This window comes from Arachis ipaensis, chromosome B1 (assembly GCF_059453495.1).
Source record: "Arachis ipaensis isolate K30076 ecotype BB chromosome B1, ASM5945349v1, whole genome shotgun sequence".
In the NCBI taxonomy this organism is placed as follows: Eukaryota; Viridiplantae; Streptophyta; class Magnoliopsida; order Fabales; family Fabaceae; genus Arachis; species Arachis ipaensis.
In genome coordinates this window covers 138452207-138593924 of record NC_142436.1, presented here as the reverse complement: position 1 = coordinate 138593924, position 141718 = coordinate 138452207, and the positions used below count along the sequence as shown (strand labels likewise).

The 141718-nt window shown below is 35.7% G+C and overlaps 13 protein-coding genes and 2 long non-coding RNA genes across 52 annotated transcripts; 8 read left to right on the top strand and 7 right to left on the bottom strand.

The window, feature by feature from the left end:
• Nucleotides 1-419: 419 nt before the first annotated feature.
• LOC148578573 (uncharacterized) lies at nucleotides 420-1475 on the bottom strand. Its single transcript, XM_088503103.1, has one exon. It carries the CDS (start codon nucleotides 1473-1475, stop codon nucleotides 420-422), a length of 1056 nt encoding a protein of 351 aa, XP_088359229.1.
• Nucleotides 1476-23953: 22478 nt separating this feature from the next.
• LOC148578572 (protein FAR1-RELATED SEQUENCE 5-like) lies at nucleotides 23954-27676 on the bottom strand. Its single transcript, XM_088503102.1, has 9 exons — nucleotides 27479-27676; nucleotides 27292-27363; nucleotides 26575-26634; nucleotides 26427-26479; nucleotides 25743-26387; nucleotides 25466-25647; nucleotides 24708-25122; nucleotides 24161-24554; nucleotides 23954-24067 (listed from the first exon to the last, which is right to left on the bottom strand). The coding sequence occupies exons 1-9, from the start codon at nucleotides 27674-27676 to the stop codon at nucleotides 23954-23956; spliced, it is 2133 nt and encodes a 710-aa protein (XP_088359228.1).
• A 639-nt stretch (nucleotides 27677-28315) lies between these two features.
• LOC107637029 (C2 and GRAM domain-containing protein At1g03370-like) lies at nucleotides 28316-34769 on the top strand. Of its 4 annotated transcripts, none has more exons than XM_088501906.1 (10): nucleotides 28317-28544; nucleotides 29266-29527; nucleotides 29790-31028; nucleotides 31984-32166; nucleotides 32304-32587; nucleotides 32699-32815; nucleotides 32888-33150; nucleotides 33544-33685; nucleotides 33813-34082; nucleotides 34173-34532. In XM_088501906.1, exons 1-10 carry the CDS (start codon nucleotides 28434-28436, stop codon nucleotides 34377-34379), a joined length of 3078 nt encoding a protein of 1025 aa, XP_088358032.1. In that variant the 5' UTR covers nucleotides 28317-28433; the 3' UTR covers nucleotides 34380-34532. The 4 variants fall into 4 exon arrangements, with proteins under 4 accessions (XP_088358033.1, XP_088358032.1, XP_088358031.1 ...); XM_088501905.1 differs by having other exon boundaries at nucleotides 28318-28532; nucleotides 33544-33712; nucleotides 34173-34769; XM_088501904.1 differs by having other exon boundaries at nucleotides 28318-28544; nucleotides 33544-33712; nucleotides 34173-34769.
• Nucleotides 34770-43420: 8651 nt separating this feature from the next.
• LOC107637039 (BTB/POZ domain-containing protein At5g47800) lies at nucleotides 43421-49708 on the top strand. 5 transcript variants are annotated; one of them, XM_016340506.3, is made up of 7 exons: nucleotides 43421-44312; nucleotides 46191-46406; nucleotides 46908-47015; nucleotides 47094-47163; nucleotides 47266-47664; nucleotides 47741-48481; nucleotides 48907-49708. In XM_016340506.3, the coding sequence occupies exons 3-7, from the start codon at nucleotides 46957-46959 to the stop codon at nucleotides 49471-49473; spliced, it is 1836 nt and encodes a 611-aa protein (XP_016195992.1). In that variant the 5' UTR covers nucleotides 43421-44312; nucleotides 46191-46406; nucleotides 46908-46956; the 3' UTR covers nucleotides 49474-49708. The 5 variants fall into 5 exon arrangements, with proteins under 5 accessions (XP_016195992.1, XP_016195981.1, XP_088358029.1 ...); XM_016340495.3 differs by having other exon boundaries at nucleotides 43724-44312; nucleotides 47260-47664; XM_088501903.1 differs by having other exon boundaries at nucleotides 44120-44312; nucleotides 46099-46406.
• A 6934-nt stretch (nucleotides 49709-56642) lies between these two features.
• Nucleotides 56643-62264, top strand: LOC107637058 (calcineurin B-like protein 3). Of its 4 annotated transcripts, none has more exons than XM_016340511.3 (9): nucleotides 56643-57145; nucleotides 58100-58254; nucleotides 58856-58938; nucleotides 59071-59130; nucleotides 59547-59655; nucleotides 60000-60052; nucleotides 60883-60963; nucleotides 61486-61598; nucleotides 61718-62264. In XM_016340511.3, the coding sequence occupies exons 2-9, from the start codon at nucleotides 58131-58133 to the stop codon at nucleotides 61773-61775; spliced, it is 681 nt and encodes a 226-aa protein (XP_016195997.1). In that variant the 5' UTR covers nucleotides 56643-57145; nucleotides 58100-58130; the 3' UTR covers nucleotides 61776-62264. The 4 variants fall into 4 exon arrangements, with proteins under 4 accessions (XP_016195997.1, XP_016196002.1, XP_016196008.1 ...); XM_016340516.3 differs by lacking the exon at nucleotides 56643-57145 and adding an exon at nucleotides 57169-57330; XM_016340522.3 differs by lacking the exon at nucleotides 56643-57145 and adding an exon at nucleotides 57277-57523.
• Nucleotides 62265-62774: 510 nt separating this feature from the next.
• On the bottom strand, nucleotides 62775-65160 carry LOC107637077 (glucan endo-1,3-beta-glucosidase 5-like). The gene is made up of 2 exons (XM_016340530.3): nucleotides 64525-65160; nucleotides 62775-64132 (listed from the first exon to the last, which is right to left on the bottom strand). The coding sequence occupies exons 1-2, from the start codon at nucleotides 64857-64859 to the stop codon at nucleotides 63034-63036; spliced, it is 1434 nt and encodes a 477-aa protein (XP_016196016.1). The 5' UTR covers nucleotides 64860-65160; the 3' UTR covers nucleotides 62775-63033.
• Nucleotides 65161-67389: 2229 nt separating this feature from the next.
• Nucleotides 67390-69990, bottom strand: PFK2 (phosphofructokinase 2). Its single transcript, XM_016340534.3, has 2 exons — nucleotides 69294-69990; nucleotides 67390-68552 (listed from the first exon to the last, which is right to left on the bottom strand). The coding sequence occupies exons 1-2, from the start codon at nucleotides 69858-69860 to the stop codon at nucleotides 67731-67733; spliced, it is 1389 nt and encodes a 462-aa protein (XP_016196020.1). The 5' UTR covers nucleotides 69861-69990; the 3' UTR covers nucleotides 67390-67730.
• Nucleotides 69991-71262: 1272 nt separating this feature from the next.
• Nucleotides 71263-74777, top strand: LOC107613445 (subtilisin-like protease SBT5.4). The gene is made up of 9 exons (XM_021103521.2): nucleotides 71263-71358; nucleotides 71488-71597; nucleotides 71694-71791; nucleotides 71879-72046; nucleotides 72491-72596; nucleotides 72758-73301; nucleotides 73377-73471; nucleotides 73563-74137; nucleotides 74227-74777. The coding sequence occupies exons 1-9, from the start codon at nucleotides 71263-71265 to the stop codon at nucleotides 74775-74777; spliced, it is 2343 nt and encodes a 780-aa protein (XP_020959180.1).
• Nucleotides 74778-75787: 1010 nt separating this feature from the next.
• Nucleotides 75788-79998, top strand: LOC107637089 (putative galacturonosyltransferase 4). Of its 2 annotated transcripts, XM_016340541.3 has the most exons (10): nucleotides 75933-76241; nucleotides 76335-76495; nucleotides 76581-76615; nucleotides 76709-76753; nucleotides 76844-76922; nucleotides 77019-77233; nucleotides 77667-77935; nucleotides 78115-78472; nucleotides 78707-79282; nucleotides 79511-79998. In XM_016340541.3, the coding sequence occupies exons 2-10, from the start codon at nucleotides 76408-76410 to the stop codon at nucleotides 79784-79786; spliced, it is 1941 nt and encodes a 646-aa protein (XP_016196027.1). In that variant the 5' UTR covers nucleotides 75933-76241; nucleotides 76335-76407; the 3' UTR covers nucleotides 79787-79998. The 2 variants fall into 2 exon arrangements, with proteins under 2 accessions (XP_020959184.1, XP_016196027.1); XM_021103525.2 differs by having other exon boundaries at nucleotides 75788-76495.
• Nucleotides 79999-86364: 6366 nt separating this feature from the next.
• Nucleotides 86365-86847, top strand: LOC148578571 (uncharacterized). The gene has a single exon (XM_088501727.1). The coding sequence runs from the start codon at nucleotides 86368-86370 to the stop codon at nucleotides 86845-86847; it is 480 nt and encodes a 159-aa protein (XP_088357853.1). The 5' UTR covers nucleotides 86365-86367.
• Nucleotides 86848-99100: 12253 nt separating this feature from the next.
• Nucleotides 99101-102255, top strand: LOC107637104 (myb family transcription factor PHL7). 3 transcript variants are annotated; one of them, XM_016340577.3, is made up of 7 exons: nucleotides 99101-99247; nucleotides 100073-100271; nucleotides 100457-100533; nucleotides 100625-100667; nucleotides 100776-100833; nucleotides 100926-100995; nucleotides 101428-102255. In XM_016340577.3, the coding sequence occupies exons 2-7, from the start codon at nucleotides 100139-100141 to the stop codon at nucleotides 101956-101958; spliced, it is 912 nt and encodes a 303-aa protein (XP_016196063.1). In that variant the 5' UTR covers nucleotides 99101-99247; nucleotides 100073-100138; the 3' UTR covers nucleotides 101959-102255. The 3 variants fall into 3 exon arrangements, with proteins under 3 accessions (XP_016196063.1, XP_016196045.1, XP_020959172.1); XM_016340559.3 differs by lacking the exon at nucleotides 99101-99247 and adding an exon at nucleotides 99273-99518; XM_021103513.2 differs by lacking the exon at nucleotides 99101-99247 and having other exon boundaries at nucleotides 99590-100259.
• Nucleotides 102256-102482: 227 nt separating this feature from the next.
• LOC107637095 (alpha/beta-Hydrolases superfamily protein) lies at nucleotides 102483-108052 on the bottom strand. Of its 2 annotated transcripts, XM_088501901.1 has the most exons (14): nucleotides 107780-108052; nucleotides 106955-107177; nucleotides 106406-106487; nucleotides 106169-106272; nucleotides 105903-106029; nucleotides 105641-105735; nucleotides 105057-105180; nucleotides 104518-104598; nucleotides 104219-104317; nucleotides 103939-104118; nucleotides 103687-103824; nucleotides 103546-103605; nucleotides 103204-103338; nucleotides 102483-102957 (listed from the first exon to the last, which is right to left on the bottom strand). In XM_088501901.1, exons 2-14 carry the CDS (start codon nucleotides 106993-106995, stop codon nucleotides 102715-102717), a joined length of 1509 nt encoding a protein of 502 aa, XP_088358027.1. In that variant the 5' UTR covers nucleotides 106996-107177; nucleotides 107780-108052; the 3' UTR covers nucleotides 102483-102714. The 2 variants fall into 2 exon arrangements, with proteins under 2 accessions (XP_088358027.1, XP_016196032.1); XM_016340546.3 differs by lacking the exon at nucleotides 107780-108052 and having other exon boundaries at nucleotides 106955-107710.
• Nucleotides 108053-119083: 11031 nt separating this feature from the next.
• LOC107619831 (uncharacterized) lies at nucleotides 119084-120391 on the top strand. Its single transcript, XR_001615807.3, has 3 exons — nucleotides 119084-119415; nucleotides 119726-119821; nucleotides 120226-120391. It is a non-coding gene; the product is annotated as an uncharacterized LOC107619831 (long non-coding RNA).
• Nucleotides 120392-122407: 2016 nt separating this feature from the next.
• On the bottom strand, nucleotides 122408-125764 carry LOC107613454 (uncharacterized). 10 transcript variants are annotated; one of them, XR_015902501.1, is made up of 6 exons: nucleotides 124375-125764; nucleotides 123732-123861; nucleotides 123502-123618; nucleotides 123277-123335; nucleotides 123173-123209; nucleotides 122408-122989 (listed from the first exon to the last, which is right to left on the bottom strand). XR_015902501.1 is itself a non-coding variant. In XM_088501900.1 (3 exons), the coding sequence occupies exons 1-2, from the start codon at nucleotides 125723-125725 to the stop codon at nucleotides 123767-123769; spliced, it is 1446 nt and encodes a 481-aa protein (XP_088358026.1). In that variant the 5' UTR covers nucleotides 125726-125764; the 3' UTR covers nucleotides 123480-123618; nucleotides 123732-123766. The 10 variants fall into 10 exon arrangements, 1 of the variants encoding a protein (XP_088358026.1); XR_015902505.1 differs by having other exon boundaries at nucleotides 123532-123618; XR_015902500.1 differs by having other exon boundaries at nucleotides 123740-123861.
• Nucleotides 125765-127267: 1503 nt separating this feature from the next.
• LOC107637145 (uncharacterized) lies at nucleotides 127268-139208 on the bottom strand. 15 transcript variants are annotated; one of them, XR_015902497.1, is made up of 14 exons: nucleotides 138721-139208; nucleotides 138402-138455; nucleotides 137883-137980; nucleotides 135556-135940; nucleotides 135348-135445; nucleotides 134544-134646; nucleotides 133301-133537; nucleotides 131920-131999; nucleotides 130564-130784; nucleotides 129482-129711; nucleotides 128893-129035; nucleotides 128643-128772; nucleotides 128329-128515; nucleotides 127268-127704 (listed from the first exon to the last, which is right to left on the bottom strand). It is a non-coding gene; the product is annotated as an uncharacterized LOC107637145 (long non-coding RNA). The 15 variants fall into 15 exon arrangements; XR_015902498.1 differs by having other exon boundaries at nucleotides 137883-137945; nucleotides 138721-139152; XR_015902487.1 differs by lacking the exon at nucleotides 128893-129035 and adding an exon at nucleotides 127827-127873 and having other exon boundaries at nucleotides 133301-133373; nucleotides 137883-137945; nucleotides 138402-139202.
• Between the last annotated feature and the right edge of the window lie 2510 nt (nucleotides 139209-141718).

Sequence of the window (141718 nt, the reverse complement as noted above, 5' to 3'; positions counted from 1 at the left end):
CCTTCTTTTTTTTAATTTCTACATATGCATATAGAATAAGTTTGTCTTTTTACAAGATTTACGTCAAAAATGACAAAACGACAACGAACGGTCGACCTAACGGAAACCCGGGACTGATCACCCCGGAAACCAAAGGGACCCAGAGAAAAAAACAACTCAAAGAGACAAGCAACAAAAACGGTAAATACCATAAAAATGGTAAACCAAAAGGCTGCGACGGCCCGGGTAAGCAAAAACAATAATAATAAAGGCAAAGCCACGATGGCCCGAGCAAGCAAGCAATAACAGAAAACGGCCTAATCAAAATAAAGTGCCAAAGTGTTCATTACAACTAAAAGGCGCCTTAAACAGGCCCAAAGATAAAAACAAATTACAAAAAGTAAGGCAAGGAGTACAAAAAGCTTAAAGAAGTAACCATCTCAAGGCTTGAGGATATCAACAATCTTCCCATTCTCAACTGTCTTGAGAGCTCCAAGCTGAGAAAGTTTGAGATCGGGAGCCAGCATGGCCACCTGAAGCTTAATCCCCTCCTTGGTCAGCTTCACAGCCTCCCGGGTCCCCTTTGCAATCTCCTTATTTTTCTTCTTCAAAGCAGATATCTCCTGACGAGCAGTCTCTGCCGAGCTCTCCGCCAATTTCAGCTTTTCCTCTAATTCCTTAACCTTCTTCTCAGCAGCGGCAGTCTCACCACGAGAAGTATTCAAATCCTTCATCAAGGCAAGGTCCCGATCCACCAGCCTGTTGATCTCTTTGGCATCCTCCTTAGCCTTCTTCTCCTGCTTAGACAACTTTGTCTTCAGAGACTCCTCCCGAGATCTTGAATCTGTCAGGTCTTTCTGGGAGTTCTGAAGTTTCCCTTCCAAAATATGATAATTTCCCAAGACAGGTTCCACCTTCTTGGCAATAGCAGCAGCTCGAAGAAGGCTGCAATAGATCCACCTCGCCTGGCCAGAGAGGTCAGCATCCCGAAAAAACTCTTCAGTACCAGGAAGCAACTGGGACTCGATGAAACCCCCAGTATCGAAGTTCTTTTCCATAACAGAAAGGGCCTTCCCGGAGTCCCGCTTCCTCTTCTTCGGGTTGCCAACGGCCTTTAAGTCGTCATCACCAAACCCCAGATCCTCCTCGTCAAAAGAGACCTCCGCCTCCACACTTGGGTTCCCCAAGGCATTCTCAGGAGGAATCTCCACCTTCTCCAGCTGACCTTGGTCAGCCCCGTCAACCCGACCACTGCCCTCCTCGGCATCCTCCTGGTCCTGACTCACCGAAGGAGTCGCCGAATAATCCTCACCACCACCATCACCCTCTTTGATGAGGTTCATCAAGTCAGCCAGGGTAGTCTTCCCGCCAGCCATGGAAACTGCAAGCAAAAAGCAAATGTGTGAGCAATAGAAGAAGCAAACACTAAAAAGTACAAGAAAAATAAAGAACTCACCAACATACGACCGACCGGTCTCCTGGTCCCCCATAACCATATGAGGGTTAAGGTTTTTCTCACCAAAAATGGCCAACAAGATGTCGGTGATGTTACGCTCTTCCGAGCTCAACCAATCATAAGAAATTTTTATTAAGTAATCAGATCCCGCCCCAAAACTCTAGTAAGTCGGGATCCGCCTTTCCCCTTCGGCAGTAAGCCAGAAGGGCTGATGACCCTCAACCGGTCTGACCTTGAAAATAGTGGACTTGAAACCATGAAAGGAGTCCTCAAAAAGGCCAAAGATCCTGCGACCTTGTTGGGCCCTGAAGGACATATACCCCTTCTTTGTCTTCCCCTGTCGAGAAGGGTTTATAAGAAGGAAAAGGTAGAGAAAAACGTTCACAGAGATCAGAAGCTCCAGATACTCACAAACCATCTCGAAACATCGGATGGCAGCCCAGCTGTTTGGATGCAGTTGCGACGGAGCAACATCACAACGGTTTGGCAAGCCCATGACAAAAGGAGAAAAGGGTAAGCGAACCCCCAAGGTCGTGAACATGGGTTCATAAACCCACAACCAATCAACAACTCGTGGAGCTAACAGGTTCTTTTGGCAAACACGCTCCCGACCAGCAGGAACATAAACTTGGTACAACGCTTCCTCGGGGCCACCTCCACACAAGATCCCAGCCTGACATAGATCCTGGAGGCTCTCCTTCGTGACCTTGGAAGGGGTGTCCCTCACGTCGGAAGTAACCCAGGCATAGTGATCAACGAAATCGGCTAGCGGACGCTGAGCCTGATTGGGAAGTACGAGGCACTCGGCCATACCTACAGTGGGGGCACCACTTAGTCAGAACGGGGGGTCGGAAACCCTTAAAGCAGTAAAACAAGCCGCAACCAAAACCACTCCGTAAGACACCCCTACGCTAACCCAGAAACTTAAACTAAACCCAGAAAAATCCAGTGGCGCCCCCTCTAAAGGAAGAAGCAGCAAAAAGCAAAAGAATCCCAGGCATGCACAAAAAACGCATGAAGGCACCAAGGGAAACTAGAAAAAGAGAAAAAACTGTAACAGCGTACCAGGAAAATGCAGAATCTGGAAAAGTTGAAGGAGAAATCCAAAAGAACCGAAGCAGCAGCAAGAACAGGGAAGAGAACAAAAGCAGCAGTAGCACAAGGAAATAGAAGAAGAAGAAAAGAAGAATAGAATTATGAGGAAGTTGAAAATTAAAAAAGCAAAAAGCGTAACTGCCGAGGAGGAGCGCCAAAAGACAGGGGCACATTCATCATTTTGTGCAAATTTCAAATCATGAAATGATGGGCATTTAATGCCCAGCGCGGAAGCCAAGGAGGCAACACTCAGGGAAAAGCGAGATGACCACGCGTGGGAAACACGAACGGCATCAGCGAGCTTTTGAGAAGAAGGATACATCCCGACTTGGCGAGTAAGTCAAACGCGCCCAGTCACGAGCTTCACACCTCAAGACTGACGCGTTGGGGGCACTGTTACGGACTCACACGGTCTAGCCCAACAACACGGCGGGTCAGGAACACCGCCCCGACCCAAAGGCCGCATCACCCTCCAAACAACGAGGAAACCCGACGGGTCGGTCCCCCGCGCCCGACCCAAAGTGCGTGCGACCAGCCACTACGGCTTATCACCACACTCAGAAAACCGGTCGGGTCGGTATCCTCGGGGCAGCACTCGAAGCCCCGACCCGAAGTCCGGAACGACCTGCTCCATCCACGTGGACAGGGACAGCTCACAAGCGTCCTGACCTGTGGGCTAGGTCATTTATGGGCCCATCCAGCACAGTATATAAGGGGAGAGGTCAGCTCTCCCCCGGAGGTACACATCATCTTACCTAATTTGGCTGTCATCTCGTATGGGCACTGACTTGATCGTCGAAGTGTCCTTGCAGGTGGCCACCCCCTCTCTCATCCGTTCTACCACCGGTTTCGCCAGTCCTCAGCTCGAGCCCGCAAACCCGCTCCAAGTCGCTCCAGGGTCTCGCCCTCTCATCCTTCCACCATCACCCGACCCGTCGAGTACCCGAAATCCTCAGGTAACGAACAAGTAAGAAATTCAAAATGAACAGGATGATTTGGAATGCGTACACAGGTTATTCCGTCGATGTCGACGTTAAAGGGATATAATAATATAGTAAAAAAATTTCCTAATATGACTTGATGAGATATATTTCTTGCTAAAAAGAATGTAATGGCAAAGCATACTCGATTTTTACAAATTTTTGCTTTAGATAATTTATAGTCTATAGTCATTCTATCATTTTCTGCTTTTAGAACTTTTTCTGTAGTTTTTTCATAATATTTTGTAGGTATTAACCCTTCTTGTATACAATTAACATCAGCTCCTGAATCTCATAGCTATGAAATCAAATTTTTCTTCTCCTATAATTAAGGTTATCGTAGTGAACCACTTTTGGCTTACTAATAAAGTTAGTATATTTATGCAATTTTCTGGTCCCATATTAATATAATTCTCTGGAATTATTATGTTACTAGTCTCTTCTGTTTTATTAATACTATGTTGCAAAGTTTGTTCTTGGATTTTTATTATATTTTCTCATTCTATCTTTAATAATCTATAGTCCATATTAATATTTTGTTGTTTTAATTCTGAAACTTCTCTTTTTAACTTTTTTATCTCTTCTTTAAGAGAATTAAGAGAGACTTCTTCTTGTGGGTTTTTAAACCGATTATAAATTTCTTTTATTTCTATTGGTCTTATTTCTTGCTTACTTTCTTCTTTTTAGTGGAGTATTTTCTAATTGGTTTATAAATTCGTCTCTTAGTGAAGCATTTTCTAACTTGTCAATTATTTTTATTAGCGTAGAAGTCTGTTCTCTAGTAAAAATATTTACAGTTTTTTCACAATTTCTACAGTTACATAATTCTATTCCTAAACAATTATTCTGCTCATCTTTTTCATTATTTTCTTCTGAACTTTCTCCTTCTGACATAAAGTCTAATTGTTGTATAAAATAATTTTCAGTCTCAGAAGAGTCTTCATAAATTGATTCTTCTTCTGATTCTGAGTTAATTAATATAGCTGTCAAAGTATGTTTAATTTCTTTATTTTCTATTTTATTTATCTTTTGTTCTGTTGTACACTTGTTAGTATAATGTCTTTGTTTTTTTTACATTTCTAACTTGTTACTTGTTTTTTCTTATTAGAAGGTTTATGTTTTTCTTTAGGAGTTTTATAGAATTTTTTATAATGTTTCTGCTCATAGTAGAGAGGTTTATATATATTATATCTAGATTTTTTATAGAAAGTTTTCTTTTTAATTTTATGTTGACCACTAGGTGCTTTTTATGGAGTTATTCCATATTGATAACAAAATGTTCCAAGTTCTCTTTTCCCTGTAATAGTTTTTTATTTTATTTTTTGTTGTATCTTGGTATCTGTGCATACTTCGATGCCTGTTTGTACTATTATATTATGCAATTGTCCAAAGGTTAATGAATTATAGGGAATCTAGGTTCCAAACTGTGTTTGTAGTTTTTGTAATACTTTTTCAAAAAATAATTTTGGTAAAGCTACTACGAATCTTTCTTTCCAGAAAGGTGCATGTGCGTCATCTCTTATCATAACTTTTGACATAAAAACATCTTTATACCATCTATAATCAGACATGGTTGGACATCTTAAATTCATTAATTGGGTTTCTATCCTATCTTTAAAAGTACTTGGATCTCCTACAAAATTCTTAATAATGGTATATATTAATGTGAATGTAGCATCTGGTGACTGATCTTCTTGTTTAATGCTATTAATAATTAATTTTTTTTCTTGGATGCTGAGAAAATTATCCCACCAACTTTTTAATTGTCTTGTAAATCCTTGGGTTAACATAATTGCTGCTTCTTTATCGGAGGCTTTTCTCATTTTATAAGTCTTTTCAGCCATAGTCATATTACACATTTGATCTAAAATGGCTTGTTCACTTAATCTATCTATATTCCATTATACTAAGTCTGATCCTGTGAAGTTATTTTGTACTAATTGTGTTCTTTCTTCTAAACCTACATCTACTGGTGATGGTCTAGAGTAATAATTTCTTGTTTTAGGATAATCTCTTTTATGGGATATTTTATTTATTTCTAATTCTTCTTCCTTTTTTAGTGTATTAATTGTCATTTTTTTCCAAGGTTGCGAGAACCGGACCGGTCATTGAACCAGTCAGGTGATAAGTTTAATGGTTCAATAGTTTAACCGGGATCCAACCAGGATTGAACCGTTTCATTAAATATATAATATAATTATTAAAAATTCAATATACAATTTTAAATATACAAATTCAATAAAAATTTCAATCCATCATGATCCTGTTTAATTCTAGAAAAATAGAAAACTTAATATTGAATAACACTCTCATAATCCTGTTTAATACAAGGGTATACTTTCATCATAATCCTCTGCAATATTCAATTCACAATCAAAAGAGGAAAGACAAGCAAATGGCTAAAAACAAAAACAATGAAGGAGAATCAAATCCGTAAACCACATTAAAATAAAGGAAATCTGTCATATGACTTGTAAACAATGAAAATCTATCAATAATCAAATACCAAATACTTTATTATATCTTAAATTAACAATCGTGATTCAATTACGATGGCATTATATAAAGGATGTGCAGCACATGAAATAACTCCTCCAGATAAAGGAATAAATTTGTTTTGATGATTTTTACTCCTATTCGTCTTGGAAACATTATCAGTATCTTCTTTGTAATGCATAATATATATATAAAAAGTAACAACTATGCATCATTTACTAGCTTACTTCTTTATGAATGAGAAACTCACTTCTCCTTTCTATTCATTGATCCTATTCAGACCTTCAAAATGTTACTCCTTATTGTCACACCAGCCATTAAATCTATCCGTTACAAACAATGACAATACTACAATAAATTACATAACTTAGTTAAAGAAACGATTTCTTCCCTAACCCAGCCACAACTATTAAAAATTCCAGCCAAAACTTGCCAGCTAGTTACTGAAAACTAACCATAGAAAGATACTGAGCAGGCACAGAGGGCGTGATCGCCTGCAAGAACCGCTCCAGATTGCTCAATCACTTCTCAGCATTATCTTGTGGATGTGGGTTACTTTGTGATTGTTCCATCTGTAACAATCAGAAAATCAAAGGCCAGAAGATAACTTCAGAAAACCATGAACAAATAAATAATTCAGCAAATCAAAAACCAAAACCATGAAGCAGCAAACAAATTCAAATAACCTCAGCAAATCAAAAACCAAAACCATGAAGCAACAAACAAATTCAAATAACCTCAGCAAATCAAAAACCACAAAACCATGAAGCAGCAAACAAATCCAAATAACCTCAGCAAATCAAAAACCACAAATCATGAAGCAGCAAGGAGGAATAATAGAATAAGTGAATAACAGAGTATTACCGGCGGTGAGTAACGGCAACGACGGAAGAGGAGGCGAGCTCGGCGACGACGCAACAGGAGGCGAGCTCGGCGACGACGCAACAGGGGGCGAGTTCGGCGACGAAACAGGACGCGGTGGTGGTTGTCGTGGTCAACGCCGTCGCTGCTGTGGCTGCGGGATGCGGTGGCGATGGCGGTGGGACTGTGGGTGGTGAACTGCTTTTTCAGTGATTCCTCTTCTCTTCTGGCTTCTGGAGTTCTGGGATCTTGGTGATTTCTGTGAACATTAGGGATTTAGGGCTTCTTTTACTTGTTTAGGCGTTTAGCCCTTTTTTTTTCTTTTTTTTAAAAAAAAAAAATCCCAAAACGACGCCGTTTAGCATTTTTATTTTCAAACCAAAAACTGTTAAAAAACCGGATGATTCTTTCGGTTCACCAGTTAACCACCGATTCAACCGATTTTTTGACCGGTTTTTTGCCAGACGATTTCTGACCTTACCCGGACCGGCTAGGTGACCGGTTCCCAGTTAATCCAGTTGAACCGGCCAGTCCGATTCGGTTTTCAGAACCATGTTTTTTTCAGACTACTACTTCTAAGTTTTTTTTTAATTCTTCAACTTTTGTTTCTACTTTAGATTTTAAACTAATATTATCTAAGCTTAGATAAAAGACAAACTTATAAATTACAAAGTTATATTAGCAAGAAATATATCTCATCAAGTCATATTAGGAAATCCTTTTACTATATTACTATATCCCTTTAACGTCGACATCGACGGAATAACCTGTGTACGCATTCCAAATCATCCTTTTAATTTTGAATTTCTTACTAAACCAAAACAACATGAACTCAATATGTTACAACGTCTATCTACACAAGTTAATATTATGGAAAAAGAAACAAGACAAATTAACTGCTTAAACCAAGAGAAAATTTTACAACACCTACCAATTCAAATTAATGTTATAGAAAAAAATAAGACAAATTAACTATTTAAATCAAGAAGTTATATACAAAAGAATAGAAAAACAATTACAAACTCCTGAAATACAAAATAAAATAAAAGGAATTGAAAAAAATTAAAAAAGAACTATGTAGCCTAAACCCCAAAGCTTTTCATCATAGAAAATTACATGAAATATCTTGTTCGAATTATCCATGTAAATGCGAACCAAGTAATTCGAACCACCCTGGTTCGAATTACTCAATATTTGGCTCCAATAGTAATTTGAACCAACCTGGTTCGAATTACTCATTATTTGGCTATATAAGGAGTTCGAATCAGCCTCATTCGAACTATTGTTCCTCTTCCCTACCCCACCAAATCCCAGAGAAAACGACCCAGATTTGATCCGACAAAGACCTGAACGGAATACTCAGCCGATGGGGGACGATCCGGCAAGGTTATATCGGTTGGACGGAGTTGCTCATATAGCCGGGGTCATCAACGACGAGGTTAGTACAATAAAAACTTATTGCTAGTGGTTTATCTGAGTTAGTGGTTTTGCATGCGCTTTTAGTGGCGGTTTATGTTAGCGGTTAATCGTAGTGGTATTGCTAGTGGTTTAGTAGAGAGGTTTTTCATGCAAGTTAGATGGTGTTTTAGTTGGTGGTTTATGTTAGTGGTTTATGTTAGTGGTTTATGTTACCTGTTTTATGTTAGTTGATTATGCTGGTTGTTTTATGTTGGTGGTTTAGTAGGTGGTTTTTGTTAGTTGTTTTTAGTTAGTGGTTTATGTTAGTTGTTTTATGTTAGCTGTTTTATGTTAGTGGTTTACGTTAGTTGTTTTATTTTAGTGGTTTAGGTTGGTTGTTTTATCTTGGTGGTTTATGTTAGTCGTTTTATGTTAGTGGTTTGTGTTAGTTGTTTTATGTTAGCTGTTCTATATTAATGGTTTAAGTTTAACTGTTTCATGTTAGTGGTTTAGTTGTGTGGTTTATGGTAGTTGTTTCGCATGTGGTTCTCGTTAATGGAATTTTATGCGGTTTTATTTTGGTATGATTTTCTGTTGATAATTTATCGTCTGGGGTATTTTTGTCATTGGTTGTGAAGCTGGTTCTAACAATGTGGTGCATGTAATGCGCAGCCACAGCGATGCATCAGGAGCATGAGGCGGCAGCAGGGCATGCGACTCGATGACAGATACGTTCCTTACTTGTAGATGGCCGGATTATACCATCTTACCAGGCTGAACGACAGATGGTTCCGGTTAGATGAGGCCCTTGTCAGTGCCTTTGTCGAGCGATGGCGTCCGGAGACGCACACGTTTCATATGCCGTTCGGAGAGTGCACGATCACACTTCAGGACGTGGCGTACCAGTTGGGTTTGCCAGTGGACGGGCGTTACGTGAGTGGCTGCCTATCAGAATTCCAGATATACATCCAGAGTGGCCGTCCAGCTTGGGTGTCGTTTCAGGAGTTGCTTGGAGTGATTCCTCCTCCTAGCCAAGTTCAGAAGTACGCAGTAAACTGCAGCTGGTTCCAGGAGACTTTTGGAGAGTGCCCCGAGGGAGCCGATGACGAGACTGTGTGGAGATATGCCCGTGCGTACATCATGATGTTGTTGGGTACGCAGCTGTTTGCCGACAAGAGCGGCAACCGCATTCACATCAGATGGATTCCCTACGTAGCCAGGCTTGAGGAGATGGGTACCTACAGCTGGGGGTCTGCAGCACTGGCATGGTTGTACCGGTGCATGTGCCGAGTGGCGAACAGACATGTGGTCAAGTTAGCGGGCTCACTACAGCTACTTCAGTCTTGGATCTTTTGGCGATTTCCTCGGTTTAGGCCTGCAGGGTATGAGACGTTCAGCTGGTCATTGGCCTCGAGGTACTCTACTCAGCCTTCTCTATTTCAATTTAATATGCATAACTCCATGTTCATTAATAATGTATTACAAACCCTAAACCTACATTTAAGTAGCCATAAGACACATGTATGATGCATGTGGTCAGGTTACAACCCTTCCGGTAGCGAGAAGGGTCCTAGAGTGCAGATGTGGAGGCTGAGGATAAACCGGTTACAGGACAAGGAGATGAGTACGCTACTTAATAAGTTTCTTTATTTAATCACACTTTATGAGTTGGGTCCATGATTTGCCCTAACAATGGAGAGTTCTCCGTGCAGTTTATCTGGATGCCGTACGGTAGCCCCGACGTACTTCAGGTTGTACATCCAGAGGCTTTGGAGCCTAGGCATATGGCGTTGTGGCGGTCTGTGATGTCGCTGATCTACTTTGCCGTCATATAGTGGCATCAGATAGATAGGGTGCTTCCGTAGTTCGGAGGGGTGCAGCCCCGTCCGAATCCCGCCCTGAACATCGACTTTCTGATGTCGAAAATACACTTTTCAAAAAAATAGGGTTCATGCATACGCATGCCCATTCTTGCGTACGCATGAGTGATAAAATTGACATATTCGCTTACGCGTCCACCCCATGCGTATGCGAGTGTGTTGAACAGAGAGAATTCTCGCATATGCATGCATGTTTCCTCGTACGCATGCCTTGTATTTTCAAAAAAACTGTTAAGTCAGCAGAAATCAGATTTTTTTACATACCAAACTTCAAAAGCACATAACTTTTTCGTTAGAAAATTGTTTTTAGTCTGTTCTTCGAACGTCATAAACTTCACAAATCCAATTTTTATTCAAAATAAGCTTTACAAAATTTAAGGGTTCGTAAGCCAAGTTATGACCCGCCGAAGTTGGTCAAAAATTAACTTTTTCCAAAGTTTACAAAAACCTCTAGTTTTCCAAATTCTCAATTCTAAACTAACACTTCATAACCAACACAATACCAAATGCTCCTAAACATGTTTATACACTACTCATTCATGCTTCAACATGCTAATTGTCCTACATCATTTTTTCAATTCAATTTTTGCAATCCATCATTCACAAACTTCATCAAACCTCTTCACATCAACAATTACCATCATTTTGAAATCACCAAATCATACTATAACGTATACAACTCACTCAATCTTCATTCACAATTCATATACTGCATACATAATTCAAATCAACAACTCATTCAGTTTATTCCTATCTTAAGGTCTTCTAGCCTAAGTTTTCACGTGACATTAAATATTAACTACGAGAAACCAAAATCATACATTGGCCAATTCCTCCCTAAACTTGGAACACCTCAAAATTCCCTCCTTCTTAAGTTCCAATTCATCAATTACCAACTCCGCAAGTTTAAACACCGAAATCTCGTTCCAATATGCCAAATTGAACTACAAATCAACAAGAAACACAATCTAATTCACACCATACCACTACAATTAATATAGGGTTTACTCATCCAATGATTCACAAGGGTTCAACAGTTTTTTACCTTACCCACAGACCAATTGGTCAAAACTCAGTGATTTTCTACTACTAGAGTTCACCTAAATCATCAAAATCATTTAATTCTTCAATACCCAAAACTCAAGATTTTCGAAATTGGAGAGAGAGAGAGAGAGAGAGAGAGAGAGAGAGAGAGAGAGAGAGAGAGAGAGAGAGAGAGAGACTAAGTCTAAAACTGAAATTTTCTTATCGTAATTCTTGTATGGTTTTGAAGAACTTGTCACATGGCCACAAACAGTGTAAACCCCGTTAAATTAGTAGGTAATTAGTCAATAAATTATTTTTTAATAAGGAAGATTAGAAATTTGAATATTATATCAAATTAGAATAGAGCTCATCGAAACGAGAATTTTGACACCAGTTTCTAAGCAAACGGCCCAAGATTGGACCGAACGGGCCGAACCGGATCCAAACTGGGACCGTGGGCCCAACCGGACCAGCACATTAAATGAGCTTAAAGCTCATTTCTTTCTTTATACGCAGCAGAAGCAGCAACGTAAATGGGGGAAGGAGAGGAGAAGCGTACCAAAACCTTACGATAACTTCAACCCGCCGTAGCTTATCTGTCCGAGCTCCGATCGCTGCACCGTTTGCGGCCATGCGTCCACCGCGTCGAGCTCTACATTTCTACCAGAACAATTTCATAGGTAACTCGTTTTTTTGTTCCCAGCCATTTTTTCCCCCAATTTTGAAAAACTAAGTGGGGATATTAAATTTGTTTGTTCTTTAATGTTTTAGGATCCAATTAGCTTGAGAAAAACATTCACTCTTGCTTATGTGAAGCTTGGGTAAGGTGAGGATACAATAATTTTATTTTAATTTCATTAAATTTGAGCTTTGAGTATTAAATTGGATATATATGTGTTATGAATGTGTATTAGGTTGAAAATAAATAATTGGAGCCCGAAATTGTGAATACTGAAACTTGGAGGAAGCAGATTAGTTGAGGTTTTAAGGGCTGTGTTCTTTTAGAAAATTTATCTTGGAATAATACTTGGGAATCGGCTAAGGTATGGTTTAGGTTTCTTGCATTTAATATATAATATTCTGTGAAAACTTAGACTAGATGACCATAGGATAAGTTGGATTGCATGTGTATATTTAACACTTAGTATCCTGTTGATGAACATGGTTGGTTTGGCGCTTGTTGAGTAACTGATGCTTTGGTGAATTATTGATTTGAGGTATTTTGTGTTAAAAGCCTAGGATTTGTGAACTATGATTCTTAGTTGAATTTTAGTTGTTGGATTTGAATATTGTATGAGTATAATTGTTGATCTAAGGTAGATTTATTGTGGTGATTATTATGATGATGAGGAATGGTATGTTGAATTGAAAAGAATGCAGGTTTGGACCCGAAAAGGGTGGCAAAGTCCGAGTTTTAAAGGAGATGCTGCCGAAATTTTATAAAAATTAGAGATTTTGTTTAGATGATTATTTGAAAAGATTTAGATTCAAAGGTTATAGGGTTTGATTTTGAGTTATTAAGAAAATGAGTATGTTTTAAGTTTGATTTATTTAGAAAAGAATGAATTATGTTTTGAATTGGAACTATTGATGGACGGAATGGGAGGTGTGATAATGAAGGATAAGGATTGAATATGATTGATATATGATGATGAATGAGATACGATTGAGAATGATGTGGATGCTGATGAATTATAATTGAATTATTTATATGGCTTATGAATTTGAATGATCTGAGAGACGAGATTCCCTGGATAAAGTGCCGTGGCTTGCCGCCACGTGTACCAGGTTAAAAACTTGATACTCTGTTGACCCTACGATGTAAGTGTGACCGGACACTATATAAATTCCCGGGAATGTTACCCCCATTGAGCATTATTGATTATTTGAGATAAAGCTATGCATAGACTCTTAGGGATGTACGTCGGGGGACAGTCTAAGTTCAATTTAGACTTGTCGGGTTAGCTGGATAACCGACATATGAGCCTCATTAGCCATAGGACAGGCATGCATTATATGCATATTACTTGAATTACTTGCTTGTGCATTAAATGGGTGTGGCTACATATACTTGCCATATTAAATGTGTATTTGTTACATGCAGTATTTGTAACCTTCTTGTGCTTGTCTTTATCTGTCTATTTGTCTGTAAAAATGCATGATGGAGTTGGAGGTATGGAGGAATGGCAGTATGGGACTTAGATTTAAGGTTACATTAAGTTAGGTTTAGATACTCTTAGAAAACCACCTTTTATGGCTTCTACTTAATACTTTAAGCTCTATAATCTGAGTGTCAACGTTCTAGGATTGCCTCTGGCATTCCCAGTGCCTTATTTATTATGTGTGTGGCACCTTTACCATACTGAGAACCTCCGGTTCTCATTCCATACTATGTTGTTGTTTTTCAGATGCAGGTCGAAAGACATCTCGTTAGGCGTCTGGACTCTTGAAGCGGAGTGGTTACTGGGTTATTTTATTATGCTATGATGTATATATATATATATATATATATGTACTTGGCTTTCTCTCCGCATAACTTGTTTTTTTTATCCTCTTAGAGGTTTATGAAGAGGTAGGGTTTTGCTTATGTACATTTGGGTTTTGGAGATGTATATATATATATATATGTAAATATTCTCCGGCCAGCCTTGACTTCACAAACTGAGTTAGGAGCTTGTTATTTTGTATCTTTGGTACTCTATTCCTACTTCTCTCATCCTATGTTTAGTAGTTATGATTTTCTTAGCACGCAAGTTAACTCGTTCCTTGAGCGTTGCGCTTTTATTTTGCGATTTTTATTTCTTCTATTCTTCAAGGCTCCTAGCATATTATAATTCTTCTGCTATTATATGTACTCATTTTATTTTAGAGGTCGTAATACCACACCACCTCTGTTTTATGACTTAAGCGTAAAGTTTTGTGTGGTAGGGTGTTACAAACAGTGCGGCGATCGGAGCTACAGATTGAGAGATATGGAAGATTGGAGATTGAATTGAAAATGGAGGTTAGCGTTCTTAATAGAAGGCTTCTTCCTTAGTGTCCTTCTTCTAATTTTGGGGGAAGGAAGGCTAAGTTACATGTTATATATGTTGGGTCTTGGGTTCGGTCCCATTGGTTTCGACCAATTGACTCGATTTTGGACTAAATTCTTTAAAATTAGTATCGAAATTCGTATTTTTTTATATTTCTATTTCTCTAGATTATAAAAAGTTAATTTCCTAATTTCTTTGAATAATATTTAATTATTAGTTAATTATTCATCAATTTTGTGGGGTTTATATTCACCTCAACATAAGAATCAAAAACCAGATTATACCTGAAAACAACGACACAGAAACAAAATCATTAATACACCGAAAGAATATCTCTATACACCAAAAATGATATCAAAATACACATAAACCAGAACAACATATTACCTGTTTGTATTGTAAGTAGTATCCAATGAAATAACATCTTCAAAATACTTACAGGCAGCCCTACCTCTTGCGTTGGCCCAAAAAGTAATCTTAATTGACTGATCAACCTCAAGTTAAAACTTGAAAAAGAAATTCTGATTTTTCTCTTTCATTCTTAATAAGTATTTTCCAAATTCTTTTGCATCCTCTAATTCCGAAACATTCTGCACTTCTCTCATTATGTAATTTCTCACATCTTTTTCAATAAAACTTAATTCACAATGATCTCCTGCTGCTACAACAGATGAATGATATGTTTTTCTTGGTCTGATGCCGACTTTCTTGTTATTCTCTATTGTACGTTGTATGGACATGCTTAATTTCTTATGTTGTTCAAGCATCTCTGCTTGAGTTGAACAACAAAGATGTAAATGATACAACACAACTTTCGAAACGATCCAAACACTAGCGTCCTTCAATATATGTATATAAATTCTTGCAGGACAATTTAATCCAACTAACGAATTTGTCTTCTCAATTAGAGATATGTTCGATTTTTATTTCCTCTCTCTGCTACATGTAATCAATTGGTCTTAATTTCATTTTCCTTCTTATTTGTGCTCCGAATTTTTGTAAAAAAACCTGCAACTTTCGAATAATCTTTGTAGAATTTTGCAGCTTCTTTAAGTGTGTTAAAAATAATCCCAATCTTTAGAACAAGCTACTCATCAACATCACACAAAAACTGTAAAATACATTGAAAGTAGTCCACAATGCACCATATTCAAGTATAACATACACCGAAACTCATCATCAAAAATAATAAAATCAGATTCAGAACTCGTACATTACATTCAAATTCAAACCATCAACTATGCATAGTAATTTTCACAAACAAAAACTAAATAATTCAATTACAGAATCATAAACTACTAACAAACTATATTAACTAGATTCAAACTACACCTCACTACTTGATTCGTTTCAAAACAATAATACAATTCACCCTCGTTCAATTGAAAAGTCTGAACCTATAAATATACCGAAAAGTTTTTACAATAAACAAAAAGAGTTCTGATATACACCGAAACGATAATGGAACATATTCATCAAAACTCCTACATTATATTCAATTCAAACCATCAACGATGAACAACAATTTTCATAAACAAAAACAACATTATTCACATACAGAATCATAAACTACTAACGAAAATATTAACTAGAATCGAACCACACCTCAGCCACTTGATTTGATTCAAAACAATAATCAATTTCGTTATGGTTCAATTGACAATATGAATTTGAATCATTCATTATCTTCAACAACGAAATAACTGTTCAAAACTAATTTCAGAGTTTACTTTTAAAAATGTAGAAAACGAAAAAAATTCAAAAACGAAGAAAAAGAATCCAAAAAATGAAAAAAAAAATGCAAAAAACGTAGAGATGAAAGAAAATATAGATTGAAAACGTTAAATAAATTTAAAAGAGTAGTGCTAGGGAGCCAATGGTATATACATACAATCCGTACAATGGGCTAAAATTTTTGGCCCAATATGAATTTTTTAAAAAAAAAACCAGATTTACCCTAGTGGATAGGTGATGTTCAGTTTAGAAATAACCACCCCCACAAAATCAGGAATCCTAATTTTCCCTCTACCCCCTTTTCTTCCGTTACCGTCACGTTAGAAAACAAACCTTTCATATTCTATTTTGAACATCCCACCGTCTCCCCCATTGGAACTCTGATCAGCGCTGACCATCCTTCAACGCGACCATCCGTTGCGTGTCTCTCGCAAAGCATAATCCACCGGCTCTCTCCTCGTCATTGGTGCACAACACGCAGGCGGCTCAGCCCAACCACCGCCGTACCTGACCATCAGTGCAGTACGAAGAACAAACTCCAAGCTTTCCTCAGCGTCATTTCACTGTAGCAACTCCCAACTTTTTTTGCGGCACCACCAACCCCGTCCTTCAACCTGCCATTCCACGCTTAGTTAGGCGCATGCAGTACAAACCGAAGGCTGCGCGCAAGTTTCATGTAGCCGCAGGTTAGTGCGTAGTGTCTTTGTTTTTTTTTTCAGTCATTTGAGTTGCTTTTTGTTGTTCCTGGTATGACATGCATTGACCTGTATGTTGGCGTTTGATTTTAATTAATGATTGACCTGTCTTAGGTAGAGGTTTACTATTTAAAAATTCTTGGCGCGGGAAGGTTTTCAAAATTTTGTCCTGTTCTTGGATGGTGTTGTCCTGTTACTGAAAGTGTATCGATGGTTACCGTAGCAAGCTTTCATATGGTTATTTTGGTATGCATTTAGATGTTGTTCAATTTTTAATAGTTGCTGCGATATTCATTTTTTAATTTTTGCTGGCTAGGTCCGTGCTTTATCCCAGGTGGTTATAATTGTCAATCATTCAGCGTTGTTTAATTCTTCCCGAGCAAAGAGTTTCATGTTGAATTGAATTTTTCCGGATTTCTGTTTGTGCCGTGTCTAGTACTAGATGTTGTTTATCTCGATTTGTTGGCGAATTTCTAAACCTGAAATCTTGACCTTGCTGCTTTTTATTGTGCGGGATCGTGTAGTTTAGATGTCAGCTGGCAGGTTATTTTATACTGTGAATCTATAGTCTTTCCCCACTCTAAATGCTGTAGTTTGTGCAGTAGAAAACTGTTTAAGTATTTTTATTTATGTACTGATTTCTTTTCATTTTTTTAAGTTTAATAGAATATTAATTTTAATAATAATTTAGCAAGCCAGATTGATGTAATATGATATAATAAATTCAATTTTTTGAATCTGTTTATTTCCCCTTAAACAATGAAGTCACCCTAGTTATTCCTACTTAGTTATCTATTGACAAATGGAAAAGGTGTTTATTTCACTGAAGTCAATCTCAGATCTCAGTCGGTCAATCATTTAATAGTTCGAATTCTGCTCCGTTTAATAATGCCACTTCATGTTCAAGTTGCCATCATATTAGTTGTATGGTTGTTTACCTATGAAAGTGGATGATTTGTCGGTTCTTTGTAATGGTCTGCATGAATATTGTGCAAGTGCTTGTTTTTTACAATTTTTCGTTAGTCCTTCGATTTAATGTTCCTCGACAGGTTATTTTAGAATGTGTCTTGACACTACTGTTTCACTTTTGGGGCTGTGATTGCTTTAAATAAATATGGCTTTAATATTTGTAATGGTTTAATTAGTTTTTTCCCTGGTTATTTTTTTCCCTTTACATTTACTTAAAAATAAAAAAAATTTAAACCAGGACAAGTTGTTGTGATCTATTTTAAGATTTTCAATGTTGTTCACCCTTGGTTATTTCATTATTTACCAAGCCAAGCTCTCCAGGTTGCTACTCATTCAGAAACATTTTAGCATTGTAAAGGGTTTATTGTTTTCTGTAAAACTCAAGTTAATGAACTTGCTCAGTCAGTTAGTCACTTAAAAATTGAATTTCCATTGTCTTTTGTGTGACACCAGCATATCAAGGTTCCTTTAAGTTTAGATTTATGGGTGTTTAACTATGAAGGTGATATCTTTGAATATTTTACGTACTTTTATTTTGGTTTGATTCTTTCAATGCAAGTGCTAAATCAATAATTTTATCTCAATGCTTGATTTTAATTTTATAACTAATAAAGGGTTTGTTTTGCATGTCACTTGATTGTTCTCATCCACTTTATTGGTGTTGATTTGGTTGAAACAATTTTGTTGCCATTGTTCCTCTTATTCTATCATTTTTCCATTCCTTTTTTTTTCTCCAAAAATAAATTATTTAAAAAAGTCTACCATGTGACTTGGCTGTATAATGTTTACGTTGCTTGGGTGTTCATTTTGTATAAACTGAGAAGATCACAATGCTGAATGATTATTGTGCCAGAACTTTTTGTTTAAAATAGTATTGTGGAGTTGGTGGCTGTAAATTTTTTTTTCCTGGCGATAGGTATTTAGTTCCTTAGTTTTGAGTATGTAGATCTCTTATGTTGCCTGCATTTGTTCGAAATTAGTATATCGTAAACTCTGCATGCTATTGAAGGGTTGGTTTTGATATGGGATTACCTGTTATTATAACTCTACTTTTACCTTGGGTGCTGTACTTTACCCCTGTTAATTTGACCCATACCCATCCACCCAAAGGCAGGAATGAACATCTAATATCTTATGGAAACAAACATATAAGTTAATTCTGTCGTACATACATGTTAATTGATGTATCCAAGGAGTATCTACATAACAAAGCATCATGTTTCAAGAGAATTTTAGACTTCCAACTCAGACATAATAACTTTGATGTGATTCTCTTTAAGGGGGCATTGCAGATAAATTTATTCCCACACTGCTATCTGCGGGGATTAATCATGTCACTTTATCAGGTAGAAATTTATTTATGATGAATTAATAAAATATACACATTGGTGAGACTAATTACTCATACATTCCTTCCAGGCACGAACTTGTTTGGATTTTGATCTATTGAGGACAAGTTTGATGGGGAAAAAGGTAATCCATGTTGCATCATTCAGCAAACTTCCTTTTCATGGCTTATATCTTGTTTTATTGATGTACACAGAAATTAGTAGAAATGCGCTGTTCACCATCCTATATCAATGGCATGGTTACCCATCTGGAAAGCATTAATGCCGTGGAAAAGCTACTGGAGATCGACACAATTGGTTTTGGTTTTGTGAAGAGGATTCCAAAATGGCCGGTGAAGCAAAGTATAATGAAACAACTTGCGTTTGCATACGATGTGGACACGAATACGCTTATTGTGGATGTTGGAAACATCCGCATCAATTCTGAGTTGATAGCGAAGGCATTAGGCATAAGAGATGGGGGTAAGATACCAATGTTCCATTATTAGTATTTACTTAACATATCCTGGTTTGATACCCTTGTCTTTGCGTAATAGTTGTTGCTCACACTGTTCTACACTTGATAATGTAGGTGATTTCATACCCGAACTTGACAAGAAGAATCCGGACCATCGCGCCATCAAAGCACAGTTTCAAAAAAAGACAACAACCCAGTTGCGCAATTTTGTGTATTCCTGTCCCATGGATACTGAAGCGCAACGGGCAGATTTCAGAAGGCACTTCATCCTTTTGGTGCTAAAAATGTTCTTATGCCCAACGAGTCAGCAAACCATCTCTCCGTGGCACATCCCTCCTATTCTTGATGTGACCAACTCCAACAGATTTAATTGGGCTCATAAAACATTCAAGTGGTTAAGGCTAGCAATTGATAAATTCCAATCTAAGAACCACGAAAGCTGTGGTGGCTGCATGTTCGCCCTTTTGGTATATTGTAATGTTTAATTGATTTTTTTTAATTGATTAGTTCTAGATGGCAGACCATAACATTTCTAAATTGGTTTTCAGCTATTATACTTCCAGCGATTGCAGCATGGCCCACTTGAGCGATGTTGAGAGCAAGAACCATAGGTCATTGCATGGACTGCTGCAGAACTTGAGAAGAAAGCCACCAATGTGCTAGCTGAGGTACTATGCTGGTTAATTAATTCCTTCCAATATGCTAACCCAATACTAGGATTGTACATTATTGATTTCTAAATACCATTGACGTGTCCATACTAGGGTTGCATCGGAGATAGGAAGAGAGGGATCAAGGAATCAACCTCCACTAAACAAAGCCAACGGAGGGCAGCGAAGAAAAGAGAGGCGCACAAGGTAATGTCTTTTGTAGATTTTTAGTTTATTACATTGTGTTTATAATAATGGTAGTTATAAACATGATGATGTAATCTGTCATCTCGAGAGATATGTTACATAAACTTTTGTTTGCATACCATCATGGGGTCTGTATTATGTGTGTCAATTACTTACGTAGCTTGTTCACATAGCAGGAGGCCCGTACAGGCACGCGCAAAAAGTTGCCGATCCTCAGGGGCAGATCCCGCGACAACAGCACAGCAGCTCATGAAGGCCCAAGTTACAACGAGAGACATGTTGAACCTTCAGAATCCGACGAAGACGATGATGTGCCCATTGCTCAACGAAGGCGCCGACCTGTTGTTCCTTCAGACTCCGACGATGACGATAATGTACCTATTGCTCAAAGAAGACGCCGACTCTTCCAGGATGACTTGAACCCAAATGGTGAGAACGTAAATGAGCAAGACAATGTTTTTCCTGCACAAAATCCGGATCCAATTATACCCTCTTCAGCAGTTGTGGAAGTTCTTGATTACGATTTTGACAGGCAAGTTCTATACAGGTCAACTTATTTGGTCCCCTCACTTATCTCTTTCTATTTCAACGTATTAACTAATCGCATTAAACCATAGTAGGTAAAATTATGTAGTTGTAATGAAATTAAACTAGAAACACGTCTTCAATTAGTTGTAACATATTACACATAAATGACATTGATTATTTCCACTGACAACCTGTTGTCTGGATCAAAATTGCATGCCTTAATTTTACTATGATTTCGATGGTTTCTACATGTGTTTTGTAATTATAGTTGGATTCATTGCAGAGAATTCGACGTGAACTTCGTGCAGTGTCAAGAAGTTGAGGAATTATTGGAAAAGTTTGAACAAGGTGGGAACACAAGTCCAATTAACGTGGAACCCCTTCAAGTGGTCGTGGCTAACAAGTCACGCTATCACACTCCGAGTCCCGGAAGGCCTAGCTTTTCCCTTGGCTTGACACAGCTAGAGAATTCACCGGCCACACCCCCCCTCATAACAGTCCATCCGAACCTTAAGGGTGTGAAGTTAGGCGAGAAGAAGGAGGAAATGGTCCGGCGCTGGATTTTGAACTCCCGCCTTGACAAACACACACCATTGGCAACCTATGAAGGTAGGTCGTATCTTAAGCTGTCAAGGTTGGATTTGTGGACTCTGAAAGCACGCGATTAGGTCAGTGGCAATGTAAGTTATTAAAAATCATGCTGTATTTTCAGTTAATTTGTTTCTTGTACGCTGGATTTCATGTGTAATTACCTTTTCTACGCAGATTATTCAATGGATGTGCAACACGTTTAACGATGCACCGGCGGCGCGCTTCAAATGTGATTTCTATTGGGTGTCTCCAGGAATATTGGTATGAAGATTGTAATTTTTACGAATTCTCCTAATAGCTATAGCATCACTTGATACTTCTTTGGCAACAGGAAACGGTGATAACACAGCATAAGTTGGATGCATTCCAGAACGGGCCAGTTCTGGTGTATGATGGATTTGGTCCGAATTTCGGAGACGACAACAGATTTTTTGACAGAGTGGAAGCATCAAAAAGAAATTGGGTTAGACATTATTCTTTTTTTTAACACATGGTTACCCTTTTTAGGATAATAACTTATTTCTCCGGTTCACTTATTCTTCTTAAACTGATGGAAATTAGGAGAATTTTTAAAGGTTCTCTAATTTGTATTCTGCATGCACCTATTCATGCGTACATCCTATATGTGAAAGTTATATTGCTAAGTCATTTAACCAATAATGGTAAAGATTGAACCAACCTATAAAGTTTATGATATGTTTGTCCTGCATCTTACTCCATGGATTAAATATTTGCATGAGTTGTTATTTGTGCTTTCTTCTTGCAGTGGTTTATTCCAATGTGTTGGAAAGGACACTGGTGGCTGTATGCTTTTAATGTGGCGGAAAAACGGGTGTTGGTGCTTGATAGTCTGAAATGTAAGGAACCCACTGATGAAAGGAGGAAACTAGATGCATACGTGGTAAGTTAGGACCCCAAGTATGTGACTTTTTCGAATTCATCGATAAATAACTTCAACAGTTAACACAGTATTGTTGATTTTTTTATAGGGTCGATTACTTGAAGACATGTCCAAGGTGGCTATCCCAACTTACGAGCATACTTTGAATGGCCCAACTATTGCATATGCGTCAGTCCCCGTGCAACCCAATGGGTAAGTATTAGTAATCGCCGCACGTAGCAAGTTCATGCTTTAGCAATTGCTTTGACATTAATATCACACTGATTGTACCCTCGTTATTTACATAGCTGGGATTGTGGCATCTTTGTAATTAAATTCATGGAGTTATGGACTGAAGATTGTAGACTACATGAATATGATGATGTAAGTTATTCTATCTCTCATTTACAGATTTTTAATTCCAGTTAATGTGTCTTGCAAAATTCAATCACTATCCTCATCATGTAAATACCCACAGGATATGCTTCTAGCTTTGAGAGGTCAGTTAATGTTGGACATTGTGATGGGAGCGCACAATGAGAGAATAGGACAGGTGCGAACCTTGTTGGAGGAAAATGAGAAATCTGCTCGCCGGAACCCTGGAAGACACAAGAAAAAGGAGGTCCAATCACCATTCACGGCACCAAGTACAAGGACATTGATGAAATGGGTCGGGGAACAACCTATGAAAAAAAAAACGAAAACGGAGAGCTCAATAGTTGAACATAGTCTTAAGAACATAGAAACCTTTATTAACTTATTTTGATTTTTGGCTTAGGTGTACATTGTCTTTTGCTGTTAGACTCTTGATATAAGATATATGATGTACATGGTTGGTTCTCTAAGTACTCTGAAAATAACCATTCAGTTAACAACAGGGTTGATTATCCACTTTCCTATTTAAATGAACATCCAGGTGAAATTAGCTCGGCAGAGAAATGCTATTCCCCAAAAGTAACTATTCAGTTAAGAGTAGGGTTGAACATCCGCTTTCCTATTGAAATGAACATCCAGGTGAAAAAAGCTCAGCGTAGAAATCCTAGTTCTCAAAATTATCCATTCAGTTAACAGTAAGGTTGAACATCCGCGTTCCTATAAAAATGAACACCCAGGGCAAAATTTTGGCATAACATTACACACAATAAGCCACGCAAATCTTATATTACCATCTGCATATAAGAAGTAACCATCCGCTGTCTTACAGGTTCGAACATCCAGATTATGAATAACACTAAGATAAAAACCAAAATTCACCTAAATAATATAGAATAACCATCCGGTGATACTAAGAATTATAAACATCTGACATCCCATTGAATTGAACATTCAATGGAAAATGCCTGAAACTGATCTCACACATGCACGTTACCTATTCCAAAACAAGTATACACGGAAAGCCTTGAATAAACATGTGATTTCTGTATTGATTCTTAGATCGAAGTTAACACACTAATTAGAAGTCATAAAGAATGCAACATGTTAAATTGGTTTATTTGCAACAAATGTGACTTGTATATTGCAGTAAATCATGAATAGATTCTTGGAACAACTTCATTCAACCCCGTAACATCAATATTCATAACATAATACTACCCACCTCATCTATTACCCATGGTACATGAATGCCATCCGGAATAATATGTACATGAAGATGACAAATAAACACAAGCACACCCATGTCCCCCATATTCTAACTTTTGTCAAACGAGCTTAGCAAAGACATGAAGCTCCCCACTTGTTCGGGCACAGTCCGGGCAATAGGATCACCAGTGTTTGTATCCTGATAAGTATTTGACCGAACCACCTGCTAAACGACCCAAAAATAACAATATTGAACTAATAGCATAGTATAATATCAAAATTAATAGTTCAAGTCATATTGACACAAGGATTGTACCCGGGAAGCATTCTTGTTTTTCCTCTGCCTAGATTTGTTGAAGGACTTCTCAAGGGTTGATCCGAGCCTCTTACTCTTTGGCCGGCCCTTTGTAGTGACCAACGGTGGTGCTTGGATGTCAACAACACCGAGAACATTCGAATGTTGTGAGCCAATGCTGGTGTGGTTCTCCGCCACGCTCGCGGACCTCTTCTTAGCACGGTGTTCGCTCAGCTTGGCCCTTGTTTCTTCTAAAGCAGCATGCAGCAATGCTGTTTCATCGTCATCATTTACGAACTCTTGCGCAATGTTGTAAAAGTGTGCACATAGTCCCTTGAATGCATCATGACTCACATCTGACCGACTGACGTCGTGACTGCTCTTGATATAAGTATGCTTGCGCTTTATATTCTTGCTTCAACGAGGGAGAACATAGCAGCTAGGTACTTTATACACTTTAAACGAGTGAAAAACTTCAAGACAGTGACAGCACAACACACTTGAACTCTCAAAAAGATTGCACTCACAACGAACCTCTTGTGTGGAGCGGTCAAAGTGGACAACATACGAATCACAGATCATAGTATCATGTACTAATTTTTTCTCTTCCACCTTCATGCATACCACTAGCCAGTCTTCAGTAACTACAGATGCTCTACAATCAGCCTTTTTCACAAACTCAACTTGAACATCCCTAAACATGCTAGTAGTGTACTCCTGCTGAAATTGTTTCTCCATAGGCGAGCTCGTTGCACAAGGTATTACCCCCCTGGAGTCTACTGCATCATCTTCCAATTTCCTCTGCTCCTTGGATCCAAGCACATTGTCGTATTCGTGAACAAATTGGACCAAGCTAGTCTTGCTGTGTAAGATTCCACCATAGAATGCGTGCATGCTCTCACTCCTTTGCGTACTCCTCATGGCAGCCCAAAATTCACCCTTGAAGAATATAGGCACCCACATGCGTCGGTCATCATAAAGATCTACAAATAACACACAGTTTCTATATCAAAAACCTTTCACTGAACTGATTGTTACAAAACAAATAAAGCAAGCTACCGTATTATTATGAATTGGAAAGCATAACGTAATTGAAAAACTACAAACCTGACAGCCATGTGTTGTCATGTAAATTGTACTCCTCCATAAATTCAAACCATTTTCTCTCAAATGACTCCTCCGTCCGAGAGTTAAAAACAATGTTCCTGAGGTCGGTATACAACTCTACGTACCGACGATAACCTCCAAGCTTCTAAGGAAACTTCTTCATGATGTGCCATATGCACCAACGGTGACATGTATTGGGTAATGCATTTCTAATCGCACCAAACATGGATCTGCATTGATCAATAATGATGCACTGTGGAGCTGTTCCTATGCACGTCAACCATTGGGTAAAAACCCACTCATAACTCGGAATTTCCTCGTTTCCCAACAGCGCACATCCAAGGAGGGTTGACTTACCATGGTGGTTGACACTGACGAACGACGCAAACGGTAACCCATGCCTACACACATAACCATATGCCATTATGAATTCTCAGGCACAACCACGTGGGAAAAAATTACCAAAACCAATAAAACCAACTACAACACCTGTTACCTGTTTGTACTATAAGTGCTATCAAGTGACACAACGTCTCCGTAGTATTCATAGGAAGCCCTGCACCTTGCATCAACCCAAACTGCACTCCTAAATCTACACTCATCGTCCAATTGCACTGCGTAGAAGAAGTTCGGATTGATGTCTTTCATTCTCATGAAATAGTTCATCATCTCCCTAACATCCGTATTTGCGTTGCTTGTTCGGAGTCTTGCTGTAATATAGTTTCTTAAATCCTTTTCTGAGAATCCCAAATTCGACGGGCCCCCAGCTTCATTGGCCAAAGATAGGAAGGTCTTGTTTGGTCGAATCACAGCCTCATCATTATTCTGAATCACGTACTTCGCATGCATGCTCAGCTGCCTATACTCACGGTAGTGCACTGCCTTCTTCGCCGAACATGGGTGCGTGTGCCTCAACTCAACCTTGAAAAAAATCCACTCTTGCTTCTCCTTATCAAATTTCACATATATTCTTGCCTTGCACCCAGCGGCTGAAATCGGGTTTTTGCGCGTTGGTGCTTTGACACGAGACCCGCGGATGCGATCCCGATTACAGTGGATAGCCTGGTTAACGGGTTCCTTCGTGATCTTGTCAAATGTTGTCGTCCTTATCTTAGTTGCAAATCCAACTTTCTTGGCGTAGCTAACATAAAAATCATGAGCTAGTTACAACTTCGCAAACCGCATCCCGACGCTTGGTATTTCATCTTCCTCCAGGGTACCGTGATCAGGCAACTACGTATCAAATAAAAAATAACAGAAACAAAGCCATTAATTATGACATAAAAAACGCAAATCCTGACTACACAAATTTAAACTAAAATCCAAACCTCGTCCCAAATATCCATTTCATCACTACCAACATCAGTAACATCCAACATTTGCGTGGCCTGCACTTTCAACATAAACACACAAATTACAATAATAAAAAAAAGGAACAATTTTTATTCAACATCATCTACATAAAACCTCACTTACTAGCACAAAAAAATTCAAACTAAATTTATAAATCAATTCATCCACCCAACCAGTAAAGGCTTTACACCAAAGGCATCTAAATGCTACTCATGCTAATTGAATCAATTAATTCATTTGAAATATTATACAATTATTGTGACTACTACCTAGTCTATTTCACGTTAACACTGCATAGCATACAGTTGAACATGCATCAGGTATAAATCCTATACACAGTTCCTTCCTCGGTTTCTCAGCCACTGGTGCATATTTTTACTTTAAAGCGATGATTTCTTTATGCATACATTGAGCATCATGGATAACTATATCTTCTAATACTAACGTGCAGGAAGCAAATACCATAAAAGCATCAATATATTACTCCTGCATTCCTCTTTTTCATTATCAAAATATATTCTCCATATCTATTATACCATTGACTACAACTCTAGTTCAATTAATACCTCTTGCACTAGCATTGCCTACATGCCCCTGTATTTTATTTATGAGAGAGAGTATAGATTATTTTAATGAGTTTTCATATAAGCTTCTTCAACATATAAATATTTTCTTCCAGAACCACATTTCACATACATATAACCATAGAATGATATGTCAAAAACTTCGTAAACTTCGTTGACTAACTCATGTTGTTCATGCATCTGAATACCAATTAACAACATACACTTAAACAAGCCACTTGCATTGATTCTAAACTGCCCAGTCAAATAAAAATGACAATCCATTAAAAAGCGTTTCGTACGTAACGATGCTTACCTTAGTCATTTGCACATGATCGATGACGAGAGGTTCAACTAAATTTTCATTTGAATTGGATGAAATCTCATTTCCGCCGGGAGATGGAACACAATCTACCGGTTCAGCCACAACGCACTCCATTAATGAATTCCGGCGGGGTGACGGGGCTGGAAGAGCAACCACACTTGAAACCCCTTCTATTTGCGACGTCGACATCAAGTACAAGAACCACAAGCTCTCTCTTGCTGTACACGGTGGATGTCCGCGTGGTTATCGTTTCAACACAGATCGAACAACAAGCGTGTTGCTGTTGCTGGAAGAGGGCCTTTGCAGCCTATGACGGTGGTGATAGTCGAATCCGACGGCGGTAAGTGACGGGTGGGAGAGTAGTTTTCGTTGAGACCTGGAGATGACGGAGACGAAACGGTATTGATAAACTGCCGTCTACGTTGTGCTTCTATAACTGCTCCTATTCCTAATTTTTTTTAAAATTTAAATTTGAATTAATTCAAAATTAATTAATTATCCATTATTTTAATTTTAATTCAAAATTAACTCCATTATATGCATTATACATCAAGCACATTGGCTCCCTAGACTTTCTCAATTTAAAAAGGAAACAAAATCTTTCCTATAAAGATATTTATATATTTGCGCGTTGATAAAAAAAAAATTTCGAGGAGTTACACTTATTTAATAGTGATTTACTATGAGTTACTTTGAAATTGAAATTTGAAAGAAAATTTTTTTGAAGGTATAAATCCAGTCCAAAAATGAAAATGTCTCTTTTACACTCGGCATCAATTTCATAACCTTGAGAGTTGAGACCAATCTAATATAAGAATCTTTGGATTATTGTGTAGAGTAGAGGTATCCAGTATCGACCTTTAACTTATGTGGCATAAGATTTCTTAATTAAGTACCTTGCACTGGCTACGTTGGAAAAGTAAATTTTGGAATATGAGCATACCATATGAAATTGATGATTGCAATGTCGATATTCCAACACCATTCGCGCGATGGCCTCCTCCACCACTACAACAAAAAAGAAAAAAAAAAAAACGGAGACAAAGTTAATGCCGAAGTCCGAATCTCCCTCTCTTTCCAATTTCGATATTTAAATTATCCACTAAGTCTTTTTTCTTGTTCTTTTTTTGTTTTTTGGTTCTTCCCAATTCAATTGATTTGGGGCATTTTAGGGTTTGTTTATCGTGTTATCCACTCTTCAATTCTCTTACTTTTTTTCATAATTATCTTTTATTTTGATGCTGATGACCCAATTTTTATGCGGTTTTGTCCAATTCTTATTTCCAACCACCGGTGATCAATTTCTGACAAAAAAGAAACAATTTTTGAATGAACTTTTTCTTAGGCTTTATGACAAAGATTATTTTTTAAACATGCTTCTGTCTGATTTCTGGTTAGATTTTTCTTGTTTTGATCATTTTAAAGCTGCATTGATCAATTTGATTCTGATTTTCTGCTTCCAATTGGTCTTTCCTTTTTTTGCCATCATTTGTTTTCTCTCCTTGTCTAATGATAAATTCCTCATTTCGCATGCATTACATTACCCTTTTGGAAGATCTTTCTGGGGTGCCCTCTGATAATTAAAAAGTTGGCATTTTTGTCCCAGAATTCCGATTTTAATAATAATAACAAATAACTGTAATGTAATATTAATAAGAAGAAGAACTACCTAAAAATATATATATAACATAATGAAGCTTGTGGTTCGGGTAACTGAGGCAAAAAACTTGCAACTTCCGGATCCTAATGGGGCAACTGGTCTTTACGTTCGGTTACAGTTGGGGAAGCAGAAGTTCAAGACGAAGGTGATCAAGAAGTCTTTGGAACCAAGGTGGGATGAAGAGTTCAATTTTTGTGTTGATGACCTTAAAGAGAAGCTGGTCATCTCTGTCATGGATGAAGATAAGTTCTTCAATGATGACGTGGTTGGGAAGATTAAGGTGCCAGTTTCATCTGTTTTTGAAGAACCATCTAAATCTCTTGGCCATGTTTGGCACTCTCTCAAACCCAAAAGCGTGAAATCCAAAAAGAAGGAATGTGGTATGTTGTACTTGCTGTACTAAATGAACTCACCTTATCTAAACTTTTTTTTTTGGTTATATTTCTGTTGTTATCTTGGTTTCATGCCAACCTATGCCACTGATCAAAATAATAGTGTAAATTGCACCCTAGCCAATTTTAGAATTTTGATTTTACATCTCAAAAGGGTCATTTGGCATTCGTATGATCTTGTCCAATTGGAAAATAATGTGCTTACTATGTATGAGTAATGCATTGTTGCTTTTGAACATTTTCCTGACAGGTGACATTCTTGTGAGCATATACTTTTGCCAAAATAATCCATCTGATGGTAACGGCGATCAAATAGCACTACGAAGGAAACTTTCTGATGCAACGACTGAATCGTTTTCATCTTCTTTTCGACGCTCAAACTCATCTTCGCCAGTTAGGGAAGAAACTATAGTGTCTAAGGATGAGAAAATTGCTCCACAAAAAACATTTGCAGGCCGACTTGCCCAAATTTTCAGTAGTAAAGTTTCCGAGCTGCCTGTACAATCTTCTTTGAATAAAAGCATTGACTTGGACCTATCTGAAACTAGCAAAGCTGAAGAAGGTGAAATCAAGACTGAGGATCAGACGACCTCTAATGAAACTTTTGAAGAATGTATGAAGAAAATTCAATCGGCTGATCAAGGAAGTGAAGTTCCTAGCAATTTATCAGGAGGGGTGCTTATAGATCAATTGTATAACATTGCACCAGAAGACTTGAATGCATTACTATTTGCACCCGATTCCAATTTTGCAAAGTCATTTGCAGATTCACAGGGCACTACAGAACTGCAAATAGGACCTTGGAAGTTAGAGGATGATGGGGAGAGATTAAAAAGATCACTTTCTTACCTCAAAGCTGCCACTAAGTTACTTAAGGCTGTCAAAGGCTATGAGGATCAAACATATTTAAAAGCTGATGGGAAGAGGTTTGCTGTTTTCGCCTGTGTCAGCACCCCAGATGTTATGTATGGGAGCACCTTTAAGGTTGAAATACTCTATGTGATCACACCAGGGCCAGAGTTGCAATCAGGAGAACTGTGTTCCCGGTTGGAGATATCATGGCGATTGAATTTTGTACAGAGCACCATGATGAAAGGAATGATAGAAAACGGTGCTCGTCAAGGTATGAAGGAAAGCTTTGGTAATTATGCTGCCATGTTATCTCAGATTGTTAATCCTGTTGATTCAAAGGACCTTGGTTCTGCTAAGGAACAAGATTTGGCATCGATACAGCCGGAGCCGCAGTCAGATTGGAAGCTGGCAGTGCAGTATTTTGCTAACTTCACAGTTGTCTCAACACTCTTAATGGGGTTGTACATCACTGTCCATATAATTCTGGCTGAATCTAGTACAATTCAAGGGCTTGAGTTTTTTGGGCTTGACTTGCCAGATTCAATTGGCGAATTTGTTGTTTCTGCTGCTTTAGCCCTTCAAGCTGAACGAGTGCTGGGTTTGATCTCACGCTTCATGCAGGCCAGAACACAAATGGGTAATCTCATACTTGCATTTGTTTGTTATATGATCTCTAATCTTCTCACTGAGAAAGAGCTACCAAAGTATCTAAACAATTATGCTTGAAAAATAGAAAATTGCTCATTCCAAAACTCCCTGCTTGCCTTGCAAAAAACAACTTGTCTTGAATCCAGAAAAACGTCGCACGACCTTTACAACTAAAGCCTGATCTGGCTTACATGCCCAAATAAATTACTGTGTTAATCCTACCATCTAGAAGGCTGCGTTTCGTTGAGATTCGGACAAGACAAGATATTGAGAACAGGACACAAAGGACAAAGACACAAAAATTAGTGTTTTTGTATTTTATTTGGTAATAAACTGAATATAAAATAGAACAAACAATAAAAAAGTCCGATTTACCTTCATTTTTTCCTTCACACAAAATTTACAATAAAAAATAGAATAATAAAAAATTTGATAGTAATAATAAAAGGAGAAATAAAAAAATAAGTTGTGTCTCTGTCCAGCGTCTCAGGACACAATGTCTCTGTCTATGTCTCACTTGCTAAATACGATTTTGTGTCTTTGTGTTCATGTCTCAGTGTCCTGTCCTTGTCAGCCCAACAGACTAATGAAAGCCTAACTTTTCATGGAATAATTGCCTTCACAAAAGAAATTCTATCATAGGATTTATTTGTATCCATAGGTTTAAGGACCAGGGTGTTGAGTGAATATTTGTGTGGATAAAGTACTATGAGCTTGATGAATGCTATAGTTGTCTAGAACAGAAATTTAATTCAGTTAATACTAGTTTGGAATCATCAATTTCAGCTTTCTGCTATCTCTTGACCTGTTGTTCTTCTCTAATGGGGTGAACATGAGCTCATTTGCCTCTTGTCTTACTTGCTTGGAGCTCATTTTCTGACTTTGGCGTCTATATATCTTTGCTTATATACTTTTTTCTTTTTCCTTAATCCCCAAATATTAAGGTAGTGATCATGGAATTAAAGCATCGGGAGATGGATGGTTGCTAACTGTGGCCTTAATTGAAGGAAGCAATTTAGCTACTGTTAATTCTAGTCGGAAATGTGATCCATATGTGGTGTTTACTTGCAACAACAAAACAAGAACCAGCTCAATCAAGTTCAAGAAATCTGATCCTTTATGGAATGGTGAATATTGTTACTTATCATTTGGCTGTGCTTCTTATAACTGAAATTTGGACCTCCGGTACACGGTCTAGTTTTGCATGTGATCTGAATTGATGCATAATAAAGAATTCTGTCAATAGCATTGTCTATTTATGCAGAAATATTTGAATTCGATGCTATGGATGATCCTCCTTCCGTTTTGGAGGTGGACGTTTATGATTTTGATGGACCATTTGATGAAGCCATATCTCTTGGACATACTGAAATCAATTTCCTGAAAACAAACATCTCAGATCTTGCAGACATATGGGTTCCTCTTGATGGAAAGCTGGCTCTGGCATGCCAATCTAAGCTGCACTTAAGAATTTACTTGGACAACACTAGAGGTGGAAATGTTGTAAAACACTATATAAGTAAAATGGAGAAAGAGGTGGGCAAAAAGGTACACATCTTCCTGTGTTGCTAGGTATCTGATTGCTTTTAGCTTGTGTTGTTCTTATGCTTTGTCTTCCTTTGCTGGCTTATTTTCTTTCCCTATTTGTAAACTTGTTAGATTACTATGCGGTCTCCTCAAACAAATTCAGCATTTCAGAAGCTCTTCAAGCTTCCACCTGAGGAATTTCTTATTAATGACTTCACTTGTCACCTAAAAAGAAAAATGCCCCTTCAGGTATGGTTGGCCTGTCATGTGATACATGCTTCTATTAGTAACATTTAATCAAGGGATGTGGTTTCCCTACAGGGCCGTCTATTCCTTTCGGCAAGAATAATTGGATTTAATGCAAATTTGTTTGGAAACAAGACGAAATTCTTTTTTCTTTGGGAGGACATTGAAGACATCCAGGTCATTCCTCCTACGTTCGCATCGATGGGCAGTCCCTCAATTTCCATAACTCTTCGGCCGGGCAAAGGTTTGGATGCTAGGCATGGTGCAAAAATGCAAGATGAACAAGGCAGACTGAAGTTTCATTTCCAATCCTTTGTGTCTTTCAATGTTGCAAACAGGTAGATGGTAGACATGTTATGTCATTTTACTAACTTTTACCTACATAAAAGCACTGTATACTTTTCTACTATGTCTTCAATATGATCATTGAGGTTGTTTTGAGGGTGTATTATATCTTGGGGGTTTCATTGAAGGCAATTTATGATTGCAACTCCTCTGGATTATGCATATCTAATAATTAGCTTCTATTGTTGACCTTTAGTTAAACAACAACTAAGCCTTGTCTTCCAACCTCTCATTATCAGAAATGGATCCTTTTAGTTTTTTCTCTCAATTAATGTTGTCAAGTGTGATCTCTTACATGTTTTTGCTGTATATAATTCTTTACTAAAATCAAATTGACTAATTACAACATATCATTTTACTGAAACTACTCTGGAGCTGCTATATAGGACTATAATGGCCCTCTGGAAGGCAAGAGCCTTGACTCCTGAACAGAAGGTCCAGTTAGTTGAAGAAGACTCTGAAACAAAAAACTATAATGGTGAAGAGAATGGCTCATACATTGGCCTTGAAGATGTTATCTTGTCTGAGGTTTATACTTGTACCGTCCCTGTTCCTGTAATCTCTCTATATCTTTGTCCCTCTCATTTTGTTGTGCAAATTTTACCAATTTAACGTCTGTGATTTGCTTATAGTTCTTTTTCCATAACTAATGCAGGCCAGTTTCTTTATGGAGCTATTCAAGGGGGGCAAGTTGGATCGCATGTTCATGGAAAAATCTGGTTGTGTTGAATATTCTTATACTCCTTGGGTATCTGAGATAGATAGCATCAGTGAGAGGTCAGTATATTACAAATTCGAGAAGCGAATTTCGAAATATAAAGTTGAAGTGACAAGTACACAGCAAAGATCTCTTCTGAATGGAAATGTTTGGCTATTGGAGGAGGTTATGAACTTCCATGGAGTTCCTCTTGCAGATTATTTCAATGTGAGTATGCCAAATTTAGCTGTTATACTTTTTTTTGTTTCCTTATATTCCTACAGCATTGATTATTGGTGCCTTCTAAATAATCCACAGCTGCACCTTCGCTATCAAATCGATGATTTACCACACAATGCAAAAGCATGTAAAGTGCAGGTAATGTTTGGAATTGAATGGCTGAAAAGTACAAAACATCAGAAAAGGATCTTGAAGAACATCACAAAACATCTACAAGAACGGTTAAAGCTGACCTTCAATCTAGTTGAGAAGGAGTATTTGGTAAAACCGCCAAGCAGTGAATGAATGAGTCTTACTATATCTGACCTTTGAACAAGTAGGGAAGCTAGCTGATATTATTGCAGCATACAAATATGTGATGCATTGGATTAAGATCCATGCTTGGGTGTGATTAGCACACTTCACTAATTTTCTGTGGAATAATCAAACCTGCTAGTGTACATGGTGTAGAAAGCTGGTGAACTTAGATTAGAACTTGGTGCATGGTGCATACATATTACTCTTTTGCTATTAATAGCAGCAATGATGCTGGATTATTCTTTTTGCTGATTAGCTTCCAACATTTACTCTTTCAGACAAATTTGAGGAAGAGGAAAATGCTCTAATTGCTACTTCAAAACTCCAAATGTATATGTTGTTATGTGTTGTAACTGTTAATTGTAGACATGTTATTTACAAGGGTCTTAGCGTGTATATATGTATGTATGTATCTCTAGTATCATACTGTATGTATGTTGTCTTTGATTCCGAAATGTTTACTCAGTAATTATTAATGATAAAAGTATCTGATAGGAATGATTCATGATTGTTGTAAAGTAATTTTGTTCATGTATGAGGACCCACATTTCCTTATATATTGAACATTTTAGAGACATTCATAATTTCTAATGACCCAGATTCATCCATAAAGAAGCTCAAAGCCGGCTCAACATTCAACGGCAAATTTAGACTGCGTTTAGAAGAGAGACTGAGACTGAGATTGCGACTGAGAGTGGGAGACAGAGACTAAGACTAAATTAAGTTTTTGTATTATGTTTTATTGGACTGAATTATGTCTCAATATTATATTTATTTTAAGATAAATATGAAAATTGAATGATAGATTTGGAATTTGAAAAGTTAAATGTAGGTATTTTTGAAAGAAATATTACTAAAATTTCAGTTTCTAGCTTTAAAAATTTCTGTTTGAGTCACGAAAAAATTAATAATAAGATGAAATTTATGGAAAATTATTATTATAATATTATTTGGTCTCTGCAAAGAAGAAAATACTCCGATCCATGGAGTTATTGTGTGCGAGGGAAACCAGACACCACAAATGACACAATACTATAATAATATTAACGGGAGTTATATGATATTGCATGCATGCTTCTCAGATCTTATTGTGTTGTTCATTATATTGAAAATAATGCATATTAACTTTATTTGTTGACCGATCATTGATCATCATATTTATATATACAACTTATTATTAGCTTCTTTATTTTCAGAATATTTAACTTTAGTACAGTTATATATATATAGTTGTGGAAACATTATGGAGTAGATTCTCAATATGATTAAATCTAAATATTATTGCATATGAGTAGAGTAAAGTATGACTTCTAAGGCACACCTCCAGAGACCAGAATAATACAAAAGCTATAATATAATCATCAATTCATTTCCCACATTCTTAGCTTCTCTCTAAGAATTAGGCGCCTTTTTATTTGGAAAAGGAGAAAAAAAATTAAGGAATTATACGTACATTCTTTTTGTTGCAGTATCACAAATTTGTCATCAACTTTTTTTTTTTTTCAAAAAAAAAAAAGACTAGAAAAGAATTGATATTGTTTTAAGAAAAGACCTGAAACTGAAATAAAATAGATCTAGACGTGAGGTCTAGACTTTTTTATTCGAAGGTTCTGATTTATTCATCAAAGTGATGAAATTGTTTGACCTCCTCAAATAATTGATAGTAAAATATCTATAAAGGATTCTGATATTTAAATTAAGGAGCACTCTACTGTACATATTAGAGTGATATAGAGAGAATATAATTTTTTTATAGTTATTTTTTATTATTTTATTATTATTCAAAATGTGGATTTTATCTTTATTAATATCTCTTTTATTCTATTAAAAAAAATCTATAAACTTACATCTTTATCATATAATTCACCTTAAATTAAGAACAGTTTTAGGTAAATTTAACTGTAGATAGCATCTTGGATAGTGAAAAGATAAGACTTGGCTTTGCTTGTTGCACAAATTGAGTTGGTCTCGGATCACAAAACCCATGCTCCGATCAAGTCAGAATCCTATTAGATGAATTTGCAAGTTTAATGAACTATTTTTAGAATAACCCAACCTTTACTAAATCTCTAATTCTGAATTATTTGAGTCATCGTATAAACTGATATCCATTTAAACATTAGCTTTATCTTGTCAAATTATTGGCCCCATTCTTTGCTAACTTGTCCAATTTCCTTACCCTAGCTTCAATTTGAAAAGCATTCAAGTTTTTATATGTAAAAACATTTTTTTAACAAGACCAATAAACATTAAACACGTGTTTATGAGATGAAATCAATCCCAAACTACTAACTAACTAGCAATCAATCCCAAGTTTAATAATTAATTTTTAATTTTTGAAATTATATATACCACTTTTATTAGAAAAAAAAAATGAAAAAAGCCACCACGTTATTCCACCGGAACTAATTAAAACCATTAGGGGTGTACATGGGCCGAGTTACACCGGGTTTGGCTTAATCCAGACCCGACCCGAAACATAAACCGGTCCTAATTTTTAGACCCTAACCTGATCTTAGACCTGATAAAACTTACGTACTTTCGGGCCGGGTGAAAAATAGGTAAAAATCGGGTGAAAACCGGGTCTTTAGCATGTAAAAATCACATAATCTCCAACCATTATTTCACAATTCACATAGTAAAATTCACTTAAAAAAATATAACAAGAACCAATCCTTCTCTAAAATTAAAGCATAACTATAATCAATACTAATATTGTTTAATAACACCAAATATTTAAATCAATACAAATAATACAATATTATGTATTAGTCTAAAGTCTTATGCATTTTAAACATAAAACATTAACTTATAATCTTATAATGACTAATAACACAAAATATTAAGGTTTACAATATTTAAATTTCACATAAAAATAGTCATCATCCATCACTAATAACACAAAATATTAATTGTGTATGATGATCGGGCCACCGGATCGAGTTCGGGTGACTCGAACTATGACCCGGACCCGACCCGAAATAATGACCGGGTCTATTTTTGAGACCCTTACCCGACTCTAGACCCGATAAAATCACACTAAATTAGCCCCTAAAGTGTTTGGGATTGGGCCGGGTCTTTGGACCGGGTCGAACCATGTACATCCCTAAAAACCATAGTTCTTAGTTGAAGTCTGACATGGACCCCATTTTTTCTAATGATATATTAAAAAACACATTTTAAAGTATTTTAATTTTTTTTAATGCAACTAATGCATTAATAATTTTGGGAGTGAATTCTCTTAATTCTTTTTTTAATTATTTAGTAAAATATAATATTTTATTATTTAATATCTTTTCTTACATATTTTTTTTAGTCCTACTCAAATAATATAGATAAAAAATATACTTTATTAAACAATTTAAAAAAAATAAGGAGATTCATTTTCGATCATTTTAATTTTCTTTTACATTTGGTATTCATAAGTTCGTTTTGACCTAAAAAGAATTCACTATTAAGAATTAAAGTAATAATCTGATTAAGCCCAAAACTTGGAAGTACAAAGGCAAATTCACATTGCATTTCATTACTTTGTCATCAATCTGATTACACTTTTCTATTATTAAATAAAAATAAACACATGCATATTATCTTGCTTTTCTAAACCTCCTCAAAAATAAATAAATAAAGAGAAAGTATGAGGAGCCAATAGAATATTTATACAATGTGTACAATAGAGATTTAGAGAGTATTAGAGATATAATAATTAGTGTTACCTTTTTTTTATTAACTGAAACTTTTGGGATGAGTGGTATCATGACATGATATTAGAACACTAGATCCAAAAAGTCATGTTCATTTTGTAACTCAATAGCCCATTATACACATTGTACAAATAGTCCATTGTCTCTTTAGCGAGATCCATAAATAAATAATCGAAGTTGATGATATAATAGTAACTTGATAGGAGGAAAGGTAAATTGGTCTCTTTGTTTGTGTTTCCCCTGTATTTTCCCCCTCAATACTGAATTTAAGAACTCTCTACTTAACATATCAAATTACTACATATCTATACCAGTCACACACACGTACGTTAGTAGTTTTTTTATTTTTATTGATACTGCTTTTGGTACTTTTATTTTATTCTTTTGTTTTTTTCAGGGAAGATCGAATACTTTGTGTGGTCTATATAGTTCTGGAATATTGAACGACATGTGAATACCACGAAAGATTTCAGATAGCATTAATTAAGAAATAACGTGCAATGACTATATATTTCCATAACGGTGTAATGTAAACTGAATCAATTAGGATATGGAATAGTATATTGTTTTGCCTTGTTTATAAAATTAAAAAACAATATCTGACAAAGTTGTAAGTGCATAGATTTGCAATAAGATTCTTCGACAAGGGAACCAAAGAGGACCATTGCATTCAATGAAGCCCTATTGGTCAAAACAATAACTAGTAGAACAAAAATATTGGTAAGTTTTTTTAGTTGTACCAACTTATTATAGCTTTACTGCTTCAATTCATCAATGCGGAAAATGGGATAATATAACCATAGCTTTTTTTGGTTACTCGACTATATCCTTAATGTGATTAGCTAAGGACTAATTGGTTCTGAGTTTTATCTAATGGTTTGTTTTATTGTATACATAAAATGAGATTCAAATTTTTAATATTTTACTTAAATGGACGAGTAAATTGACGACTCGATTCAGTCAAATTGGTTTAATATAATCTATGATACATAAATACCGACACATACACGAGACACGACACAAGACACGTCGATACGCAAATTTTAAAATCTTATAAGAAATAGAGACACACATATATATAAAATATAAAGTATTTTTTAAATAAATTGTAATGATATTTTGATATGTTATTAAGTTTAAAATATAAATTAATTTTTTAATTATTTTTAATGTCTTATTTTAATTATATAAAATATTTAAAATATTTTTTTAATAAATAATAATATATACCATTTAATTTTTAAATTTATTTTAAGAATACATGTTAAAAATAAGATTGGATACGCTAATACCTGATGTTATTTAAGTGTGTTCAAACGTATCTAAAATTTTTTTTAGAGCAATACTAGGGAACCAAAAGGGTATTAGCCAAAAATCAGCCAAAATACTTTTGGTGAATTCAAAATTTATACGAATTAATATATATGGATGTTTCTTCTGCTAAATATCAGAATGTTTTTTTTTTCATACTAAATGGATGTTCTTTTATATATTTTTCGTATTTTTTTGTATTGCAAATGTAAATGTCTTTATTTCTTTAAAAATTTCATTTTTTTTAAATTTTATAGATATTTAATTATTTTTGCTAAAATATAATTGGATGTTTCTTTTGTTAAGTATTAGGATGTTTTTTTTTCATATTAAATGAATGTTTTTTTTTATAATTCTATAATTGTGTAGTTTGCAGTCTCTTTAATCATCAAAACGGCACCTAATATCGCAAAACGCAGAGAGCAACATCTGCAACAACAAAAAACATAAAATAAAAATAAAAAATAAAATTTTATTATTTTCACTTTTTTTTATAAAAATTAAAATAAAAAACACTAAAAATAAAATAAAAATAAAAAAGCAAAAGCTGCAATGGGTTGGGCTATAGCTGTTCATGGCGGCGCCCGTGACATCTCCCGTTCACTGCCACATGACCGCCGCCAGCCCTGTGAAGAAGCCCTCCGCCACTGCCTTCAAATTGGCGTCGAAGCTCTTGAATCCAATTCGCCTCCTTTGGACGTGGTTCAGCTCGTGGTACAGTAATAACTGTAACGGTATTTGTCTTCATTTTCATCAAAGATCCTGTGATCTCATGCTTTTACTCTTCTGTATAGGTTCGTGAACGGGAGAATATTCTGCACTTCAATGCTGGTAGGGGTTCTGTGTTGAGGGCGTCGCGGAGAGCATAGAAGTCGCCGGCGCTTCCAGCAGCATTGGTAAGAGAGAGATCTGTGTGTGATTGTTAGAGATGGGTAGGTTAACGTGAGAGAAAAGAGGAAGGCTTTTATAGATTTTAATTAGGTTTACCTAATTAATTTTAAATTTTTTAAATTTTAAATTTAAAAAATTTAAAATTAATTATTAATATAAATTAATGTGGTTTTGTTTAGTTTTTGGCTGATCCCTTTTGGTTCTATATACTTTTCCTTTTTTTTATTATTAAAATAGGATTAAACACAACAGACACGTATATCGAATAAATATCGTATTTAATATTTGTCCAACGCACAAACACGACAACTTAGCAAAGTGTCCGAATTTCGTAGAATATAACCATAGCTAGTTGTTATACATTTGTACATGTAGGTCCATTATTATGACTAAAGAATTGACTACGGCCACTTACATGCACTAAAGCGTTTCCAACTCTCACTCATTGCTGCTATTAATAATACTACGTAGTATATAGTACTCATCCTAGTATAGATGGGTGAATTTAAGTAGTTGTATTATTCAATAGCTTTTTAATGTTATATTTTTTTCCCTTAAAAAAATGAGTTCAACTAAATATTTAATTTTTTTAGTTAATATTAATTTTTTAAAATTATTACTTTTTACATAAATTTTAAACTAAATTTTAAATCTTAAATTTTAAATTTTAAATTTTAATATTAAATTCTAGTTCTAAATTTTAATTTCTCCAAATATACTTATTATTTTACTTTTAACCAGATCAAAGGTACTTTATCAGTTTAAACATATTTTTTTAAAACATAATCGAGCTATAAAATACTTGAATCAGTTTGTATTTTGTTAAAATATTATTTATATTCAACTTATAGATTACAGTTGCTAACGAGTTATAACTCAAATAGCATAATCTTTTCATACTCACTTAATAAGTCGCGAGTTTTCGCTAAAAAAAAAAAACTTATAGGTTGCAGCTGACTTATGGAAGTAGTTATTATTGAACAATTACAAATACTTTATAGTTTGTGTATGTGTTGTAAAAATTGCCTGGGGACAATGCAATAACCTCTATAAAACTCCACTAGATTCGACCCTATTTTATATATATATATATATATATATATATATATATATATATATATACTCGCATGCATGCATGCATTTCTTGGGTATTACCAGTATTGATGATGTCTATTAGACCAATTCAATTAATGTTTCATGCTTTGACCATGTCTTTTGAATTTTGCTCAAAAAGCGACACATCACCATGATTCATACGTGAAGGCCCTGCTTTCTTAAATGTCAAGTTTTCAACTCCCACTTCTCACTAAGACAGACATAATCATAACTAATTAACCGCTTTTTTTATTAGAATTTTTCTCCCTTACGATAAAAGCACACTTATATTTGCATCCTTATCAAAAACAATCATTTACATCTAAATAACGTACAGTAACCAAGATTTTGCCCACTATACCAATAATTAACTCCAATTAATTAATTCGCAAATTAAGAACTGTATGAGTACATATAATTGAGGATGTGTTCAGTAGCCTGATAAGAAAAAAGTTAGGTTAGATGTAATGACTCGCTACCTTATTATATAAATTAGCAAACTAACGAAATAAAAATGGTGGTGAGTCATTTCCCTTGCATCACTTCTACAATCTTTGTACATGACTGATCACTTTAATTTCACTACGGATTAATTAATTAATGGAACCGACGCATATATTTTGTTCCCTCTTTTGAACTATACATATAAAGGAGGAAATTTTTGAAATATTAAACATATATATATATATATATGATGATAATGAATATGCATCGATGGTTTCGAGGAATGTTAGGGGTCAGTAATTTTAGTGTTTTATAACCATCAATTGGCTATCAATAGTGTTTTTAATGGTGTGAAATTACATCTAATGGTGGAAAATCACTCACTTTTGTTTTAATAGTTAAGTACTGATCAGAAAATACAAAAGTTACTGGCCCCTAAACTTTTCCATAAAACATACTACTATATTAATATATAACTACGTTAATTTTTTTATTAATTAAGTGTATATAATAATTATAAATGTGATATTAGTTCAAATAGTAAATTTTTATATTTGAACTAAAAGATCATGAGCCTATATATAAAACCCAAATATTGCAAAGTATAAGGAAAGAAAATTAAAAAGTTTAGAATTCTACTTGAATTGAAATTTGTCACGTAAAAAAGTATTCAAAAATATATAAGTAAAGAAAACAAAATTACATCTATATATTTTTATATATACATGACTAGACGAAACAAAAAGGTTGGAATTGAAGTTTCCCTTTCTAAAGACATGATATGGTAATAATCAAGAAATTCAAAACCTGCGGTTAGCAGGAAGATCTTTTGATCGGCCATAACCAAGAAAGAAATTAAAAAGTAAGTGGAGAATGTAAGGCTGCTAGTTCTAGTTAAGTTGATTGAGTATATATATTTAACACATTAAAGTTAGTATTATTCCATCAAAAGTTGACAAGTTTCTTTCACGCATTTGAAATTCTAAAATGATCCATATCCATCAATCCATCCAGCCATCCATCTCATGACTTGATAATATATAATCCTATGTCCTGACTCCTGATCTTGCTTAATATAAAATAAATTAAAGCGTATTTCCGTATAAACTTTTTGAATCCCATTTTGTGCAAGCAGCAATTCATTCGCTAACTAATAAATTGTTATTACTTATAACAAGTCAGTTAAAAGTTAAAACACCAGAACAAACTAAATTAGCTATTTATTCATCAATTAAATTTCTGCACTGAACATTAAACAAATATGTGTATGTATGTTGATGATGGGGAGCAATGATTCCGTAGGTAGGACCATATGAAGTTATGATATATTCCTTTGCTACAGCTACAGGATAGGTAGCTAGGTGGTTAATGTAACTTGAGGTTTCATTCCAATAAGTTAGCATATATATTGAGTGAGGCGGGATTGGTGAGATAGATGCGTTAGCTTCCCTTCTGAATGACGCCATTGAAACAAGATCATATGGGACCCATTCCCATCACACTTCACACGATTGAATTGAATCAACAACCACCTAATACCAAAATTTATTTTCTATTTATTAGGCATGAAGGAGTAAGCAAAATGATGGACACGTTGGAGAAAGAGGTTGTCTGTGTGTGGCCTCCAAAACAACCAACAGAGACAAGTCATACTGATCCCATCAAACGGCTGAGAGAGTGACACGTGGCCGACATGCACACAGCGGAGGAAGAAGGAAGAGGAATATCCTTAGTCCTTAGTCATGGTAGTGGGGGGAACCATCATTAGGGATGCACATTTCACACACACACTTTTCCCCACCCACTTGCATGCTTTTTGTGTGTTCAATCATACACCACCAATTTTCAACCTCTTCCTCTTTGCTAAGTGACTCACCCTCAATTCTCAATGAGGCTTGCACTCTATTCATCAATGTGTGTATGTGTGTTTCTTTGTTTTCCATTCTACTTAGTTAGTACTGCTACTATTCATGAATTTGAAAGATCGCACATATGGTGTTTGATAAATTGCGTTGCTGTGTTGACTAATCCCAACAAAGTAACAAACCACTCATTCTCTCTCTTGAATGTGCCCTTACACTAATCTTTGCTTAGGAGACAGACATTGTGTTACTCTTCTCTCTTTCTTCTGTTACTGTCTCCCTCACCCTGACCCTGACCCGTACCCTTAACCTTAACCTGTTGCCTCTATCTATAACCGAACCACCTCCTAAGTTACTGCAGCTCTCTCTCTATCTGAGGATTACTTGCATAAAACAGCTAAACCTCTCTTTCATCAACTTCACATGTTCCATGCACGTTGCTGCTGCCTACCTACTTCTCAGAATAATACTGGGCCTCTTTCATATACTATTTTCTTCAATTTATTTTACACTGCTATTCAAAGCTACTTGCACATTTTTAATTATTGAAGACCGGTTTTTCTGCTCTCTACAAAGGCTCAACCAATAAAGCATCAGTAGTATTACGTTGACAGGTATTTATTTATGTTCTCTTGTATTATTGATTCACTCTTTTTCTCTGAGGTTTAATTTGATGAAGGCTTTACTACTGATAGTATAGAGTGTAGTATTTTAATTAAAGCACTCAGTTTTAGGTTTTGACTTTCAACTCCTAATCCAGTTAAGAGCTTAAAAAAGTTGCTTCTTTTTCATTCTCTTACAAAGATGAAGTGCACTTTTGGCAGAAGATAATAAAAACTTGTGGAAAGGGAACACGTACACTCTGGGTTCTGCTTAAACAAAGTTCCAAAGGAATAGGGACAAAAAGAAAATGATAAAAACCTTGTGGTGCTGTGGTGAGGAGGGTAACTGCTGGAGAACCTTATCAATTAGAGAGGACAAAATCCACATATAATTGGATATAAATACCTTAATGCAATCCAAGAATCAAATATACATGTCATGTTGCAATTTAGCACAGACCAAAGAGTAGCAAGCTGACATTAATCATAATACTTGTGTCAATTTTCATGATGTTCATAGCATTGGAATATTTCTGTATTGCCTCTAACAAAAAGGTGACATGGTGAAGCTTTGGGTGCAATCTTATTTGGAAGGAAAAAATATGAGACAGTTTTTCATCTGCTAGTTGAAAGCAATAAGTGTGCTGTGCCACAAAAACTTGATTTTTCTTTACCATCATCATTTGCCTGTGAAAAGCACACGCAACCAAAAACTGCATGTTAGATTTCAACTCATGAACAGTGGGAAGGGCCTAGTTAGCATTATTATCATATATTCCTCAATCTCAAGAACAATGGTTGATTCTTCTTCTGTACTTTATTTTCTCTATAATATGTATATTTTATTATTTAATTTAAAAGATTACCAAATCCCAGATAAAACGTGGATGGCAAGATGCTTTTGTGAAGTAATGCTGAGCTATTTCAGTAATTATTGAATATAATTGAGAGGAAAAAGGAGAAACAAAGGGAGAAAAGTGAAAAAGTTGGCCACCATCTTTCTTGATTTCTTATTATAATGTATAATTAATGGGGGGTGAGATAATTGAGAAGAGCATAGGCGTGGACCACTGCGGGCCTATTGTGAGTTTCAACTGAAAAAAGGTCTTTAAATTAGTTTATATGTCAAAGTTCTTTACAGACACAATGAAAGTGACTTCACAATGTAACCTCTGAAGAAAATGATCAAAACATTTGCCTTGTGAATCACTTTCTCAGGGATTTCCCATATCATTTTCTGAGCAAAGGCGTGTATTTTTGTGTATATGGAATAAGAAGTATCTTCTGAAGAGATTGCTTTGTGTATTAGTACACTACATATCTGCTTTGGATTTATATAACTTGTGAGCCACTATAAAAGCACTACTGATTTATGCTGGCTGACCTAATAGTTAAAATCCAACTTGCACACAACATAAACATTCTTTACTTTACCACCTATCATCTAGAGACCCATCAGTCAAGGTAAAATGTATGCACTACGCATTTTCTGCCATGGTGTTGGTGCTTTCTTCTTTTGCTATTATCATGAATTTGAGTGGGGTTAGATGAGTAATCAATACCCATAATATTCAACTAGCAAAATTAATGCTATTAGCTGCATTTATAGTTTTTTATTATTTTTTTGTCAAAAAAAGCTTTGATGAAATTGGTTGTCGATCATGCACCAAAAGAAATATATAGTACCAAAAATAGATTAACTTATTTTATAGGGTCAACGTTTTAACTAAATTAATATTTAGCACTTTTCCATCATCCGCTCTCATTTTCTTTTCTAATTCCTCTTTTCAAATTTTAGGATAAAACAATAATAATTTATGAGCAGCATAAGTTTGTCTGCCAACCATGGTGGAACTCTCACGTTGTTGAGTTTGTTGGTACATATGTCAGGCATGGGCACACAGGAGACAGAAAACCTTTAATCAACTTCACCTGCAACTACTCAAAAAACCTTTTGAAGTGCATGTCTTCAGCAAAATACAGAAGTTATTGTTTATCTATCCCCATCTTCTGTGAACTGAAGGACTTTCATTTCATGCTTCTACACAAATCAATCAATCAGGTTGGCAGTGACAGAGTCCTTGCCAAATAAATAGAAAACTTGAGGTGAAGTCTTTGTTGCAGGTTTCTCCATTTTTTTTAAATACTTTATCTGGTGAATTTTTTCTTAAACACAACCGACAGAATGATGGGAGCATGATATCATGTCACGCTCTCCTCTACTTTCAGCCATTGTGATTTCTGATTTCCTTCTCCTTGTCTTCCACATCCACTCCTTTGCTTCAAAATATATGATGAAATTTAATAAGTTGGTGCTACCATGTTATTCTGCTCGTTTCATGATCATGAATCATCATGTATTATTCATCCTCGCATGTTCATCAACCAATTTGCTTCCCTTTTAAGAGGGTTACATTAAAGCACTCTCTCTCTCTCTCTCTCTCTCTCACACACACACACACACACACACACACGCCCCCCCACCCCACAAAAACACATACACACTTTCTCTTTTTCCCTTCTCCAGTTAACTACAGAGTACCAGAACCTTGACTTCATGGATCTATGGCAGTATCATTCAATGTACCGTATTCTGAATTTCTGCAGGCTTTGAAGCAGAGTTTATTTTCTTGAACATTTAAATCAAGAAATAAAAATGAAGTTCATGAAACTTGGGACAAGACCAGACACTTTCTTCACTGAACAAGCTACCAGGTATTTCCCTGCAACTCTTTATATCAAAATTCTGTGTACAACCCTTTTATAAATTAATTATGTAATCTGATAATGCAGGACTCTGATATCTGAGATCCCTGCAGACCTTGTGATACAAATCAACGATATTACTTATCTGCTACACAAGGTACTGAAACTAGAATGGAGTTGTGGCGTGTGTGGAAACAAAACAAAGACAAAATAAAACCAACATTTAGTTCATCTATAATTGTGCTCTTTTTAGCTGCAGTTTCCGCTTCTTCCGAAATGTGGTCTTCTACAAAGGCTTTGCTATGATTCAAGTGATTCTGAGAGCTTCTCTCTTGAACTTCATGATATACCAGGAGGGGAAGAGGCTTTTGAACTCTGTGCCAAGTTCTGCTATGGAATTTCAATCAACATTAGTGCCCATAACTTTGTATCCGCGCTCTGTGCTGCCAAGTTCCTAAGAATGAATGATTCCATTGAGAAGGGAAACTTCGTAGGAAAACTTGAGGCTTTCTTCAATTCATGCCTTCTTGAAGGTTGGAAGGATTCCATTGCCACGCTTCAGACAACTGCTACCTTACCAGAGTGGTCTGAGAATCTTGGAATTGTCAGAAAATGCATTGATTCAATCATAGAGAAAGTCCTCACACCCCCACAACAGGTCAAGAACTACACATCCATAAAACTGCCTCAATTGTCTTTCATTATTACTTTTTTGAAGTGATGATTTTATGCAGGTGAAATGGTCCTACACCTACACTAGGCCCGGTTACAACAAGAAACAACACCATTCTGTCCCAAAGGATTGGTGGACAGAAGATATTTCTGATCTTGACATAGATCTCTTCAGGTGTATAGTTATGGCTGTTAGATCAACCTATGTGCTCCCTCCACAGCTTATTGGCGAAGCATTGCATGTCTATGCCTGCAGGTGGCTACCAGGTGTCACAAAGCTTAGATATTCAGGCAGTTCAGCATCTCAGACAGATGAATCTAAGGCAAAGAACCGCAAAATTCTTGAAACAATCGTGAGCATGATTCCAGCAGACAGAGGATCAGTTTCAGTTGGATTCTTGTTTAGACTACTAAGCATTTCGATTCAGCTCGGTGTCTCCTCTGTGACGAAAACAGAGCTAATAAGAAGAGCAAGCCTTCAGTTTGAGGAGGCAACAGTCAGCGACCTGCTTTATCCCTCAAAATCTTCTTCGGATCAGAATTATTATGACATAGAGTTAGTTTTAGCAGTGTTGGAAACTTTCTTGAAGCTTTGGAAAAGAATGTCCCCAGGTGCCGTGGATAGCAACTACTTTTTGAGATCTATCAGAAATGTTGGAAAGCTCATTGATTCTTATCTTCAAGTGGTTGCAAGGGATGAGAACATGCTGGTGTCGAAGTTTGTGTCTCTTGCTGAAACTGTGCCCGGCATTGCCCGAGTAGAGCACGATGACCTCTACCAGGCAGTTAACATCTATCTTAAGGTGAAGTATTGCAAACACACCAACATCTTACTTGGACAATTTGTTTAGACCTTTCAAACTTTCTTGCTTGGATGTCAAAAATTTTACTCATCAAACAGATAACATTTCGCAATTTTTAGAACTATGAGTATTGAAATTTCTATGACTAAGCAATCTAGCATCATAGTTCACCAATAGGTGATATACTGCATACCAATTTACAATTTATTTGCGTACTGGAATGTCGTAAGTATATTTTCCATGTAAAATATTTTAAATGTGGCATATGCGTACTGCGTATCAGTTCTCATTACTAGAACGTATCGCATTCCTTATAACTACTCCTAGAATTCAATCGTTGCTATTGCTATTTTTCTAAATATAGGAAAAGGTTTTGAAGCTTTGAGTGTTAAGAGTTACCACTTATGGGTTGAATGCATGAACAGGTGCACCCTGATCTGAACAAGACAGACAAGAAGAGACTTTGTGGGATTCTAGACTGCCAAAGACTGTCCCCAGAAGCACGTGCCCATGCTGTGAAGAACGAGCTTCTGCCATTGAGAACAGTGGTGCAGCTGCTCTACTTCGAGCAAGAGAAAGGCTCCACCAACAAGGGGGAAATAACCACTAACAAACTACCAAAACCGCATGAGATACTTCTTGGAGCCAAGCATAGACCAAGAGATGCACAAAGCAAGCAGTCACTGGCCTTGGATAAAGAAGAACTCAACGTGGAAGAAGCCACAACAAGAGCCTCTCTTCCTCCTGAAAGCAGAGAAAAGAAGACTCTTCACCACTTGAGTAGTAAGAGATTAGATGGTAAGTTGCCATTGGACTTGGAGAGAAAGATGGTTATAAAAGGAGACATTGAAGAAACAGGGTCAGAGAGGGAGAAGGTGAGGGGACACATCAGAGAGGAAAGTGTTTCGAGCTGCAAGTTGGAGTTGGATCCTAAGAAGATCATAGAGAGAGCAAGAAGTAAATCAGAACATGGACGTGAAAAGGGTAGGTAGATGATTATTTGATGTTAGTGATCTTTGAAAATTAAAAAAAATAAAAATAAAAGAATTCATCATAGCCTCCTCCTAATTAAATGAGCAATTTGTAACCTTCCAATTCTTATTTATTTCTTTTTTTAAGGGGTCATAAAATCATAAAAATGTAAGCAGTGTATAAATCCTTTTGGTACTATCATCTCTTGTTTCCCTTATCCATGATCATCAGGATCTAGTGTTAGACTGTAGTGAACTAGTGGTGATTAATTCTACAAATTATCAAAGGCTGACCGCTGATGCACTTCCCATCACATTATTTTGCAAAGAGAAGAAAGGAAATCAAAATCATAATTTATTTCATATTTATCCGGGGATCATGCTGGGTACCTCTTTAGGGTGTTCAAACTTATGAATCCCGATAGCCAAACAAATTATATTTCCTTGGATTTTTTTTTTTAAATCTTATTTGAATATTTATGATTTTGTAATGGTCTTATTGTTTTGATATCAACTTTTTCATGCCTAAAATTCAAATTCTGTTGCGATAAGATTATATTGAATGCCCATTAATATGGGCGGTTGATTTTCATTTACAATACTGAATGAAGTTGGAAATCAAACTTCATTTGCCTATATATATAGAAGCTATGTTACGAATGTGACATAGCAATAATAAAAACAAAGCAAATGCAATTCTCTCTCTTTACTTTTAATACTTCTTTTTATCTTTATATATATATACACATTACAACATATAATATTATTTCTCTTTCGTACTATTCTCTTATATACTTTAATATTATTAAATATATTAATTATATCTACTATATTGATATAGTAATTCCAGTGAATATTACTACTTGAGTTATCTAATTATATTTTCGTATTTTATATTTGTTACTTCTTCCTTATTTATTTAGTTATTTTACAACACGTTATCAGCACGAGACTCTGATCAAATTTTTAGGAAGACTCAGGTAACAAATTTTCATTATGTCGAAGCTCTCTCATCTTGAATTTAATGCTCTTGATATATCTGGAAACAATTATTTATCATGGATATAGATGTTGAAATCCATCTTGATTCAATGGATCTTGAAGATACCATTGAGGCTGAAAATAATACATTCCAGAAGGATAAAAGTCAAGGCCATGATTTTCCTTCATCGTCATCTTGACGAATGATTGAAAAATGAATACCCCACATTAAAAGATCCTGCAGATCTGTGGAAAGATCTTGAAGAAAGGTACAATCATGTGATACTTCCTCAAACCCGATATGTTAGAGAAAACTTTATCGACCTTCCATACCTCGAATGTGCTCCTGCAGTAGCAATCGAGAAAAAAGAATTTAAAAATATTCTGAGTTAATTTCTTGCTTTCTTGTTGCTGAACGCAACAATGAGTTGCTCTTGAGAAATCATGAAGCGCGCCCAGTTGGCGTCGACCCATTTCCTAAAGCAAATGCGGCAAATTATAACCCCAGAAGAGGTAAATGGCAAGATTTTGATAACAAGAAAAATTATGGAAGGAAAAGAAATTATGTTCATAAGAAAGGATCTCACCAGAAGTGGGATAAAGAAAGAAACATTGGGTAAAGTAAACCAATTGAGGATAAATGCTTCCGTTGTGGTGGAAACGGCCATTGGTCACGTACTTGTCGTACCCCAAGGCACCTAATTGATCTTTATCAAGTATCCTTGAAAAGGGATGACAAAGGAAAGGAAACAATTTTTGCTTCAAATTATAAAAATTACACCACTCATTATGATGTATCTAATTTCTTTAAGGATTCTGAAGGAAATATTAGCTATTTGATCAATGATGGAATAGTTTGATATATGTATGTGTTTGTGTGAATAATTTTTACTGTGCATGTACTTTTACTCATTTTACTATTATCATTATTTGTTTTTTTCTTTGAAGAAAAATGGCAAGGACATATTCTGAAGATATTTGCCTTGCGGATAGTGCAAGTTCGCACACTATTCTTAAAAGTGATATATATTTTACCCATCTTGTGCCAAAAGAAGAGTATGTTAATACTATTATTGGCTCAGGTAATGTGATAGAAGGCTCTGGAAGAGCTATAATTTTGTTTCCTGGAGGAACAAAATTTATAATAAATAATGCACTATTATCTACCAAGTCTCTGAGGAACTTGTTGAGTTTCAAAGATATTCGCCGAAATAGATATCATATTGAAACGATGAATGAGGGAAATCATGAGTATTTATGTATCACAACTCATGATTTAAATAAAAAGGTTATACTAGAAAAGTTACCCTCACTTTCATCTGGATTGTATTATACCAAGATTAGTGCAATTGAATCATGCCATTGTAAACCAGAAGTTTACTAGCCCAAATGAATTCATAACTTGGCACGACCGATTGGGTCATCCGGAAACAACCATGATGAGGAGAATTATTGAAAACTCTCATGGACATTCACTAAAGAACCAGAAGATTCTTAAAACTAGTGAATTTTGTTGTGCTGCATGTTCTCAGGGAAAGTTAATTTTAAGGCCATCATCAGTAAAGATTGGATTTGAGTCCCCTGAATTCCTAGAAAGGATTCAATGTGATATATGTGGACCTATTCATCCACCATGTGGATCTTTTAGATATTTTATGGTCCTGATAGACGCATCTTTGAGATGGTCACATGTGTGCTTATTATCATCTCGCAACCTGGCGTTTGCGAGATTACTGGCTCAAATTATTCGATTAAAAGCACAATTTCCAGAAAATCCAATCAAAGCAATTCGTCTTGATAATGCTGGTGAATTTACTTCCCAAGCTTTTGATGCTTATTATATGGCTAATGGAATAAGTGTTGAACATCCAGTAGCTTATGTTCACACACAAAATGGGTTAGTAGAATCATTTATTAAGCGCCTCCAATTACTTGCTAGACCCTTTCTTATGAGGACAAATCTCCCAACCTCGGTTTGGGGCATGCTATTTTACATACCGCAGCACTTAGTCGTTTGAGGCCAACGAGTTACCATCAGTTCTCTCCTATGCAATTAGCTTTTGGCCAGCAGCCAAATGTCTCCCATTTAAGAATATTTGGGTGTGCGATATATGTTCCCATTGCACCACCTAATCGCACCAAAATGGGACCCCAAAGAAAATTGGGGATATATGTTGGATATGATTCTCCCTCTATAGTGAGGTATCTTGAGATACAAACGGGAGATGTATTTAAAGCCTGGTTTGCGGATTGTCATTTTGATGAATCAAAATTTCCAACATTAGGGGGAGAGAATAAGCTTCCTGAAAAGGAACTTAATTGGAATGTATCATCGTTGATGCATTTAGATCCTCGGTTAGGGCAATGTGAACTAGAAGTTCAAAAGATTATACATTTGCAAAGAATAGCAAATGAATTGCCTGATGCATTTTCTGATACAAAGAGGATAACCAAATCTTATATTCAAGCGGAAAATGCCCCAATTCGAATTGATGTCCCAGTAGGACAAGTAGCCACTGAAGCAAATTCACACCAGAAGCGTGGCAGGGTGAAAAATGCCCCAATTCGAATTGATGTCCCAGTAGGACAAATAGCCACGGAAGCAAATACACGCCAGAAGCGTGGCAGGCCTGTCGGTTCCAAAGATAAAAATCCTCGAAAGAGAAAAGAGGTAAATACGATTCCTGTTGAAAAAGACATAGTAAAGACACCTGCAGTTGTCCAAAATTCTGATATAGTGTTAACGCCAGAAGACGTTCAGGTACCTGAAAATTGTGAAAATGATGAGATCTCAATAAATTATGTCTTTACAGGAGAGAAATGGGACCGAAATAAGACAATTGTCAATGAAATATTTGCATATAACGTGGCATTAAATATCATGCATGAAAGTAAGGATCTTGAGCCAAGATCAATCGAAGAATGTCGACAAAGGAATGATTGGCCAAAATGGAAAGAAGCCATGAAGGCTGAATTAGACTCACTTGCAAAACGTGAAGTCTTTGGACCTGTAGTCCGTACACCAGAAGATGTAAAACCTGTTGGATACAAATGGGTATTTGTGAGAAAACGAAATGAGAAAAATGAAGTTGTGCGCTACAAAGCCCGACTTGTGGTACAAGGTTTTTCACAAAGGCCCGGTATAGATTATGAAAAAACGTATTCCCCCGTAGTGGATGCGATAACATTACGTTATTTGGTCAGTTTATCTGCATATCATAAACTGCATATGCATTTAATGGATGTGGTAACAGCCTATTTGTACGGCTCATTAGATCGGGATATCTATATGAAAGTCCCTGAAGGACTAAAGATATCTAAACCATCCAATGAATATTCGCAAGGGTTGTACTCAGTCAAATTGCAAAGATCTTTATATGGTCTAAAGCAATCTGGACGAATGTGGTATAGTCGTCTTACTGAGTATCTGGCCAAAAACGGATTCAAGAATGATGATATCTGCCCATGTGTTTTCATAAAGAAAACTACATCCGGGTTCATTATAATTGCTGTGTACGTTGATGATTTAAATATCATTGGGACTCCTGAAGAGATTCCAACAATTATAAAAACTCTAAAAGAAGAGTTTGAGATGAAGGATCTTGGAAAGACTAAGTTTTGTCTCGGCCTGCAGATCGAGCATATAAAAGGTGGGATCTTTATTCATCAAACAACATACACAGAAAAGATCTTGAAAAGATTTTATATGGATAAGTCACGTTCATTAAGTACCCCAATGATCGTAAGATCTTTGGATGTGAAAAAGGATCAATTCCGTCCTAAAGAAGAAAATGAAGATATCCTTGGTCCTGAAGTACCATATCTTAGTGCCATTTGAGCACTAATGTATCTTGCTAATAATACGCGACCTGACATATCATTCGCGGTGAATTTACTAGCAAGGTATAGTTCCTCTCCAACTAGAAGACATTGGAGTGGAATCAAACAAATTTTTCGATATCTTCATGGAACGGTTGATATGGGATTGTTTTATCCCTATGGATCCAAGTCACAACTAGTTGGCTATGCAGATGTCGGATACCTGTCTGATCCACATAAAGGGAGATCTCAAACAGGATACCTATTCACATATGGTGGTACAGCTATATCATGGAGGTCCACGAAACAGACGATTACAGCAACCTCCTCTAATCATGCTGAAATACTGGCGATTCATGAAGCTAGTCGCGAGTGTTTTTGGCTGAGGGGTCTGATTCAATATATTCTATCATCATGTGGACTGATTGATCATAAGATAGCTCCAACTGTCCTGTTTGAAGATAATACAGCATGCATTGCTCAACTTAAGGGTGGATACATCAAAGGTGATAGAACAAAGCATATTTCTCCCAAATTCTTCTTCACTCATGACCTTCAAAATCAAGGGACAATTAATGTCCAGCAGATCCGTTCAAGTGACAATCTGGCAGATTTATTCACAAAGTCACTCCCAAAATCCTCCTTTGAAAGATTGGTACATGAGATTGGAATGCGCCGATTTCGAGACATTAAATGATGTCGGCAAGAGGGGGAGACTGTACTCTTTTTCCCTTGGTCAGGTTTTTTTCCCATTGGGTTTTTCTTGACAAGGTTTTTAATGAGGCAGCCCCATCATTAAAGGATATTGTACTCTTTTTCCTTCACTAAGATTTTTTCCCACTGGGTTTTTCTTTAGTAAGGTTTTAACGAGGCAATAATCCTAAATGGGCATTCAAGGGGGAGTGTTGCGATAAGATTATATTGAATGCCCATTAATATGGACGGTTGATTTTCATTTACAATACTGAATGAAGTTGGAAATCAAACTTCATTTGCCTATATATATAGAAGCCATGTTACGAATGTGACATAGCAATAATAAAAACAAAGCAAATGCATTTCTCTCTCTTTACTTTTAATATTTCTTTCTATCTTTATATATATATACACATTACAACATATAATATTATTTCTCTTTCGTACTATTCTCTTATATACTTTAATATTATTAAATATATTAATTATATCTACTATATTGATATAGTAATTCCAGTGAATATTACTACTTGAGTTATCTAATTATATTTTCGTATTTTATATTTGTTACTTCTTCCTTATTTATTTAGTTATTTTACAACAAATTCGATATTTTCTTTCTGATTTTTCACGACCAGTCCATAGATTAACAACTAATTTATCACAAATTTGACTTTTATTTAAAGATTTATAGTTAGCTAATAAATTTTTGCATACAATTGAAACTATCAACATATTTAAACTTATATTTAGCTTGTTCAAATAAGGTTTGGTTGGGCTTGAATCCAAAAAAAAAAAAATGAAAAAAGATTACATAAAAAAATATTTAATAAGTTAAAATTAGTTCATAAGTTATTTGAGTTAAATGAGATAATTTAAATGTGAACTATATGATTATTAAAATTGTAAATCATATTTATTTAAAGCCAATATTTTTATTATTTTATATTTGAATTAAGATTAATTAATTTTTTATTTTTTTACTAAAAATACTAATTCTGTAATATTTTTTTTTAAATTTTAAAATTAAATTACATATATTTTTAAATTATTTGTTTCAAAGATAATTTTTACACATATAAAAATGTTTTTACATAAAAAATTAATAATTAAAACATAAATATATATTATATTAAATAAAAATATTATTTATATATTAAAATTAATCATCAATATATTTGTATATAAATAAATATATATAATTTAATTTATTTTTAATATATTTTTATATTTTAATATGTATTTTATAATAATAACTGATTTTAATAGTTAATTTTAATACATACATAATATAATTGTGTATTAAATAATATTTTTTTTTGGTATTTGTATTAAATAATTTAATAAAACATGTTAAAATAGGAACTTTTTCTTTTTAATATTGTATTACTAGAAGTGAAATCCTTCATCATGAACCAAACTATGTGTTGAGCACAACTATGGCCATTTACAAAACGTCAGTGACGTTTTGTGTTTCTTCAATTAAAATAATATTTTTTATTACAAAACGTCAGCGACGTTTTGTTCTTTCATGATTAAAAAATTTTTTTTATCGCAAAACGTCAACGACGTTTTGTGTTACTACCACAACCGTGTAGAACACCAAAATGATCAAATATTTTTGTATTTCACATTAAAATTATTCATATATAAAAATTTTAGCCTTAAAATAGAGAAAGTTACAAACCATTTTTATAGCTATTCTTGTGAGACCAAAAACACTGATCCAAATATCCAATCATCCAATAAATGTTTTGCGTGGAACTGAACAAAGCATGAAAAATTGAAAACCAAATCCACCAGTCAAGAGCCACGTGTGCAGCTAGGTGAGCCAAAACCCAAAAATTGGGTTCTCCTCAAAATTTTGTTCTCTCCTCTCCGAAAAATGGTTCTTCCTTTCTAATTTGCCAAAGCCCACTTCTCTCATTCTTCATCCTTCATTCGCATCTTTCGGTAGATTCGAGCCAACGTTCAAAATTTTGCAATTACTCACCAGTCACCTCCTTATGAACAGATTAATGAAAACTCTCCCTAATCATGATCATAACTAAACCCATATATAAATAAAAAAGAATAAAGAAGCTTGATGCTTTTCAATTTGTCCCTAAATTGCAATTTACAGAGGCAGACAAACATGTCCGAGAATATTGACTTCAACAACCCCTCGCTTTCCTTCTCTCTCTGCTTTTTCTGATAGGTAAACCCCACTTCTCTATCTCTACAGTTCTTATCTCAATTATTTCTTGTTGCTTTTTTGTTTTTAATTCTCTAAAGTATTCAACTTGTAGATCCAATTTCAAAAGCCCTAGTTTTTTATCTTTCTTTTTTATGTGTTTCAATCAACCAATAACCAATGATTATGTCTCTGTTCATCGTTGCACGGTCCGTATCTACTCCCTGCATTTTAATCCTTTATGGCTCTGGATTCGGAATCTGCAATGGATTTTCAACTAAGGCCTACGTCTAGTGTTACATTGTTATTGTGTTTTTGCCTTGATTGATGCATATCCAGCTAAACATCTCATCCTTTCCGTGTAACTGTGTGCTTCTGTCTGAATTTTATGCTCTGCAATTGGTAATTTGATTTTTTATTACCGGGTCTTAGGTGCAATCACGTTGATAAGACTTCTTTAACCTGATTGCCTCAAAATTGGTTTGGCAGCCTATTTGATTGGGGATTGAATTCATGGGGATTCTCTTTGAGATCATGTTTCTGCTTTCTATGGTTAAGGATGTAGAATATTTGTTTGAGTAAAATAGGCTAATTGAGTGAATCTGTTTTGGTGTGTCTGAATATATGAATTATTAAATTCTCTAGTAATGACAGCGAGTTGACTTTTAAGCTATATTCTCTTAGAAGGTGGAAACCTTTTTCCGAATTCATACTGTATTGAAATATTAAGCATGCACGATGGATTCATATACAAATCAATTTAATGCTAAATGGAATTTTATATTTACCTCCTGCTTTTGATTGGAAGACTACTGTATCTGTGCATGTTAAATTAATGGCATACCCGTCAAACAATGTGTCAAATAATGGATAGTTTAGGCTTGACTTATCTGCTATGCAGTCCTCTCTCATCTGCTTGAAAGTGTAGGTGACCATATGCAATTCACCATACACACCATTGAATTTTCTGGATTTCAGGTATGGGGAGTTTTGACATCCGGGAAATATCATGGTGCAGTGCCTAGACGGATTAAAGCATTTGTGTGCTGGTCTGGTAAATTGTTGTGATTCTGATTCATCAAAGCAACCCAGAGGCTTAGAAAATCCAGAAGTTCTTGCAAGAGAGACAGTGTGTATGTTATTATTGCCTATTTCTTTCCATCTTATGTTGTGAGAAGCTTTTCAAGGGATGACTAATCATGTATCACATTGTAAATTAAACTTTATGTTAGCAGTTGTGAGTTGACATTTATAACAAACTATCGATCCTGGTTGCATCTAATTATGGTCCTACCATGCTTATCTTTGCTTCTTGGGTCTCGCACAGGCACATAGGCAAGATTTCTTGCATATTGTACTTGCAGATCTTATAGAATTATTTATTGATTGCTGTTTAATTCACTGATAATTACGCTGAAGTACTGGGCTTAGGGGTGCCTTATGACACTTACCTGTCGATACGCCAATGGACAGATCTTTTAAGTTACTGTAAGCAAATATATTGTTGTTATCTGGAAATCATGACAATGATCTTGGCACTGTGTAGATATTTCCAGTGATTTATGAATGTCTGAAAATTAAGCTGCTATCTACGAGTATTTGTACAACTGGATTCTATTGTTTAATGGAACTTGTTCAAATCCTGAAACAATTCTCTTTTCTATTTCTCATTTTTCTTTGTTTATCAAAAGCTTAAAATGAAGTGGTTATTTATCAGTTTGATTACCGATGCAGTTAGTGTAAGTGAGATAGAAGCACTTTATGAACTGTTCAAGAAGATCAGCAGTGCGGTGATTGATGATGGATTAATTAATAAGGTGAATTATGACAGTGTCCTGTCCTGTCTTTCTCTCATTTGTGTTATGGTATCTGTATTTGTACATTTCAGGATGATTTCTTTCTTTCAGCATGGTATTTGTACTTGATGGTTTTCTTATTTTATATGGCAGGAAGAATTTCAGTTGGCACTATTTAAGACAAACAAGAAGGAGAGCTTGTTTGCAGATAGGGTTTGTAGAGCTTTATCTTATTATTTTATGTACAACTTCTTTTAATCTATTGTCTGAGAGTAAGAAACAATAAATAAGCATATAACAAAAGAATTTTGAATTTATTTATTTGTGTATTTATTGGGAAATTCTAACTCTTATAATTTAGCTGTGGATAAGAGTTGCAATTTCTGAAGAAAAAATGTAAAAGTTTATCTTTGGTTACCATTCTATGTAGATTAGCCTGTTGGACTTATTCCACCTTGTTATTATGTGTGGTTATAATAGGCCACCTTTTTTTTACCCCCTTTATTAGCCAGATTAGATTTCTCTTCTTGGATAATGCTTATGATCCCACATAATGTATACATTATAATATTAATCTCAGAAAAGTATTTGTTTTCTATTCATGATCTTGCATTTTCTGAATTCTGTAGGTGTTTGACTTGTTTGACACCAAGCACAATGGGATACTTGATTTTGACGAGTTTGCACGAGCTCTCTCTGTCTTTCATCCCAATGCTCCAATTGATGATAAAATTGAGTGTGAGATGACCAATTCTAACAAGACTAGACTTATATTCTTGTGAACAATTTTATTTGAGTTTAGAAAGGTGTGGGTATTTATTGGATGGGGAGGTAGATCATATCTATTGTTTTTAGCATGTCAGGCTTCTCTAAAGTGAGGAGGTTAGTCACCCTTAAATCAAGGTAGTGAGATACACACATCATGGGAGTTATGAATTAGTGCCTCACTTTTACTTCATAAAGTTTCTCACTTTAGGGGATCTTTTTTTGTTTTCAGTAGTCTATTCATTTATCTTACTGCACTTTCTATTTGTTAGTAATCCATGTGCTTGTTGGGGATTTCCAACTTTACTCCTTTGCAGTTTCATTTCAATTGTATGATCTCAAACAGCAAGGATTTATTGAGAGACAAGAGGTAATTTATTTTTCCTTATAATCTAATTAAATGAAGAAGTTTTGTCTGCTGTTCTATACACTATTTTGTATTCTGTTTAGGTTACTTGACAAATAATGTAGGAAAAAAAATTATGTGTTCGCAACTGAATGTATACCTTGCACAATTTGTTTTTCTGAAGCCCATTGGCAGTGTATTTTCTATTCTTTTTTGGTGCAAATATACAAGGCCCTTGATTGAAAATCAGGAATATCTCATGAGTTTCTTAAAGGTAGATTGGACCTTGTTGCCTCATGGCCTACTGTCTGGCTTTGAATCGGAGATGCCAAAAGTTGGAATATAGATTATTACCTGTTCACGAATCCAAAAACTGTATTATTTTTGGCCAAGTTGATTTATAGAACATAACCTGTTCTGCATTGACAACCTGATCTCAGTGATTATTGATAAGAACTGTGAACAACGTATATGAGTTGGTAGTCCATTGCAAGGCACTCACTAAAAGGCAGGTTTAATATGTTTAGCATAAAAACTGAAGCCCAATGTCATGGCTAAATTATTTGTTTATCATACCTGCGTATAGGTTATTTTGTCTTTGCGCTTTAGCACTGTAAATTATCGGTCCTTTAGAACTATATATTACTTTTCTTCTTGACTTTTACCTCTTAAAAACTCAAGTTTATGCTTAAAATTTAATTGTAAATGAGTTTAGCATGATGTGTTAGAATCTCAGTACCATAATTTGTGTTATTTTCTTTTGTTCTCTATAATCTGTCTGATCTAAAATGTTTTTTGTTATTGGCTGTGCCTGTACTTGATACGTATTGATGATCATTTTCTTTTATGTATAGGTAAAACAAATGGTGGTGGCCACTCTTGCTGAATCTGGTATGAATCTCTCGGATGATGTGATTGAAAGTATCATTGACAAGGTGCTTCAGTTAGCTGATAAAACTTTGTTTTTGGCATTTTATTTTGGCTTTTCTTGATGTCTGGAACTAATTTTCTCACTCATTAAATTTACACTCATCAGTCATCAATTGTGTATGTTATATGTAATGCATGCCTACTCTGGAAATTAGCAATCTAGTTTTTCCTGTTTGTGATTGATTTTTAAAAATCTGGCAGCTAGCCCTGTGGAGTCTCCAATTTTTTTTATTTTTATTTAGAAGTGTATGTTCTTTAGACAGATGCATGTTTATTCTTCAATTATTTCTCATAAATTAGTCACTACCGGGGGGCAATTATGTATTCTTTGTTCTGTATTTTCGTGTTTTTACTCTAAGATTCTCTACTAAATTTCTCTTTAAAGTAAATAAAGCGAAGCTTCTTTAGTCTTATTATTATTGAACTCTTAGTGTCATGATTGTTGATAGCAATGGCATAAACCATAACTCGTTTGCTATCACAATTGTGTCTGGTTATCTGTCACTGACAGTTTTTAAACCATTTAGACATTCGAGGAAGCTGACACAAAACATGATGGGAAGATTGACAAGGAAGAATGGCGAAACCTTGTATTGCGGCATCCATCTCTTCTGAAAAATATGACTCTTCAGTACCTTAAGTGAGTCGCTTCAGTACATTGATATTGAAATCTTGAAATTCAATTGAAAGAGATCGATCTAAGTATGCTTTTTATTAAACTCTGGATTCTAACATCTAACTTAAATTGTTTCCTTGCAGAGACATCACCACCACATTTCCCAGTTTTGTGTTTCACTCTCAAGTCGATGACACTTGAGGCAACTATATCCATGCCAGTATCAGTGGGGTTGACTGGGAATGGCTTTGCTTCGATTTGGTGCTCTGAAGGATTATTTGGAAGCGTATGGATTGATTTGGAGGTTGTTTATATTTCCATTATGAGTAGAAAGAAAGAACCTTAGATTGAACAAATGGGTTTGCTTAATTATTTGTTTCAATTGAGAATAAAAGGGGAACAGAATAGAACATTAAGGTGTTTAAAGCAGCACCTTGGAATTTTGGTGAGAAATATGTTGCCATTAAGTGGTGTGCAAAGGCTCCAGAAGACTATGAAGATGTGTTTAAACAGACGCATATGGACATGCAACATGCAACATGCAACATGCCCATCGTTAAGAGCTGCTTCACAGTACACACTTGATTGAGATTACATTACATGGCATGTTAATTCTCATAGCCAAAACCAACCATGCCTTCCACCCGTCCCTGAAGATTTTAAAAACAGAAAAAATTGTTCCTTCTATCACTTTTCTTTCGCTTTTTGCCATTATTTTCTTCAAGGTTGGCGATAAATTATCAGAGTCAACGATGTATGTTTTATTGTAATTATAATTTTTGAATGGGTATGGGTTTGAGAAATTAATTCAAACAAAAAACTGAGTGCCTAAAATCACTGGTTGTCAGAAGTGTTTTTTATTCATGTCTACAACTTCATTAACAGTATTAGATAAATTTAACGCGTAACGGTAAATGCTACATAGAGACTAGAAAGAGAGAAATGGTTTTGGTGCTGTTCCATGGCATTGGCATCTAAATACATGCTGGAATGTTAGTACTTGTGGATCTTGTGAATCATGAGAAAGTTCAGACACGTTAAAACATACAGTAGTATCTTCATACTGCAAAGTCTGCAATATAACATTTGGCTTCCAATAAATTTTTGAGAAAAATCAGAGGCTCCACCCTTCCAACCAAGTTGAACAATAATAAAACTATTAGTGTGATTTGTTCTTTTCAATCATGAAACAAAAGCCACTAGAACAAGCATCAATTATGAATCGTTTAATATTGAATACGTCAGTGTTTGTTCCATCTCTTGTACTATGATATACATTAAGTGAATTATATATGGTGAGCTGCAGATCAATAATGCTGTTTGGTATGTTTCTAATTGCTTACACAAACTACATCAGCTATTCTACTTTTACTTCTAGATCCATCATCCATCAAAACCCGCTCATGAAACCTCTAAATTGATAAATTGTTTAAATTCACACAGAGACTTAAAAAATCCATTAGATAATTAAAATTACCAGCAGAATGCAGAGATGATATTTATATGTTGTTGTTATCTGAGAAGCAGATGAATCAGAATCTTTATCCTTAACTCCCAAAATAAAACGACAAGCCCCAACTGAAGGGTCTCTAGAAGTAACCATACCAAAACCATCAAAGTTGCAGCTTCTTGCATCTTGCATTTGCAGCTGATAGTAACTATTGAAGGCGTATGAAATGTTACCCTTCTCTCCAATTCCATTACAAGAACCTCCATAGTTTAGAGTAGTGCAGTCTGCAACACTGCATGCCATTCTGACATGGTTTGCCACATTATTCATATCACTGGAAGGGCTTGCCACACACCATCTTGAAGGTAGGTACTCAACATTCTTTGCATTCTTCAACTCCTTGTTTCCAAGGCCAAGGTTCAATGGATATTTAGCTTTTCCATCAAAAGAGAATATCCCCCAGTGTCTCTCAAAGCTTCCTGGAAGTATGCTCTTTGCTCCTTCATCCAGCAGGCTAAAGATATAAATATCCATAGGCGGTGAATTCAGCCTCAACGGTGTCCCTTTGTTGCTTAGGACATGATTGACTAGGCCTTGATTGAAGACCCTTGCTGCAGTGATATTCGCACCCATGGCTCCATCAGAGGGCCATCCGATTTCTCCAATGACTATAGGCATCTGGCCATACCCAAGTTTACTGAGAGCTGCAACCAAAGTGTCATAGTTGCCATCAAAGGCATTGGTGTAAACATTGGGGCCATCTATGACAGGATGAGTTGTTCCCTCAAAGAATGCATAGTCTTGAGGGAACTCTCCATTGTCATAGAGGCTGAGAAATGGATATATATTAACAATGAATGGGGCTCCATTTGAGTTGAGGAACTGAACCAGCTGAGTCATTATTTGGGTCAGTTCTGGCCTGAATGCACCTTGGGATGGAACCGTGGACTCATAGGCATCTGCATTGCATGGCACAACTAGTTTTACAGAGCCAGCTAGATTTGCTTTCACTAAGGACTCTTGTAGATTCTGTATTGCCGGAATCACAAAATTCTGAAATTCACCATTATAACTCGTCAGGAATGGCTCATTTCCAACAGCAATATACCTGCATTAACAGGCCGAAGATGGAATCATGATTCACATCCATCTTGATAAAATACTATAAACTATAATCAATTTGCGTTGGTCGAGTGAGACAGCTCGCTCGTCGGTTTAAACAATAGTTGTGGGTTTAAATCTAGTCTGTCTTATGTATGCAACAACTCGCCTTAATATTTTGGTCGCTAATATTGTTTCACTGAATGATTATCCGTGGCTTAAGGGAAAAAAAAAAAAAAAACAAGAAACAGTCTAGTGCAAAAGGATCTTTGCTAAAATTACTCATGAACTAATAGGCATACAGATTGTTAGAAAGTAAATAATTGAAGATGGTGGTGCAGTAGAATCAGCTTGTGTTTGGTGACAGAAGCATGTAATGATTATGGAAAGTTACGTTACCTGATAAGAGCGCCATGCTTGGACATATAAGCAGAAACATTCTTCTGAATCCACATGTCTGCAGCTGAAGGAGATGAGCTCAAGAGAGAGAGATGCTCGTTAGGGATGCCAAGCATGATCTCAATCCCACTCCCCATCAGTGCCTTCAACACGTCCTCCTCTGCCTCGAACAACTTCACCTTCCCAATCTTGTTATCCTTCAGCAGATCAACCACCGTCGTCGGCTTTAGCTTCCGGAACGACACCGTCCCCCAGTTCACCCCTATTCCCGTCTCTGCCACCGCACCAGAAGCACCACGCAACGCTAATACCACCACCACCACCACCACCAACATTTTTAGCTTCCACTCACAATCACACTCTTGTAAGTTGTAACTGCCTCATATACTTTAGTAACTGCTATGCAGGCAATTACCATACTGCCCTGCTTATGTTACCTCCTTTTTTTTTTTAATGTCGGCGTTAATAGTAATGGTTCATATTACTTGCGTCTCAGAAAAATAAATGTTGTTTTCACTTTTCAGGTTTCACACATTTGGAATCTGTTTTTTTGAACTGGTGACCGGGATTATTATCAGTTGTCACGAACAACTTTTGTGGTTTGGGTGTCAACTTGCCATACGTATTTGTACAAGTAATTTTCATACTTTACTAGTTTACTTATGTCCATCAAATGAAATCATTAGTTTAAATTACTTTATTTTATTTAGCAATTATTATGATAAATACAACAATATGGAATTAGTGGATGATAGATGATTAAGGTAGAAGGTGACATTGGTTTTATCTGAAACTGGAACATGGTGTTCCTTCCAGCAAGGATCAATTATGACGAGGCTGTTGATTATTTGAATTAGGAATTAGTGAAATAGTGGCTTGGGCAGGAAAAGACCAATTACGTTTTCAACTTTATAACGAACACTGCAGCGGATGAAACTCTGATCGTTCACTTGGAGACAGAGTGAGCCATTGGATTTACTCATATATATAATCCTGGAGATTAAGCACATTTAAATTACGCAGTGGGACACTGACCAACGAGGATTTGAGCAAAACGGGACATGTGTACAAGGTTGTTTGTCGTTTGCCAAAGTGAGGTACGAGACAGACAGGGAGAGAGAGATGCGGAGAAGTCAACAGCTGGGTTTCTACTGTGCAGGGTCCGACATTTTTGACGTGGCACTGCGAGCTCTTGACGGCGGTGGTGTCCCCCTTTATCTCAATTCTCATCCCTCTACCATTCTTTCATTAGCCATTTCTTCATAATTAATCACCATTATAAATAAGAATTTAATTCTTTTTGTGGCTTAAATAAGTTAAACAAACAAAACAAGAAAAACAAAGGTCCACTAGCTAGTACACTACGACTTTGTAATGTCATATTTATTGAATTTTATAATAAAAAGAATCCACTAATCATCTATTATTGTGTCTCTTTTTTCTTTTTATCCGTAATATTATGTAATTAAATGTATAATAAAAATATTTTACGCATCAAAATTAAATTATTATAAATAATAATCCTTTTTGTATACTAAGTATTTTGTTGGAGCCTCCAAATGATATTCTCACACGTTCAATTTATTGAAATTTAAGTCTAAAATTAATTGAAAAAGAATACTTCTAGTTGTTATTAGTGAGTCCTTGATTCCCTAAAAAAAATAAAGTATTAATTTAGGACAAAATGCGTGCATAAAGTAAACTAAGAACAAAATGCGAATCTTTTCAATTTTAAAACACTATGCATAACAAGGTTTTGCAGATTCCTAACAAGATGTAGCTGGACGTTACTATACCTAACTCCCAAATTGCACTTTTGCATTTCCATTTACCTCATTCCGTAGCAAAAATGCTGTTATTTACTCACAGACTCGTCCAATGCAAAATTAGTATTATACAGAGTTGTCAGATAATCAGATTAATATATTTGATTCAGAGTATCATTCTTCTTTCTTTAATTTTATTTATTTATATCTTCATTCTTATTTTCTATCTTCCTGTTGTTGTTAATATTTTGACATCTGAATGGAATTTGTGAGGGAAAGGCATTGATTCTGTTTGTACTTTGTAGGGTGAGTATGATAGCCCACAGGAAGGAACAAACCCTTCAATCATAGAGCACTGGCACTCACTCTCAGATTCAAAGTATTATGTCCTTTTAATATTCCTTTATAAGGTTATACCATCAGAATTGTAGGGCTATAAATAATGCAAATGCACTTTTTAGCCTTTTCGAGGATTAACTGCAAAAGAAGACATGTTCCTTTGGACTTTTAGGAGGCTAGTGTTTTACACTTGTTTTTTCAAATTATTTTTTATTCTTATTTTATCCACCTGAGAAATGGCCATAATTTCTGAAATATATATTCCCAACCAACACAAAGGCAAAAAGCTATTGCTAGCATATTAAACTATCAGTTGTGGAATAGAATCTTAAATTTTCATCCACCGAATACTCTTTGGAAATTCCACAAGAGAAAAACTCAAAAATCAACCGAATTTATTATTTTTATCAATACTTTAACTATCAGTCTAATTCTTAGTCTAACAATTCAATAATATATTTGTAGTCCACAATTTTAAACATTATTAGTTAACTATTGGTTAAAAATAATAAATTCTTCTAGTCCTCTATCATTCGACATATTATATAGTACAGCTTAATCCTTATCTTATCTTCTCTTCGTCTTTGAGGGAATCAAAGATCAATTGGGCTCATAGGCACAGAATATTGAAAGCTTCTGAAGCACTCGTTGAGTCGTTGTTACACTACAAAAGACTGCAGACTGCAAAGCAATATGCATGCTTATCGCTTTCAAAGACCAACATCTCCTACGACTCTCAAATCCAATCACTATGATACTCTGCTTACAAAATATTATTCTCACATTTCTTCCGCAGAATCGTCACATGTTAAACATCATAACAAAAGAATCTACATGGTGGACACGCCCTCAAAGCATGTTTCACACTAGTAACACTTAAGAACCATAGTTCGAGGTTGATTTATTGATGATCATAAGGTTGGCAAAATAAAAACTCATGCTACAGACTATGTTTCAAGCGACATAAATATGTACACCATCTGCATATCTAATTTTCCATCAGGGCATAATATGACAACAACATGAGAATCAGCATTAAATAAGATCTCCCTTCATAGTTTTTGTTCCAAGACGGGTCTGAAAAGTTAGGTGTTTGAACTTCTAGCTCCTTTCAAAATCAGGCTGATTGGTGACAGATCTCACCCACGACCACTTATGATCTTTTGTATTGACTGGGTTCTTTGCACTCGCTATATCATCCAATGGAATATATGCATAGTTTCCATTAATAAGACCAGCTACAAATCCAGTATACCCTGCCATAATACCATGAATTGCAGAGTGCGCTAGAAGTGTGCAGTACAAATTATCAGTGGCATTTGCAGCAACAGCACGAATCATGTATGTAGGATCTATGTACTTCACCGTAAATAACTCATCCGGGTGCTCCCTCGCCCACCACTTGTTTAGCTCTGATTTCAGCCACACACCAACATCCAAGAACACTGGATTGCCAGATTCATCCTTTTCTTGCTTCTGTGAATCGGTTCTGGGTATTATATCCTGGCCAGCACCCTCAGCAACGACAAGCACCGCATGCCCGTTTGCCTTCAGTCGCTTGTCGAGAAATTCGAAAAGTCCTCCTTTTCCTTCCAAGAAAAAGTCTATCTCAGGAATTAGGCAGCAATCGACATCACGGCTGCTAAGTGTTGCATATAAAGCTATGTGCCCTGTACTTCGACCCATCAGCTTTACCAGGCCTATCCCGTTAACCGCACTCACAGCCTCTACATGAGCGGCACTTATTGCTTGCTGAGCCATTTCAACTGCTGTTTGGAATCCGAAAGATCTGTCAATTATTCCCACATCATTATCCACGGTCTTAGGAATTCCAACAACTGCAACATTCAGTTTGCGACGTCTAATTTCATCAAATATCTTCACAGCTCCTCGCATAGTCCCATCGCCACCTATAATGTACACCTGTTGATGATCACAGTGAATTAGTTCTTCAGAAATACTGGATGCCTTATTATGTATGCTATACAGCCACCTTATGTGAGAAGAAAAAATTAATTCAAGAGGGCTTGCTATCTAAATTCTAAATTACCTGAATCCTACTAAAGCTTAACATAAGGGAAAACTTTTTGTTGCAATCTTCGGAAGAATGGTTAAAGCCAAAACACAAGAGTTAACAACAAGCAAATCAAGTCTAGAAATGATTACACTGAAAATCTCCAATCTCACACATAGAAAGTCAGGGAAATCCAATCTTATTGATTTCAAGTGCATTCAGTTCAGAAATATCCATGATATATTAGATTAGTTTAAAATCAGTTTAACAATCACAATCCTCTAATAGACAATTTAATCGTGTTAGACTAATATGTCAGTTTAATAGTTAGAGCCATTTCTTATGAACCAGCCTTGAACAAGCCACTTATTTCACATAATTTTGTTGATCAACTTTCCTAGGATCATTTCAAGGCATGTAAATCAAGCACAATAACATCTTACAATTTATAAATTTCGGTTTCACGATGAAGGGGAAATACAGGGCTAATCAACAAAAAAAAAAAATGCATCTAATTAACTAGTCATCTTGATCATATATAAACCTAACAAGGTCAAACTGCATTGAGCATTCACTCATTGACTGTATTGAGAAGCTTTGACCATGGAAAACATGATAAAGATTTCACAAAGCGAAGTTAGTTTGGTGACCTGGTTGAAGCGAAGGTTTTCGATAGCGTCAACGATCCTATTGAGATCGAAACCGCCTCTAGAAGTTTCGAGGACGGTGCCACCTCTCTTGTGCCAGTCATCAACCAGCTTGGGGTTCAGCTCCACCGGCTCCCGCCAGTAGAACCCCCTGTAACCGGCGGTGATCCCGAAGATCTGGCGAACCCCGTAGAGGTCCCAAAGGCCCACAACGAGCTCCCTGATGACGGTGTTGAGGCCAGGGCACAGCCCCCCGCACGTGACAATAGCGGCGCGCACCTCTGAGGGGTGGAAGAAGACTTGGTTGCGGGGGCCGGCGCGGTGGTAGGCGGAGAGAGGGAAGGGAGTGGCGAAGGTTCCGGAGAGGTCGTAGGTGATCTGGCGCAGAACGACGTCGGATTGGGATACGTAAAAGCCTTGATCGGTGTGGAAGTAGGGGTCGTGATCCAAGGGGTTCTGGTGAGTTTGGATAGTTGAGACGTAGTGAGTGAGATGGGGAAGTTCTTTGAGGTTGATGGGATTGAAGAGTTTGCTTGTGTCCACGCCGGAATTGCTGTTCGATACAGCCATGGCTTCCTATCACGTAGCTAACGGTACGAAATGAAAAGAAAAAAAGAGAAACGAGAAGAAAATTATAAAGGCCAGGAACTCACTGAGTCACTGCTTTTGACGTGTTGCAATTAGCGTACTTGCTAACCTCTTAGGCTCTTACACGCATGCATGAATACACCTACACACCCACTACATTTTTCTAAAATTTTTCTTCTTTTACTTTTGTTTTTCTAATGAATAACATTGTATATACTTACGCAAATAGTCGTCACTATTGAGTTCAGGTGCATTCCTTCGAGTTTAATGGCAAGAGCAACAACAACATTAACAATAGAATAATAGCAACAACGATGACATTATGATAATGTAACAATAACAATAGTAATAGTATAAGAACAACATAATAACATCATCAATAGGAATGACAACATCAACTAAAATGCAACAACGCAAATCAATGCCAATAACAAAGACTAGTTACTTCTTATAGTCCTACATACTAATTAAGTAATTAGAAAGTTTGATTTAGATAATTTTCTAGGAACTTTGACCGAATGAAAGGAATTCTTTCTTGTTTGTAAAGAACTTGTTTTAAGTCTTTAAGGGTGAATTTTAAACACTATATAGAGAAACCACACATGAAGTATAATTGGAGTAGTAGAATGACAATGAAAAGGATCTTCATTCACATCAGACAGTTGAGGACATTGGTACTAGCCTGTGCATTTCAGGTGATCAACCATATCTCATACTACTATTATTAATTTAGCCAAATTAATTCAATTATAGCTTAATTTTAGTGAGTACCTTTGTATTCATCCACTAAAATATTTAGCCAAAATAATTCAATTGTAGCTTAATTTTAGAGAGTACTTTTGTATTGTATTCATTTATTAAGATATTTAATATGCATCATTCACAATTTCATCAGCGTAAATCTTATCGTGACTGTTATTATTTTTATTAATATTAATTCAATATTAAAAATACGTAAATGACACAATTTAAAAATAAAAAACTAAAAATTAATATTTTGCTTAGCATAAAAATTAGTTGAAAAAAAAATACTAACAAAATAGCCTTTTTTTTTTAATATTCAGAGTTTAAAATTTTGTTTTTAAATTAAAATAAAACAAACTAATCACATGATTTTAACTATTTTTCTGTACAGTCTCAACAATTTTTTAAAATTTAATCCATTCATGTTTATATCTTTTTTTAATATTTAAAATTTTATTAAATCACACAATCTCAACAGCTTTTCGAAATCTAAACAGCTTTTTGAAATAAAATCTTAACAACTTTTCAAAATTCAATCCATTCATATCTATATCTGTATCTATAAATACATACTATCACTCTCTATGTATTATCTATTATTTCTTCAAAGGAAGAGTGTGAAAGCAGCATAACAGAAAAAATGTGGCTCCAAAAGAATTCAGTTTTTCTGTTATCAGCTTTAATTCTCTTTTCTCTTTTACAAGTTTCTACTGGTACTGCTTTTGAACCTAAAAAGGTTAGCATGCCTTTATGTTACTCTTACTCATTCACTGTTCTTCTCTTTTATGTTTTTGTTTTGTTACAGTAATGTGTTATATTTATTTATTAGTTTTTTTCCTTTTTTTTTATTGATGAAAAACAAAAGTCATACATAGTATACTTGGGATCACATGAGCACGGTGAAGCAGCTACAGATGCTGATTTTGATAGAGTTACCGAAGCTCATTATGATTTTCTTGGATCCTATTTGGGAAGGTACTTAATATTCACTAATCAATATTTAATACTATTTGAACGTATTAATACTGAATATTATGTGTAAAAATTTGACGTGTATTAATTGTTATGAAGTTCCGAGAAAGCACAAGAAGCAATGATTTATTCTTACACAAGGCATATCAATGGCTTTGCTGCAATGCTCCGAGATGAAGAGGCTGCTGAAATTGCAAGTAAGATCTTAATAAAGTGGTTGATAGTAAACAGAAAAAGATTTAAATTTTAATCTTACCCAAAATTACTGTGATATTTTTATATAGAACATCCAAAGGTTGTGTCGGTGTTCTTGAACAAAGGAAGGAAGTTACACACTACACGTACGTGGGAGTTTATGCTAATGGAGAAGCAAAGTGGGGTGATTAGCCCTGCTTCAGTGTTTAGCAAAGCCAAATTTGGTGAAGATACCATAATTGGAAACTTTGACACTGGTAAATTTTACATCTTTCTGCTATAATTCTCTTTTATTTCCTTGTAACACATCAATTTTAAAAGTGACTAATAAAAGTATCGTATACTCTATTATCTGTCCTTGTTCCATGGCAATCTCGCTGTTTTTTTAAAAAATAATAGAGACAAAAAATATGTAATCACAATCCATTCTCTGAAAAGTATGATCTCTTTTGTTATGTAGCCGTGTAAATCACATTGTCGTGGACCCTTTAAATATTTGTGACATACAAATCATTCATTACCCCATCATGTTTCTCCTTTCCAATTTAATAAACCGTATTAACTAGCAAGTATTATACTATTAACTAGCAAGTACTATACTGTTACATGTAATAGTGTTTTTTTCCAATAGTTTATGCGCTGTGATTTCTTTCATTATTGTACATGCTTTTCATGAAAGTTTGATTAAAATTTACGTGTAGGTGTATGGCCAGAATCTCCTAGCTTTAGAGATGGGGGCATAGGTCCCATTCCTTCAAGATGGAAGGGATCCTGTGAGGGTGGTAGTCCTGACTTTCATTGCAACAGGTGAGATTTTAACTTCTTTCTTTCTCGCCTTTTATTGATACTGTTTAATGTTTATTTACTCTCTCATTTTATTCTCTCTGTAAAGAACAGTACTAGAAATCTTAAAAAGTTATGCAAACACGTAAAACAGTAACAGAAATTTAACCATATCCTGATTACAGGAAGCTGATAGGAGCAAGGTACTTCAACAAAGGGTATGCTGCAAATGTAGGGGCAAGTGTACTGAAGAACGGTACTCTTAACACGGTGCGAGATTATGAAGGTCATGGATCACACACACTATCAACATTAGGTGGAAACTTTGTCCCCGGCGCTAACGTCTTCGGCTTTGGCAATGGAACCGCGGAAGGCGGCTCTCCTAAAGCTCGAGTGGCTACTTACAAGGTTTGTTGGCCGCCAGTTAACGGCAGTCAGTGCTTTGATGCTGATATCATGGCGGCTTTCGACATGGCTATACATGATGGTGTGGACATTCTTTCCCTCTCCCTTGGAGGGGATCCCGTTGACTACATTGAAGATGGTCTGGCCATTGGCGCATTCCATGCTTTCAGAAAGGGAATCACCGTCGTGTGCTCTGGTGGCAATTCGGGACCAAAACCAGGATCTATCTCCAACGTTGCGCCTTGGGTATTCACCGTAGCTGCAAGTACCTTGGACAGGGAGTTCGATTCTGTTGTTGAACTCGAGAATGGAAAGAACTTTACGGTAACAAACACTACCTTAGAAAAAAGATTCAATTTTTTATTCCATATCAATTCTAATCTTATATATACTTTTCAGGGTGCAAGCCTTTCTAATGCTATGCCACAAAAGAAATTTTACCCACTCATCAATGGTTTAGATGCAAAATTGGCTAATGCAACTGATGGAGACGCGTAAGAATCCAATAACCTATTTCTTGAATTCAATTTTCGAAAGTCTGGAAGACATAATAAACTTTTTCTTGTGTTTGTGGTTGTGGTGCAGTATTCTGTGTAAGATAGGAACAATTGATCCAGAGAAGGCGAAGGGAAAAATATTGGTTTGTAGTAGAGGCCAGACGGCAAGAGTGGAGAAGAGCTTTGTGGCTATGGAGGCTGGTGCAGTTGGAATGATTCTTTGCAACGATGAGGCCAGTGGTAATGAGATCATCGCTGATCCTCATTTCCTTCCAGCATCACAGCTCACTTATGAAGATGGCCTGCAAGTTTTTGCATACCTCAATTCTTCCAAGAATCCGATGGGATATATTGCTCCACCGGAAACCAAGTACCATGTGAAACCTGCTCCATTCATGGCATCATTCTCTTCCAGAGGGCCTAACAAAATCACACCTGAGATCCTTAAGCCTGACATCACGGCCCCCGGAGTCAATATCATTGCTGCATATTCGGAAGCAGCTAGCCCCACAGAAATGCCCTATGATAAGCGCAGGGTTCCATTTATCATAATGTCTGGAACATCTATGTCCTGCCCTCACGTCGCCGGAATCGCCGGTCTTCTCAAGACACTCCACCCTGAATGGAGTCCATCAGCTATCAAGTCCGCCATCATGACCAGCGGTATTATATGTATTGTTTGATATATTTATTTAAATAACTAATTATCAATTGATTATTTAATTTAATTTTCTGGTGGTGTACCTTTTCAGCTAGGACAAGGGACAACAAGGGTGAGCCAATGCGTGATGGGACGGATTTTAAAGAAGCAACACGGTATGCATATGGTTCTGGTCACGTGAGACCAAATCGCGCCATGGACCCTGGCTTGGTCTACGATACAACCATAGATGATAACCTCAACTTCTTATGTGCCCTTGGTTACAATCAGAACCAGATCATGGCATTCTCCGGGGCTCGTCATCATGAGTGCCCTGATGCAATGAGCGTCTTGGATTTCAACTACCCTACAATAACGGTTCCGACGCTGTATGGTTCAGTTAATGTGACACGCAGGGTGACGAATGTGGGTTCGCCAGGGACTTACTTTGCAAGGCTCCACACTCCTTCGGGGCTTTCCATTTCCGTGACTCCCAAAGTGTTGAAGTTTGAGAGCGTGGGTGAAGAGAAGAGTTTTAAAGTCGCAATGGAGGTTACTAAGCCAGGTCCCTCTATAGGCTATGCGGTCCTGACTTGGTCCGATGGAAAGCATTATGTCAGGACTCCAATCACCGTTGGTGGAATCAAGGGCAACAAGGGTTAATTAGATATTTAGATTTTAGTTATGCAAATAGGTTATTAGGATGACATTTCTGTTTCATTTCTGTTCCTATTTTCATTTTTTCTTTTCTTTATATTAGCTTAGTTGTCACTTTTCAGCAATGATCCGTAGGTTGAAAAACAAATGGAAATTGAATAGAATAGAATCGTGACTGTTTTTATTTATTAATTATTACTACGCTCTTCGTCTATTATACATTGCATGATGAAGTACATTTGACCCTAGAAAGTACATTAAAGTATGCATTGAGTTAAGTTTAAATAAAAGGAAGCTGGATTAAACAAGTCAGTATTAATTCATATGAGATAAATAAAAATATTATTTAATATTTATACACTAAAATTAATTATTAAAATTAATTATTAATATATTTATATTTAAATATATATTATATTAATAATTGATTTTAATATGAAATATAACATGCAAGTGCACATTTATACAATAAAAGATAAAAATGAGAATAAAGTGAGAATCTCTTCCAGCTTAAAAACAATATTTGTCAGACTTACTAATTATTACTAAGGTTTAATTTGGATAAATAATTTAATTAAATTATTTTTTAAAAAATAACTTAAATAATAAATAATTATATTAAAAATAGTTTATAAATAAATTATTTTGTATTTGAATTTTTAATTTTAAAAATATTTATTTTATAAAAATAATAATATTATAAAAAAAATCATTTTTAAAATTTTTTTTAATAAATTTTTAAATAATTTTTTAAAAAATTATAATTTAATTTTTAAAAATTACATCAAATATTAATATTATTACTTTTCATAAATTAAAAACTCAAAAAAATTATTTTTAGAATTTTCAAACGGACCTAAGTGAGGGCGTGAGGCGTGTGTACTGTGTAATACAAAATTCCGCATGGGGCAGCCACGCTGGCAACTTTGACAGCCATGACAAGCTCAGGCGCGCGTCACGCGTGAAATCGCGTGATCGTAGTTAATTAATAACCCCGTAATTAGCATAGCATCACTGTTTTCCCCTTTCCGTTTTTGTTTGGTTTTCCCCCTCAGTCAGTTGCCGTTTGCTAATAGTGATTAGTGACGCAATACAATCCCCGCTTGAAATGAAACCCAACGTTATTAATGACCAATAATTTAAACAATAATAATAATAATAATAAATATTCAGTAGTAGCAGTAGACAGTAGTGAACTAGTGATTATGGTGATATCTCTCTTCGTTATCCATCAATTAGATTAGGTTGTTATAGATGCTGCTATATGCTTGAGCTGAAGGTAGTTGTGGTTCTCTCTCTCAGTCTCAGGCCACAAACACAAATAAATAGATAAATAAATAAGGCCATTTTCTGGTGGAACGGGTCTTATTTCTCCTTTTGCGTTTCAGACCACATGTCTCTCTCTATCTCTCTTTCTCTCCGTGGCATGTGTTGCGTTTTGCCCTCTCTCTCCGCCAACTCAGTGTAACCGTAATTGCTTCTATTTTCCTCACATTTGTAACATCTCGGATAGAATCTGTGCCATCTCTACAGTAACGCGTGTCTCTCTCTCAATCATTGTAGTGGTTGGTTAGTTATGCAACAAAATTATTGTAAGAAACTCACTCTCTGAGGGGATTTCATGATTTGAGTGGAGATGGAGATCGTGGCCACTAGAAACATTCTGCTCTTCTTGCTCTGTGTTACTGTTGTTGCTCCAATTCTGCTCTACAGCTACCCCTCAGGTCAGTTATGTTCCTTATCTCAACTTGCTCAGTCTCCTTTTCCTAACTCCCTTTATATTTTTAATTTTTTTTTTTAATTTTCCAGCTGAGCAAGAGCTTGTTCAAGATGTTCCTGCTTTTGTAAGTCATAAATCCATGTCCATCCTTTGAAATTTGGTTTCACTCTAAGGAGATCTATCAAATTCTCGATTTTCTTTCTTGTTTCTGTATCAGGCTAACAATGCAGCGGACTCTGCCCGTTTAAATCTACTGCCCGAGGTAAAACTTTGATCCTTCCTATTCTCTCACCATACCTTGGTAGAAGTTTTTAATTTTCTGCACAGTAATTGATGATTTATGGTTCAATAGGAAACTTCAACCGTCCTTAAGGAACCAATTGGGGATGTACATACCGATGACTCCACCAGCATAAAGAAATTGCCTCATGGTACTGTATATTTGTATCTGCCTCTTCTCTTTTTTAATTGTTTATTGTTATCGACTTATTGATGTCCTTTCTATATGTTTGGTTGGCTGGTCCTAGACTTGCAAATGGGTGAATCTAGGGAGCATTCATCTGGCAGGGTATTGTCAGCTACAAATGAAGGGGAAAACCCCATCAAACTAGTTATAGATGGAATCAAGCAAGGAAATCAAAGCAACTACCTGGAGAAAACGAATGCAACCAGTGATAATGTTAATCCAGAAGATGCTATTGACGTTGATGACAGTGATGGGAAACTTGCATCTGAAACTACGGTAAGGTGATATATTTGCCTCTTGATATTTCTTTCTCTTTAATTTTGGGTTGCAAAAGCTTCAGTACTCACTAGGTTTCTGCTCATGCTAAGATCTTTATACATGCCTGTGTATAAGGAAGTTGGTGGTCCATCATTTTACGAGACATAACATTTAGTATAATGTGTAGCAGTGTAGGCTTGTATCTCCATGACGAACACATCAGACTTGTATCCGTTTCTAGTTAAGACATATTTTTATACAGGGTATGATACAATCATGTTGGTGCATAGACAATGTTGGCATGATGATTAGGTTCCCTCTTCACTTTTGGTGTTGGCTTTCAACATTTTAAGCTTATTACCTCATTGTCCAAACACATATGTTAGAAGATTACACTAGTAGATTGTTAGAAGTTTGACCCAAACGCTCACGCTTGGTTATATTCTTTCAGACTAATAAACAAGAGCAAAAAACTCGTGAATCTTCTAGCAGAATAAAAAAGAAAGCACATGTGTCACCAGAATCGAACAACCAGAATGATGGAATACCATCTGATGCTCGGGTACGGCAACTAAAAGATCAGCTCATTCAGGCTAAGGTATTTCTTTCACTTCCAGCAGTAAAGAACAATCCCCAAATCACTCGGGAGCTTCGATTACGAGTGAAGGAAGTCTTACGAACTGTTGGAGAAGCAAGCCAAGATTCTGACTTGCCTAGGAAGTAAGTGTGCTTTTAATAATTCGTTTACACATGATTGCGTGCTTTACTGACTCCTCATAGCTCCTAAGTTTGTGATTTCATCTTTAAGTTTGTTCTCAGCTGCATCTAATCACACTGAGTAGCAATGTGCTATATTTTGTTCAGTCTTAACATATATATTTATTTTTATACTAATGCAGTGCGAATGAAAGAATGAAGGCAATGGAGCAATCATTGATGAAAGGAAGACAAATTCAAGATGATTGTGCCGGGGCTGTGAAGAAGCTTAGGGCTATGCTCCATTCAACTGAGGAACAGCTTCGTGTGCACAAGAAACAGACCGTGTTCTTAACACAATTGACGGCAAAAACATTGCCTAAAGGTCTCCATTGTCTTCCATTGCGCCTCACAACTGAATATCATAGTTTAATTCCTTCTCTACAACAATTTCCAAACCCCGAGAAGTTAGAAGACCCTCAACTATACCATTATGCAATATTCTCGGATAACATATTGGCAACAGGTGTTGTTGTGAACTCTACTGTTGCCCATGCAAAGGTAAATTATTTTTGCTGAGAATTTTTTCAACATGTTTTTGTTTGCCGAGAGTATGAAACAAAAAGAAATCTGGTATGGACGTGCAGCTGCATTACTATGTTTATACTTGGACTCAGACAGACCCTTTTTTTCTCATTCTATTTGGCCCCACAGTCCTATGATGTTTTAATATCAACAGGGAGCTTTTATTTCTGATTGACATCATTCAAAGCATTGCTTCTAATGTATTTGCAGGATGCCTCAAAACATGTTTTTCATATTGTTACCGATAGGCTCAATTATGCAGCAATGAGGATGTGGTTTTTGGCGAATCCACCAGGGAAGGCAACCATTCAGGTTCAGAATATTGAAGAATTTACATGGTTGAATTCAAGTTACAGTCCGGTTCTTAAGCAGTTGTCTTCTCCTTCCATGATAGATTATTACTTTAAGACTCATCAGGCAACTTCTGATTCAAACTTAAAGTTTCGAAACCCAAAGTATTTATCTATACTGAACCACCTCCGCTTCTACTTGCCCGAGGTGTTTCCAAAGCTCAACAAAGTGCTCTTCTTGGATGATGATATAGTTGTTCAGAAGGATCTGACTGCACTGTGGTCAATTGATTTGAAGGGAAATGTAAATGGTGCTGTAGAAACTTGTGGCGAAAGTTTTCATCGCTTTGATCGCTATCTCAACTTCTCTAATCCTCTCATAGCCAAGAACTTTGACCCTCATGCCTGTGGATGGGCATATGGTATGAATGTTTTTGATTTAGTTGAGTGGAAGAGGCAAAACATCACTGAGTTGTACCACAACTGGCAGAAGCTGGTAAGTAATGCACTGAGATTCATATGTAAAATTTCTTAGATAATTTTTCTTGTGGAATTAGTACAGTTGCAATATGCAATTTTTAGTTCTTATTTTAGTCTAAACTCTAAAACCTAGCGCGAGTCCATCCAATATGAAGTGACATGCACCTATTCTAAAATACCTGTCTTCTTTGTTTCTGATTTGAATTCAAACTGATTTTCGCTAATAAATTTAATTGACTTGCAGAATCATGATAGGCAACTATGGAAGTTAGGGACACTGCCACCTGGTCTTATAACTTTCTGGAAACGCACTTTCCCATTGAACCGAACTTGGCATGTCTTGGGTCTTGGCTACAACACCAATGTCAACCAAAAATTGATTGAAGGAGCTGCTGTGGTACACTACAATGGAAACATGAAACCATGGCTTGAGATAAGTATTCCCAAGTTTCGAGGTCATTGGACAAAGTATGTTGACTATGACATTGTATATTTGCGAGAGTGCAACATCAATCCTTAGATGGGTCTCATGTACATTTAAGCATCAAAGTTTTGTTGGTATTTGGCTGTTAGCTATGGTGCAGTGAGCCTTGTAGGTGTGCAATTCCATCTGTGTAGGACTTCTGTTTTTTGGTTTTCTTTTCTAATGGTCTTTATTCTTTTTGTATACATTTTCCTTCTTTGTTTATTAGTGTAATTTTGGATTGTGCCATAGAGGATTCGCATCCAAAATCAGTATCTCTGCATCTTTTGATCACATACCTGGAGAGATGTAAACTGCCAAAAAATGAAACTAGTCTTAAGTTGTTTCCTTCGGCAGTGGTTCTTCAAAATGACAAAAATCCCAGGGAAAAGAAAACTTCTCCCTTGTCTTTCCCCAAAACCAAATCAACTCTTTTGTTGAGTGGGATTATTTTGCTATACCTATATGTTGCAACCATTTATTGTTGACCCATCATTTTGTAACTTGGCCTTTCTTTTTATTGGCTTATTGCCATTGTGGAAGAAGACAAACAACATTATTTTTATTATGTAAAACAAGGCTTGAGTGTTGAGTAGCAGGTGGTTGAGAAATGCTAAACAGGGCAGACTCACTCAAATCAAGTGCATTACTGAGTGTGAACCACGTATTACGTACGTACCAAGTAGAGCGCAGGGGACCATGACTATGCATAATTCATGTCCGTACCAATACCATACACGGGGTGCATGGTTTGTGGTTACGCGGTAGAATTTGCATTGAATAACTGAGCACAGCTGCTGATCCAACAACACTGGTGTGTCTGATCTGATCACGTGGTGGTGGGGGTGAATGTGGGGGCCCTTATAAGACTTAGATTAACTGAAAGATTTGTCGTAGGATAGAACAACAATTGCTTGATTTGTGGGGCACATGAAATTGGAAGCACTTGCCATAGTTGCCAAATAGCCACTTCCCACTGCCACTTGTTCTACCTTCTTTTCAGGTGATGAGGGATTAGTTATGGGCCCCGTATTGGGCCTCAGCACGAGCATATCTAATTCTATTCCACTTCCACCTCTATGGTATGAACGCTAGATCCCTTCCCGGCTTCTTGTTTTAGATATTAGGTTTTTCTCTCTTGTGCGGAGCATTTGAGTTGTAAAGGTCAATTGGGTGCGACCTTGTCAATGACATACGTGGTTCATGGATGATAGATAGAGAGGTTGGCTGGCTTTGGGACGCTTTCTCTTTATTTTAATATCTTAGGGTCATTTTCGATGAATAAGGAATAGGAATGCGAAAGGGACAGGGACAGGGACAGGGGGAAGAAGAGTGCCGGAATATTATTTATATCTTGTAGTTAGTGCTGAGAGCATCGGAATATTACATTGGAAGATCCCATTTCTGGAGATAAATCCTAATACTAACTAGGATGCTTTGTCGTACTTTCACTCCTCCCACGTCGTTGGGATCATTTTCCTCAAACGCAATGAAATAAAACAAAGAAACAGCGCTGCAAGGGATAATGTCAAAACACTATCACAAGTTTCAATATATACGAGATCACTCGCCACCTTTTTTTTTTTTTTTTACTAAATAAACAAGAAAAAACAAAGGGAAACTAGCCTAAGAGGAAAGACTAAATTCCCTGCAAAGCAAACTATGCAGATTATTCCAAGGCTCAAGCCACTCAATATACTCTACTATTGATTCACAGCATATTTAGTCATACATAGTTAGTCGTTCTCTGGATCAATTTTATCTCAATTCTCCAATTCCAATGAAATACCTCATGGATTTTATTTACTAAATCATTGTCTGCATAAATACCAAAATTTCTAGAATTTTGAGTAGTAAGAAATGCATCTGGAATGTCCGTCTCACAAATCACCTTTCGAAAAGGCGAAAACTACATTTCCAAGCTAAGATCAGCCTTTTTTTAAATGGCAAATAATTCACATTTGGGAATGGAAGCATAAGGAAGTAGCCTGGTACAACTTTAACCGAATTTCCCAAGTTACCTCTAATAATACATCCAAATCCAACAGTAAAATGAACCTCAGACTCAATAGCGTTACAGTTAACCTTGATTGAATGAGCAGTCGAAGGCACCCAAGTATGAATTAAGGATGAAGGCAAAACCCCCAAATTAAAAGAAAAGACTCTATCAAGAACCCAAGATTTTTGTTGAGAGTGAGTATCTTATTAGAGGACCAATAATTTGGATTAAAAATATTGTTGTTACGATCCCTCCACATCCGAGTTAATATTCAAAATGACTCCTGAAATTTGACTTCCAATTTAATTTGACCCTCGAATTTTCAATTGACCCAAATTGTACCTGAAATTTTAACACGTGCATCAAGTTGGCCCTTTCATCCATTTTTGTCGCCGGAAAAATGACGTGGCAAATTTAGTCACACCTGGCAGTGACACAAGAAAAACGACATGGTTTTTCAAAAACCTAATTCTCTGTTCTTTCATCACTGAAAGGAGAGAGTCAAATTTTCATGGTGCCAAATCCAAACAAACCAACAAGAAGCTCCTGCAACATCCTTCCACCACCGTCGTATTCGTAATCGTTGCCACCTCTTCCTTGGTCGTGAAACCTTGCCATTGCACCGACGTGCACCGTTCGTCGCCCCCTTCTTCTCCTCCACCTCCTTATACTGTATCTTCCTGTTCTTTCTCTCATCTATTTTGTCTTGACCGGAATAATCAGCCTCTGAATCAGCCACTTCAATCACATGAAAAGCTTTCTTATTTTCTATTTGTGAATGCGATGTAGAGAAAGTGAAGAAAAGTGGAGCAGCACTCACGACGGTAGCGGCAAAATCGTATGTGCCGGGGTCCGAAGTGGGGTGGCGATGTGGTCAATGGGGGAGGGGGCAGTGGATCTGGCATCGATGGCTTTGAGAACGTGGAGGGGACTCTCGATGAAGGAAGATGGTGAGTTGAGGTTGTAGTATTGCACTGGAACCCTGTCCCTCATTCTGTGTTTTCTTTTTCAATAATAATAATAATGATAATTAAGAATCAGTTTGAAATGAAATGGAGGAAGTAGAAGATGTTGTAGTTGTGGTTATTGTTGTGAATGAAGCAGTTGTTCATGCGTGTGTAGATGAAGGTGATGATGATTACTTAATCACTGAAAATGAGTTGGAGAGAAGCCATGGCTGTTTGAGGAAGAGGAAGAAGAAGAGGGAGAGTCAACCGATGTTGTTTTGGAACAAATAGCAAAACGACGTCGTTTAATTGTGTCAGGTCAGCTTTCCTATGATGAAAATGGACGAAGGGGCAAACTTGAGGCACGCTTTAAAATTTCAGGATACAATTTTGGTCAATTGAAAATTCGAGGATTAAATTGAATCGAAGATCAAATTTTAGTGGCCATTTTGAGTATTAACTCCTCCAAATCCACCAAATCCAGCACAAAAAAGAGTCTCATTTACCTAGATGTCCTTTTGAACCTACTGCCATAAGTTACCACTCCAAGCATTCCTAATAAAATGAGGGAGCAGATGTAACATCCTACTACTAAGAGCTTTATGCTTAAGTTCGTAAATCAGAGGTGGTGAGGTATTACGACCTCTAAAAGTATAAAACAGAACTCGAAAGTCGCATCACACCTGAACGATTAAGAATAAAACGCGTAGATAATAGTGAAACCGAAGAAAACATAAGACATATGGGATAAGAATTTCAAAAGAAATATATATTAACAAGCTCCAGACTCGACCTGCGAAGTAAAGACCAGCCAGAATATATATATACATATGTACAATCCAAAAATTTTTCAAAAGACAAAATATAAATCCTGATTCTCCGAGTCAACCTCTAGGAGGGACAAAATACAAATTTATATAAAGTGGAAAACATGTATACATATATATAAACTAAATACGCAATAAAAAGTTCCCAAAACGTAGATTTTTGCTTTCAAAGAGTTTTCAGCACAATCAGTAAAGTGTCTCACGTCCTGCATCTGGAAAATAACAGAATATATATAGAATGAGAATTGAGAATTCTCAGTATGGTAAAGGTGCCCATATAAATAATACATAAGATCCTGGGAAGCCAGAGGTATTTCAAAACTCCAACAACCCATATTAAATCCTAGATTTCTCATTGTTACGATGGGTAATCGGAGATTAATGGGTTGGACTCGTTTGGTTAGCCCGATCGTCTGAGAAGGGAAGCCTTCGCAATGGATCACGCTTCTGGGCCTCCGTCCGACTTGTGAGTATGAATGAGCGGGGGGTGGTACCTGCAAAGACACTCCGATGCCTAAGTCAACAAGGGCGTAAGCAGGTTTAGAAAGTATTGAAACTTAGAGATACCTGAGGGGTATCAGTGTATTTATAATGGTGAGCCAATAACTACCGTTGGAGTAGTTCCATCTTTTAAGGTGGATAACCGTCCCTTTATATTAGAAAAGTTGAGATATGGCTCCTGGAAGTGGGTTGAGAGATTTTAGGGACAATTACTAGCTTGAATGAGTGCCTATCTGCCAGCTAATCTTAGTTCCCGACTTCTTTAGAGCAAGTCGTGTCAAGAACCGACTTCTCCAGGGGAAGGTCGGTGTAGGATGGGGCTCAATCCTTTGGGTTGGGCCTTTCGTTTGGACCTGGGCCTTAGTGTTGGGTCAGGGTATGAACAGTGCCCCTACTCGAGCCCAATTTCTTTTAAGAGTTGGGGTCGAGTATTTAACTCAGGACCGTAACCGACCTAATAAGGAACTGACGTGTTTTAAAAATTCTCAACAGTCACGTCTAATCAAACATCGCGTCCGTTAGGGATTTATATATTCATACGCGGGGATCAGTTACATTGGGAACGGTGCCTCTCTTTAAATGACGGCTTCCGTTTTTACCATTATGCCCCCAACGTTTTTATAAATACTTCCCTCTCTTTCCTTGCTTCGTTTCTGAAAACTTTCACACTTCCTCTCCTCTGTTCGGAAGAAGCTCTTGTTCGAAGGAATTCATCTTTCTCTGCCCCTATCCTTTTTCAAGCAAATGTTAGTTTTCCTCTACTCTCTTTTTATAAAATTCTTTCATTTGCATGTTTTTATTTTTAGAGAGGAGGGTTGGCTTGTAGGCTTCTAGTGATTCTGTTTTGTTTGATTTCAGGCCCCTTAGAGACCCTGTTTTTGATCGTTTTTTTTCCTTTGTAGGTTTCACTAACCCTTTCTAGGAAAAAATGTCTTCTATAGAAATCCTTGCTCAGTGGGTGGATGTCACGGTTCTGGGGGAAGAACCTTTTGTTGATACCGACTTCATCACCAACCTTCGCACTCATCATAGGCTTTGCACCTCTGATGAGAATGAGCCGAAATATGAACTGATTGCCTCGGGTCCGGAAGACCGGGTTTGTTTTGGGAGGGCTTCTGAGGCAGCCCCTCATTTTTTCTATATGTATGAGAGCATGATTACTCGCCTGGGCGTTTTTCTTCCTTTCTCCGATTTTGAGATTGCCGTTTTATGTCGTTGCTGGGTTGCTCCTACCCAGCTTCATCCTAATTCTTGGAGTTTTCTGAAAATTTACCAATTTATCAGCCATGCTTTAGACTTTCCGACTTCTTTGAGAATTTTCTTTTTCCTCTTTCACATGACTAAGCCCTTTAGTGGGAAAAATAACAAATAGCAGTGGGTGTCTTTCTGAGCTATACAAGGTCGGAGAGTCTTCACCTTTTTTGATGAATCCTTTCATGATTTTAAAAATTATTTTTTCAAAGTTCAAGCTGTAGAGGGTCACCACCCCTTTTTCCTGGATGAGAATTCTTCTCCTCGCTTTCCTCTGTACTGGTTAGAGGCCTCTCCCTGTGAGAAATATAGTTTGGATGACTTGGATGAAGTGGAGCCAGCCATTGTGGGATTCCTCCGAGAAGTGTGGGGGAGGGCCCCCTATCTGGATACAAAAAAGTTTCTCCAGGGGTCTCCGACCTTTGTCCAGACACAACTAGGTAGCTTTTTGTTTGTTTATATTTTCCGACTTGTTTCTTCCGACTTGTTTTGCTAATTTTAGCTACCTAATTATTTTTTATAGAGATGGCGAAGAAGAATTCCAGGGAGTCTTACCAGAGAGTTCAGGAGGCCAAGGCAAGATCCCGCGCTAGAGTTGGTGGCGCCAGGGTAACTAGCTCTTCCCTTCCTTCCCCTTCCCCCTCTTCTCGCAATTCGGGGACCCCTACCCAACCCATTGTCGTTTCTTCCTCAACTTCTTCTCTGCCGTCCCCTCCTCCCCGATCTTCCCTTGAGCCAGAAAAGAAGAAGCGCAAGACCTTAGAGTCTAGCTCTTCTTTTGAAGGTGAGGTCAAGGTGGATGCGCCTCAGTTCGTTCGAAAGTATATCTATCCTCATACCCGTATAGGTATGGATGATGCTTCTGTACGAAACCACCTTACCATTCTGGCTCAGGAGAGTATCAGGGCAGCGGGGGTATGCACAAAGTTCCTTGATATTTTTTAGAAGACTCCTCTTAGCTCTCTAGGTTCATCCTCGAGGGTTGAAGAGCTGGAGGGGAGGCTTCTCTTATATCAAGGGCAGGAGAAGGCGTTGAGGGAGGAGGTCGCCAAGTTGAAGGAAGGGAGGAATGGTCTCCAGGAGAGGGAGAGGAAGCTGCAGGCCCAGTGTTCTATGGCGGAGGGCCTGAGGGAGAAGACGCAGGAGAGTTACTCGAGTCTGTTCAAGGATCTTGTGGAGGTGAAGAAGGATTTGATGAGGGCTCGGAAGGCCTATACAGAGTTGGAGGACTCCATTGCTGACGGGGCTGAAGAAGCATGGAGGATTTTTAAGGAACAGGTCGGGGTTCTTGCTCCCAACCTGGATCTCTCTCCTTTGGATCCAGATAAAATTGTGGTTGATGGAGCTATCGTTTCTCCTCCCTCTCCCCGCTATGTCACCGAGTCTGATCTAAAGACTCGGGGGCAAAGGATAATGGAGTCCCCTCCGCGATCAAAGGATGCTCCGAGTTCCTCGAAGGCTCCGGAAACTTCTACTTCTTCTCCTATGGACACTTCTCTTCCTGGCCCTGATGGCGTTTCGACCACTCTCCCTGACTCTGGTGGTGCTCCGACTAATCTCCCTGACTCTGGTGGTGACGACCTTCCTAGCTGAAATAATTTGTTGTGGCTATATGGGGGCCCGGCCTGTGGGTCCCCCTCTTTTTTAAACTTATTTGTTTTTATGTGGTGGTGATGGTCTGTTGACATTTTTCTTAGCCTTTTAAGGCCGTAAACAAAATATTTAGAAATACCCCTTTTTTGGATAAGGGTTTAAGTTACCTTTCTTTGTCTTTTTTGTGTGCATGCTTTTTTGTTTTTAGGTTTTGAAAAACCCTTTTGATCCTTATTTTGAAAACCCATTTTTCTTGGCTGACTGTCCCTCCTTTTAAGTTTCTTTTTTCTTTAAGAACTTGGGACAGTCTTTTGCTTTGGCGCTTTTAATAGGTTTTCTGATCTCTTTTTGGTATTCCTTATACTCAATTTTTTGATTTATTGAGTTCCTATGACTTAGGTTATTTTTGCGATGCATTTCTTTGTTTCTCGGATTTTCCGACTTGTAAGTCAGATAATTTCCGAGTTTTACCACGATCGACTTTTATAACCTCTTTACACCGACTTGTACCTCGTCGTTTTATCCTGACGACCATCCAGGTCGGTTCATGGGATTTTCACGCTTTGTCGAGCTTAAGTCGGCGCATTTCGTAGAAAGAAAGAAAGCGAGAAGGAATTTATAAGAGATATTGTAAAAGATCTTTATTTATTTGTGAAGGTATTTTACTGCTACTAAGGGTTTTTTACTGTCTATTGTCCCTTAGTCTCTACTGTGATGCCTCGTTAAAAACCCTCCTTCAGAAAAAACCCTTTTATTTTGGAAAAAAATCATGAAGTTGGAAAAAGAGTACATCAGGGAGTAGAGTTCGCTTTTAACTATAGTACCTTTTCATATTACAAGCATGCCACGACCTTGGTAACTCGGTGCCGTTTAAGTCGGTCACCTTATAATAACCTTTTCCTAAGATCTCACTAATTTTGTATGGTCCTTTCCAATTAGCAGCGAGTTTTCCTTCCCCATATTTGTTGACTCCAATGTCATTTCTGATTAAGATCAAGTCGTCTGGGGTGAAACTTCTTCGAATGAATTTTTTTGTTGTATCTGGTAGTCATCCTCTGCTTCAATGCCGCTTCTCTTATCTGGGCTTGCTCTCGAACTTCGGGGAGCAGTTCAAGCTCCTCTTTGTGCCCCTGTATGTTTCCGACCTCGTCATGGAAGATCACCCTTGGACTTTGCTCGTCGATTTCTACTGGTATCATGGCTTCTACACCATAGACGAGTCGGAAGGGTGTTTCCCCTGTGGCAGATTGAGGTGTTGTTCGGTAAGCCCATAACACTTGTGGGAGCTCCTCAACCCAGGCTCCTTTTGCATCTTGTAGCCTTTTCTTTAGTCCTGCCAGTATGACTTTGTTGGCTGCTTCGGCTTGTCCATTTGCTTGTGGATGTTCCACCAAGGTGAATTGGTGTTTTATCTTCATACTGGCTACCAGGCTTCTGAAGGTAGAGTCGGTGAATTGGGTCCCGTTATCTGTGGTGATGGAATGAGGTATCCCATACCATACCTTGTGATAATATTTTTGTAGAGGAACCTCCGACTTCTCTGGGCCGTGATGGTGGCTAATGGTTCTGCTTCTATCCACTTTGTGAAGTAGTCTATTCCCACAATCAAGTATTTGAATTGTCCTGGGGCCTGGGGAAAAGGTCCTAACAGGTCCATCCCCCATTTTGCAAAGGGCCATGGAGAAGTTATACTAATGATCTTCTCGGGGGGGGGGGGCCACATGGAAATTTGCGTGCATCTGGCATGGCTGGCACTTCTTCACAAATTCTGTGGCATCCTTTTGCAAGGTCGGCCAGTAGAATCCAGCTCGAATTATCTTTCTGGCAAGTGACCTAGCTCCGAGGTGGTTTCCGCAGATCCCATTATGAACCTCCTCTAGTACTTCAGATGTCCTTGAGGTTGGTACGCACTTCAGTAGTGGTGTTGATATTCCTCTTTTATAGAGGATATTTTTTACCAGAGTGTAGTATCATGCTTCCCTCCGGATTTTCTTAGCCTCTTTTTCCTCTTTGGGGAGGATGTCAAATTTTAGGTATTCGACCAAGGGATTCATCCATCCGAGGTTTAGCCCGGTTACTTCAAGGACATCTTGTTTGTCTTCTGTTTTCACCACGGAGGGTTCTTGGAGAGTTTCCTGGATCAAGCTTCTATTATTTCCTCCCGGTTTGGTACTTGCTAACTTGGAGAGGGCGTCTTCTCTGCTGTTAAGATCCCGAGTTATGTGTCTGGCCTCGGTTTCTGCAAAGCACCCGAGGTGCTCCAGAGTTTTTCCCAAGTATTTCTTCATATTCGGGTCTTTGGCCTGATACTCTCCATTTATTTGGGAGGTCACCACTTGAGAGTCACTGAATATTAGCACTTTGGTTGCACCGACCTCTTCTGCTAGCTTTAATCCTGCAATCAGGGCTTCATATTCCGCCTGATTATTAGAAGCTGGAAATTCAAATTTGAGAGAAATCTCTATCTGTGTTCCCCCTTCATTGGCTAGTATTATGCCTGCACCGCTTCCTGTCTTGTTTGAGGATCCATCTACGTATAGTTCCCACGTAGTTGGCTTTTCCTCTTGGTCTCCCGCGTACTCCGCTATGAAGTCGGTGAGGCATTGTACTTTGATTGCTGTCCGAGTTTCGTACTTCAAGTCGAACTCGGAGAGCTCTATCGCCCACTGAACCATTCTCCCTGCAACATCCGTCTTTTGGAGGATTTGCTTCATAGGTTGGTTCCTTTGGACTCTTATTGTGTGGGCTTGGAAGTAAGGCCGTAACCTCCGTGAGGCTATTACTAAGGAGTAAGCAAACTTCTCTAATTTGTGGTACCTTAGTTCGGGGCCCTATAGAACTTTGCTGGTGAAGTACACTGGATGCTGTCCGACCTCATCCTCTCGTATCAGGGCTGATGCGACAGCTTTGTCTCCTACAGACAAATATAGGACGAGCTCTTCCCCAACTAGAGGTCGGGTTAGGATTGGAGGTTGGCTCAAGAACCTTTTGAACTCCTGGAACGCTTCTTCGCATTCTGGAGTCCATTCGAACTGGCATCCCTTTCTTAGTAGAGAGAATAGTGGAAGAGATCTTAATGCTGACCCTGCCAAGAATCTGGAGAGGGCTGCAAGTCGGCCATTCAGTTGTTAAACCTCTCTTAAGCAAGTCGGGCTTTTCATTTCTAGGATGGCTTTGCACTTGTCGGAATTTGCTTCGATCCCTCTTTGGGTTAGCATAAATCCTAGAAATTTTTCAGCCTCCACCGCGAAGGTGCATTTTGCGGGATTTAGCCTCATCCCATGCGACCTTATGGTGTTGAAAACTTGCGAGAGGTCTGTTAAGAGGTCGACTTCTTCCCGGGTTTTCACCAGCATATCGTCTACGTAGACCTCCATTAAGTTCCCAAGGTGGGGAGCGAACACCTTGTTCATCAACCTTTGGTATGTGGCCCCTGCATTTTTTAATCCAAAGGGCATGACTACGTAGCAATAATTTGCTCTGGGCGTGATGAATGATGTCTTTTCCTGGTTCGGTTTGTACATCGGGATTTGGTTGTATCCCGAGTACGCATCCACAAACGACAAGTATTGATACCCCGAGCTGGAGTCTACTAGAGTGTCAATGCTTGGGAGTGGATATGGGTCTTTGGGACATGCTTTATTTAGGTCGGTATAGTCGACGCACATCCTCCACTTGTCATTTTTCTTCTTGACTAGCACTGCATTTGCTAGCCATGTTGGATATTTGACTTCTCTGATGAAGTCAGCTTCCAGGAGAGCTTGTACCTGCTCTTCCACCACTTGAGCTCGTTCTGGGCCGAGCTTACGCATTCGCTGCTGTACAGGTCGTGACCCCGGATATACCGAGAGCCTATGGGATATGAGCTCGGGGTCTATTCCGGGCATGTCGGAAGCTTTCCAGGCAAAAGGTCAGAGTTATTTCTTAAGAGTTATTTCTTCTAGGTCGGCCCCTATGTTGGTATTTTTTCCTTCCTCTTCGCCGACCTGTACTTCTTCAGTTTTTCCTCCTGGTTGTGGACGCAGCTCTTCTTTGGCTCTTGTGCCGCCGAGCTCTATGGTGTGGACTTCCTTGCCTTTCCCTCTCAGGTTTAGGCTTTAATTGTAGCATTTTCTCACCAATTTCTGGTCTCCCTGTACCGTTGCTATCCCCGCAAGTGTCGGGAATTTCATGCAAATATGAGGGGTAGACACCACTGCTCCGAGTCAATTTAGGGTAGCTTTTCCAATTAAGGCATTATATGTTGACCCCACATCAAGGACTATAAAGTCTATGCTCAGAGTTTTGGATTTTCCCCCCTTTCCGAAGGTCGTGTGAAGTGGTAGAAATCCTAGTGGTTTTATCGGCGTGTCGCCTAATCCGTATAAAGTATCGGGGTAGGCTCTTAACTCCTTTTCATCCAACCCTAGTTTGTCGAACGCGGGCTTGAAAAGGATGTCTGCTGAACTTCCTTGGTCTACTAGAGTTCTGTGGAGATGGGCATTGGCTAGGATCATGGTTATCACCACTGGATCATCATGTCCAGGGATTACTCCTTGCCCATCCTCCTTTGTAAATGAGATTGTGGGGAGGTCGGGTGATTCGCTACCGACCTGGTAGACTCGCTTGAGGTGTCTCTTGCGAGATGACTTGGTGAGTCCTCCTCCCGCAAATCCTCCCGAGATCATATGTATGTGTCTCTCGGGGGTTTGCGGTGGTGGGTCTCTTCTGTCCCCGTCCTCTCGCTTTCTCTTCCCATGATTGTCCAACCTTTCCATGAGATATCTATCAAGTCGACCTTCTCTGGCCAGCTTTTCTATCATATTTTTGAGGTCGTAGCAATCATTTGTTGAATGACCATAGATCTTATGGTACTCACAGTAATCGCTGCGACTTCCTCCCTTTTTATTTTTGATGGGTTTGGGAGGCGGCAGTCTTTCAGTATTGCAGATTTCTCAGTATACGTTCACCGTGGAAACCTTTAGAGGAGTATAAGAGTGATATTTCCTCGGTCTGTCGAGACCGAGCTCTTCTTTCTTCTTGGGCTCTCTTTCTTTCTCTTTTATCGAGTGGGGATGCCCAGGTCGCCAATTCGGCTCTCATAGTTTGGCATTCTCCTCCATGTTGATGTACTTTTCAGCTATTTCTTGTACATCACTCAAAGAGGTGGGGTGCCTTTTTGATATGAACTGTGAAAATGGACCTTTTCTAAGTCCATTTACTAGCCCCATGATGACCGCTTCAGTGGGCAGGTCTTGAATCTCCAAACACGCTTTTTTGAACCTTTTCATATAGTCCCGTAAAGGCTCTCCAACCTCCTGCTTTATTCCCAGGAGGCTCGGTGCGTGCTTTACTTTATCCTTCTGGATGGAGAACCTCATTAAGAACTTTCTCGAGACGTCTTCGAAGCTAGTAACTGACCTTGGAGGGAGGCTATCAAACCACTTCATCGCCGCTTTTGATAGAGTGGTTGGGAAAGCCTTGCAGCGAGTTGCATCAGAAGTATCAGCCAGATACATCCGACTTTTAAAATTGCTTAGATGATGCTTCGGGTCCGTGGTTCTGTCATAGAGGTTCATATCAGGGCTTTTGAAGTTTCTTGGAACTTTTGCCCTCATGATGTCCTCACTGAAAGGATCCTCTCCTCCTAGAGGTGACTCCTCTCGGTCGCCACGGGAGTTCCGACTTCTAAGGGAAGATTCTAGCCTCAAGAGTTTTTTCTCTAACTCTTTTCGTCACTCTATCTCTTCCCTGAGGTTTCGCTCCGCCTCTCGTTGTCGCTCTAATTCATGTTCCAGTTGTTCCAAACGACGTTGATGACCATGGACCAATCCCATTAGTTCGGTTGCATGGGGTGGCCCTTCCTTTCCTGATTCTCGTCCCTCCGAGGAGTTTACTTTTGGGTTTTTTAACCCAGAGGTGCCCTCTCTATGTTGGTCGTTGGTTCCCTGGTGAAGGGTTGGGTCCGCGTCGTTGTTTCCGGTATCCAGGTCTCCCTGTTCGAAATCAGACGCGGTATGACCATCTTCTGGTGACTTGTCCGCCATCACTGGTCGATCTCTCGGGTCTTCGGCAACGGCGCCAATGTTACGATGGGTAACCGGAGATTAATGGGCTGGACTCGTTAGCTTGGCCCGATCGTCTGAGGAGGGAAGCCTTTGCAATGGATTACGCTTCTGGGCCTCCGTCCGACTTGTGAGTATGAATGAGCGGGGGGTGGTACCTACAAAGACACTCCGATGCCTAAGTCAGCAAGGGCGTAAGCAGGTTTAGAAAGTATTGGAACTTAGAGATACCTGAGGGGTGTCAGTGTATTTATAATGGTGAGCCAATAACCACCATTGGAGTAGTTCCACCTTTTAAGGTGGATAACCGTCCCTTTATATTAGGGAAGTTGAGATATGGCTCCTAGAAGTGGGTTGAGAGATTTTAGGGATAGTTACTAGCTTGAATGAGTACCTATCTGCCAGCTAATCTTAGTTCCCGACTTCTTTAGAGCAAGTCGTGTCAAGAACCGATTTCTCCAGGGGAAGGTCGGTGTAGGATGAGGCTCAATCCTTTGGGTTGGGCCTTTCGTTTGGACCTGAGCCTTAGCGTTGGGCCAGGGTATGAACACTCACTAAACTAGAAATATGGTGACTATATCTAAGGATTCTAGTCTAACTCTTCATTTTTCGTTCTCTACAAACCTCTCAATCACCAAGTGGAACAACCCTCAGTGTCTCCTCCACCAGTATGAGGGATCTCTCAAAAAATAAACACAAACAAGATGGAATCTCGTGATTTTTGCAAAATGCGAATTCAAAAGATTTTGAAATTTACGCCTCCGATTTATTCCTCTGGTTGGCTCACTATTTTGGTTGCCGCACTGGTGTGATTACCTTCACACTCAATCGGAGTATTCGAATTCACAGAATTGATAATCTCCTTGCACTCTCTTACAAGGTCATAGCAATTCCACTTGTTGCAAACAAGATGCAAGGATTCATACTCAACATCATATTCAAAATAACACAAATCTTTTGAATAACGGGGAGCTCAAAATTAATATGGACACAAGCTCTGGCAAACTTCCCTCTCTCAACAGATTTTGTGGTTAAGTTAACCTTAACCGGCGTTCCCACAATCGTTGCAATACACATCATAACCTCCTCATGATAGTACCATATACTGAGTTTCGAGATTTTAATCCACACCATAATAGAGCCAAAGAATTTCTCATATGGTCTAAACAAAGGCGTCAATGGCTTTACTGCAATATAGTTGCCTGCGATCATCCATGATCCTCCTAAAAGCACCATCTCTTAATCCTCTATAAGATTAAACTTAACCAAAAAATAATCAAAGCCTACATCAAGAATTTAATAACCGCCTTTAAGTCTGAACACCCTTGAGCTTATAGACAAAAGCTGTATAACTAAAGTCCTTACCAAGCACCTTGATCATTACACTATCAGATTCCGACCCTAGCTTCTGTCGTAAAAGCTACCTTCAGTGGTGTTGAATCACCTTACTTCTAGATCGTCAGCCTGACTCACACCTTTCTCTCATCCCTCACTCATTGTTGTGAAATACTCGGCACTTTATTCTATTATTCTTTTTTTATTTTTATCAATTTTTTTTACAGTTATGCTACAAATTCAAGCTTTTTTATCATCCAAATCCAATAAAGTTGGTCTAACACCCAAAAAACCACTTTTATTTTAGAGAGTGTTTATACACGTGTCCAAAAATACTACACAGAGACATTTCACATTCGCGCTCTGCAACATGAACGGTTACCATCTTTCTCTCAAATTTAAAACCTCTCTCAAAACCTTGCAACAAACAATCAAAATCTCAGCAAAAACTAAAGCGAAGAAAGATCATTGAAGGTACGCAGTTTTTTCTTTCTCTTCTCTCTCTCTTGTGAAACAGTAGATATGGTTAAAAACAAGAAAATAGAAACAATAATTCTCTTTATAGTGTACATTTTGTGATAACTATACTCGTTTGGTGTTATCTAACTCACATTGATGGATTTTCTGGATGTAAAATTGATTTGCATGTATTTTGGTTAATGATTGAGTCTTGTTCCCCTGGATTTCGTACAGTTAGGGCATAGAATATACTCGTACTGCTTCTGGTGTCATTTAGATTACTTTTTCTTATCCAAAAATAATTTGGATGTGTTTTTGTTAATCATTAAGTCTTTTTGTTTGCTTGTTCTAAAATAATTTTCTGTGGTGCGATCATTAAATAATTTTAGTTCATTACTTAGTTTAATTCAGGTTCATTTGGTACCGTTTGCTTGGATTTGCTGTACTTAGGTCATGGAATATTTTTGTTGATAATTCAGTCTTTTTGTTTGCTTTTTCAAATCGTTAATTAACTTTGGTTCATTTATGAATTAATTGAGATTCAATTGATGCTGTTGTTAAGTATTCACCAAATTTTTTATTTCTTAAGTAATTTCGAATCATTTCTTATTTTAATTGAGGTTCATTTGCTCTCGTTCGCTTTGATTTGTTGTACTTAGGATATGGAATGTAATTGTAGTGCTTTCGTTATCATTTAAAACACATTGATAACTTTTCTGGATATAAAATTAATTTGCATATGTTTTCTTCACCATTCAGTATCATTTGTGTGCTTGTTCAGATCCATAAATGAATTGAATGTGTTTTTGTTGATGATTGAGTCTTTTTATCTGTTTGTTCAAACTGTGAACTAATTTCGGTTCATTTATGAATTAACTAAGATTCAGTTGATACTGCTGTTAAGTGTTGATCAAATTTTTTATTCCTTAAGTAATTTCGGATCATTTCTTAGTTTAATTGTGGTTCATTTGCTCTTGTTTGCTTGGATTTATTGTACTTAGGATATGGAATGTAATTGTAGTGCTTTTGTTATCATTTAACATACATTGATAACTTTTCTGGATATAAAATTGATTTGCATATGTTTTTCTTCACCATTCAGTATCATTTGTGTGCTTGTTCAAATCCAGAATTGAATTGGATGTATTTTTGTTGATGATTGAGCCTTTTTGTCTGCTTGTTTAAATTGTGAACTAATTTCAGTTTATTTATGAATTAACCTATGATGCATGGACACTGACACGGACACGAGACACGTCGACACGCGAATTTTAAAATCTTACATGACACGGGGACACGCATATATATAAAATATAAAGAATTTTTTAGATAAATTGTAATGATATTTTGATATTTTATTGATATTAAAATATAAATTAAAATTTTTAATTATTTTTAATGTCTTATTTTAATTATATTAAGTATTTAAAATATTTTTTGTTTTAATAAATAATAATATATACTATATATAAATTTATTTTAAGAATATATGTTAAGAATAAAACTGGACACGCGGACACGTGATGGTATTTAGGTGTGTCCAGGCGTGTCCGGAGAAGAATTTTTTATTTTTTATTAAGACACGGTTGGACACAGCACACACGCGTGTCGGACGAGTGTCGGTGAGTATCGTGTCCAAAATGTGTCCGACACGCAGACACGATAATTCAGCGAAGTGTCCGTGCTTCATAGAAATTAACCGAGGTTCAGTCGATGCTACTGTTAAGTATTGACCAAATTTTTTATTACTTAAGTAATTTTGATTTATTTTTTGGTTTAATTGAGGTTCATTTGCTCTCGTTCACTTGGATTTGCTGTACATAGGTCATGGAATGTAATTGTAGTGCTTTTGTTATCATTTAACACACAATGATAACTTTTCTGGATATAAAATTGATTTGCATCTATTTTTCTTCACCGTTCAGTATCATTTGTGTGCTTGTTCAAATCCACAAATGAATTGGATGTGTTTTGTAGATTATTGAGTCTTTTTGTCTGCTTGTTCAAATCGTGAACTAATTTCGATTCATTTATGAATTAATTGAGGTTCAGTTGATGCTGACTAATTTTTTTATTCCTTACACTCAAAATGACAAATAAGAAAGTTTCCAAGAAGACCATCTCAAAAAAGGCGAAGGCAATTTACGATGTACGCATATACACATTAAATCAACTCTATTTTTGTATTATAAATATATCATATAGCATAATTTTCAAATCTTTGTAGAAAACTCACGATTTGAGATACTCTACGAGAACAATAGCTGACGTGTTTCCCAAAATGAGTGATCAGAAGAAAGCTATCGTCGAAGAAATGGGATTTGGTCACTGAGACATATCCTTTCATTGAATGTCCCACACAACCTCTCGAGGAAATTGGCACATTCCTTCGATCTTTATAAAAGATTCTTGGAGACGCACTTTGGGAAGATCGACATAACCCCTACCAAGATAAGAGATGCACTAGGTCTAAATAGAATCAGTGACAGTTATGAACCGAAATAAGTAGCTAGTATGAACCGAAATGTGGCTCACAAAGCACAGAAGCCAGAACAACAAAATTACTTGTTTGTATTGTAAGTCATATCAAAGCATTTTGATAGAGTAATCAACCTCAACATCAACTTCGTAAAAGAAATTTTGATTCTTTTCTTTCATTCTTAAAAAATATTTTCCAAACTCTTTTGCATCATCTTGTTTAGAAACATTGCGGACTTTTCTTGTAATGTAATTTCTCACATCTTTTTTTTATAAAACTTAGTTCACGGTGACCACCCGTTGTTGCCACAAATAATTGGTATGTTTTGCTCAATCTAATTCCGGCTTCATCATTATTCTCGATCGTACGATGCACAAACATGTTTAGCTCCCTTTGTTGTTTAAACATCTCTGCTCTATTTGGACAGCATGCATGTGAATGATTCAGAACAATTTTAAAAATGATTCAAAGACCAACGTCCTTCATTATATGTATATAAATCATTGCCGGACAATTAATTCCAGCTAAGGGGTTTATCTTCAGAGTTTGAGATATCTTCGAATTTCATTTCCTCTCTCTACTACATGTGATTAATTAATTATTAATTTTATCTCAATTTCGAGTGGTGTTCCTTATTTTTGTAGAAAAACCAGAAAGTTTGGAATAATATTTATAGAAATTTTCAACTTCTTCAAGTGTCTTGAAAGTTATACCAACCTTTGGAACAAACTGCTTATCGACAGCACACAGATACTGAAAACAAACCGAAATGTTATAAGCACGACACCATTATATAAAAACAAATGAACTAAATGTATAGCAGAGAATTTAATATTTGTAATAAAAAGATTTCAATTTGGTCATTGTTGGTTCAAATCACATAAAATTAAAAAAAAATAATTAATTTCATTTAAGACCGAATGTATAGCATAAGAACTAACAACATCAAAGACAAACAAAAACAAAAATGAACTGAAAAATATTCCATATAACACCAAATAGATTCATCTAAAAATTCAGAAACTACTGCATTCTATCCAAATTCAAATTCAAAAATAACATTGAATTTCACAAAGAAGAATGAAATTATCCATTACCACTTAGATTCAATTGCATTCGATTCCATTTCATTCCATTCAATTCAAATTGTTGAAGAATAAAACTACATATATTAGGAACGAACCAAACCTCGTCCACTTGATTCGATTCAGAAGAATAATCCAATTCGTCCTGGTTCAACTAATCTGAACTTGAATCATTCATTATTTTCGAACACGCAAAACATATAGGAATTTATTGTAGTGCTGAATTTCAAATGCAAACTTTTATTGAAAAACGATGCATATCAAAATCTATATAAAAGAAAAGAAGAATCCGTAGAGAAATAAAAAAAATGTGAGAAAAACGAGGAAATTCGTAGAAAAAACGTCGAAGAAAAAAGCGTTTACGTAATAGAAAAGCGTTTATCTTAAATATTTGTTAGGAGCGTATAAACACGTATAAATATACGTGACTCTGAATTATTTGGTTAGAGTTGGTTGTTAATATAAGAGAAAAGGACAAATAAGTCATTGACCTTTTGATTCGCAAACATTTAAGTTCTCGAAGATTTGAAAATACATTCAAGTCCCTAATCTTTTCAAAACCTGGACATATTGATCCCTCATATTCATTTGAACCTGTCAGACTCAACAGAAAAATCAAACGTAACTCCCGTTGTTCTGACCTGGTTGACACGGATGCACACACGTGAGAAAGTTTTTAAAATTGGACAAATTAAACTCAGAGATTGATATGTCCAGATTTTAAAAAGATTAAAAACTCAAATGTATTTTTAAATCACCAAGAACTTAAATGTTCGCAGGCCAAAAGTTCAGAGTCTGATTTATCTTTTTCTCTTAATATAACTTGGATGGAGAGCTTAATTGTTCTTTTTAATATTTAAAATACAAAAACGTACAAAAGATATATATTTTTGCCACCGGCCACATTCTATGTCCCTTTCAATTTCGTTTGTACTAAACACACAATTGGGATTTGGGATCTTATATTTTCCGAGTGTTTAATTTCTCCAGTGGATAAGGTAGGTACCTCTGTCTCTCCGCTTTGTTTTGATTCTGTTTTCGACCGAAATCTCAAAAAGAAAATGCCAAGAGAAGAAGGGAGTAAAGGAACAGAGGAAGAAGGGGGTAGTTATTAGTTAATACTTAATAGCACTGTTTACGTAAGCAGAGTATTGTATTTGTACGTACAAATATTAGCATCGTAGTATTTACTACAGTTACAGTATACGCGAGAAAGAAGAGGTCGGAGTCGGAGATTGAAGGAACCCCGGGGTGGCCCACCGGTCACTGGTAAGTGCCTTGCTGCGTCAAGCTCCAGCTCCAGCTCCACTTTGACTTCTCACCCACTTTCAAACTCTTTCTGTGCAAAAAGTTCTCTCTATCTCTCTCCATTCCTTTATTTCTTTATTGAGTTTTCAATTTGTCTGCTAATTCAATTCTTGCTCCTTTATTGCTTATTAGCTATGAACTCTTCTTTCTCTGTGTGTGGCACCTTCGAAACCCTAATTGCTAACATTAACAAGTTTTTGTTGCCTTGCTGGTTGTGTGTCCTTCTCTTCCTACACATGATGTGAATTAGTCAACGGTCACATTTGCCCCTATTTCCCGTTTCAGTTCCCCCTAATTCAACAACAGTGCTAACTATGAGCATTGAGCTTCAATCACTTTCCTGTTTGGTGGGGAGTGGGGACGCCAATGCTTCCACAGGACCAACAATCATTACGCCCAATTCTGTCTTCTTCTCTTTGTTTTATGTTTGCCCATACCGGATTCTTGAATTTATGTTTCAGTGTTTGCATTCTGTTGAGTATTGACACTTATTTCGTTGCTGCTGTTACTCTTAGATTAATGACAAATGTATCACCCAAACAACTCTGCTTCCACGCAACTCATTAGTTTGTGATCACCCCATGGATTGTGTTGCCACTGCAATGGATCTTGTCAATGGAGGTAACAGTCTAGCTTCCAAGCAGCGGTTACGCTGGACCAATGACCTCCACGAACGCTTCGTCGATGCGGTTGCTCAACTTGGTGGGTCAGATCGTGAGTTTTTCCTTCTCCTATGCATGGAACAAAGAAAATAATACAGTGTGAATGTAAATTGATAATCTTATTGTTAGTACTTGCTGTTGACTGGGTATCCTGATTTTAGGTGAAGAATCCAATATAACATGAATGATTCCTTGTGATGAAGGCAACTTAAATTTGATAACCTTTTGTTTTCCCAGGTGCCACACCTAAAGGTGTCCTCAGAGTTATGGGTGTGCAAGGGTTGACAATTTACCATGTCAAAAGTCATTTACAGGTAACAATGTTTTCTCAGCCTTGCTAAACTCGATACTCGTCCATGATTGTCACCTTGGTCTTTACTCTTTATCCTCATTGCTTCTGTTCAGAAATACCGACTAGCAAAATATCTACCTGGCTCCTCAACTGATGGTATGTCATGCTGAATTTCATTGTTTAAAAATTCATGGAGAAGATTCTTTTAACTTTAACTGACCCTCCGGTTACATGGTGATACCTTTTTTACATTCTTGATGAAAGGGAAAAACGCCGAGAAGAAAGAAACAGAGGATGTACTTTCTAATCTTGATGGTTCATCGTAAGTATGACTGCCTGTATTTGTTTTGGGATTTAATACCAGTACCAGTTGTGACTGAAGTTAATAGTTGGGGCTTGTGTATCTGAATGCAGTGGGATGCAAATTACTGAAGCACTAAAGCTTCAAATGGAGGTGCAGAAGCGACTGCATGAGCAATTAGAGGTCATTCATATATGAAATGATGAGATGGATTTTTCTATTTTTATTTTATTTAATAATTCTCATGAATTTGTTTAATGAATAAAAATCAACGACACACCCAAAAAGAAAAGGTTATTAAAGTTTTAAGTTCTATTACTCTAAGTGAGTCTTTGACTAGGGTGGGTAGCGCTTGTTCTGATGGAAACTTTTGATGATGTTAGTAATAACCCCTTCCACAGGATGACAGGAGCCCCCACCAAGTCTCACATTAGACTATGGGCATACCAAGTCCGGTGTTCTTTGCAATTTCACTTGAGTTGTATACAAATCGTGCCTGAACACCAGTATGAAGTTAAACAAAACAAAAAACAGTTTTGATAGAATGATGAATTGTGTTTAAAATGCCAAGCTTGTTAACCTTTCTTTTTCACCCAAAAAAAAAATGTGAAACAGGTGCAGAGACAACTACAACTAAGGATAGAAGCGCAGGGTAAATACTTGAAGAAGATTATTGAAGAGCAGCAGCGGCTCGGCGGTGTTCTTACAGAAGCACCTGACTGGGGCGCTACAGCTCTGGTTCCAGGAGTTACACACCAAGAAGATAATAAGACCGATCAAGCAACCCCTGCCACAACCTCTGAGAGCCCCCTTCTGGAGGTAGCTGTGAAAGAACAAGCCCTGGCTAAGAGTCTTTCAATTGATGAATCCTTTTCATCTCAGCATGAACCGTTGACACCTGATTCTGGTTGCCATGTTGGCAACCCCACTGGCGGCCCTGAAGAGGAGAGATCAACAAAGAAACAGCGCTTGAACATAGATGGATCATATTCTAGACCAGAAATGCTGCTTCCGCATCAAATACTGGAGTCAAATGTCTCATCAAACAAGCAACCAAATGTTGTTTCTACTCCCCAGGAGGAATATGATCATTCAATGGATATAGCTGCCAAAAGTGTGACAAGGAATTCCAGCAGGGTTGTATGAGTAATCTGTGATTTATTCTAGCAAGCAGCTTGTGTATTAGGACTGATTTCATTTCATTTAGTCGGGCATATCATATGCAGTCTTGTAGATTATGGAACCTGTAGGCTGTAGCTCTTAGTTTTCAGTACACTCAGATTTCACTTTGGGTGGAGACCTATTCATGACGGTGACTCGAAGACGCTGATCGGTTGTACGAGATCTTATCAGTCAATGTAACTGCAGAGTGCAGATGCTTAGGAACAGTGCAGTAGTATGTGGTCTGATGCACCATATATTAGAAATTCGATATTCATACTATAATATTGGATTAATATTTTGTCTTAAGGTCACCAATGACCAAATATGGGCTTCTCATGCTTCAGCAATCCTTTTGTTCAACTGGCCCAGGCCCACGGAAAATGCTAAAATGAGCAGGCCCAGTAACACGAAGGGTATATGTGACACTTGTGAATTGTGACTGGGCATTCAACAAGAAAACAATCTGAAATAATGATACAAAAACAAAAATATAAGGGAAAAACGAGTTGACTCACAATTCAATTCGTTGACACAGAATAATCAAGTGAGAGAACAAAGCCAAAGTGGAACCAATATTAATATTAACAAGGACTGACTGCCTACAATTACAAACCAATAAAACCAAATTCCAAGGAGTGGCTATAACAAATACAGGATCACATAGATGCTCAAAGAACTTCAGAATTAGACATGAAGAATGTCCGTCTGTCAGTCAGTCGGTCAGTATGATACAAATGTTCAAGAGGACTCGTGTCTTCGATGGATTGATCCCTTTAGAAGGCAATGCCGCAGTCGTCTACTCAGAGCCTCCAGCTTCTCGAACCTGTCACCCTTCCCCTTTTTGTCAGCTGTCTCGCCTTTCTTCTTTTTCTTCTTCTTGATCTTGTTCTTGTTCTTCTTGAGCTTCTTTTCATCTTCTTTTGCCTCTGAACACTTCTCTTTCATGCTTCTCAAAGGTGTTGCAAATACATCCAATGTATTCTGAAATTGTTAACATCAATGATATCATTACAATACTCCAAGTCTCCAACTCTACAAATAAGCATGAGAAGCAACAACAATAGACCACATTGATAACTAACATGCAAATTAGAATCTCACTTCACTTCCACATCATTTTCAACATTACCCTTTAGTTTAATCAACAAAACCAAGAGTATGAAGAGAAACATATAAATGTCTGTGTGCATGCACGCGTGCACATGGCGATACGCAATATACATATACCTGAGGGAGGTTATCAGCCCTTAAATCTGCACAAGATTCTTCATCACTGCCTCCTAAAGAAGAACATCTGCCCCAACTTTCTCTGTTTGAGCTTGTACATGAGAAACAATCTTCAGTTTGATCATTGACCTTATCCTGTAAAATCATGAAGTACATGAGCCAAAACTGATCAAAATATCATCACACCCATAATTATGATCTCTGCATCATAAAACTAAGTCCTACATGGAGAGTTTTTAAAAAACATGAATAAACATGCCATTTCAGGCCATGTTAGAGAGAGAAGGGGGAGGGAAGAGACTGAGTAATTTCTTAATTTCATACAGTACTTGATAAGATCACCTGTACATCATTTGTAGGCTCATTGTTGTCATGCACAATTTCTTCTGTAAACACGGATTCCTAAAATACAAGAAACGAATGAATTCAACAATACAAAATGTTTGGAAGGAAATAGCATGGATAGAAGGTTAAGGCAGATACCAGATCAGCAGATGGTGCAACTTCTGATAGAAGTTCAGTAACTGATTTTGTAGTTGAAATTGTTGGAAGAGCAGAAGATGAGCTTGCAGCATCAGCAGTTGCAGATCGAAGACTAGAGAGTATCTCATATATTAGGTTCTAGCATCAAAACAAGAGCAAAGTTAGTTTTTTGTTTTCTCACTTAATGTAGTTGAATGACTAAATCATACTACTGTATAAATAAAACCACATAAGATACTAAAAGCTAATTACCTCATTCACGCCAGAACCAAGTTTCAAATCCCCCAAATCATAATATTTCTCAAGCTTATCGGCTCTAGAAACTTGAGGAGGGTGGAGGACATTATAGAAGAAAATAGAAACCGAATCATAAAAGAACTGTGGCCTAGAAGAGTTGTGGTCACCATCAAATTTTATGATATTTTTATCACCCTGCAAATCCATAAACAAAGTTAGCTATTTTGGCTATTAAGGGCAAGGAAATGAATAGGCTTCCAAGAAGCCTCATGATCAAAATGAAATAAATTAGTACCGCATAGGATTCAGATATAAGATCAGAATGGTGGGGCTGAATGAATTTGTCATCACTCCCATGTCCAAATAAAACAGGAATGAATGTCTTCCGTGCAACCTGTAGGCTTTAAAGCATTAATTTGAGATAAAAATGGGGAAAAAAAATAACTTTCTAACAATTTGTTTAGACAGAAAAACTGATTATTCTCAGATATCATGGCGAAAAAACCATTATCAGTTTTGTTCCATAAAAAATTATATGATCTCAAAATATGGCTGTTCAATGTTATGAAAGAAAATTGCATAATTAATACATACCAGCAAACAATTCAGATCCATAATATCAAACTTTGCCTTCTTCTCAATAACCCGCCGCATGTATTGCACAGCCATTTTAACCTAAATGCAGGGCAAATGCAACACTATAATCAGAGTAGATAATTTGAGTTAACAGGCTTTAGCTCCATTGCTCAACAAATTCGGCAAATGAATGAAAACGAAACAACATTAAGGGGCAGAAAAGCAATAAAAGCACTGCAAATATATTTCATTTTAAGCAGTGTCTGTTTGTTCTTAAACTTGTCACAGCTAGGTTTGTGTTTATACAAATTTGTGGTGTTCTAGTCGTGACTGTTTGTTTCCATTTCTAATATAGAAAGAATTAATTAATGACTACCAACTTCCATCTTTAGTTTCCAAATAAAAAAGAACCTCAGTAAAAATACCCTATTAAAAGAAAAAACTTAATTAAACTTTATGTTTCAGTCCTAAGATTCCAATTCCCTTTTTGTTCCATTACAATGCAGCTGGTTTATATCACTACATGACTGTTCCAGAGAAAGAAAGAGAGAGAGTACCGTGAACTTGGGAAGCCGAATTTTGTAGACATCTACAAGCTCCATCATCAAATCATACAAGTTTGAAAAGGCACTATCCAATACCATTCCAGCAATAGAAGGGTCTTCAGCTCCATAAAGAAGGCTACAAGTCAGGAAAGTGAATTAATACAGGAGTGGCCCATCACTCTGTGTATCTATGGGAAGCATAGCATCTGGAATTTAAGTCTTAGGCATAGAGCCATTATGTGATTTACAAAACTTCTAAATATATTATGTGCCATCAAAGATTTAGATCATGTATTCAAAAGGGAACAAATTATGAGTTCTTTTTCCCAATTATATTTTGCCACTTTATCAAACAATAACAAAAAGATTCTTCTCCATAGGAAGGCCTTGGTTTTGTCCAGAGGAAAGGGAGCAAGAGAGTAAACTTAAGTCATGAAATTATATTAGAATAAAATGTCAAAATCACCCACTGATGATGTTTAATTTCTTTCTTTTGGGATGGGGGGTTTACGCTTAGCAGAAAATAAAGTATTAAAGCAGCACAAACCCTTATAATGATCAATAACAATAAAAAAGTTTAGTGAAATATGCAATACCTAGTAACAGCACCCATTGATCGTCCCCAGAGACCTATACGTGATATTTGTTTGTTGCTTCTCAAATATGACACCACCATCTTGAGATCATCTTTCTACCACACAAAAGATGGGAAGAATAAAATAACTTGATAATTTTCTTGTGCATAAGATGTCATAGTAATTCATAAAAGATGTTGCATGCAGAAACCAAAGTTAGAATTTGGAGCTAACTAAGCAAGTCAATATGTATAAAGTACAAAAAGTGAAAGAGGCAACATACTTCATGCCAACCAAGGCTAACATAGTTTCCATCAGATAAGCCAGATCCTGAGAAGTCGAGAGTAAAAACAGTAATATTTGATGGAAGAAGAATTACAGCAGCTTCGTTGGCGTCTGCCCTACATCCACTGCATCATTGTACAAATGCACACATATGAAAATAGATAAGAATTGAATGGATATCAGATTTTGGAGACCAACATATTGAAATATATGTTTTATGATTGCACAATGGCAGTGCCAATTAAAAAGAAAAATCACATATACCTGTTTCCATGGCAATATATTACACAAGGCAGAGAAGTATCTTCAGGGAAAGGAGAAGGAAGATAATGACTACATTGTAAAGTATGGCCTCTGGCATTCTTGAGCTGCAGATTAGAAAAAATAAATCAACACATAAACTCATAATCTACAGGTACATAAAGAAATGGTATCATGATGTAACTTCTATAATCTATATATAGAAAAATAAATAAATTAATAAATCAAGTCCATACTTGCCTCCAAATCCTGCCTTTGGTATGTTCTTCCAGCAAGGGAGAATTCCTTGTCCCATAGGTACTGCTCCGGATTATACTCCGCCCTGTACATGTGACAAAGTAAATGCAATGAAGCAGCAACTCAATTGGCTAGCAAAAAGCAATAACTAGTTGAGGAATGGATGCTTCATACAAGGGCAGTTAGCTATTTATCTACATTAACTGAACATGTAAAAACAATTTAAAAAAAAAAAAAAAAACATAACAATTAGTTTAACTCTGGTGAAACTTGTATAAGATATTTCTTTGGATATGATTGAGACAACACATAATATGTTGAGAGGTTAACAAAGATAGTAACAGCAAATAATAGATACGGACAAATATATTAAGTCAAGTCAAGAGAAACTTGCAAATATTAATGGTGTGATTAACAAAATAAGGGTCCTCCTTTGAGGAGAAAGAGCCCCCAAATCATATACTCAGCATAAACATTCTCTGTCCTAACTTGAACAGTGCCATTGTGCCATTGTGCCAAAGCCACAGCAGCCAGTGAATCATAGATTAATACCTGGGAGGCCGAATCACGAAATTGATGAACTGCTCAATCATCTTGTTTCTACTTCTACATGTACCTCAGAGCAACTCCGCCTCATGAGGTTACAACTACAGCGGAGTCTCTGAGAAGCTCAAAGTCAATTCTCTGCCACCAACGCCATCTTCAAACTGCAACTTAATCTCAAATCTCCCAAATATATCTTCCTTGTGAATTAGAATTCCACCATGCCCAAGTCCTTGAGAAACAACACCAACTTGCCACTCAGAAAAAAGAAATCATTTTGAATTACGAAACAAACAGTGCAAAACCCATTACTAATACTGGCACTAGTTCCTGAAAATTTTCAATTTTACAAAGAGGATGGTCGTGTCCCAAGTATACAAGAGCACTCTCCAGATCCAAACGCCCTTAAAATCATACAAAAACTGCATCTCAAGAAAACCAGAGAAAAGACATAGTAAACATAAATTTTCTCCCCATTTTCACCCCCATACCAACCTAACCCACAAGAAAGCTATGTTCGAACCCCCTCTTCTACATTTACAATGATAGAAATAAGCAACTTTATCAACTTCCAAAAAAAAATATTGAGCGAGTGGGCACACGTCAATTGCATAAACAAAAGAGAAACAAGAAAGAGAAAACTCAAAATGTGTTAGAAAATTGTAAAAAGTTGAAAAAGAGAAAAATGTGGGGTAAAATAGAAGAGACGCGAATTCCTAGTCAGATCCCACATCCCAAAATGCCACATTGACGCTCTTCCCACTGATTTCCCGAAGAAGAGAGTGAATAACCTTGAAAAAAGGAAAGAGAAGGTGGAAAAGGAAACAACTTTACCGGAATGAAAAGTTGGGTTGTGAGCTGAGCTGAGCTGAGATTCCAGTACCACCCAAAAGCAAATGCTAGTCCTAAGAAGAGTAATGAAGCTCAACAAGGGAACCGAATAAGTTGAAGAGAAGATTCTCCCCACTGCTAAGATTGTAGTGATGAATTGAACGGAGAAAAAGAAGATGAAGATGAAGATTAAGCTGTGAAGGATGGACTTTTTTCTGAGTTGTTGCCTGTCAAACATTTTTTAAACAATTTTTGAGATTCCTGCTTCCTTTTATTACCGCAAGTTTTTGCTAACTCACTCTTTAAGAGTGAAAAATAAAACTTTTATTACATAAAAAGTTTATTTTTTTTTTTATACTATTAGAAAGGCTACTCACAAATTTCCATTTGGAACTCGAGGTGACATGGACGAATAATTCCACCCTTTAAATTTATTTTATATTTTAATGATTAATTTAATTAATATATAAAATAATGATAACTAAACAAATAACAATTCACGTCAAATAACTAAAAAGTATAAACACAAAAAAATTGAAGTTAAAATTTGTTTTATATCATGAAATTCTACGTCTACGGTCTACATCAAAAAGTATTTCAATTCAAAAGGTTCCTTTCCAATATTAAACAGTTTAAAAAACAGAAAAAGAAAAAACTCAAAATTCTTAATTAGAGTGAAACTGTGATAAGAAAGTCAAAGTCAAAGTCAAACTCAGAAGAAAGACATAGAACTCAAATGCTCAATGCAGTTTACGTTACATGGATAATCTTGAGTCAACAACACAACAACAAGGTCTCTCTTTCTTCTCTCTGACGCAACATTATTATTCTCTTCTATTCTTTTTTCATTTCCCCATCTTCAAATCCTTTCTTTGTATTAAGCTTTTGAGTCTCTGTGGTTTGATTTTGGGACTGGTATTTGTGTATTCAGTTCGTTTTGATTTAGGAATCCTAAAATTTAGAAAATTCTCTGTTTCACTAACTGGTTACACGAGTGTTTCCCAAATCGAATATGTATATCTCACATTCTTTGCTAATTTTCTCTAACTACATGTTGAATTGCTTTTAATTCTAAATAGATTATCTTTATTCCCCCATAAATATATAGGTACTTAGGTAAAGGTCAACTCATTACTTTGCCACACTTTTTCCTCGTACTATTTCAAATTTTCAACAGTTTTGTTATTCTTTACTTAAAAAATTAAACTTATTAGTATCTTCAGGAGCAAGGTTAGTGGGTTTAATGCTTATTTTCAGCAGCAGGGGGATGATGTAGTATGTTGCAGAATGCAGACGATAATGAAGTGGGAGAAGTAGAAGATGATATTTATTTCGGCAGCAGAGTGATGGGGGATTCATTTGAGCCTTTTTTGCTGTCGAACTTTTACTCTTCCTGTGTCATAATGCTTTTTTTTTTTTTTGGTTTACCCAAACGGTATCCCCCAACCCGACAGGTTAAGGACTAATCCGTCGCGAATCTGAGCTCCATTTAAGGGTCTGCCGCTGGCCAATGGGTTGCTGCATGCACAAGGCGGGGTTCGAACTCCCGACACTTGCTTAAGCGGACGAGTGAGCTGACCACTCGACCAACCCAAGTTGGTTTGTGTCATAATGCTTTAATTTAGTATTATTTCTATCTTTGTTGTCAAATGTGTAGTTTATCTGCTTGTTCTTAGGATGACATTTTCAATGAAATGACCAACATTTACTAAAATGTTACTTTTAATATAAGAGTGTGTTTGGTTTACATTTTTATTTTTTGTTTTAATATTCAGTATTTTATTTATTTTTTGAATTTTATGAAGAAAAAAATAAAAATAAAAGATGAAAATAGAAAATAAAATTTTATTATTTTTATTGTTTTGATTTTTTTTTTCACAAATTTTAAAAAATAAAAAATATTAAAAATAAAAATAAAAAATAAAAAACGCAAACTAAATGCATTATAATATTTTCTCCTACTTGCTCTTCATTGGAGTGAAGCTGTGAATTCTCTATTGTAGAAAAATTGGATAACAAACACCACTGTTGTAGAAACTAAAAAAGGTGATAGAAAAATATACGAAAAGAATTAAAAATTGTGTTTTAGTATGTTGTATAATTCATCGATACAACCATACAAGAAAGTTATTGATACGCATATTTTCATCAATAATCTTAACTCTACTAATTATTCACTAACACTAACAACTTTTTAATAATTCTACTAATCTTATACCTAATTTATTAACTATATTCTAATATTCTTTTCAAACTTAAGTGGAAACTAAAGATACCATCTTAAATTTGTATATCCATCTATTGCTCACAACTTCTTGATCAAAAGAAAGATCAACCAAGTCCTAAATATATGCTTTTATCTAATGCTTGAATTTCTTCCTACATTATTTATTGCCAATTTGAATGTGTGGAGATTTTTTTATATGATAATCAAAAAGACATGGAAGTGAATTTCTTACCCTAGTACTACGAGTGGACAAAGGAAGAAGTTACACATGAACAGGATCATCGTTCAAGCTTGGATCATAGTTTCTGTATTATCATCATTAGGAAAAAGATCAACGGAAGTATTTGTAAAGAAAAGTGAATAGGTAAGAAAAATAGAGTGAAAGGAAGAGAAACTCAAAAATACATGATGTTTTCATAATACAATATAACGATATGCAAATTCGTTGAGAGATAGGATCCCAACAACGATAACCTTTTATGTTCAGTGCCATAACCAAGGAAACAACATAGGTGAGCCCGAGGTTCAAATTTATTTATGTTCGTTGGGCTAGAGGAGAACAAAACAGACACAACCAAATACTCTAAGCGAACTATAGTATGGAGAAGTATTATAGAGGTGCTAAAAAAAATTATGTTTCCTAAAACAGAGGAAAAAAGCGATTGATAATATGGATATATAGCAGTGAGAACAGCTTCACCCCAAACACGTTTAGAACAAGAAGAGGAAAGAAGCATTGCACGAACAGAGTCAAGAATATGACAATGTTTACATTCCTCTTTACCATTTTGTTGAGACGTTCTAAGACAAGAGAATTTAGACAAGGTGCCGTGTTCAGCAAGGAAGTTCAAAAGTTTGGAGTCACGGTACTCCATTGCATTATCACGTCAAAAAACTTTAATGATTTTGAAAAATTGTGTTTTAATCATAGTAGCAAAATTGATCTAAGTCTGAAGCAATTCATATCTATTGGACATTAAGTAAATCCAAGTAAAATGTGAATAATTATCAATAAATATAATAAAATATCGAGTCCCCGCATAGAAACTGTGGGAGCCCAAACATTAGAGTGTATAAGATCAAAAAAGAATAAGCAAGAAATAAACTATTATAAAAAGATAAAGCTAATTGTTTTGTAGTTTGATAAGCAATGCAATCAAAAGGCTAATTATTGACTAATCCTAATACTCCCTTAGACACGAAAGGATGCAATTTTCCTAATGAACTGTAAGCAAGACGATGATGCCATAAGTAAAGTGTGGATGGTAAAAAAAACAACACAGAAGTTTATAGTAGAGGGAACATGAAGTTTCCTAAGTTCAAGCAGTCTACCGATCTTACATACAGTCATGATAATTTGTCCCGTCCAAAGATCGTACACATGATAACTAAAAATAGAAAAATTAACATCAAAATCAAGTTCAATTAATTGACATACAGAAATAAGATTGAAATTAAATTTAGAAATAAAATAAGTACTATCAGGTAGGTGAAGGTCAGACTATGAGACAGATTCTTTATGATTCAAATACATAAGAGATCCATCAGTAGTGTGGATAGATAGAATGTAGTAGTAGTAGTAGTAGTAGACAAAGAGGAGAAAGCATAATAGATATGTGGCACGTGATTGAAATAACTAGAATCAAAGTACCATTTAGAGTAACCTAGAGGAGTGCATAGAGCAGCAGAAGTATTACTAGATGATGAAAAAAAATTGTTTAAGAAAAAACTCAATATCAAATGAAAAAACAAAAGATGGACTACCAAAAGTAGATGAGGTAGATATATCAGCGACAACCGCTATAGTGACAAGCATCGACTTAGGAGCATTAGAGCAAAGATGATACTTGTTTTGATCTGGATAAGGTGGACAAGTAGGACAAGTAGTTATCAAGTGACCCAGTTATTTGCATCAGTGAATAGAAAATGGAACAGTTGGAGGTAATATGACCTTGTTGCTTGTATTTACGACATTCAATTGAGGGACAATCTAGTAAAAGGTGACTAGAACGACTACAATTTCGACAAAATTGTCCTTTTTGTTGGTAACTACAAAGATAGCATCAGTTTTGTATCGAGTCAACCTTAGACATGTTTTTTCAGACTTAAGATGAGGGAGAACATTTTCAAGACTAGGCAAAGGATTTTGATGAAGAAGAGAAGCTCTGGTTGGCTCATAATCACCCATAACTGTCACGAGAAACTGAATTAGATATGTCTGATTGCGATAATCCTCATAGGTTTTAGTATAATAACATCTTTAAGAATAAATTCACAAGAGGTCAATTGATCCCAAATACATTCAATCTGTCCTAGAAAATTATAAACAACCTGACCACATTCTTACTTAAGATTGTAAAGTTCTTTAAACAATTGATATTGATGTGAAAGATAAAAAATGGTGTAGCATTTTGGCCAAATGATTCCATACCTCTTTAGAAATTTCAAAATACCCAAAATAAAGGTGGATGCTAGGTGTTGATATGTTGCAAAACTAGGTAATAATTTGGTAATTCTTATTATTCCAGTCTTCCAATTTCTCGACAAAGGCTTTGTCAACATCAATCGGTTTAGAAAAAGCTTTTTTGGAATTTTTAGTTGCTTCTTTAGATTTTTCAAGCTCACTTTTATTTAGCTTGGACACACAATATCACCAGTCACATAATGCCATAATTCACGGTCTTTCAAAAATGATCTCATAGCTTCAACCCAATTATTATAATGGGAGCCATTAAGAATAATAGTTGGCTGAAGGATATCTAATTTCTCCATGAGAAAAGTTCACTATTCCTCAAGTAATTTAAAAATAATAAATATCGGAGTAGAATTTAGAGAAACAAAGGTCGAAAATGAAAATATCACATAGAAAAATCTTAGGAAAGAGTTCCACTGGGTGCCACGTCAGCATGCTTTTGATACGTGGCGGCACACGACTGGACGTGAAAAACACGTCAGCAAGTGTAGTCAAGGCGAGCCAAAGTTGAACTAGGTCGGGCGAAAAGTGGGGGTCATAGCACGAGTCAACACGAGCAGGTCTTAGAATGGACGCAAGTCAGCAAATCTTGGTCGTTAATTTTGGGGTGTCAATTGAATGCTCCGGATTAAATATGGAAAATCTGGAAAGCTTATGAAGTGATGGAAGCACTTGACCTTTAGGCAGCATTGGCGGTGCATGGAGGCTCCAACGACGATAGTTTTTCATTCACTATACTTGCAACAGAGAGACGAACACAATGGCTTAATGATGATTGCTCAAAAATGTTGGAAAGACGACCAAAAATGAGTGAGAAAACTAGCGGTAGTTTTTGTTGGGAATAATACACCATTCCCTCTTGAGAAAATACCTTTCACAGAGAAATAAAATAGACACAATCACAACACAATAATTTAACGTGGAAACTCCAATTACTGGAAAAAAACCACGGCCGTTGCCAAATGACAACCAGAAAATATCACTATGTGAAAATTGTTACAACACATAGACTTCTTTCTCTCTAACATCGGCACCCTAGTACACCTACACTCTCAAAGCAAATATTTAACTACACCTCACAACACTCTCTAATCAAAAGATATAGAGGAAAAGAAAAGTCAGATACAAGCTTTAAGTGTTTCCGACTGGTGCAAAAATTATGGAGAACTTAGCCTCATATTTATAGCCTATGCCACCCACTTCATTTGCTATCCTAAGCAATGTGGGACTAATTCAACCAAATTCTAACAATCTCCACCTTGATTGAAATAGTCACACATCTTCAGCTTCCATAGTCAACACCGACAATTCTTTGCTGCCATTGTCTATACCGACAAACATAGTTCAGAGAACTATCATACTCCACCATGAAAGTATACTCACTTGGAATTAGACCACTCCAAGCATTTTGCCTTGGTACAGATCGAAACCTTGCTGAAAATTCATGGTGCAATTTTCAAATTGGCTTTTTCTGGAAGTTCTTCAGCCATCGACATAACTCCGCCACACACCTTGCCTCTCAACGCCAACCAATGCCCGTGTGCAATTGTGGACCCGATTGCCACAACTTATCCTTATTAATGGCAGTGCGGTAATACCATGAGGATATTTCTTGTCTTCTAGAGAACATCATCTTCTCTCATAGAGAGAGCAATATTGCAAGTATCAGATTGAGAGCCTTTTTCTGAAACCGCATTACCTGGACAATTTCTCTTTACATGCCCAGGCTTTCCACATTTTCAACATGTTACACTCCTTCCACGATTTCCTTTTCCATAATTGTCACCTCTAGCTACAAGCGCCAAATCTGATGAAGTGTTACCCTTATTTTTCATTCTTCTTTCTTCAGCAATGAGCTTACTGGCAACTTCTTCAAAATTCAGAGTTTTCTTCCCATACATTAAAATAGGTTTGATATACCCATAGGAAGAAGGAAGAGACAATATGAGCCTCAGTGCCTTATCTTCATCATCAATTTTCACTCCAATTGCCTCTAATTCAGAGACAATACCATTGATAGCACTAAGATGGTCGGAGATTTTCACATTGTGATCCATGCGTAGATTATGGAACTGCTTCTTTAATAACAACCGATTTGAGATGCCCTTTGCCTGATACAACCCTTCGAGTTTATCCCAAAGTTCCTTGGCTGTTTTTTATTCCTTGCACATTTGCAAGAACATTCTTAGCCAAACACAGGCGAATAGCACTTGCAGCTCTCAAATCTAGTTCCTCCCATTCTTTATCCTTCATACCAGAGATCCTCTCCTTCAACGCCTTGTGCAAACCTGATTATATCAACACATCCTTGACTTGTATTTGTCACCAGCCAAAATTGATTCTTCCATCAAATTTCTCTATTTCAAGCTTCACAACACTTGAATATCCTGACATTATTGCAACCGTATACTGGAATAGTATAACTCAACTGTAGACCGTGCACTAGGAAGGGTCCCCAGGAAAGAGAGGTGGGTCACGATGGACACACTTAAATACCAAGTCTTTCCTTAGCCAAAACCTTTTCAAACTGCACTCTCACAGTGTCACACTGCCTTCCAGCAACAACAACAGCAACCAAAGATCAACCTCAACCAAAGATCGACCGTGGAGAGCTCTCGCCAACCAGGGAGACTTCGGGGAGGAATCAAGTGAGAGAACATAAGATGAGAAGACACCACATCCAACTCAAAACCTTAAGGTGTCAAGTAAATGGGTCTCTCATCTTATAAACTCCTCACTCTTCCTTACTTTCTTTGATGTGGGACTAACTTCAACACTCCTCACACTTGCAACACTAACAATCTCCCCCTCAAGTGTGAGCATCCACATCAAGCATCAACTCCTATCTAGCTCCTCCACCACATATGAGTATTCGTCCATCACACCGCAGTAAAACACCACAGGACACGCCGCCCGGACCACCTTTGCCGAGAAGACTTTCGATGCTTCACCTTGAATACCCCTTAAAACCACCAGACCGATTAACCATCGGCTCTGATACCACTTGTTGGGAATAATACACCATTCCCCCTTGAGAAAATACCTTTCACGGAGAAATAAAATAGACACAATTACAACACAAGAATTTAACGTGGAAACTCCAATTACTGGAGAATAAACCACGGCCGTTGCCAAATGACAACCAGAGAATATCACTATGTGAAAATTGTTACAACACATAGACTTCTTTCTCTCTAATACCGGCACCCCAGTACACCCACACTCTCAAAGCAAATATTTAACTACACCTCACAACACTCTCTAATCAAAAGGTATAGAGGAAAAGAAAAGTCAGATACAAGCTTTAAGTGTTTCTGACTGATACAAAAATTATGGAGAATTTAGCCTCATATTTATAGCCTAGGCCACCCACTCCATTTGCTATCCTAAGCAATGTGGGACTAATTCAACCAAATTCTAACAGTTTTTTATTCGTTGTGCATGTATTTGATAGATTTTCTTAGGGATCTTTGGTGTATCTTTTAGCCTCAACATAGAATCACTTTTCGTTGGTGTCTGGGATTGCACTTATGGAAGTTTTCTTTGGTATAATAGACTATTAAAAAGGTAAGAGAGAGCAGTAGAGAAAGGATTTGTGTGTATTTAAGTTGTATATGGAATTATACAATATAAAAAGATATTTATAAGTGTTTGTTAAGAGAATCGAAATAATAAAGACGTAATATCTTATAATAAATATTTAGATATGTTAAATAATTCTAATGAAAGCTAATTGATCCTAATATATTTTAACATCACCCATCAACTTGAGTTTGAAACTTATTTAAAACAACGAAATAAAGAAAAAATGAATAAACTGATAGAACGGGTGCAGATAGAACTGCCAGAAGAAAGAGCAGAGGGAACTGTGGGAAGGAAGCACAGAAGAAATTGCTGAAAGAAAGCGCAGACAAAACTGCCACGAGGAAGCGCAAACAGGACTGCCACAAGGAAACACAGACGAAAGTATCACAAGGAAGCGCAGACGGAACTGCAACAAAGAAACGCAAACGGAACTACCACAAGGAAACATAGACAGAACTACCACAAGGAAAGCGTAGACGGAACTACCGGAAGGAAGCTCAGACAAAAGTGCCGAAAAGAAGTGCAGATGAAACTGCCGCAAGAGTGGCTAACTGCTGAAAAATTGTTGGAAAGATGGCGAACTGCCAGAAAACTGCTGAAAAGTGACAGTGTGAAGAGATGATAAATTATCGGAAGGTGACGAAAAACATATGATTTCTTCATAAGAATACGTAAGTAGTGAATGAGCTAATCAGTGATGTGAGAAGGCATCAAAGCATTGATGAAAGAGAAGGAAAAAAATGACATGGAAAAAAAGTAAGAAAAATACGATAATTTCACTAAAAAAACAATTTATCTTTTTCAAGGAGGATATCATGACTCTGATACCATGTTGAAAAAGTAAGAGAGAACATTAGAAAAAGGAGTTGTGCAATATAAAAGATATTTATAAATGCTAAGAGAATCAAAATAATAAAAACGTAATATCCTATAATAAATATTTAGATATACTAAATAATTTTAATAAAAGTTAATTGATCCTAATATATTATATTATAACATCTATCTTTTTTAAGTCCTTGTAAATTAATCTGTAACCTTATAGCTTGTATTTGTAAGTACCTATAGTTTATTTTCCTTTTACCATGTTGTGGTGGCAATATTTGACTAAAAAAGTAAAAGGAAAAGAAAAAATCACTGGTGGATTACTGGATTTACCATATCATTCTGCAATATAGGATGACATGATCTGAGGATGTTGGTGCTTGCATTTCGTTGTGTTGCATAACGTTGACTATTTGATTGCCAGCCTTCTCAATCTATTTTGTATCTTGTAGTGCTAAGTTTCATATGATCCTATTATATTTCTTTGTCAAAAGCAACAATTCAATTGCAATTCGGTTCCTTTGTTATTATAAGATCTTTAAAGTTTGCAACGCTATTGCAAAAATTTCTATGTTTGTACAAGTAAGCCAATATGCAATATAAGGCTTGAGAGTCAAGAGACAATTTATTCACTAAATTTGAGTAGAACTTATTATTCTTATAACAAAAAAATATATATTTAATTTTAGGTAAAAACTCAGGTGAAGTCGACTTTACGTGAAGTTTATACCTGATAGCCGTTAGATGAAAATTTAGTCAAATCAATTAAATCATCTAACGGCTCTCAAATATCAACTTTACGTGAAGTTGACTGCACCTGAATTTTCAACTTATTTTTAATTTGCGTCTAATCGAATATAGTTGAAATGGAACCGGGGAACGAGCAAGGAAAAATAGCCGTTGCCCTTGTGTATACGAGGCTTCCTTCTAACTGATATATTTTCAAATCACCCTCCAATCTCCCACCTTGTGCACGTAGCAATTTATTGGCCAGCAGCAAACCCTTAAGTGGAGTTCAGTACCGTAGTGGATTAGTCCTTAACCTGCCAGACTAAGAAATACCGTAAAAAACTAACAAGGCTAGTATTTAATTAATGATATGCGTTAAACCCTATATCCGACACGTCGTGTTCTTTGGTTAATTCTTAACAATTAGAACGCTACAGCCTACATGTAGCATGTCATGTTTCTTGTAATCAATTAAGGCACGGATCCCAAACATCACATTTTTGTAACAATTTTTAAAATTTTTCATTTCTGTAATCAATTTTTTCCCCTTAATCACCACCATGTGTAATTCATCTCTTTCTTTTTTATTGTGTTCTTTGTCAATAATTAAAGAGTGTTACATCAACTTTTGCTTGTTTTAATTTTAATTAATACACTGATATTATCAAATTTTGATCACTAAAGTTTAATTAACATTTGCAATAATGTATGACACGATAGAAAAAAAAAATCGAATGGGGAGTGAAGAACTCGACATCCCCTTTGTCAAGTTCCAGGGTGTTTGTGAATAACACGACATGCATTAGCTCGTTTTCTATTCAATCTAATTTTTAAATGGCAAACCTAATTTCAGATCACACATTTTAATTAAAAAGGATGTATTAGTAAAAGTGGTGATATAATATATATTTAAAAAAAAAAATTAAATGCTGACGTGGAAAATTCCACATAACTTATTACTAATTGTTCATATTTTTAACGTATCGGTACGTATGAATTTATTTAAAATTCATACCATGATAAATTCATACGTACCGATACGTTAAAAATATGAACAAGTAGTAATAAGTCATGTGGAATTTATTTTCCACGTCAGCATTTAATTTTTTTTTTTAAATATATATTATATCACAACTTTTACTAATACACCCTTTTTAATTAAATAAAAAAAAAATATTTTTTATTTAATTTTATAAAAAGTCTTAAACATTCTTACTTTATTTGATTAGACAAAAATATCCTTTTAAATTAATCAAATTTTAGAATTCAATTAATCATAATTTTATAATTTCAAATAATTTAAACAACAAAACAAAAACATATAAAAAAAAAACCAAAAATCAATCGTTCTTCATCTTCTCCAATTCCCCAAATCATTCCTGTCTCCCTCTAAAGCAAAGCAAAACATATCAATAAAACTAAAAATCAATCGTTCTTCGTCTTCTCCAATTTCCTTAATATCATTCGTCCCCCTCCCCCCATTCTGAAGCAAAACAGTGAAAGTCCCAAACCAAAACAACAAAACCCTAGCCCTAGGTTTTTTGCCGCCGCCGTCCCCTATCTCAGTGCTTCCGCTTCTTCCTCTTCCCTCTGTCCGGAACCCAGATAGCTCGGCACGTCGTCCCCATCTTCACTGGCTTCTCTGTCCGTGGCTTGGAGCAGCTTGCCATCGAGTCACTGCATGCCGTCGTATCTGCTCTCGTCGTCGTGTCGCCGATCGCTGCCAGAACTAGGTCGCCGGTCGCTGCCGTTTTGGGTGCAGCAAAAGCTCTTGGTCAAATCAAACCTCTTGGAGTTGAGGTCAGTAATTTATGTCATTGTTCATGAATTTTTTCCCTTTGTAAAAAATAAAATTCAATTGATTGATTTGAACATAGTTTCATTTGTACAAAACTAAAGGAAATTTTTTTATCTCATTTCTTTTCTTATTTAACACTATCGAGTTTTCTATTGCATTCCATATTGTATATGAAATTTCGTTCTAGTTTCTTTTGGAATGTTTAGTTTGGAGTTGCTGGTGAATATTGTGAGTTACTGCATTTTGTGGTACAATTGCTAATTATAATTAATAATTCATGCTATGCCCAAGTTTAAAGTCCTGCATATGCAGGTTCATTTTGTAGTTGCAGCTTGTAAGAATATGATTAATGGAAAAGGTATGAGGCTTGGAGACATTGTCACAACTTCAAATAGAAAGACTATAGAGGTGAGAGTTTATTTGGTTATAATCACAACTTACTGTACACGTTATTGGAACATAGCATTTGTTACATTTTGATCCTGTTTCAATCATTACATTGCAGTCTTCTCATCTTTTCCCTCAGGAAATCATATATTTCTTATATTGAGAACAGTTTTTGTGCTTCTTGGATGTTTAATTTTAATATTTAGATGCAATGTATTGATCACTTGAATTATCGTAGGACAAATCTATTGTAGAAATATCTGGTACAAATAAATATTTGTGTAAAATTGGAAATCAATGATTAGAGATTTTGTCCTCTAGGATCAATATAATTAAACATGTGTAGTAATTTTTATTATTTGTTTATTATAATATTACCATTTGAGATCAATTACTAAGAATTTGATGTTGGGTTTCTTTTGTAGGTTAACAACACTGATGCGGAGGGTAGGCTTACCTTGTTATGTAATAGAAACTCTGTTTTGTGTTGTAAATGGTTTGGTCTAATTTGACCAAGGTCAATTTACATGTATGAGATATAAGCTTTGCACTATTATCATGAGTGCGAATAGATACCAGAAAAAAAAAATTAAAGCAAAGAAGCTTTTGCAAAAGGGGTTTCAACATGTTTTACTTGATACATGTGTCAATGAATCATTCAAATTTTCAAAACTTAATCCTTGACCAAAATTACAAAAAAATGCCACTCGTCACAACAATCACTACAATATAAGTGAATAAACATACTCTTGATTAAGTTAATTGCTTATTGCAATTTATGTTATTTGATACTAATTTTCAGATTATTTAGTAGAAACAGAAGAAATAGAATATGAGCATCATTAATATGCAGAAAATAATTTCAGTTACATTTCTGTTTTATGATGGTTGTGAAGAAAATTGTTCCTTGAGTGATCTCAAGACTCAAGACTCATTCTATATAAATTCTAAACTGCATAGCCATAAGGATTATTACAATATTTTATTTGAAAACAATTGAACACATGCAGATTCTACCAGTAATATCTCCAAGTAATGAAAGTTAACAACTATTGGTTCTCCCTGCTATTACTTTTAAAAATTTAAGCAAGTAAACATCCTTGATATTATTTAGTAGATACACACAACCCAGAACCTCTCAGAAAATGTTGTAAGAGTTGTAAATAATATTAACTGCAAAAATTTTACAACTATTCAATAGTTCTACACTTCAGGAATAGTTGGTAAAGATGGCAGCCATTTTCTGCAGCCTCAATATACAGGACGTTCCCATAGTGCTTTCTGCATGATTAAATGAACAAAAGCTATCTTCCTTATATAAAGAGCTTTAGGTCAATTTTTTGGTTGAAGGTCTTCTTAATGTGCATGCCATCACACAAAAAACATGTGGTCTAGGATTGATGTATGGAGAGAAACCCACTGAACTAGTGAACCAGCAATCAGAAGCAATTTTCCTAAAGAATGAACAACAAATAAAACAATGAACACTGAACCCAGCAATAAAACAACCAGCAACAATGAAATCAATGAATCAATAACGAGGTACTGAAAAATGTGTAATAACATGTTTGGTTTCATGTTTTAAAGTCTTAAAATCAATAGAGAAAAAGGGTCACTAGCTCATAGAGTTCTAAAGCATGCAAACAAAACAAAACACCTAGTATACTCTAGAATAGACTAGAAGGAAGGATGAAAAAGACCATTGAAAATAATTGATTTTCATACTGTGGCCTATGATTCATCCATGGAGAGTTCTAAATATATGGTCTTCAAACCAAAAACAGCTTTCCAGATATCATGATCAGTAAATACAACTTTGATTGCTAACATCCATTACATACAATGGGAACTGAAAAAACAGCTATTCAGGCTATGCCGTAACTAATACATTGAACAATGAACAATGAACAATGAACAACAATCAGAAGCAATTTTAGTAAATCAACAACAAATAAAATCAGAACAGAGAATAAAAATCTAACAACCCTCAACCAAAAAATCAGAACCAACAACCCTAAACCTGTGAACCAAAATATACAAATAGAATTGAAAATCATGAATCAGAATTAACCCTAAACCCCTAAATCAAAACAGAACAAAAAGTTTAAAATTAAAAAACAAAATCAGAAGACGATGGAGGCTTAGCCAAGTATTAATTATAAATTAGAATCAATAAGAAGACTAAACCAGAATTTAAAAATAAAAATAGAATCAGAACAGAAAAAACAAACATGAGGCTTAGCCTCCATTACAGAAGACGATGGAGGCTCGGTGGGAACTGGGGTCGGTGGCTTGGCACTGCTGGGAAGAACGTTCCTGGGTCGGTGCTCGCTGGCGACGCTGGGCGCTGCTAGAAGAACGCTGCTGCCTGCTGGGTCGATGCTCGCTGGGAACTGGGAAGAAGGCTTCCGTGCTGGCGGCTGGTGGGATTGCGACTCTGCAAGAGTGAGACTGTGAGCAGCAGAGAGCGACTGCAAGAATGTGCGAGGGCGAGAAATGTAGTGGTCAGTTTTAAACAAAGTGCTATAGAGGGGTTCTATGAGTCTATTCTTTCAAAGATGATCATTGCTACAAAATATAATGATACATACATATGGAGTAAAGAAATTTACAAGTCTCATTCATATATGATAATGTACTACTCTGTACAGAGCCCCAAACTAAAACAAAAGATAGGGAAGCAAAAAGTTAAGAACAATAAGTGGAAACCTAAAATCTGATGGGTGACTTTATCAACATTTTCTTCCAATACATATTTCACATAACCAAACCATTATCTCCAGCACAAGCAACATAGTTTAGTGTAGTCAGTTCTATTCAAAATCTATTATTTGTTGTACAATGGACTTCAGCTTCAAAAGGCATTTGAGTCGTCAAAGGTGAATTCCCCATGTAAGCACATCTGGTTCTGCATGTAGACAAACATTTAAGTTCCGATTCACTTGCCCCTGGCCACGTATCTGCGAAATGGAAATCCATTTTGCATATCTTGCAAGTCATGACTGACAGGGCCGTTTCGGTTCAGGCTGATGTTCCGACTTCTGACCTATCCACGTTATCACATCTTCTGGCAAACTGGTCAAGAGTTCTCTGCCTTCAAGGGCTATGCTCAATAGTAGTATGCTTTGCAGGGCTACTCAATGGCTGATTATTTGGCACAACTAAGGTGTTCTCATGGCCATCCAACATCTGATTTTTCAGTAACTAAAATTCAGAATGGTTTCTCAAAAACATCGAAAAGTAACTCTCGAATACTACTTGAGTATAAATCTTTGACAAAATATGAATATAAACCAGAATGGAAACCTTGAAGCTAAGCATTATGTACATTTTGCATTACATGTGATAGTTCAAGAAGATGTAGAAATGTACCTGCCCCAAATTATCCAGTTTGAATTGCACCACATCCCTATGATGTAAAAATTTATATCATCAATGCATAATAAATGTTAAGTCAATGCTATACCAAAACCTACCATATGATGTCGTGAACCGTATCATTTGCCAACAACTAGTATATATTTACTGATGAGACCTGCAAACAAGAACTAACTAGTAAAAAAACAGAAGAGCACATGTTGTCTTTGCTACTCAAAAATTTAGATGTGAGAGTTCTTTTCATTTGAGATTATCTGTTTTCTTAATGTTGTCATGCAACTAGTAACAACTCTCTCCTTTCTACTTAATGAGTGTGAGAATACCAGGCCAATTCTATGAGCACGATCTTTGACCTGAATCAGGTCACCTGGAGTCCAGGATTGTTCTGCAAAGCTTGCAGCAGTTAAAGTTAATCCAACTCCCCCAGCTTTAATGGATAGCTGCATGATAACGTGTCACATGAAATCATTATCTCAAGCACAAATACTAACCCATACAATAGAAAAGATGCTTATAACGGAAACACATGGAAGAAATGCACAACGAAAAATACCACCATACCACAGCCGCTTTGATATAATCCTTTTCCTAAAAATCTAACCAATTGTTGCCTTCATGCACCGGGTGTACCTCCATCAATCCGGGGTTATGTGACTTTAGCTTATTTTGTTTAGGAACATGACCTATTTTGATAATGTTAAAAAAATCATGTCAGGAATGACATTAAAAAAATTAAAAATAACATCATTATTTTCCTTCAATCATTTAGAAACTTGATTTGAATTTTTATAACCCGGACGGAAGATTATTTTTCCTTTATCGTCATTCTTATTATTTTCTTAGTCAAATCAATAATGTAATCAATCGATAATATTATAAATATGACTCAAATCAAATTTTTAAACTAAATTTTTCAAACAAGAGTCATTCTAACTTTGTGAAACTTCAATTAATTATTTAAAATGCATCATGTATTTTGAAAGTTGAAACAGAACGCAGAGGTAATTTTGTATGATGAGCTAAAGAGAATATAGACTCAATTCAAGCAAGGTCATATTTCTGAAAGACATTAATATTTAATTCACTGTTCATTCATAATCTTATTGAAAACGACTAAAGATGATAACAAGCCACAAGAAACAACAAGAAATGTTACTATGTCATAGTTGTCTTATGGTAAAATCTTCTTCCCTTACTAGGTGGCCAAACAAACGCGTGGCGTATACGATCAGAAAGCATGGAGATCCCCATGGTGTAGGCACTCTTCTTATGGACAGTCACTTGTAAGAAATCTCGCTCCATGGGAGGAGCCCCAACCTCAAGTTGCAATGCTGCAAAGTCCACTGACAGTGTGAAAACTGAGAAGCATAGCGCCAATGAATTAGATTTGGAACCATATAGACCTCCAGAGAGTATTGCACACAGCTTCCCGTTGCCAAGGTCAACAAAATTGAACCTGGCCTCTTCTCCCACACTGGGATAAATACCCTCAAAACACTCATCAAGGTATTGATATAATGCAACACGGCCATTCTGGGGGTTAACGAGAATGGCCAAGACCTTGTGCAAAGGTGCCTCAGGAGGAGATTCATTCACAAACTCATTTGTGAGGCAAACGGTGTAGTTGCGGCTGCCAAGACCCGGAAGGGACACAGAAATGTACGGGAGACAAATAAAACGACCGTAGTTATCACCGGTAATGAGCCTATCCTTTATGAAGTTCGAAAGATTGTTCTCAGAGGCCGGCTCAGTCGTCCAATTCTCTTTTATGGGGTCGAAGCGGGCCAAACAGGTGTCTCTATTTCCCCTCGATGAAAGAAAGAGGTTGTTGTCGAGGACGAACATGTTATATCGGAAAGGTGGGTTGCTGACGGTCGGAGGAGCGATTAAGGGTTTCCAAGTTCTAGATCCAGAACAAAGAACGTAACAGTCAGGTGAAGCTTTGCCCTGTGATTTCATACAGAAGTAAACATCGCCGGAGCCTGGCGTGTTTGCGATGAATGCTTTGACAAAAGGGAGCGGTGCATCATCCAGTGATTCCGCACGCTCAAAACTGCCCTCCCCATCCCCAAATTTGAATTCGTAGATAGGGCAGGAGTCCTTCACAATCCCCTTTCTACCCGGGTCCTCGGACACCGCCATATAGATCTTGGAGTCGAACTCGAAAGGACACAAATCAAGCTTTGGAAGTTTGAAATGGAAATCGAACTCGAACTCTGGTGGAGGCAAACAATTCCAATCTTTGACATCAACTTCTTGTTTCTTTAAATTGCTTAGTTTGATCACGAACAACTTTTTATACGACACGAGGCAAATGCACGCTTCCTTCGCCATTTTAACCTGCTCCGTTTTTCCTTTTTTTGACACAGCAGCATCCAATTCCGCCATCACTCTCTCCGATCGAACGAGATCGGTAGTGCTGCGGCAGCAAAATGATCGGATTAGGGTAAAGCACTGGAAAGTTAAAAAAGGAACAAAAAAATCGGCTGTTGGTGAGCCACTAGGGTTTCGACTTTCCAATATGAACTTACTCTCTTTCTCAATCATTCTCTCTATATATATATACTATCAAAAGACCGTGCGAAAAATATCTGTTGCTAAAATACTTCTCGTCAATCTACAATTCGCAAAATAATAGAGAATTATTTGCTTAAAAAATATTTATAAAACCATATATTAAAATATAATTAAACTACATATCCACCCTATTATATTTAACCCAAAAAACAGTAAAATTTTAGTATCACCAAAATATAATAGCTTGAATATTTTTTAAAAAATAAACATCATTTTATCTATGGCTAAAAATATTTTTTTAAGATGAGAAAATATGATTTAAAAATATAACTATTTTAGCTTATAATTTTATTTATCTGCTAATTTAAAAAAAAAAAAGACAAACTAAAAATTTACATTGTAAACCTTAACATAAAAGAAAAATAAATAGAAAAACGAAAACATATTGCTTTATCTTTTTTTTTCCTATGCTTTATTGAAAAATGCATTCAAGATTACATATAAATGAATATTGCATAATTTTTAAATTGATTAAATTATAATATTTTTATTATATACCAAGGAAAAAAAATGATGTAATTCAAAAATTATTTCTTATATTCTTTTTAACCCAGAATCATCCGAATTTGTCCTAAAATATTAAATTTAATAAAAATACAAGGCCTTCAATTTTCTTTTTATCTGCTAATTAAAAATAAAAATTGAATATAAGAAAATAAACCAATATAAGAAGAAAATAAAAATTTATACAATTTTCAAGAATTAAATATTCTTTTTTATTATCTTGATTTAATTACATAAGTATTTCAATATCATTGAAAAATATTATGAAAAGATTAAAAAATACACTTTTGAAGATTTATACACTTTCTAAAAATTGAGTCTACTTTTTTCCTTCGTACTATTATCTATGAAGCACGGATTCTCTCATGGTGCCAGCGTATCATCCGACACCGACACGCGGTGGATACTTCAAACGAGCATATCGACGGCGTGTCTTCTTGCGGAACAGAATTTTGGTGGAGCTGTCACGAATCCAAACGAGTCTGACTCGATTCAATCCAAACGAGTCCGACTCGATTCAGATGTTCATGAGACGGATCTTTCTGCTAGACTACAAATCTTCAATTGATTTTGTGATGTTATGGCCCGATTAACCAATTTTTTCTTTTTAATTTTAAAATATTCTAAAATTAGAACAAATCAAAATTTAAATTTAAAAATAAAATAATTAATAAATCAAAACCTAAATCTACTTAGTTGTCTTTGATAGCTTACTTACTCACTATCTTAGCATTTTTATTTTTTTAATAATTACATAATTTTAAGACTTTTTTATGCAACTATATTTACTCTTATATCATAATTTAATATATTATTTAAATTTTAATTCACTACATATCCTAAACGTGTCGTATCCAATTTTTTATAAAAAGAACATGTCGACATATCTGTGTCGTGTCGTGTCCGTATCGCGCGTGCTTCCTAGACTATTATAGCTACTCTACTCTTAGACTATAAACCAACCCTATAATAAATTACAAATTATATTAACCTTAAACAAAGAGAATATAGAGTGATGAGGCTACTGCATTTTATCGAATTTCACAAAAACGAGCTACATTCTTAACTTTGCCTACAGGCTAATGATTTAATACCCACATCCTAGCAATTGATGCATTGCATCAGCAATAAGACAAATAAAAACGTACAACCCAAACTTAAAATATCAATTCCTATTACATGAACACACCAAAAAATTTTATATTGTTCACAAAAAGGGTGTGTAAAATCCATATCTATAGCCCTATATAAATCCTAACCACTAGCTCTAGGTAAATAACATGAAGACCCATGTCACTTAGCCCCTTGTCCAGATGCAGTATCATAGTATCAGCCTCATCTGAATTCATCAAATTCAATCTTCAAGGACTTCTCAACTTCTTCACGGGAGCCTTTTTCTTTTGTTCATCCTCAGCACAGCCTTTTCTAAGCCCAATAACATACTCCTAATTTCAAAAATTCCAAATAATTGAAATCAAATTTACTACATCAATATAAATAGTTATGCAAAAAAAAAAAACAAAAAATAAATATCAAGACATTATATATATATATATCAAATACTAACCCTTTCACTTTCAACAATTTCATCTCATGCATTTTCTGAGTGATCACCTTCATTTGACATCTCTCTCATAGTATTAGCAGACTTTCTTTTAACATTAGCATACTTTCTTTTAAGAGAAGGACACTATTATAGCACAAACAAAATAATATTTTGCAGTAACTTAAAAGGGGGAGGGGATTTAGGGGGGAAATATATAATAGAAATCTTCATATCTTCATCGGCTACTAAGTCAACAACATTTACTTGATTCTGAGTATATTGAGGTGAAATAGCAATGAGCTAAGAACAGTTAGAAGGAGTCAACACATCATTGGATATTTTGGTAACTTTTGAAGGACCCTTAAAGGATCCTTCACCTCTTGGAAGAAAGTCAGTCTTGCACAACACAAAAAATACATTCAATATATCTCAGCACATTATCAATAATCAACAAACCAAAAGAGGGCCAAACTGATAACCAACTCAGTAAAAATGCACAACAGGATATAATTCGATTGTATACCTTATCAGGGCTCAAATCTGATCCGAAAAACTCAAATATTCCAACTATGGCAGCATCCTCACAAACACGCCTCACAGGGTAAGTACCTTTGAACTTATCCATTCCAATAGGCCTACTAAAAATTTTGAAGAGCATCATCTTTTTCAACTCTCTCTTGAAAGATAGGAGATTGTGTACCAAACACAACCTACACAACCAAAAAAAGAAAAAATTAAAAGAACAAAAATAAAAAATATAAGCACAAAACCATGGATAAAAAAAATACTATAACCCAAACTGAACAGATATAAAAGGGTATGATTAAAATATATTACATCCACATCCTTGAGATGTTGTTCAAACAACTAAGCACAAGTCTTTTTCAGCAGATAGCTTGCCTCATGATCAAATAGTACGAAAATTGACATACCAGTGGAATCCTCAACCAACACCTTCATTCTAAACCTGTAATTTATTTTTTCATAGTGCAGAAAAAATAAAAAAATGATAACAACTCACAACTATATAATAAAAAAAGAACCAAAGGCGAATAAACAACAAAGAAAATATTCTGATTAAATAAACCTGGGTGTGACATTGGTAACATGAATGTTGCAGAATTGACAGAAATAAACTTCAGATTCTGCCTGAACACCTCTACCACACACACAAACAGAGTACCACCAAGGACCATCCTCAACTATCTCAAGCACAACAAAAGTTCCACCCTATTTAATAAGAAATTTATAAAAAGTACAATGGACCCATTTTATGACCAAAGATGATAATATTAATTATGTTTTGGGTATAATAATATAAAAATATTTTCATGATAAATTAAACATAATTTATTTAAAAATACTATAAGAAAACCTATTACACGTGCTTGAAATTAACACCTAGGGAGAAATAAGAGATGCTCAATTTAAAAGTTGATATGGAAAAAGAAAAGCGCTAAAGTAGAACAAATCCAAATTATTAATAGGTAATACAACTGCAAACAACAGAGTATATCAAATTGAGAAGCGAACACAAATGAGCGTTAATTAACAGTCTGATTCAAAATATACAAATATGCAGTTATCTCAATGAAAAAATAGACTACAAAACTACACAAAGACAAAAGACAAATCAAACATAGTTTATATAAAAAAACATGGGGAAAAATATTTACCTTAACTTCCTCATAGAGCTTCTTCACCAGGCTATCTGGTGTTATGGCCATGAACATCAATTCCATGAATTAATGGAATTCCCAGCCTAGTGAATAAAGCACCCATTTGAAGTTCATTCACCATGTTAACCCAATCCTCATGAGAAGTATTTAACTTTGGAACACTTCCATCTCCACTCACCACACACCCTTTAAAATTACAAACCTCAATTTCCTTCACATCAATAGACCTACATTCCAATTTTATTAGTTATTTGTATGATATATACACACTTGGATACAACTTTTGAAGTACATTACTCCAAGTTTAAAGCAGCAGCTAGCAACACCTACTTGTAAAGTTGTAATGAAGTTTAAACTTCAAAGCTCATGCAAATGCATAGTATCTAAATCTCTCACCAGCAAACTAATTATAGTAGCAGATTGCTGGCAACACAAAGCTGAGTAGTGAAAAATTCTAAATAAATAAATTATTTATTATATAAGATATGTTGTCTTATTTAAATAAAAAATTATATTGTGATAAAAAATTTCTTTCAGAAAAAGATTTAAAAAATACTTTCTAATCAAATCAAGCCCAAAAGAATAAACCAAATGTTAAATCTTGCCAATGAAATAGTTCTTGATGCAACAGAAGCAACAATGCGTTCAATCTGCACCATTTGGCCAATTTTCTCTTCCAAAGTCATCATTTTTATAAGATACTTGATTTGAATATTTAATGACAATTTTGGATCTTTATATTTCTAATACTTTGCCTCTATCACTACTAACACCCAACATGTCAATAGCATAAGTCCCACAAAAAATTTGAGAAATTTGGCTATTATTTCTTTCTTCTCTTTTTCACCCTTCAGTTATAATTTCACAATGGAATCAGATCATTGTTCAGGTTGGAGCTTCAAAGCTGATTCAAGCTAAAATAATATATAGAGTTTAGGTTTAATTTTAAATTTGAATTTGATCTATTGCTAAATTTGCTTATTAAATAAAAATTAAGTAGAAGCAGTGATAAAGGATTATAAGGATATAATTGTTTAAACAATCTAATTTACATGGCACAAATTTAAATTTCATTGAACCTGTTTCTTTTGCACACAACATGATGACGTTGCCAATTAATAGAAGCAAATTAATTTGTACAGATCAAGAGCATAAGTCCCAACATGTCAAGAGCATAAGTCCCACCCAAAATTTTGAGAAATTTGGGCATTATTTCTTTCTTCTCTTTTTCACCCTTCATTTATAATTTCACAATGGAATCATATCAATGTTCAGGTTGTAGCTTCAAAGCTGATTCAAGCTGAAATAATATGTAAAGAGTTTAGGTTTAATTTTAAATTTGAATTTGATCTGTTGCTAAATTCGCTAATAAAATAAAAATTAAGATAGAAGCAGTGATTAAGGATTATAAGGATATAAGTGTTTAAACAATCTAATTTACATGGCACAAATTTAAATTTCATTGAAACCTGTTGCTTTTGCACACAACATGATGACGTTGACAATTAATAGAAGCAAATTAATTTGTACAGATAAGCGAAGAACAGAAGCAATGCTAGGTAATAAAACTAATTGAAACAAAAACAGATGTATTTATATATTAAAATATAATTTAAGGGGAAGAATAGTTCCAATAATAATGAAAAAATTTGTTGAGAAATATGATTATATTTACAATGGTCCAACTCTTTTCTCAATCAAATACTTCTACCTACTATACTATTACAGCACAACTTCTTCCTAAAATCTCTCACCCACTAAAGGGAACAGAAAGAAAATAAGAAAGAGAAAGTGGGACAATGAATTGAAAAATAAAGAAACTAAGCTTATAACATTGGCTATAACCTAGTAACTATTAATGACTATTTTTGGTATACAGTAGAGTAGTTATTTGCTTGAATATTAGGATTCAACAATATAGTCAAGAGTTGATTATTTCAGAAATTTATATCACCCACTCCAATTGACTCACCTACTCTCCTTAACATATCTACTCTCTTTGACTAAAGCTTATTTATATTTTCTCATTTTTGTGAAGGGGAAGAAAGATCTAAATCAAGTAATGCTTGTACAAAAAGATGAAATAAAAGTGATGATTTATATACCTCTACCAAATTCATAAATTACATGTATGTAAATAAAAATCGTATTCAATTATTTTTTTCCGAATACTCAGAGCTTGTCACGATTTTAACTCTATCCCAAACACAAAAAGAAAATTTTTTATTCAAAGAGCCTCATTATTTGAAGTATTTTAATTTAGCTTCACTACTCATGTAATGGTATTATTCTGAAGAACACCTAATATTAGGACAGGACCTGAACACATTTTTTTTATAAGAGCAATAAGTTCAGAATAGAATGAAATCAAATCCCCATTTTCCAAGAGGAAAAACTCAAATATTAAATAGGTTCAACATATAAGTAGAAAATACCATCTCAGAGAGATCCAAATAAACTTGATTATCCTCAAACTCCACTTTTATCCAATCAACACCATATGTAATTCATAGTCCTGAAACAAAAGTAAATTGTAATAAAGTTATAGTACAATAACATAGTGATAGACAACTAACAAGAGCAAACAATAAACTAATTAAGATCATTTATAACTAAACTGCTTTATGAAATTATACTTCATAGCTTTTAGGGTTTAGCTTTTAGTTAACAGCTCTGGCAGAACCTAAGATGCAATTTTAATCAATTGTTATTGATTATATCAAATATTATCCTCATCAATTATCAAGAAAAAGAACACTTGCCCACAGCAAAGATAACCAATTAAGTAAATCCATAACCCAACAAAAATTGAAATTCTGCAGAGAAAAATCCTAAACCCTAAATTTACAAAGTCACTTTTATTGTTTTTTTCATTTATCCATATTTAAAATAATTGGATACATTCTCCAAATCAAAGAAAATATTTAAAAGGCATAATTAAGCATAATAATCATATTTAATTTTCATTAGCTCCACAATAGCTTAAAGGTCTTAATCTAGTGTAATTTTCTTGGCCTGTTTCCAAAAAAATGAGAAAAACGAAGACCCTCCCAAAACAAAACTTGATAAGTAGTGAACTAACTCGCCAGCAATGTCCCACAAATCCAAAATCAAGGTACTCACATCCACAATAAGCATTTACGTACCATGGTCCTACAATAGATAATCCTACTTGTGATTATTATTATTATTATAGTTTATAAATATAAAAGGCTCCTATAACATTATAGCCTCTGGTACTTCAGCATTGAAGTCCACTGCACAGTAATTTCTAATTTCCTTACACAAAATGCTATTATTATAAAGAAAGAAGCTAAATTTTCCTTTCAAAAAAACTTCACTTTCATGAACTAAGTTTAAAATTTCAAAATATTCTTCATCTTTTTTTTTTTTTAAATCAAGAAGCAAAATCTCTTTATTGTAAAGACAATCTTTAAGCAAAGTAAATCTACAGTCAAACTCACATTTGGAATCTAAACTGAATTTTAATAATTGTACAATTGTACCCCTAATTTCCTGAATTTCCAACAAACTAAAAATGATTTAAAATTCAAATATCAATTCTAAAATTATACATTGGCCACTTACAATTAACAACACTGTCCAATCTTTTGTTTCTTTCCCTTAAAGAGTGTATTAACATAGAAAATGTGAGATAGCAAGCTATGCAAGACAGACCTATGTATAACTTGAACTAAATGTGAGAGAAATAGGTAAAATATGTGAATAGGGCAGTGAAAGCAACTACCAAAGTATAAGTAACAATGCACTTGAATATTGAAAGTTGCTTTTCATTTATTTGGTTAAGTAACTGACCTTGAAATCAGAGAGCAATTAGTCTTTTTTTCTGGAATGTGTTCATTGGCCAAGAAGCAACACAAGCTGGAATCTGCAAAACATATCCACAAGCAACTTCAGAAGCATATTTTTGACAATTTTGATTCATGTTCACTGCATAAAAGCAACAAACATATCAGTGGTGCTCCTTAATTGCATTATGCTGTGTTCAGCCCACTTTTCAAGAGCGACACTTCAGGATCAGCATAGTTGGACCTCAATATAAAAGGGGGGAAAAATAAAGAACAATTAGTTCATGTGTATTTACTCAAAACACATCGAACAAAATATTCAACAAGTCAGTTCATAATTCAAAAATATTATTCTTCCTTTCTTTTTAAACCAAGCAGCAAGGCATTTTTATTTTAAAGTTAAAATCCTTGAGCAATGCAAAAGAAATAGAAAACAATTAGTTCATGTGTATTTACTCAAAACACATCGAACAAAATACTAAGAAAACACAAAGGATCAATACACAACCATATGCCAAAAGAATTGCAACTAAAATAACAGTAAATCCATATAGATTTAAAAGAAGATGAAAAGGCACCTATAAAACAAATTGATAGTAACAATGACAGCAACCAAAAATTATACGCTCAACACGTCACAGATGGAAAAACACTCGACCTAAACCAAAGATTCTCATCAAGTCAGTTCAGATTTAAAAAATATTATTTCTTCCCTTTTTTCCAAACCAAGCAGCAAGGAAATTTAAGATAAAATCCTTAAGCAAAGCAAAGCTAAAGTCATTTATTCACAACATAATGATACAGATCTGTCCTGACATCAATTTCTTCTTTCTCAGGTTACGATAACGACACAGATCTGAATAGATCACATAAACAGCTAAAATCAAGACCTCTGACAAACCCCATTATCAAAACTCAAAAGGGAGATACCGAACAATGCCTCCAAAATAACGAGTTACTTAATATCAGTGAATAATTTATTGGAAATATAAGTTCCAGAGAAGTCACGTGAAAATTCAAATCAAGATTTTAAAACATGCTAAAAATACATATTGAAAAATATAATAGTGAAGTCACTCTCAAATTAAAAGCATATAAAACCACAATTAAGAAAATTAAAAATCAATAAGGCAATAACCCATCAATAAAATGCTAGTTTAAAATAGACAGGAAAAAGACCGAAACAAAAAGGGTTGCAAGAACGAAAGCATTACAGTTAGGGATTGCGAAAGGTTAAGAGTTCCACAAACCTAAATGGGAAGTTGGAGGTCCAATCAATTTCGCTGTTGCAATAAAACGTCTCTGGTAACCAAGAAGAACTGCCAGATCTTGGACTCCGAGAGGTAAACCTCCCTGTCCGGGCACCCACGAACTCTCGGTCAATAATTTATTGAAAATATAAGTTGTAGAGAAGTAATGCGAAAATTAAAATCAAGAATTTAAAATATGATGAAAACACATTGAAAAATATGATAGTAATGTCACTCTCAATTTGGATGTTGCAAGAAAGTGTACCTAGAACATAATCATATATTAAAAATGATTGCAACTAAAGTAACACTAAATTCATATAGATTTAGAACACAAAGAAAAGCCACCTATAAAACAAATGGATAATAACACACTAAATTCATATAGATTTAGAACCTGAAATTACACGTTTAACACGTCATAGACAACAAAACAGTAAATTTAATCCAAAATTTCTCATCAAATCAGTTCAGAATTCAAAAACATTAATCTTCATTTTTTTAACCCAACCAGCAATATATTTTTATTTTTTAGAAAAAATACTTAAGCAAAGCAAAGCTAAAGTCAATTATACAGAAGGTAATGACACAGATCTATCATGGCATCAATTTCTTTTTTCTCAGGTTATGATAATGATACACATGAACTAAGAGATCACACAAACAGTTAAAATCAAGACTCTTACCAAACTCTATGATCAACAATCAAAAAGCAGATACCGACACTCATCTCCAACATCATAAGAGTTACCCAGAAAGTAAACTTTTAAAATTTACCAACATCTCAAGAAAAAATAACTTAACCTTCTGCAGACTTTCTGGCCCCATTTCTGTTTCCAGTAGAACTGCGATGCAGCCTCAGATCAGAATCCACCAGGGTGTGCAATTGATCTCTTATACATCTTCACATATACCAACAGATCACAATATAAATAATTGTGCATTAATATTTATTTGAAACATTATCAAAGAAATCCTAAAAGACACGATAATGATCCATCCGGTATCTAACCTGAGGGGTAGTGCCCGACAGAAAACGGGGATGGAACTCTGTAACCTTCGACATTAGGACTTCTGTCCTGAGCCACCGCGATTGAACTCGACCAGCTCCCGATTCCACGGAATCTCCTAGCGTTCTGAGTAATCTAAGAAACCCTTGCTTCATCTTCTTAGATGTTGTCTGTGTCACATCAGACGTTTACAGCATCCGTCCATCAAGATCGACAATGTCCCCGAGAGAGAGAGAGCTCGCAGCACAGCATCGCCGCAATAGCCGGACTCGAAGAGAAACATGAACTGGAAGGAGAAAAATGGGGTGGAAGGTCTAGGGACTCGACAATGTCCATCATACGTTTACTCCATGTGCTTTATACAATTAGAAGATGCCCAAAAAGAAACTGGCCATCAATAAAGTTTAAAAATTGTGCTCAGAAGAAAAAAAAATTACAATCAAGGAATGAAGATAAACAAAAGAGAGTAACAAATAGGGATAAATTTCTTACTAATTTTATTTAAAAGTATATGACAACAGAATCAAATACTCAAACTTCTCAGAAAAAGAATCACCATAAGCTTGATAGCTAAATAGAGCAACTGCTCAGGCCACTCTCGAGGCAGTTCCAAGATTATGAATTTCATTAGCTCCATCGATTCATAAGCTTAAAGCTGCTTGAAAGTAGTCTGACCAACCCAAGGAACTGATCAATCCCATAATCCCAAACTCGGAAACTTTCAAAGAAATCATCAGACTAAGCTGAGAAGTTGTAGTATTTGATTCTCAAAACAAAATCTTCATTACTCAACAAACAAAGATAATAAAAAGAAGGGGGAAAAAGGTTTGAATTAATCTTCTCACAACCATTACAAAATTTCCAGCCAAAAGTATTTATGGGTAAAAAATTAAATAAATAAGGAGTATTTCTAAAATAAAAAACCAAGCAAATAAAAACTTAAAAATGAGCGGAAGAGACAAAGAACAAAATGCAGAATAGTAACAAAATACATAATGACTTTTCATAAAACAACTTAAGGAAGCTAGCATCTGAAATTGGACCACAAAAAATTGTATCACTGATCAACATTTTTCAAAATTTTCCAACAACCCTTTATAGAATAGTATTCTAATTATTTTTCCCGATCTAATTATTATACAAACGAAATCTAGTTACCAACAACACAAGAAAAAAAAACTAAAAACAAAAAAGGTACAAAGATAAATTTGACTCTCAATTCCTTTGTGTGGAAGAATAAAAAAAATGGATATGTGAACAACACAAGTACAATTCAAGCACTGTAGGATAATCAAAAAAAGAATAAATACTTGCTCATCTTATTTCAAAAGAATGTCGAAAAATACCGGGAAATAAAATTAGCAAGTGCTTATCCTTTTTTTTTGTCATAAATCACATTTTTGTAAAAAATACATAATAAAATTGTACCCCAAATTCAGAAAAACAAATAACTAAATCCAAATAACATCGATGTACAATTCAATTGGTATATAATAATACAATTCAACCTAATCTTGTTACTAATTTTATTTCAGAAAAGAATAAAATAAAATGTGTATTTCTAACATAAATAGCCAAGAAGACAAAAACCAGCACATCAGCGAAACAGAGAAAGAAGAAAATAAAGAAGCCAGTAGATGAAATTGCAACATATAAAATTTTATAGGTTTTCCAAGTTTTTACACCAAAAGTTTTTTATTTTTTAATTGCATAAAATTATTACCATTTAAGATTGAGAAAAATAAGATTCAAATTTAAGAAATATGGCATCAGTATTAAAAAGATTAAAAACTGATTTAGTATCAACAGTGAAAATAAAATAAACATATAGTATTCTAATATAGTTAAAAATTTCATCTGTAAGGCATAAAAATATTTGTAAACATTAAATACATACAAATGTTTCGCTTAATAATTACAAAAATAAGAGTTTAAGAGTGCAAGTGTGAAACGAATCATGGAAAAAAAACAAAAAACAAAACAGCAACACTAATTATTTATTTAGTTCAATACCCAAGAAGACATAAGGCATAAATAATTATAAAAGAGAACAAAAACATAATTTATGTAAAAATAAGCAAAAAAAAGTATGACTTACTTCATCCAGCAGCTTCATTTTCCAAACTGATGACAACTATTAAAGATACAAATTAAGGAAAGCAACACTTGAAATTGAACCGTATTGAATTTTATAGTTTTTTCCACTTATTACAACAAAAGGATTTTATTATTCAAATGCATAAAATTATATGAATCAAAGCTGAATGATACACACAACTAATTAATTAGGGGTACATAGTTGAGCTTTACACTACCCATTATTACTAACCTTTGAGCTCCGAGAAAGCCACGGAAATGAGAACCTTCTCTATGATTTTGCCCATTCTGGGAACTGAGGAAGCACGAATACAAAATAAGCACTTTACCCTAACAAAAGAGTTGGACAAATAAAGATGAGATTCTTACTAACATTATTTCATAAAAGACGGAAACAAATTATGTATTCACAGAATAAATAATTATGAAGTTAAAAAACCGAAAGATCAGCGAAACAGGCAAACAACACAAAATGTCAGCGGCCAAAATTGCACATTATAAACACATCAACTTATTTTTTTCACTCTTTTGAATACGAAATAAAATTGAAGATTAATTCAGCAACTATATTTTGCAATTAAAATAAAATGATACAGTTTGCAGCTGTTGTGACAATTATGAGAAATAAACATGTCTAAGCCAAAGGAGAACAACATAAAAATCAAGTTGAATGAAAAAAGGAAATTAGAAGATCAAGTTCAGCGACAAACATTCAATTAAAAACATAAGTATTAAACATTGAGCTACTTACCGGGATAGGCTATGTTCGACTCGCCTTTCCAATTTCCGACTTTGACAACATGAGCTGCTACCAATGAAATTAGGTTAGTTTCCTAGACGTCAAATTAAATGAAACAACAAAAATGAAGAAGAAACGACGAGTGCAAACAATATAGGAACCATATTGTGAAGATCGGAGTTGAATCCATAGGATTTGGGAGAAACAGCGACAGAGACAACCACAGCCACAGATCAAGGAATCCATTCTCTTTTCTCACACACCAAACATCAAATCAAAGATCCCAAAACACAAAAGAAACCCTAAATCAAATAGATTAAAGATCCAGTACCAAACAAAGTAACAGATCGCGAGAATCACTGCACGAGGAGAGCGAGCGCTTGCTGAGATCTCGGCCGTGCATCTCTCACCAAGGTTGTTGACGTTCGTACGCGCCTGAGGCCTGCAACAGAGATTGTAGTCACTCATCATCGCCCTCATCTCAGCAGCTGAAACAAACCGGAGCCATCCCCATGATTGTTCTCTTAGACGAAAAAACCCGCTGAGCTCGGTGGGTTAGGGTTTGCACATGGGGCTTGAGGAAATGCGGGTTTGAGAATCAGCTTAGCTCGGTGGGTTAGTGTTCGCACATGGGGGTTGAGAAAATGCGGGTTTGCGACTGCGTAAGACCGATAAAAAGTTCCTTAATGGCCAAAGAGGATAAAGACGACAACGATGGTGTGGGTTACCGAGGAGAACGAAGGAGAAGATGGGATTTAGGGATATCGAGCGAGATAGAGAGACCAGGAGGAGAATATGAGGGGTGAATGTAACGTGTTTAAAGCCTGTTCAGCCACTTTTTTATTGTTTTTAAGAAATTAATTTTATTTTTTTAATATATTATTTATTTTTTAAATTTATTAAATAAATATTTTTTATTTTAATATTGATATAATTTTATTTATATTATATTTTGTTAAAATTAAAATTATTATAAAATATTTTAAAATATTAAATTATAAAATTACACAATAAAAAAATATATTGTTAAAAGATATATATTGTTAAAAGATATATATTGTGTTTAAGGTACATCTTTTCTAATTTTACTATTTAATTTTAAAAGATATATATTGTTACCAAAATTTTATTATAAAGTTATTGTTATTATTAGTCTTATGAATGTATTGTCTATTTAAAATTTATAGTATTTGTTAATTATTTGTTTTATTTTTTTATTATAGAATTCATAATTTTGTTTGACATTAGGCATTTTATATAGTAGTGTACAATATCAAACTTCTAAATTTATTCAATACAAAAAATATTTTAAATAAATATTATGCGATGAAGATAAAATATTAAAAATATAAGTAGAATAAGTGAGTACTAACTATTCATATGTGCATGGCTTTTAGCATTGTTTATAACTGGTTCATTATAAGAGATTGATTGAGGCATTGAATTAGTAGCAGTGGTGTATGTCTCGACCTACACTTATACAAAAAAAAAAATACAAACTTAATATGTTGTAGATTATCTTAAAAGAATTAAAAATTAGTTCTTAGAATTGCGCAAATTAAGTTAATTAATTTTATTAATCTTTTATATTAAAATTTAATGTAGAAGCAAAATGACGTTATTACATGTTTTAAATATATAGGGTGCTAACTAGTTAGGACATCACCACATGTCCACATCTTTTACTTGAACAACTTCATTATAATGTGATTCTAGACCTATATTTTTAAAGAGCAATATAGATAATAAGCATAATTTGAATTTATAAGAGTAAAATTAGTTATCATGATTAAAGTTAACTTTTATGTCGCGTATAAAGGTGATTTTAATTATTTTAAATTTGTTTAATTTTATTTTGAGACAGAGAATATTTTAATTATAATATGCTTCTATTATATTTTTTCTATTGTTTTTTTTAAAGTTTGAATATCGTCCATTAATTTGTAATATTTTTAAATTTATTTTTTTAGTTTATTATGATAAATTAACAATATGATAAATATTTTGTCTATTAAGATTGCAGAAATATTTTTTAAAAAATAGTTTATTTGTTATATTCTAATTTATCTTTATTTTTTGTGTTTATATGTTAACATTTCACATTAAGAATTTATTACATATTTAATATTATTAAATTAATATATTTTTTAATAATAAATAATGTTACGTATCTCATGATTATTATCATTGATTGATATAGTAGCATTTTTTTTATAATTGATATTTAAGATAGTTATTCAATATAGCGTTATCTATGTTTTTAATTTTAGAATTTGAAAACTATTTATCCAATCACTGTTTGTAATATTTAATATAGTATTTAGATTTTTTATAAAATTATGTCCTATTTTACCGTGATCAAATTTTGGTATTTATTAAATTTTTAAATGGACAATAATTTTATAGTAAGAAGGGTTAATTTTTATTTATTCCATGTATTTAAATACATGAGATGAAATATCAATATTCTAGTATTCTTCTTCTATCATTATGTTTGTATTTAAGTCGGATTTCTTCTGGTTTTATTTTAAAATTATAAAAAAATATATATTATTACCAAAATTTTAAAATATGAAAATATAAATTAAAATAAAAACTAAAAAAATTAAATTAAAGTATATTAAAATTCATTATGTTACATTAATTTAACACAATATATAAATACTATTTTGATAATAAAATTATTATGTTTGACAACTTTTTGTAATTATCTTATAACGTAATATTTTTTTATATAAAATGATTCCTTTATTTTTTAATATAAGAATGCAAATGCATATTTTTTTATTTTTAATATTTTATCCCAAGCATCTACATTAATTTGAAACATAAATATATATTTTTTTAATAAATTTATAATTAAAGTTTTAGTTAAAGAGTTGTCAATACTTCTTTGTATAATTTAGAGCAATAAATTTATTTTCATTTCATAGTTATTACTTTGTAAAATATATTTAATCACTCAAATTTAAAAATACACATGGCAAAAAATAAGCGATATGTTAATATTTTTTCTCTTTATTCTATTTGTTATTATTAGTTTTTTGAACACATTATTTATTTTAATTTTTTAATTATTTATATATTATACGATAAAGATGGAATATTAAAAAAATTATTATTTTGTCCATTAAATTTATTTTATGAAATAGATTATGTAAGGATATACGAAGTCTATAAAAATCACTACAAGAAAAACACCCATTCAGGTACACTTGAAAAGTGTAGCCAAAAGTGAAAAAAAGATGCCTTAGGCTACGGCTACGCTTTTTGGGCTACGGCTACGTTTTTTGAGGTGATTCCTATTCGGCTGTTGCCTATTCTCAAAG

Coding starts and splice junctions, on each gene's coding strand:
- LOC107613445 (XM_021103521.2), top strand. CDS start 71,263: ATGTGGCTCCAAAAGAATTCAGTTTTTCTGTTATCAGCTTTAATTCTC. Junction 71,359..71,487: donor CTGCTTTTGAACCTAAAAAG/GTTAGCATGCCT, acceptor GAAAAACAAAAG/TCATACATAGTATACTTGGG. Junction 72,047..72,490: donor AATTGGAAACTTTGACACTG/GTAAATTTTACA, acceptor ATTTACGTGTAG/GTGTATGGCCAGAATCTCCT.
- LOC107613454 (XM_088501900.1), bottom strand. CDS start 125,725: ATGATTGAGAAAGAGAGTAAGTTCATATTGGAAAGTCGAAACCCTAGT. Junction 123,862..124,374: donor CGCGTTTGTTTGGCCACCTA/GTAAGGGAAGAA, acceptor TTATCAAAATAG/GTCATGTTCCTAAACAAAAT.
- LOC107637039 (XM_016340495.3), top strand. CDS start 46,957: ATGAAGTTCATGAAACTTGGGACAAGACCAGACACTTTCTTCACTGAA. Junction 47,016..47,093: donor TTCACTGAACAAGCTACCAG/GTATTTCCCTGC, acceptor CTGATAATGCAG/GACTCTGATATCTGAGATCC. Junction 47,665..47,740: donor TCCTCACACCCCCACAACAG/GTCAAGAACTAC, acceptor GATTTTATGCAG/GTGAAATGGTCCTACACCTA.
- LOC148578572 (XM_088503102.1), bottom strand. CDS start 27,676: ATGTCGACGTCGCAAATAGAAGGGGTTTCAAGTGTGGTTGCTCTTCCA. Junction 26,635..27,291: donor CATTCTATGGTTATATGTAT/GTGAAATGTGGT, acceptor TTGAAAGTGCAG/GCCACGCAAATGTTGGATGT. Junction 25,123..25,465: donor TCAATGCAGATCCATGTTTG/GTGCGATTAGAA, acceptor TGTTATTTGTAG/ATCTTTATGATGACCGACGC.
- LOC107637029 (XM_088501904.1), top strand. CDS start 28,434: ATGAAATTGATGATTGCAATGTCGATATTCCAACACCATTCGCGCGAT. Junction 28,545..29,265: donor GAGACAAAGTTAATGCCGAA/GTCCGAATCTCC, acceptor GTTCGGTTACAG/TTGGGGAAGCAGAAGTTCAA. Junction 32,588..32,698: donor AGAAAGAGGTGGGCAAAAAG/GTACACATCTTC, acceptor TAAACTTGTTAG/ATTACTATGCGGTCTCCTCA.
- LOC107637089 (XM_021103525.2), top strand. CDS start 76,408: ATGGAGATCGTGGCCACTAGAAACATTCTGCTCTTCTTGCTCTGTGTT. Junction 76,616..76,708: donor TTCAAGATGTTCCTGCTTTT/GTAAGTCATAAA, acceptor TTTCTGTATCAG/GCTAACAATGCAGCGGACTC. Junction 79,283..79,510: donor ACCACAACTGGCAGAAGCTG/GTAAGTAATGCA, acceptor ATTGACTTGCAG/AATCATGATAGGCAACTATG.
- LOC107637104 (XM_016340577.3), top strand. CDS start 100,139: ATGGATTGTGTTGCCACTGCAATGGATCTTGTCAATGGAGGTAACAGT. Junction 100,272..100,456: donor TCAACTTGGTGGGTCAGATC/GTGAGTTTTTCC, acceptor TTGTTTTCCCAG/GTGCCACACCTAAAGGTGTC. Junction 100,668..100,775: donor ACCTGGCTCCTCAACTGATG/GTATGTCATGCT, acceptor TCTTGATGAAAG/GGAAAAACGCCGAGAAGAAA.
- LOC148578571 (XM_088501727.1), top strand. CDS start 86,368: ATGGCGGAGGGCCTGAGGGAGAAGACGCAGGAGAGTTACTCGAGTCTG.
- LOC148578573 (XM_088503103.1), bottom strand. CDS start 1,475: ATGGTTATGGGGGACCAGGAGACCGGTCGGTCGTATGTTGGTGAGTTC.
- LOC107637077 (XM_016340530.3), bottom strand. CDS start 64,859: ATGTTGGTGGTGGTGGTGGTGGTGGTATTAGCGTTGCGTGGTGCTTCT. Junction 64,133..64,524: donor AAGCATGGCGCTCTTATCAG/GTAACGTAACTT, acceptor CTGTTAATGCAG/GTATATTGCTGTTGGAAATG.
- LOC107637058 (XM_016340511.3), top strand. CDS start 58,131: ATGGTGCAGTGCCTAGACGGATTAAAGCATTTGTGTGCTGGTCTGGTA. Junction 59,656..59,999: donor AATTGATGATAAAATTGAGT/GTGAGATGACCA, acceptor ACTCCTTTGCAG/TTTCATTTCAATTGTATGAT. Junction 60,053..60,882: donor GATTTATTGAGAGACAAGAG/GTAATTTATTTT, acceptor TTTTATGTATAG/GTAAAACAAATGGTGGTGGC.
- PFK2 (XM_016340534.3), bottom strand. CDS start 69,860: ATGGCTGTATCGAACAGCAATTCCGGCGTGGACACAAGCAAACTCTTC. Junction 68,553..69,293: donor AAAACCTTCGCTTCAACCAG/GTCACCAAACTA, acceptor GATCATCAACAG/GTGTACATTATAGGTGGCGA.
- LOC107637095 (XM_088501901.1), bottom strand. CDS start 106,995: ATGATTGAGCAGTTCATCAATTTCGTGATTCGGCCTCCCAG. Junction 105,736..105,902: donor TTAGCCTTGGTTGGCATGAA/GTATGTTGCCTC, acceptor TTTGTGTGGTAG/AAAGATGATCTCAAGATGGT. Junction 105,181..105,640: donor TCAATGGGTGCTGTTACTAG/GTATTGCATATT, acceptor CCTGACTTGTAG/CCTTCTTTATGGAGCTGAAG.